Source organism: Mixophyes fleayi, chromosome 4 (genome assembly GCF_038048845.1).
Source record: "Mixophyes fleayi isolate aMixFle1 chromosome 4, aMixFle1.hap1, whole genome shotgun sequence".
Taxonomy (NCBI): domain Eukaryota; kingdom Metazoa; phylum Chordata; class Amphibia; order Anura; family Limnodynastidae; genus Mixophyes; species Mixophyes fleayi.
In genome coordinates this window covers 95462885-95584780 of record NC_134405.1, presented here as the reverse complement: position 1 = coordinate 95584780, position 121896 = coordinate 95462885, and the positions used below count along the sequence as shown (strand labels likewise).

At 40.9% G+C, this 121896-nt stretch overlaps 1 long non-coding RNA gene across 1 annotated transcript; it reads right to left on the bottom strand.

Moving 5' to 3' along the window:
• Positions 1-20439: 20439 nt before the first annotated feature.
• LOC142149913 (uncharacterized) lies at positions 20440-68550 on the bottom strand. The gene is made up of 4 exons (XR_012690921.1): positions 68390-68550; positions 49315-49411; positions 30934-31137; positions 20440-20636 (listed from the first exon to the last, which is right to left on the bottom strand). It is a non-coding gene; the product is annotated as an uncharacterized LOC142149913 (long non-coding RNA).
• Between the last annotated feature and the right edge of the window lie 53346 nt (positions 68551-121896).

Sequence of the window (121896 nt, the reverse complement as noted above, 5' to 3'; positions counted from 1 at the left end):
TTCAAGAGTCTCATAGACATCCCGGAAAACTGGCATGTATGCTCTATGAGCTCTATAATACATTATAGTAAATGTTCTAATAGATAAATAAGGATTATTTAATGCACAAAATAAGTAAAACAACAATGTGTAAAGAGTGCTACCAGTACACCTCTCTGGCCCAAGCTCTGGGCTTGGTGACATTCCCACTAATCTCAGTGTGTGATCCACAATTCCAGTATGTCAGCTGACATCACTAGTACAGTTCTGGGAATCTCAGCATGATACCATAGATGGGCAGTGGAGCTTTATATTTGTGTTACCATACGCCAAGGACATAGACCTATTTCCGTTTTATACTATTTCCAGTTGTTGCTAACATAATTCTGTTGCCCCCATTTTAAAGAGAAGTAAATAAATTACAGTTGATGTCCCATTAAAATAAACTTTTTACAATGAGAAACAGTTTGTTAGCATGTTTCTATGCAGTGCTATAGACGATAAACCCCTGGCATATGCAGGTATGAATGTACAGGTGGCGTGGTGAACTCATACTCAACAAGCATAGCAAGTCTGTTCCATACAGTTTATGCTTTTATCTTTTCATATCTCAATTTTCCCTTAGACATTTTGTGGTCTCAGGTTTGCCTCACAGATAACATGGATGGTGAACTGAGTGCCCTAACCCACACTATTTAGTACCCCTAACCCTGCACCCTACATTCTGCTTCTAAATTGAGACATTCACAAGCACCATAGCAAAGTTTGAAGAATAATGTGATATTCACAGCACAGGTTTCAGTAATAGTATTGCACTCATTTCATGTACAGAAAGCCCCACCAATTTGACAGTTTGACAGAGGCTGTCCAAGTGGCTAAATTTATTTGTAGCTGAAATTCTTTAATGCTGTTGATTACGAGATGGCCCACCTGCCGACTTGCTAGTAAGTTAAAATACCAATCGTGGGTGTACTGATGAGTAGTTACAGTCATCTTTAGCAACAGAAGTGCTAAAAGCTATTTGAAACATACGTAGCAGATTTTGCATTTATCAAAGATTTTCATCACAAATGTGTTTCATTATTAGGAAAAGATTCCTGGTTTTCCCAAGACAGTTCCCCTTTTTACCATCCAAAAAGTTTCAACTCATAGGGCCTGATTCATCAAGACACACATATGCCGATTATGAGCGTATCGTATGCAAAATCACTCTGCGCCTGCCCAGAACCGGACAATATGCCAGCAAACGCAGCCATGTCCGCTCCGTCTACACAAAGGACACTTACTACAGCCTATGGTTTTGGCCAGTGAATGCGGCAAGGAAGGGGCGCTTGGCGGTAGTCAATAAGTAATAGAGTAAGGGCGTGCCAAACTCAAGCGCACACAGTCACGTCAGAATCAAACTCTGGGCATCGCAAAGTTACTTGTTTTTCTGCGGGATCTCTTGCTCCAGCTACCGGGCTAGTTCTCAGTACTTGTGATGACAATCTCGTATGCATGCTATAACATGTGTTTGCAATCAGGAGCAACTGTAAAAATATATTTTATGCTTAACATTAAGAACGTCCTAATAAATGTATTTCATAGAAAAAGCCCTCCCCCCCCCCCCCCCAAAAAAAAAAAAAAACCCCACTTTTTATCATTAATGACTATATTTTTAATGGGTTACATTAATTCCATTTTTTTTCATGTGCATTCTTTTGCAAATTTATAATTTACATAGGTATTGGACATATTGTGCAGTGTCTTGTATAGTAGAACAGAACAAACCTACACCCATATTCAGCAGTGCACGTATCTTCAGATCCGTACCTTGTTGAATTCGGGAGTACGCAGAGTCATTCTGGGGCCAATTCAATTCGGCCGCGCTATTCTAGGAATAACGCGGCCTGCACAATATTACCACTAGTACAGTAAAAGTGCGCAGTATTACCGTTGGTACGGTAATTTTAACGCTGTTTTTTGCTTCCACCTCTCGGTGCCGCAAGTAAAAATCTGTGTTAAAATGACCATATTAAAGGTAATAGTACTAACACTGTGTTAACCCTAGACTAACGTTGCCAAATTGAATCTGCCCCTCTATGCCTAGTTATACTATTGCTCCATATAACTTTGAACTGACATTGGATTTTACCTGTAGAGTGATAACCATTTCTAATTCCAATATTCATAAAACAGTGCAAAATTACTCCATGACCATCACCATTCCCAATATAAAATGATTCCTTTATCTACCAATTAGCAGGTAAGAGAAAAAAAATACAGTAGACAGCTTGCAGCCTCTTAGTCAAGATGCGAGAGAAATAAGCCATGCTCTTTGGTTTAGGGTTTACTAAATGATAAAGGAATATTATAATAACTGGACAGGTATGCTTCCTTAAGTTTGTATCTGGAGCATTAATAATTATTATTCATGTAGTGTGGAAGTGTTACAAATGACCCTATTCATCTATTTAAAATAATGTGACCATCTGGTCAACTATAATTGATGTCTGCGAGTGCTGTGTGCAACTGATATTCACTTGGTATATATCAAGCTCAATAGTCAAACACAATCAATACAGTCACAGAATTCCTCGGTATAAGACTCACAAACTATTTCTGGGTTCAGATTGATCATGTTAGCAAGGAACCAACACATGAAAGAAATACATTGAGTGAGTAGGCTCACTCACAATTTAGCCTAAGAACACAGCCATGAATAAAGAATGATACCAAAACATCCTCCAAGAGCAACTTCTCCCAACCATCCAAGAAAAGTTTGGTGATGAACAATGCCTTTCCCAGCATGATGGAGCACCTTGCCAAATGGTAAAAGTGATAAATAAGTGGCTTGGGGATCAAAACATGGAATTTTTTTTGTCCATGGCCAGGAAACTCCCCAGACCTTAATCCCAATGAGAACTTGAGGTCAGTCCTCAAGAGGCGGGTGGACAAACAAAACCCCACAAATTCTGACAAACTCCAAGCATTGATTAGACAAGAGTCAGTATGTGGCCCAGAAGTTGATTCACTGCATGCCAGGGCGAATTGCAGAGGTCTTCAAAAAGAAGGGTCAACACTGCAAATATTGACTCTTTGCATAAACTTAATGTAATTGTCAATAAAAGCCTTTGACACTTAAATAAAATGCTTGTAATTTTACTTCAATATACCATATCAACATCTGGCAAAAAGGTCTAAAAACACTGAAGCCACAAACTTTGTGGAAACCAATACTTGTGTCATTCTCAAAACGTTTGGCTGTGACTGTCCAAAAATATCAAGAGACAATAACAAAACAAATAGCGAGAAAATTCCTGTAAGTAGTGCTTTTTGTTTATAGATTTATATAAACACACCCATCAGCCACAACATTAAAACCACAAGTGAAGTGAATAACATTAAGGATCTTGTTACAATGGCACATGTCAAGGAGTAGGATATATTAGGCAGCAAGTGAACAGTCAATTCTTGAAGTTGATGTGTTGGAAGCAGGGAAAATGGGCAAGTGTAAGAATCTGAGCGACAAATTGTCATGGCTAGATAACTGGGTCAGAACACCTCTAAAATGGCAGGTCATGTGGGGTGTTCCCAGTACACAGTGGTTAGTACCTGCCAAATGTGGCCCAACGAAGAATAATCAGTGAACTGGCGTCAGGGTCATGGGCGCCCCAAGGCTCATTGATGCGCTGGGGACGAAGGCTATCCTGCCTGGTACAATCCCACAGAAGAGCTGAAAAAGTTAATGTTGGCCATAACAGAAAGGTGACAGAACACACAGTGCATCGCAGCTTGCTGCGTATGGGGCTGCATAGCTGCAGTCCAGTCAGAGTGTCCATGCTGACCCTTGTCCACAGCCGAAAGCGCCTACAATGGGTACTTGAGCGCCAGAACTCGACTATGGAGCAGTGGAAGTAGGTTGCCTGGTCTGAGGAATCACATTTTCTTTTACATCATGTGGACAGCCAGGTGCATGTGCGTCGTTGACCTGGGGAAGAGATACCACCAGGACGCACTATGGAGAGAAGGAAAGCCGTTGGATGAAGTGTGATGCTCTGGGCAATGTTCTGCTTGGGTTACTTTGACATGTACCACTTACCCAAACATTGCTGCAAGCCAAGTACACCCCTCCATGGCAATGGTTTTCTTTGATGGCAGTGACCTCTTTCTTTAGGATAATGCGCCCCACCACACTGCAAAAATTGTTCAGAAATGGTTTGAGGAACATAACAAAAAGTTCAAGGTGTTGACTCGGCCTCCAAATTCACAAGATCTTAATCCGATCGAGCATCAGTGGGATGTATTGGAAAAACAAGTATGAGCCCTGGAGAGGTTCCATCTCGCAACTTACAGCACTTAAATGATCTGCTTCTAACATTTTGATGCCAGATACCACAGGGCACCCTCCGAGGTCTTGTGAAGTCCATGCCTTAACTAGACAGAGCTGTTTTGGCAGCACGAGGAGGACCTACACAATGTTAGGCAGGTGGCTTTAATGTTGTGGTTGATCGGTGTATAATCATATTATTATTATCCTTAATTTAAAAAAGTGCCAACGACACTGTACATTGAGAATATCATGATACAAATAAATAACAATGATATTAAGCAGAAAGTAAAGATTGCCCTACCCAAATGAGCTAATACCATTACTGTCCTGGAAACCATGACTATCCTTCAATATATTTACTGAATCTCCTTCATCTTCTGGTTCTGGAGAAGTCATCCACTTTTGTGCTGTATGTGCAATTCTGAGGATTTCTGCAAACTTGGAGTAGCTGTGTGCTTGGTATTTTTTTTGGCATCATGCTCGCAGGTGGACACAGAGCCAGGAGACAGAGACACTTGTGGCAGCAGATGTTGCCACCAAGGAGGCCAGGTAGATCCCCAAAGGAGGAACAGAGAAGGCAACAACAATGACAGCTGAACTCTCTGGGTCCAACAGTTGAACTAAGATGATATTCCAGTAGATCCTCAAAACCACCCTGTCCTTCGTGTGAATACACTCCTTGGCAGGGCCGGACTGAGGCTAAAAATCAGCCCTGGCATATAAAGTACACAGGCCCACCTCAATTCCAGCAGGAAAGAAACCAAAGAAAGCCGAAAAGGGAGTGACCACATTGTGTTGTGGGTGTGGCCAACATGGGGCATTGATACATACCTTATAATAAAACATTACATTTATCGCGCCCTCCCAGCCACATCACGCCATCCCCAGGCACATTATGACACCCCCAGCCCACTGTACTTATCTATGCTTCTGGTGCTGCTCACATCCATAAGGATGGGAACTTCCTGTATAGTGAGCAGGGAAGCTCTTTGTCTCACGAGATTACAAAATCTTGTGGAACTTAGAGCTCCTGGGCTTGCTCTGCAGTCTGTATCCTGTCTGGGAACTGGGAGCAGCTATCAGTTCCCTTCCCCTAACCAGAGCTGGATTAAGGCTCAGGGTATTTAAGACATCAGGGCCCCTATTATGTAACATGGTTATCATTTTAGACAAATACACAGGCACTACTGTTAGAAGCACACAGCTCTGCCTTCACAAGCAGTACGTTGTGAAGCGGGACATACCTCCCAACGGTCCTTGCAGTTGGACCAAATCCTGACTAAGTGAGACAGTCACCCAAATTCAGGTCTGCCCCACCAGATTCAGGACAGTTGGCAGATTGTCCTGCTCTCTCCTACCTGTCTTGGTCACTCTCACAACTTGTAGCAGCTGGTTTCTTTAGCTCAGTTCATTCTTGTCTTGATCCTGGAATATTGGATGCCCTATTTTGAAAAATAAAATGGGTACATGAGATTTAGAAAACTCCAACCAGCCCTGGTGTTAAAACAATAGCACTCACGTTTTATAATTAGGCCTCCCTCCAGTCCCCACAATAATAATATTCACATTTAATAAGTAGACCTATTTCCCTCCAACCAGCCCCAACATTAAATTAACAGTATACCTATTTACTCAAAACATATTTCCCTCCCTCCAAACAGTCCCAGTAATAAATTAAATAGCATTAAAGTTTAATAAATATAGCCATTTTCCAAAACCATCCCCGGCAATAAATAATTCATATTCACATTTAATAAATAGCCCTCCTCCCTAAAATCAGCCCCATATTCAATTGATAGCCCTAAACCACCCCAAAATTAAATTAAAGGTACCTTCAACTCACTTTAAATATTTAGCCCCCACCTACACTCCACCATTAAACAGCCTACCTCCCACACTATATTAAGATCCTCCCTTCCCTCACATACTATATTAAAATACTGCGAGCGCACACAAACGCACACTATATGAACATGACCAAACACACACACACACACACACACACACACAGACACTATAGCAACATGGGGCCACACACGCACACTATAAGCCACACAGACACACTATTAGCCACACAGACACGCTATTAGCCACACAGACACTATTAGCCACACTATTTTCCACACAGACACTCTATTAGCCACACAGACACACTATTATCTACAGACACACTATTAGACACACAGACACTTTCCTCCTTCCTGCGTGCTGGTCAGAGAATGGAGAGTCAGTGAATGCCGCTTATGCAAGTAATCACATGGGACGGCACCTGTCACGTGGTGCCGTCCCAGGTGATTACTTGCATAAGCGGCAGTCACTGACTCCCCGTCTGCCGAGCAGTGCGCAGGGTGCTGCTGCTTGGCGGGCATGCAAACCGGCCCATCTGACAATCGGCCCTTCCGGCATTTGCCAGAAGTGCCAGATGGCCAGTCCGGCCCTGCTCCTTGGTACCACCTTGTAATTTCCAACTGCATTCACACATTTTTAACTGTTTTATATTTGTGAGAGGATGATTATGTAGGAGGTAGGGCACAGAGCTGATCTGAAGGGCAAGCCACAACTGACTAGGGGTTCATAATATACTGAGTGCAGTGTAGTGTCATGGAAATATCCAAGTGAAAAAGCAATAACTGCATGTTACATGCCTTTACGACTTTAGTGCTTATAAGTGCAATCTTTAATTCTTACCAATAAAGTGTTATCCTATTTTGATTTTTGAATTTTTTTCTTTTTCGGTGCTCCCCTTTTGTATATACAAACGTCACCTACCTTGACATGTTTATGGTGTAGTTCGAGGTGCATGGAATTTACCCTCATAAAAAATGTAAAAAATAAAAACAAAAACTATATATATTGGCCTATAGTATTGTACAAAAGCCTTCAATTAAAATAATATATCTAGGGAATATACTATAATATACTAGTGAAAGATATTCATATATAGAAAATACTTTAAATAACAGCTATATGGTCAAATATCTAATCTACAACTGCAAAAAAATAAAAAATAAAATGGAGTGTTCTGACTGCTCATTCAGAATGCGTGTATACAATATATAGATATGTTATCACAAACTCAACTGCTCCACACTGCTGTGCTGCTAATTCCCTCTGCGGGCGTCAGCACTTCCGGGTTTTGGCGGTCATGTGATTGTGGCTGGGGGTTGGGATATTCAAATCTGCAGAGTATATAAAGCTTGCTCTGACACTGCAATAGTGTTTCCTGTTTGCTGAATTTTTGCTCATATCGCCTATCCCCTTGTGACTGTTCCTTGGATTGTACTCAGGGCCGTCTTTCGCATTGGGCACAATGGGCAGGTGCTCGGGGGCCCGGCAGCCCAGGGGGGCCCGTCGGAGGCAGCACAAAAAAAAAGAACCTGAAAAAGAAAAGAAGACAATACCTACCTTGTGGTCAGCTGGCGATCCGGATCCCTCCCTGATCTCCTCCTCCGTGCGGCGCTCGCAGTGCATGTCGGGCGTGACGTCATCCCACCCGCCCGACATCCATTGCTGAGCGCGACGGAGGAGGAGATCATGGAGGGAGCCGGATCGCCAGCTGACCGCAAGGTAAGTATTGTCTTTTTTTTTTTTTTGTGCTGCCTCCGACGGGCTTCCCTGGGCTGCAGGGCCCATATATATAATCATTTATTTATTTATATATATATATATATATATATATATATATATATATATATATATATATATGTATATATAGGGGCCCCGGTGCACTGCTCTGCCCGGGGGCCCAAAATGTTGTTAAGATGGCCCTGATTGTACTTCTGCCTGATTAACTCCTAGGGTACCAGTTCCTTGATAGTTGACTACTGTCATTTGAACCCTGATTTTGTACTTCTTTGCTCACCAGTGTACCAGTTATTGGCCTGTTTTGACCTTGCTTCTGGATTCTGATTTTGTACTTTGCTACCGCCAGTGTACCAGTCCTCGGCCAACTGACATGCTTTGGATCTCCCTATCTCTAGTCTCCACTGTGTTACTCCGAGTGGCTGTTCAGAGGGCTGCGACATGTGAGTTCCTGGCTTCGAAGCCCATCCCACCTTGTGGCGGATCTTGGTGAATACCGGGGAACCTGTTAGAATCCTCGCCTCTACTCAGCCAGTGCCAAATTAGGCTAACATGCAGAGGCGGAACTAGCGAGCTGTGGGCCCAGGTGCAGGGAACCGTGGAGGAGTGAACTGGGGGGCCACAACTCGCTGGTTCCCCATACAGTGGGCCCCATTATCTCAATGGACCCCGATGCACTCACCTGTTGCACTAATGGTAGATCTGCCACTGCTAGAACGTGTATCCATCAACTCAGTACACTGCCCCTAATCCGATCGTTACACGTGTATGTTATATTTATAATAAGCAGATATGGAAAGAAAATAAAAAATATATATTATTTGCCTCATTTGGCCAACTTTCTCGCTTGGAATATGAACTTTAGTATTTTCAGTCCTACCCTAATCACAGCACACAGCAGACCATTGTCATCCCAGCTCTATTCATAGACTGCAAAGTGTGAAAATGCAAATTTACAAATACAGAATGACACTGCAGGGAAAGGCGAAGCAATCCATTAAACAAAACTCAGCATACACAAAATTCTACATGAAATCCACACATCTAGAATGATAAGCTGTTGTTGTAAATCATGTTGCAAAACAGAATTAACAAGATACTTAAATGACATTACTGACATGAGCAGTTTTGCGAACAAATATACGCAGGTCGAGTTTGCTGTGGAACAGGCTGTTTTGACAGAGATGCAAAGTTCCAGCAGCATCATTTTCAAATTCCGCTTTTGTTTCTCTATTGCATCGTGTACTGTATTTACTAATTAACATTGTGCAAAATTTATGATCTATGGCTAGAGCTGAGGACAACGGCTGTTAATTGAACCTGTCGTGTAATTTGGTTTTCCGGTGGCATTGGATGCACTAAGGGTCAAATTCTACTGGAAAAACATGCACAATTTTGTAGCAAGATGAGGCGAATATTCCCTGGAACAGTTTTGAAACTTGCATATATCTCTATATGAGATGCTCCATGTATCTAATCCTGATTTGTTTTTAACCTATTATGCAAACCTACAGTACTGATACATTCTTTTCCTTAATATAAGTACATATGCATTCAGGGCATGGTGGATACATGCTAATGGTATAACCAGATAACCAGACAATAGATTAATACTGTGAGATTTAACAGGTGAGGTTGAGATGTGTGGTACATGACTATATACTGAATAATTGGCTATACAAACCTATATGTACACACTAGATATATCTATAGAAAAATTCTCCTTCTTACACGAATTACTATCAGATTTGTGATTGTCGTCTGTCGTAACCATCGGCTCAAACTGTCGTTCCTCTGTTCACACTGTGCAGATAAATGCCGTCCCAGCAGCAATATGCTAAATAAATTTAAATAAAGGGCTGAAACTCAGCGCACAAAACACCTACAAACATAGATCCAGAAACAGGAAATACCATCATCACCATTCATTCCATTGTTCAGTTTTGTGTATAGTGTACGTTTGACAACTCTATTCACAACTGTACTCTTGTTACGATTAATTGAAATATAATGATCACCCCTTCAAATAAACAAAAAGCTTTTGCTTTTTTGCTTCTCACCTCGGCAAGAACATTGCTAACACTGACCTGGAGGGAAAGATGAAGAAATAATCGTACTTGTTGGACCAAGGAGTGGTTCCAGAGGAGAGACTTCTTTTCCCATATACCACTGCTACAGGAAATATGGGACAACAATCCTAATGACTTCAGGAATTTCCTGCAGATGAATGGTCGCACATTCCAGGTACTGCTCTAGCTTGTCAATCCACTCATCCAGAAGGAGGACACCCTCTTAAGGAGAACCATATCTGCAGAGCAGAGACTGGTTGCTACCCTATGATGTTTGGCCACTGGACGGACACTGGCTGATCTCAAGTACAGCAAAGCTATTTCACCACAAGATCTGGGCTTTATCATACCTGAGGCCTGTGAGACTATCATACAAGTTCTCCAGGGACCATATATGAAGGTTAGTGAAAGAAATAGTCTGATTTTAATAAAAATGTTTTATTAAAATAGATACCGAACATATTAACATATTAAAAACAACACAAACAAAAATATATATTTAAAACTTTAAAAATGAAACGAACTCAAACACAAAAATCTATACATATACAGTATATAAAACATGGGTGTATATTTTTCAAGCACTAAGCAAGTTCACTCTATGCCAGCATACAGTGGAAGTGCTGCTTGGGGGCATTAATTGGTTGCCACTTTTTCGCAAAAGCATCAATAGTTCTCTGGCTTCCAGTAATGGCTGAGAAGATGACAAAGCTGAAAGAATATTTTAACTAATTGAGGGCAAACATATAACCTATAAAAAATACAAACTCAGACTTTAGTAATAAAAATATAAACATAAAAGTCACAATTGTTCATAGTGGTAGGGTTCCATGGTCTCCAATCAGGAAGGATATATACACTATAATACAGCATACTTGCACTGCAGAATGGTGTGGAAGTCCTATAGACAGGAGGGGTATTACTTTTACCTCCCATCGTGTGATGTTGCCTAGGGGGAGGGTGCTGCTGAAGTATATGGGATGGGCCAGGCTGGAAAAAAAATCTTCTCATCTCTGGGGGGGAGGCAGTTTATCAATGTAATTTTTCCCCTCAGCTCCCTATAAAGCACCTCGGTAACTAGTCGGTTTACTTCCAGTCTGCTCTCAACTGGCAGCCCCATTTCATTTTTATTTTACAGATGCTCCCAACAGTTCACAATTGTCAGCCTCCTTTCACATTAAATGGTTTGCTCATGTCCCCTTTTCTATCCCCTCCTGCCAGTTTGTTGCCATTGTTGCTGGGTGGCTCAATGTCCTGTGTGGGTTACTGTGTGGTTTGCTGTGGAGGTTACTGTGTGGTTTGCTGTGGAGGTTACTGTGTGGTTTGCTGTGGAGGTTGTTGTGTGGTTTGCTAGCTGTATTCTTTTTGCTGGGTGAGAGGCGTTGTCATCACAGATTCCTCTGCTGCATGGTTGTGTAATGAAAACACAAATGTAAATAGTATGATAATAGATGCATGTATTGATTTAACATTACAACAATCTTTGTTTTGCAGTTCCCATCAACAGTTGAGGAGTGGCAAATTATTGCTGAAGATTTTGACAAATTGTGGAATTTCCCAAACTGTGGCGGGGCCATAAATGGTAAACATGTAAGAATTATCCCTCTAAACGTGGATCCTATTTCTATAACTACAGAATTATCCTGATGGCCAGAGTGGATGCCAATTATGAATTTATCTTCGTGGACATTGGTAAAAAATGGTAAGAGTCAGATGGCGTGGCATTGGAGCAGACTCTCTACCATGATAAACTTAAAAACTAGAGATGTTCATTGACCCTCGTGTTTTGGTTTTGGATCTGGATTAAGTTCGTGTTTTTGGTTTTGGTTTTGGCAAAACTGCCCTCGTGTGTTTTGGTTTTGGATCTGTATTTTTTAGAAAAAAAAAATAAAATATGCTAAAAATCACATAATTTTGCTCTTTTTTTGTTTCTACATTATTATTATTAACCTCAATAACACTAATTTCCAGTCACTTCCAGTCAATTTTGACCACCTCACAGGTCACAATATTATTTTCATCCACTTTCGGACAAAGACTGAAGTGAGCTGGCTGGATGCTAAGCGACAGAGCAAACACACGGCATTTCATTGCACATCTAGGAAACATTGCCACACAGCAGTGGCCGAAAAAAAAGAAAAGTGGTGTAAGATAGAATTGTCCTTGTGACCGCCCACACACCCTTATATAAGATATTCAAAAGGACATGTACAGTTTGACAAAGCAAGCACTCCAGCGACAAGGAGTGCCACTATTGTGGCTGAAGTGCTTGGTTTGTTTGAGCCCCCACATAACAAGCTACCAATAGCTTAGATGCCTTATGCCCAACAGTGCTGTAAGTGAACTCTACATAATTAAAGCATGTCTGCTCGTGCTGCATCTTTAATCTCTTTCTTCTCTCTGAAAACCTCACTGTCATCCCTGAAGAACTGCCAAACTTATGTAGACACAGGAATGGATATTATAACTGGAGTGGCATTACATCTGCTTCAGACAGACTGTGACACAGAACATGTGGGCAGCATGGAATCCGTCATGTTGCAATACGCTGCATTGAACAGAGATTTAAACTAATATATAGATGCAGTTGAGGAGACCGTACTTTATTAAAATGTGACCCACCGGATGAGATCCCGCATTTAAGAGAGCTTGTGCACGAGAGATACACTGCGGTTCAGTAGAAAAATACAGAGGAGGCCCTGAGGCAGGATGATAAATATGTCCAGTATAATGAACAGCTAAGAGACCTGAGAAAACAAATGGATGTGTCACCGGCCCCTGCAGACGAAGATTTGGAAGATGAAGACGAGGAGATCGCCGTCACCCAGAGCACTCCTAAACACAGATGGAGATGGTGAACCCAGTGAAAAACAAAGTATGCGGTCACACGTATGAGAGGGAAGCAATTGAAAGGCTGATTGAAAACAAGCTTCAGAAGGGTAAATCCACCAGGTGTTCAAATATTGGCAGTGATTGCGCTGACATGAGTATATCAGATCATGGTTCAGACAATGCACTAAAAAGAGCCATTGACATTCACAGCAAAAAGCAACGTCATCACTAAGCTTCGAATGGGCCCCAATCCCCCCAAAAATAAAATATAGCTAGGTACCTTTAACGTAAAGTGCAGATTTCAAACACTTTGTGCAATACTGATGCAAAGTGGAAGGTTGAAGTAATCCAAATACACGTTTATTTAGACATCCATGCTTACATTACTTTAGCAAGCAACGTTGTTCTTTGTAAATAATACTGTTGTCTTTATACCGTTATATTTTTTTTTTTATAATAATCCTCTACCATTCTTTGGATGTTGATAGTTGATAGTAGGATCAGGTGGAGTTACAGCAGAGGTGTCACGGTTTTTGATCAATTCTTTTACAGTAGACCAGACCAGATGTCAAAATGTTGTGCTGAGTCATCTGCATCATCAATGGGTGTTTTTGAGTATTGAAAAGCACACAACAGTATATAGCAAATGTAGGTAACATTGACACACAACGGTAGCTGAAAGGAAACGTGGTGCAAGATGAAATTGTCCTTGGGACCTCCCACCCACCCTTATGTTGAATCTTGAAAAAGACATGCACAGTTTAACAAAGCAAGCACTTCAGCGACAAGGAGTGTCACTTTTGTGGCTGAAGTGTTTGGTTTGTTTGGGCCCCCACAAAACAAGCTAACAATGGGCTTAAGGCCCCTAAGCTAACAGTGCTGTTAATGACCTCTACTGTAGCAAGATGTTGCTGTCATCATCCTCACCCTCATCAGTGTGTACATCATCCTCACAAAATTTTAATTAATCGCCGCTGGAATCCACCATTACACCAATCTCTGTACTTTGATGTAATTGGCGGGAAAGGCCTTCCTCATGAAAATTGTAGTTCATTTTTATGAACATCATCTTTTCCACATTTTGAGGAAGTAGCCTCCTACACCAATCGCTCACAAGGTTCCCAGTTGTGCTGAAAACTCTTTCTGAGTACACAAAGGAGGGTGGGCAGCTTAGGTAGTGCAAAGCGAGTTGGTACATGGGTGTACAAATTCCCTTTTTTTCCTCCCAGTATGTAACGGGACAGTCTGACGTAGCTATTTCTATGCTGTTGTTAAAAAAATCCTCCACCATTCTTTGGATGTTGATAGTAGGATCAGGTGGAGATACAGCAGAGGTGTCACGGTTTTTGGTCAATTCTTTTAGACCAGACCAGATGTCAAAATGTTGTGCAGTGTCATCTGCATCAGCCCTGTGTCTCTTGGCAAAGCTAAGTTTTTTCCTACCTACAGTTGAGTGAGAAACTGAAGGAGGAGACACCGTCCTGTCACGTAACACTTGAGCTGTCATCTTGCTCACCAGGAGCTCTTTGCATCTCTTGAGATCTGGGTCAGTTGGAAAAAGAGAAGACATAGCTCTTAAACCTAGGATGAAGCACAGTCGGCAAAATGTACATATCCGATTTTAAGATTTTGATAACTCTTGGATCCTGGTGAAGCGAATAAAGTGCTTGATCTACAAGTCCTACATACTTAGGATAATTGCTTTGTTTCAGCTTCTTCTTCAGGTTTTCAAGCTGCTTTTCTAAAAGTGTAATTAAGGGAATCACTTGGCTCAGGCGCGGGCTGGGAGAGGGAAGCCCGGGGGGCACACAGGCGGCCGCATCACATGAAACGGGATGCGGCCACGTCATTGATGACGCGGCCGCATCGCCTGTCATGTGATGCGGCCGCCTGTGCACTGACGTGGCCGCATCTCATGTCATCAGATGTGGGCGCCGGTGAAAAGGTGGTATATTGCATCCGGGGGGCGGCTGGCCGGCCCACAACCCGGCCCTAATAGCGGTCTGACTAAGCGGCCCCGGGCCAGCCCGCCCCTGACTTGGCTCAAGATAGCAGTGTATGAACTCACTTCACAGGTGACTACTTCGAATGGTTCCAGCACCTTGCACAACACGGAAAGTATTCTCCACTGCGCTTGAGAATAATACATCCCCCTCCTTTCCCAAAGTCATGGCTTATGGAGTAAGCGTGGATGGCTTTTCGCTGTTCCTCCATCCTCAGAAGCATATACAGGGTGGAATTCCACCTTGTTACCACCTTTTGCTTCAGTTGGTGGCAGGGCAAATTAAATTGTTCTTGTAGCTGCTGCAATCTCTTAAATGCTGTTGCAGAATGCTGGAAATGTCCAGATATTTTATGGGCCACAGACAGCATCTCCTGCACGTCCCTGTCATTTTTCAAAAAGCTCTGCATCACCAAGTTTATTGTGTGAGCAAAACAGGGCATGTGATGGCATTTACACAGCTGTAATGTTCTCACAACATTGACATATTCTGAGGCGAGTCCAAGCGAGATAAGCCATTTTGCAACGACATCCATTAGTTTTTGTAACAGATTGTTAGCTGTATGCCTTTTAGTGAAGCTGGTGATACACAGAGTTGCCTGCCTCGGAAAAATGTGCCATAGTTGGGTACATGCTCCTGCTGTTCCTTCTGCTGAAGGCAAATCACCTACCAAATTCCGATGGTCCACATATCTGTACTTAAGTGTACAGTGGGTAGAATGGCATTTTGTAGCCCAATGATTAAATTTTTACGAACCTTCTTGTATAGGTGAGAAATAGCTTTTCTAGCAAAATGGTGTAGTGAAGGAATTTGGTAACAGGGACACAAAGCTCAGTTAACTGTCTAAAACCAGCTGCATTAATAGTGGATATTGGACGCAGATCTAATACTAGCATAGTCGCTATGGTGTCTGTGATCCGCTTTGCGACTGGGTGAATGCTTTCTTACTTTCTCTTCCAAAGGATTGTTTAACAGTCAATTGTTGTAAACTTCAAGTAGTCTTCTTCTTGGTCTGCTTCTGGGATGAAGATCCACCCCCCCCCCCAGCACCAGCAGCAGCAGCAGTGGGACTAACGCTCAAGAATTCTTCTGAGGAAACCTGGATAGTGGAGAAGTAATCTAGCCTTAACAACTTGGATGCAGGACCAACTCTGATTGCTATTGAGGATATTGATGAGGAAGGTGTAGTGGGTGTTGATTGCAGGTACCGGGATCTAGCTGAGAGAAGAGACCTAGCTGATGCTCGACTGCTTATTGGTTTTTTTTTAGCATAAGTTTCAGATTTTCCCAACAGCTTGTTATGAACTTGTTTCAAATGGCATAACATGGATGAGGTTCCTAGATGATTAAGGTCCCTACCCCTACTGACTGTGGCTTTACAAATGCTACAAACTGTTGTCAGGTTTGGGGTAAAAATAATTCCACACATAAGAGGTGGATTTTGTGGTCTTATGCCCAGGCATGACAATGGCCTTCTTCTTGTCACGTACAAGAACTGCTTCCACTAGTGCAGGACTTACACAAACAACATCATCCTCATCAAAATCCTCATTAGCGCCGTCATCAGCTACACAAATATCCCTCTCATCCTGCTGCAATTCCAAAGTAACATCCTCAATTTGTGTATTACCGGCTACACTTGGGCTGATCATCCACACATCTGCAGAAAGGCTGAAAGGAGGCTTCTTTATGGATACAGTATCAGATATGTCAGACTTACACATAGCACTTGTGCATAGACCCTCCTCAGTGATTTGTGTCATTTCTGAATCTGAACATACAGTTTCTTCTAATGCCTTACTGCTTTCTTCCAGCTTGGCTTCTACATGTAAAAGTATTTGGGCACCACGTTTTGAGTCAGAATGACAAGATCTTGCTTGGTCATGACTGACCTTACAAGAAGATGCCTCAGTAACAGTTGCAGAATTAGCACTCATACAGAAAGGCGAAGCCCTGATTCTTTCCTTGCCACTGCGTGTGTAGAATGGCATGTTGGCGATTTTATTTTTTTCTGCAGTTAACTTGGATTACAGGTAATTTTTTCTTTACCAAGTTAAAAGATGTATTTTTACATTTTTGTTTCCCTGACTTAAAAACACTATTCACTTTAACATAGGATTTAGCAGATGATGTAGCAGGATTACTATCATCATGACTGGTGCCAGCAGCTGCTTGGTGCTCCTGGTCTTCTCTGTACTGCTGTGAATCCATTTTGATGACACAGTAGAATGTCACTGCAGACTTTTAACAACACTGCCAGCCCTATAATTGGAATTTCTGTTTCACCACTAAACACTGCCACCTCTCCTCTTTCTGGGTGAGCTATGGCATAGTAGAATGTCACTGGAGCCTTTGAAGATCACTACCAGCTCTATAATTTGTCTTTCAGACTGAAAACTTCCACCTCTTCTGTTTGTGTGAACTATAACTCTGTAGAATGTCACTGGAGACTTTGAAGAACACTGCCAACCCTCTTCTTTCTGTTCTAGCTATGATGCGCCCCAACTGCACGACATAGTTAAAAAGAAAGAGGAGCCAACAACCCTGCTACCATTTCTGTGTCTCTCTGTGAAATGGTGCAGAATCTCCGTGGAGGTCGATATTTATAAAATTCAAAACTGGCGAGATCCGGCAACGCAACGATGATGTTTTGCCTCGCTTTCAGTTCAGGGGGTGCACGAAAGTACCGAGCCGACTCGGCTCGGTACTTGGATCGGCTATGTTCGGGTGGGATTGGTTTTCTGAAATCCGAGCCCGAGCATCTCTATTAAAAACAATGTACTTAATTTGCCACCACGCACCCAAACAAAATTAGGACTCTATTTTGCATTTGTAGCTGATGAAGCCTTAGCACTTCAAAGTAATATTTTAAAACCTTACACCCCAAAAAACTCTCATACCTGAAAGGAGGATCTTTATTAGCGATAAGCAAGAACAAGGCGAGTAGTTGAAATTGCTTTTGGTATATTGAATAACCAATTTAGGATTTTCATACCGCCAAAAATCTACGCCTTGACAAAATAAACAAGGTTGTGTCCTACACAACATTCTTAGGCGGAAAAGCCCCAGTGTGCGCAGCCCAGCTTCTACTATGGAGCATACTCTCTCTCTCCCTCCCTTCTCTCCAGGGTATCCGCATGCCTCTCTGCCATCTTCTCCTGGATGTCCTCTAGATTTCTTAAACTCAATCTTGCTAAAACTGAACTCATTGTCTTTCCTCCCTCTCGTACCTCCTTCCCCTCTGACCTCTCTATCAATGTTGACAACTCATCTATCTCCCCTGTTCTCCAACTCCGCTGCCTAGGTGTCATCCTCAACTCCTCTCTTTCCGTTTCCAGCTTCCCAACATTGTCCGCATTCGGCCCTTCCTCTCCCAGGATGCCACCAAATCTCTCGTCCACTCTCTGATCATCTCCCACTTGGACTACTGCAACCTTCTCCTTATCGGCCTCCCCCTCTTTAATCTCGCTCCCCTTAGATCTGTACTTAACGCCGCTGCTAGGCTTATTTTCCTCTCTCGCCGTTCCACCTCTGTCTCCCCACTCTACCAAGCCCTTCACTGGCTCCCCTTCCCATACAGAATCCTTTTCAAGCTCCTCACTCTGACTTACAAGGCCCTCGCCAACTCCACTGCTCCCTACATCTCTAACCTTATCTCTATTCACACTCCCTCCCGCCCACTGCGATCGTCCAATGATCATCGCCTCTCTTCCCCTCTGATTACCTCCTCTCACGCACGTATCCAAGACTTCTCCCGTGCCGCTCCCTTCCATTGGAACAAGCTCGCCCGCTCCATTAGAACTTCCCCTAATCTGTCCTCTTTCAAACGAACATTAAAAACCTACCTTTTCCTTAAAGCCTTCCAGTCTCATGCCTAAACTCCCACCGGTCGGCTAGCTCTCTTTCTCATCCCTTCTTCCCTTCTCCCCCTTCCTCGACTCCGTCTCCGTTTCTCCCGTCTCTCCGTCTCATCCATGTGTCTGTCTGTCTTCCCCTCCCTTTAGATTGTTCGCTCCTTTGAGCAGGGCTCTCCTACCTCCTGTTTCCATCACTTTTAACTGCGCTCTCCAGCTACTCTGCTCACCTCCTCCCGGTCCATCTGCCCTGTCTCCTCTCGCTTCTCTCTGCTCCCCTCAGTGACTCTCAACCTGTCATCTGTACCCACCCTCTTGGGCCATAGTTACCTGCCTATACTCACTTTTCCCCTCCCTCCCTCTCTTTCATGCTGTGCCTGAGCCCCCAGAGTTATAGTGCTTACTGTTACTTGTACTGTGCTGTTTCACCTTGTACTGTGCCATTGTTTGTCCCTGTATGGCGCTACGGATACTTTGTGGCGCCCTATAAATAAAAATGAATAATAATAATAATAATAATAATACTGTAGAAGTTGAGGAAGTGGTGGGGTCTTCCCAGATGAGAAATTCCAGCGAAACAACCAAAGTAAACAGGGAGAAGTACAGTATTTGGAATTTTGTAATGGTGAGGGCAGAATGAGATGTTAGAATCTATATACATCTGTGTTGGAAGTACTCATGTTTGCCAAAATGTAAATAAATATTTTATGCATTCATGATTTTGTGTGTTTACTTACTATGCCACTTGCCGGTATGTCTTCAGTTTGCAGAGGGACAGGTGAGGAACTACACTCCATCAGGGGCACGTTGCATGTTTACAGTCTGGCTGTTTTCTGTCAATCATGATACACTTGAGGTCAAAGTATCACAACCTAGATACATACACATCTTCAGACCCTGCCCCAGATGTTTTGGAGGACTCTCCAACTTATTGAGTTCCTTCTTGAACACAGTCCTCATTTTGTGGATCAAAATAAAGTCTCATGTAATAAAGTACTTACCTTGCTATAATAGTGATGAAATTTGGAATAGAAAGCGTTGAATCCGTTTGTAAAGTCCGAAAAACTTTAACAAAAAGTGTCAATACAGAGCTGCAAATACCACTGCTGATGAATTCTAGACAAGTGAACGTTCACCCACAATGCTCCACTCTGTAGCTAAGGCTGCCATGATTGGTCAATACCAACTTTTAATGTCCACGTATGCACTAGAAGCGTCTATATAAACTGAAAGGAGCAAGGCTGTCACCAGCGGTACATGACAACATGTCAGAGGAGCAAAGGAAAGGAGGGGTGGAGGGGGATGCCATAGGACTAGGTTAAAAGAGCCAAACCAATGAATCCAAGGGAGATAAAAAATACAGAAAAGTTTATAACAGAAAGAAAATAATAATGTAAAAGCTGATTAATATGCTACATGACAAACTTGGAGAAAACAGAAACAAGTTCCAGATACAGAAATGATGGTCAGATTTGAAGAATAAGAAGCAACAAAAGTTGAAGAGGGTTCGAATGCACATGAAAAAAAGTGAGTATGAAAAGTGGTTATTAAAACGTTGTAAAACTTGTTAGTAAACGGTTTAAGTAATTAACAATAACAATGATTAGTATGATTAGTAAAATAGTGATATCTATTATAGAAAGAAAAATATGTGATGAAGTGTGCACAGCAACACAGAAAAAGAAAAGAGAGGGAGCTGTAGCTGCTGTGGACATATAAGAGGAAAACACAGACATTGGAACTGACAGTTTCCGTCCTTCATTTAGATACCATCGTCATTTCAGATGAAAGTTCGGAAGTAGAGAAGGAGGCCCCAAGTATCAATAGTTCTCTGGGTTCCGATGATGCAAAAGGTGTAGATGAGAAGATGGCAAAGCTGAAAGAATATTTTAAAGAATTGAGGGTTAAAATAAATGATGACAGGAAGAAATTCCTCAGACTGGAGAAAAAGTATCTTCATTTGTTTCACATGTATGAAAAAATATTGCTTGAAGCCTCTAGTCAGCTGAAAAGTAAAAATATGTAGTTATATCATATTGGTTAATATAGTATCCTGTTCTGTAGTGTGAGGAATTCTTATGTCACACCCACTGGCTGCTATATATATATATATATATATATCTGCCTGATTAAATACACATACATAGAGGTATATGAAACAACATAAAATAAATGGTGCACATAACACACCAGTAAATAAATTAGACTTTGTAGATATTATCTACATATATGTACATGCACTTACATTTCAAGATAATTAATAACATCTTTGTTCATTCACATGTGCTGTGGTACAGACAAAGCAGGCAAAACTACATGTAGAGAAAGCTTGTAAAGCGAAACTTTTCACAATTGAAACAGATTGGCGGTTGCTTACTCTGGATCTAGGGGCCAGGGCCTAAGCCGTTCCTTGCCACTCCGTGTCGTAAATGGCATATTGCCAAGTTTACGTTTCTCCTCAGATGATTTTAATTCTTTTTTTGCTAATTTTAGTGAACTTTGGCTGTTTGCATTTTACATGCCCTCTACTAGGAGATTGGGCACCGGCCTTGGCAGACGAAGTTGATGGCATTTCATCGTCTATGTCATGACTAGTGCCAGCAGCTTCTGCATTAGGAGGAAGTGGTTCTTGATCTTTCCCTACTTTATCCTCCAAATTTTTGTACTCCATTATAGTTTAATCTCTGGTACTAATATTTCTGGACTGCAGGAACAGTGAACGTAGTTTAATCTCTGGTACTAATATTTCTGAAGTGCAGGAACAGTGAACGTAGTTTAATCTCTGGTACTAATATTTCTGGACTGCAGGAACAGTGAACGTAGTTTAATCTCTGGTCCTAATATTTCTGAACTGCAGGAACAGTGAACGTAGTAAAATATTGCAGTACTAATATTTCTGGACTGCAGGAACAGTGATCATATTTTTATATATTGCAGTAGTAATATTTCTTGACTGCAGGAACAGTGAACGTATTTATATATTGCAGTACTAATATTTCTTGACTGCAGGAACAGTGAACGTAGTAAAATATTGCAGTACTAATATTTCTTGACTGCAGGAACAGTGAACATATTTATATATTGCAGTACTAATATTTTTGACTGCAGAAACATTAAACATAGTGTAATATTGCAGTACTAATATTTCTGGACTGCAGGAACAGGGAACGTATTTATATATTGCAGTAGAAAATTTTTAATACTTTTTTTATAATTTTTTTAAAATTATTTTTGTATAATTTTTTTTAATTTTTATTTTATTTTGTAATAAATTTTTAATAACATTGGACTTAGCAGGACAGAGCACAGGACACAGCACCACTGGACTCAGCAGGTCAGAGCACAGGACACAGCACCACTGGACTCAGGAGGTCAGAGCACAGGACACAGCACCACTGGACTCAGCAGGACAGAGCACTGGACAAAGCACCACTGGACTCAGCAGGACAGAGCACTGGACAAAGCACCACTGGACTGATCAGCAGGACAGAGCACACCACAAAGTAACCACTGGATTAGCAGGACAGAGTGACAGGACACAGACAGGACACAGGAGCACCACTACTACAACCTTCCCTGATCTGAGCCCGAATGAAAATGGCGGCCGCAAGCGGGGAATTTATGACATCCGAGTCTCGCGAGATCCGACGTGAGACTTGAATGTCATAGCCTCAGTTTTGTTTTTTTGCCGCCGGAAATACCCGAACAGTGCTCGGATCCCGTCGGATCCGCACTGTTCGGGTGGGCTCGGATAAGTGCAATCCGAGCCCGCTCATCTCTAGGAGTAATAAATACAGAAATAATAAAATGGAGGTTTTTACATTCAAAATATGTAGATAGAAGCCAGAGCGATGCATTACTGCTTTGCTAGAGCAGCCCCCAGTGGTCGCAAAATATAGTGCAACACAACGGGCTTTTTAAAAGAATAGGTCACCTATTCTCTCACAGCCCCTTTCACCAGCAATAGCCCTTGCATAGGGAAGTCTATATAACAAGCATTACGGCGGTACATGTACCGCCACAATACTTGCTCTGTTATTGTCATCTCAGAAACAGGTGTAAATCATTAAAAATAAAAAAAATTATTTTTATAATGCATTTTTTCAGTGTTTATTTTTATTTCATTTTTTAGTATTTTGTATCTATTTTTAACTTTACTTTGCAAACATTTTTTTATTTTTTTAATTAGTGGAACTGAAAGCCCAAATCTGGCTCCACGAAGCAATCATACGACTGAGGGGACATATGGCTGTCTTTATTACATATGACACTTGCTTGATTGAAGCTTGGGCATACATTGGGCACCCAGAAATCCGCCAAAATGCCATTGAAATGTGCAAGCTATGCACCATTAAAGACAGATCTCAGTCCGCTCACCCTTTAGTGAAGTGGATATGGATGAACGCCACTGTGCACAGCAGTGAACCCCCTGAGGATGCTCCCTCTCCATCCCTTTATCTCATTTCAGTAATCTTGCTCCACAATATGAAATCTTACTTTTGTTCTGCTCTGCAAAACTATGTGCAATGGAGCGCCTAATCTGTACTTTGTAAGGAATGCCTTTACCCTCGCCCAGCTCCTCCCACTGGCTGCTGCAAACTTCTGCTTTTCCGCAAATGACACCATTTTGCTCCATAACTCTAGGAGAAAAATATGGTGTATATCACTACCAAAGAGTGCTGTACCCTGCATATCAGACACTTTGCACTTTGTAAATGACCTCCTGTGTATACTACGGCTGCATAATTATATTGTTCCCAGAGAAAACGCATGTAACTATCATCTCTAATGAGATAGTTCACTAGTCGATCTACACAACACTGTAGACAGGCCTATAAGGGTGACATGTATAATACGGTTTTGCTAATTTAAATGAGGTATTACAATTTCCAAAGTCTATTGTTACATCTTATAATATCACTGGACACCATAGAAGCTAGCTCGGTGGGTGCTTGAGCACGTACAATGTTTGTGTTACTTCTAAACATGTCTGTGCATGGCCTTCTCAGTCATATTGGGTGGTAATGAGAGCACACCAAACCACTTTTCAACTTTGGCTACGATGCCGGACTCACATTCACATTCAGTGCATTTGACCTAACAGATGCTGCAAACCACACTGCTCTGTACATTAACATGCTGCAAAGCACATTCATCCGTGCGCAAGTACATTACTAAAAAAAGCATAATTATTATTTTTTTTAGTATCTGGCAAATTAAAATAATCTAGTCTTTAAAAGATCAAATAGAACTATAATTCAATGCATACTATGCCCTCAAAACAACCTACAGATAACTCGGATCTATATTTAGATTGCTGTGGAAGGTGGAATGAGTTTTTCCCTCTACAATTTGATTAAGAATTAACGACTTACTAAAGCAAGTATTAGCAATATATATTGAAATAAATCCCTATAATACACTTCTTGATCTGTCTCTTCCAGGATTGTCAAACACTCAAACAATCTGATAAGTGCTACAGTATATGAATATCAACTATAAGAGCAGTGTAATAGAGGCAAAAGAGGAACTTTCAGTGAATATATAATGATAGTGGAACACACAGCAGCAATACATACCTTCCCACCTACAGTACAGACCAATTCAAATATATTTACATGCAAAACAGAAAGTGGCTATTTTAAATATATGTTTCAGGGAATCTTCCAACTAATGGTGATCCCCACACTGTAATTCTGCATATTAATAAAGGAAGTCCCCAGGACTCAGCAGAATTATAATAAAATCACAACTTTTTAGGCTAGAATCCCTTTACAAAGTAAACCTTCTAAAGACATTTTCCATTAAACCATTTTGCTTTTACTGTATTTCTGCTTATTAAAAACATTACTCCCCTCCCCTTTCAGAGAAGCAGTACAATAACCTTTATTAGTATGTAGATACCATCAGTGTGGCATATATTTCTGTGTGACCTAAAGCAACTTAACTCCCTGCATTGTGACATTTCTATGCAGTCTATTTTGTGAACCTTAGGTTATGATGTTCATGTTCAAAAACATATAAATCTTACGTGCCAGAGATCATGCTTTACCTATTTCCCAAGATTCATCTTTTGTGCAAGTAGTTCAAATAAGGTATATTTCTCAAAGCTCAAGTATTGCCTACAGTATGTTTTGATGCCTATGTTTTAAACCTCTTGTAGCCTTGTTCCACAGTTTCAGTACTGATTATATTTTAAATATAAAGTACTGCCTATGTACTAAAGCTCCAATCCTGCCTATGTACTAAAGCTCCAATCCTGCCTATGTACTAAAGCTCCAATCCTACCTATGTACTAAAGCTCCAATCCTGCCTATGTACTAAAGCTCCAATCCTACCTATGTACTAAATCTCCAATCCTGCCTATGTACTAAAGCTCCAATTCTGCCTATGTACTAAAGCTCCAATCCTGCCTATGTACTAAAGCTCCAATCCTGCCTATGTACTAAAGCTCCAATCCTGCCTATGTACTAAAGATCCAATCCTGCCTATGTACTAAAGCTCCAATCCTACCTATGTACTAAAGCTCCAATCCTGCCTATGTACTAAAGCTCCAATCCTACCTATGTACTAAATCTCCAATCCTGCCTATGTACTAAAGCTCCAATTCTGCCTATGTACTAAAGCTCCAATCCTGCCTATGTACTAAAGCTCCAATCCTGCCTATGTACTAAAGCTCCAATCCTACCTATGTACTAAATCTCCAATCCTGCCTATGTACTAAAGCTCCAATTCTGCCTATGTACTAAAGCTCCAATCCTGCCTATGTACTAAAGCTCCAATCCTGCCTATGTACTAAAGCTCCAATCCTGCCTAAGTAATAAAACTCCAATTCTGCCTATGTACTAAAGCTCCAATCCTGCCTATGTACTAAAGCTCCAATCCTGCCTATGTACTAAATCTCCAATCCTGCCTATGTACTAAAGCTCCAATCCTGCCTATGTACTAAATCTCCAATCCTGCCTATGTACTAAAGCTACAATCCTGCATATCTACTAAAGCTCCAATCCTGCCTATGTACTCAAGCTCCAACACTGTCTATGTCCAAAAGCTCCAATCCTGCCAGTGTACACTTTCTCTTGTGTGCATGCGCAGTACGCCCTACTCTGCATAAGCCCCACTATAAGAATTTGCTGTGCTCACAACAAATTAGTTTGTCCCCATGCACTGTCCATGGTACTGAATGTAGGCACCATTAACCGGTTTATAAAGCAGCAGAGGGTAATGAAATATAAAATGTTGGTGAGGCAATATATCTATGTCATTGCTTATTGTAAGCGAATTAGTCATTGCAAAGAATCTGTTGAAAGGTCATAACTTCTGCTCTTTTTGTGAGCACCCAATGGTGAGAGGTTTACTGAGGGATAACTGGGTTATACCAAGCTTATTACTCAGAACCAACACAGCTATATAAAGTTTTTTTATAAATACATAAGTACTTTGTTTCCATACAATTAAAATGTTGTGGTTTTTGTTGCTTAGTAATCATAACACTTGGGGGTAAATGTATCATACCCCAATATTTGCAACTTGCGGGAGATCGGCGTCTTCGCAGCTTAAATTTAAAGCGGCGCTGCCTTGTAAAGGTTTCCCGGGGTATGATACATTTACCCCTTAGTATTTTTTTAGCTGTTTTTGGGTTGCAAATGTACAGTATGTGAATACATAATTATGTATATAAATAATTAAGCTTATTATAAAACTAAATGGTTGCTTGAAATTAAGTGGATTTACTGAATGACAATTCTCCTGCAATGGCAGCACGGTGGCTAAGTGGTTAGCACTTCTGCCTCACAGTGCTGGGGTCATGAGTTCAATTCCCGACCATGACCATATCTGTGTGGAGTTTGTATGTTCTCCCTGTGTTTGCGTGGGTTTCCTCTGGGTGCTCCTCCCACACTCCAAAAAAACATACTGATTGACCCTAGTCTCTCTCTGTCTGTTTGTGTGTGTGTGTATGTTAGGGAATTTAGACTGTAAGCTCCAATGCGGCAGGGACAGATGTGATTGAGTTCTCTGTACAGTGCTGCGGAATCAGTGGCGCTATATAAATAAATGGTGATGATGATGATGAATGTTATAGTTGTTCTGGGCAGTGGTCAGGCTCCCACTATCATTGACAACCACATAGGGTCTGAGTCATTAAGGAGAGCAAAGCAAAAAAAAAAAAAAAGGAAGTAGCGTAGCACCTTGCCAAAACTATGTTGTATGGGAGGGGGAGATGAATTTAAAATGTGGAGACAGATTTATAATTGGGGTAAGGTATGTCCTAGATCAACTTTAAATTTCAGTGTAAAAATGATGACATCAAGTATTCGTCTGCTACATGAAGAAACAGCCAGTATTTCCTTACGTGCAAAATAATAAATTTATTTGCACCCCTTTGAATTTTAACATGGCTTGCTCTATGTTAAAAGCAAACTTACTCCTTTTTTTTGCTTTACCTTCATCAATGGCCCATAAACTCTACTGCATTACGTTATTTTTTTTTTTTAATATTCAGCCTGCGAGAACATAGTTATAACATATATGCGACCCCTGAAGTAAATACAAGACAGCATTGCTCCAGAATATTGTGTGAGGCTAATAACAAAATAGAAACACCTGGTGAGTAACATCAAGTATGCTGAAAGTGAGGACACAACACACAAGTACATCCTATGCAGTGTTTATAACACATTTGCCTGCATGCTCACAGAATTGTAAGTAAATGCTTATCATGCCTGCTTGTTGACACCTGTGATTGTTGAGAAGTGTTTCATGAGCAGCAGTGACTATTACAGTTCAACTTGCTGGTGCAATAGTGTCTAAGTAAGGGAAATGGAAACTGGAAATAAAATAGGAAATTGATGCTGGAGATACGTTATTTGTGAAGTTTAAAACCTGAAATCTAAGTGATTGTCTGCATTCCACACCACAATCTTCAAGCACCGGTTTATCTGAAGCCTTATATCACCACTGCTCTGGGATGTCATTAGTGTTTAGGTTATTTAGATTGGCTGCATGTTGCTCTATCACCTCCAAACTTGGCTACACATGGACAGTTGGGAATTGGCTGACCTCATATTCTCTTATTGTTAACATTATAATGCTCTGATTTGGTAGAGGTATAGTCCTGGTGACTTCAAAACGGGTTGCCAAATATGTGATGAACATGACTGCAATTAAAAAAAATTAGTTGTTTGAACTTAATTTGATATAGAGATGCATTTGTCAGCACAGTCTTTGTGTGCCAGTTTGCAAAGAGCATTACATCCCTACTCAGTACTGTCGGTGGACCCTGCTTCTATCACTATTAATAATGCGAGGTCACACATGCACCGCTCAGAAGAGGTCTCTGCTCTTTTGAGAGCCTTGTAGGGACCCAGCATTGCCTCCAGGACCCATAGCTGCTGCACCCCCTCCACCCTCTATTGTTACACCTCTGCCCAAATCATAACACTGCCCCATAAGTGTCCTCAGCATGAACAGATTATTGTACTTATGTGGGGGCATCATTTCTAAACAAAATCTTTTCTGATTGGAGCAGTTTTGATCGGGGATGGACAACCACCTATTTTTATAATGTATATGTGAGGTTATTGTTTGACATGGAAATGTAAGCAGGTGGGCATGTCCTGCACTGGGTTCCCCAATCTCTTTATTTGGTGCTGGTACTGAACAGGCAGATAACTTCTGGTAGTCACCCTGTATTACAAGAGCTAACCCTTCTTCTTAATACCTCCCCTGTTACTGTCACTAGCTACCATTCATGTACTGTCAGAATAGTGGAGCAGAGTTGTAGATATGTCACTGCAGAGCTGAGCTCATCCCATGGTTCTGTATTTTCTGTAAGACCATTCTACCTACCTTGTCTTTGCAGCAGTATACACTCATGATTACAGTAAAGCGTTCTTGGTATATATTAAGGCATTCAGCCTATTTAGGCTTCCTATATGAACATTACTGCGGTATTATCTGAAAAGCAAAGCTTTAAATGCTACATGAAAACAAATACCTTTCTGCAGTTTCTGTAGTTCAGCTCTGTGGCAACAAAACAGTTAATTTCATCCACACTGAAACAAGTTCCTACATCTGCGCAATAAGTATTATCCCATTGCACATATACACAATTGTATATTTCACACTATTACTAGTAGACAAAAAAAATGTATTATTCAATAAAACCATCCCTGTGGGCAGCTACATATTTTACCATTTATTTAGATGCTTCATAAAAAGCTATCCTTGGCAGATGTATTTGGATTTACAGGCACCATACAAATGACTAACCTAGAAAAGACATTGACACCAGACATAAAGAGCACGTATTTATATGTGCACAATTCTCTCCTTCTGCTCTTGCCTCCCCCTGTTTGAAGGAGGGTGTGGATATTTGTGCAGAGATCCATCTAATTTCTTTCACTCTCTTCTTTGTGCTTCATCTAATGCCACATTCTATGTTGTGAGGATTGTCTGCGCGTCAACACAGTTCTATTATTTGGTGTGTGTTTCCGCGGTCTGGGCATTTGCATATGTGCGGGATGAAGAGCTATTTTATATTTGCACTGAGGTAAACATGGTTGAAATAGACTCCCACAGTGGTCCCTTTGTCTGTCACAGCGCCTCAGTGCACAGATTTGCCTTTCACAAGCTCCAATCTGGAGTCTGCATAGGAATTTGAAAGCACCTCTTATAACTGGAAAGACGTTATGGGACCTTACACTATTGTTTTTTATCCATTTGTGTTTTGCAGGGCATAATAAAAAATAGGCAGTAGCAATTACTTCCTGGGAATAGTAGAGAAAAGCTTTCTCTTCGGCAGTGTAAAGGTTAACATGAGAAGAGAAAGGCAAAGAGCCACCTTAGCGCATGTCAAGTAAATGAACCATTACCAGCTGGTTTTCTCTGTGCGTTGCAGGCTGCATGCGATAGGCTGCACCTCTGGCAGCTACCACTGTCCCTAGAATTAATTTTAATGTCACGTGCTCTGAACAGCAAACACAGATATGGTTTCTGGGTAAGGTGCAGTGAGAGGGGGATATTGTGACGTTTTGCACGTACAGACTCCTCCTAGCTTGGCTGCAAGCTCAGCATCAATCTGGCAAAATGCTCCCTTGGATACTAAAGTCACAATAAACAGTCAGTGTAGCTGAGTTGCCGCTCAGTGGCTGCTTGAAGCATGTGCACAAACTAATTGTGTCAAAGGACAGTTTAATACGATATGTTCATGTATGAAGACAATATTCTTATGTCTTACACTGAATTTTCTGAAAAGATGAAGTGCTTCCGCTTATATGTCTGATAGAGGTGTGTTTAATACCCCGATCTTCCTACATCAGGTTGGCAGGACTCAGAGACTAACATCACTAATCTGTGCTGCCCTTTCTACTGTCTAACTGCAAATATGTGGCTTCCTGATTGTCTCCATTCTTGTCCCCGACAATATGACACTGCCCCTTTCCTCAGTAATGTAAGAGGACAAGTCTATCCCTCCCAAAGGATCAGCATGATCAACTGTGATACTGTGACAGTTCTGATGATCTGATTGGCTTCAGGTTGTCCCATCCCTGCCGACTTTAAAAATGGGGACAAACTAACATAGAGGTGCTGAAGAAATATACAAATGAGGTCTGGTTATAGACAGATATACCATTAAAAGCCTAAAAATAGGTGAAAGAACAGTTATTACTTTACATTTATAGTAAACTCTCCAGTCATAGTCCTTGGTACAAATCTACAAACCTGCACATCATTGTTGTTATGTTACATAGGAGGCTGCAGGCCTTTCACTCAGTCTCCTGCACTTCCCCACACCTTCAAGTGGGAATAGATTAAGTGAAATAGAAATAAAATCAATAAATAACAGCCATGGAGGAACAAGTAGGTTCCTGAAGACATTCTTAGAGCTAGACTTATTGTAAGGAGGGGAGGTTTGGACCTTACGAAAGTTATTCATAAGAACTATGGGGCTCATTTAGCGTTGGGTGCTTTTAAAACATACTTATGTAGGTATATTGAGTTGGACTTTTCTCAAGACACGTCTTGCTCAAAAACAGTAGTATTTGCGCCAGGCTAATAGCATAGAGATAGAGTAGAGATTTGAGTTTATAGTATTAGTAGTAAATGTAAGCTGCAATACTCTATTTGTTCACAATATAATAATGTAAGGAAGTGCCATATACATAAGAGAAAATATTGTCTTGACATTTATTAATAAATATTACTACATATCTAATACATATATAAAAATACATAATAGAATGCAAGCACAAATCTGAAATACAAATTAAGTGACATGAAATACAAAAATGTTGTTTTACCTTTTAAAAATCAAATGGGATCTTTCCTGCTGTGGTAATGCAAACGGAGATGTCAATTAAGTAATGTGAATAGATGGCTGGGAATATTTTAAGATTGAAGTACAATCAGCTGGAAAGGTCAGTATCAGCCAATCAGAAGTGACTAGCTAGTGTTGATGATAATCATCATTTTCAAGATGTATTGTTGCACCATCCCTCAGGTATCTGCAAGAGATAATTCTCTTAATACTGTAGGTATATCTCTGTCTACATCTAACTGTGTTGCAATTGCGGTCCTCACCTATCCTCCTTCCACCTCTCCAGGTGTAAAGGACTCATGTCAATAATGCACACAAATCTAGATATAGATGTACACAGACACATTTTTGGTGTGCATGCGTGGTATGGAATTGCATTTCGAACGCAAAAAAAATTGGTATAGGTTCAACTCTATGTGAGCCCTATATGAGCAGTTAGATGTTTCAACTTTGGACATCAGTTAGTCACAACATCACTGCTGCATTAATCTGGGAAATATATTTTGGCAGAACCAAATAAATTATTATAAATGAGACACTACAAATTTACATAACATCTTATGTTGTCATTCTGCATCATATGATTCAAAAACACAGCAATAAAATAACAATAGATTAAAACAAACCTGTTGCAGGCAAAGATTATTAGTAGAGCAATCAGCAATAAAAACAGCAGTGTATCAAATGATTCTTCCATATTAAAGGGAATATTTATTTAGGGAATAAATGTCCCAATGAAAACCAAAGTCCAAAGCATAAACCCATATTGCCTACACTGTAATCGTATGAATTGTACCGCCATGATAGTTGTCAGGAAATGGGGTGCTACTGGACTGAGAACTTTTTAGTCTTCACCCATTTCTCACAAGTTAATGTACTTTTTAATCCTTGGCTCAGTCTAAGTGTATACACCACATCATTGGTGTATTGTTATTTCATGTTGTTAGGTACATTTTGCCAATGCTATTACCTGCAATATTGTATGTATTAGAAATATAAAGAATATTGCCATATTGTGTGAAAGTAACAGGACAACAGAAGTCATTTTGCATGTTTTAGCTAAGTTAATTACCATATATCTCCAATGTCCATTGTTATGAGGTGTGGCTTAAATCTGGTTTCTAATCAAAACAATGGCGGAGTGACTTGATATAGCTAGCTAGCAGTCCACATTAATTAGCTAGGTCAACAGGTGATATGAGAGGTAATTAAGTTAGAACTTGTAGATGTTATGCAATGTGCCTCCACAGTAATATACTGGCTGAAATAGCATTGGGAAATGTATTAATATGTATCAATATAAATGTTATTGTAACAAAATGTATCACAGTCTCAGATTGTGTAACACTGCTGATACAATGTGTCAAAAGTCTTATTGTTTTATTTAAGCGTGAAGTGTCATTCCCTGATGTAATATAGTAACCCTTTGTTTAGTCTATTCAGCCAAATAGCTAATTGAGTCCAGCCATTCCATTCTATAATCAAGATAACAGAGACAGTATGTCTGACAGCTAATGTGTCCACTGATAGACTCCTGCTGTAAGGGGGAGGACTAAGACATTTGACCTTTCTCCCTCTGTATACAGCCAAGAATATAGGGAGAGCAGAATGCCAAGGGAGCTATTCTAGCTTGGAGGATCCTGGTGTACAAGACATCAGCGAAAAGGACTCTGGGCCAGGGCCATCTTAACAACATTATGGCCCCCCGGGCAAAGCAGTGCACTTGGGCCCCTACCTACACAACCACTCACAGGAATAAAAATGTAAATTATTAATAAAATTAAGTTTATATTTATTGATACCTGCAACAAAAACCAGTGTTTAAACATTTAAAAACATGCTGTACAGCTGTGCCATGGTACATGGGTGAATAGATTTTTTTCCTGTTGGGCCCTGGCTATAGGGCCCCTATGATCGTGGGGCCCCCGGGCAACTGCTTAGCGTGCCCAGGGGGAAAGACAGCCCTGTTCTGGGCCAGGCACCGTGGTGCCACTGGAGGAAACTTTACCAGAACAGGGTCTGTGTGAGCCAGTAACCCAGGCTGGGTGACACCAGAACTGTCTAACTAATCGGTAGTGGTACTATGGCAGTAGAGAAAGAGACTGAGATTATTAGTTTGGAGTGCTGACTGCAAGAGGCTGCTGGAGGATACATGCTACGTTTACATTGTGAACGTCTTGTGGTGTTGTGCTGTCGTAATAAAGCCTTATTTTAGATATACTCTGGTCTACTTGAGTGAGTTGAATCCCACAGAGGGTAACTGCCATCCCAGCTAAGGGTGGTATCCTCACAATGGTGGGAATCTTTAAATTGTATCTCTGTGGTCGGGTTGAGTGAGGGTTATTGGCTATTGTCTCAAATGTAGCTCTCTATAGCACTCTATATTTATGTCTGCATATAGTCCAGTGACAGAAGTTATCATCCTGTAATGAGTTAATTTCTAAGCAACGTTCACATATTCATGATTATTATTAAGAATATAAGCATCGTATATACAACACGGTACAGCTTTATGGCGACACAGTTGCTTTGGTATTCTATGTTTTCATTGACAATGCTACCATCTGCCACCCCAACACAATCTAGATGCCTGAAGATGCCTTATACATCTCCCTTCATAGTCATTTTATTTTGTTTGCATCCAAATTCCAGCTATGGCAGCATCTATGTAGAATTGTGTCTAATCACATATATCCTTATACACTGAAATATCTGCTAGTGGATGGATATGATAAGCATTACACACCCAACTAGTAACCAAGTCAAGCAATTCTCACCTACTGCATTCTTCACTGTGTACACGTATGAGTGTTCTGTGCCATTTACTCAGGTTACGCTACAATACTCTCCATCGTATGCACCACATTAACCCATTCACTACTGTATCAGGATACTGATCACAATGATAATGTGTGAACTACTGGACCAGATAGAAAACACAATAATACTTTAACTGTAAGAGGATATTTAAAAAAAAGGGTCATTCATTAGACCAGAAGGTGGCAATCTAGGGAAAATAAGTAGTAACTCTAAGCAATCTGTGGTTCATTTGTTTGCTCAAATTAGAGGTGGATAAAAATAGAGTACAAAGTGTACATGCTTTATATAGACAGACTGTGACTGACAACCAGAGTATAGTAAACCACACCATTAACCCTTCACAATAAGGCACCACCTATTAATGCATCTAGGAAGAACCTCAATCCATTTACAAAATTAAAATATTGATGAACTAGAAACTAAATTTGAGTTATTAGAAAATATATTTGTAGTCAGATTTTATTGTAATATAAACAATTGTACACATTTGCTTGTTATGGCTTTGCAATGTTTTTAATGTTCAAAATATAGAGAAATACCTCTGTATAGCCTGCAGATGCCACTTTTGTTACATACAAGCCCAAGTGAGTTGTTATTTTCAGGTGATTACTAGCTATCACACAGACAAAGCTGTGAACAATTTATATGATCTTTTAAGATTTAATCTCTGATATTGTGACTACCTCCATCGATGGCTTTTATGACTACATATCTCATGCAAAAAATGTTCTGCGCTCAGGTTCATTGTGTTCTATGGCATCATATATGCAGATTATGCCAAATCTATACAAATTACTGTGTCTGATAACAAGGTTGTCCGGCACTATGCATCTGTTACTAGAAACCTTCTGCTAACCAATAGATATATTGCAAACGGTAAAAATCTTGAAAACATCATCATAGGGAGAAAGAATGAAAGCTGGAATCCTGCATACTGCTGAGATTCATCGTGACAGTTTTTAAGCCATTTTTATATCACACCTTCTGTTATGTTTGATATTGTAAATTAAGCTTGTTTATTTCATTCACAAAACTGCCCCGAGAAAAAATATCAAGCACACAGCCATAAACCAATCCTTAATGTTTGTCTGTCAAGGTAAGAATAATAAACCATGGTCATTTCTCTAGATGCATAGGCCTGGCATAAAGGCATGGCTACTGCATAGCAATACATGTTATTGTGCTGGGTGTTTGGTGGCCTTACATTAATCTACCAAGCAACAGAAAATCAAGGACTCATTCTTGCTCATGATGGTTAGGAGCAGACATTCAAGACACAGTTTTCTCGCTGAAACTCCACATCAGAAATAACAGATTGTGATCAGATTATATTGTGTGCTGGAACTGTGCTACTAGGACTTGTTGTTATAAAGGGGCATTTTTAATATCTAACACATTTTTGCCACAATCACTTTCATTCCTTATCGCAATGATAAGGAATGAAAGATTGTGAGCATTTACTAAAAATGTTCTGCCAGGACAACAGTCACAATAAACGGCTGTACTTGGCGAACACACATTTTAACTATGTCCTAACTATTTCTATGGTCACTATCGCAAAGTGGGCACTTTGTGATAGTGACCAGAGGGGAGATCAGGTAAGGGGCCGTGCTGGATCTGAAGATCCCTCTACCGCAATGCTCTCACCATAGGCTTCAATGCCTAAAGGACAGCACGGTGGCTCAGTGGTTAGCACTCCTGCCTCACAGCACTGGGGAGTTTGTATGTTCTCCCCGTGTTTGCGTGGGTTTCCTCCGGGTGCCCCGGTTTCCTCCCACACTCCAAAAACATACTAGTAGGTTAATTGGTTGCTATAAAAAAATTGACCCTAGTCTGTCTCTGTCTGTGTGTGTGTGTGTGTGTGTGTTAGGGAATTTAGACTGTGAGCTCCAATGGGGCAGGGACTGATGTGAGTGAGTTCTCTGTACAGCGCTGCGGAATCAGTGGCGCTATATAAATAAATGATGATGATGATGATGATCTTCAGATGCCGTTAGCCATCGGGCACAAGTTCCAAAAATCTTTTTTCAGAACTTGTTAAGTCGTGCAATTGCATTCAAAGACACTGGGACCGCAGCAGACATCTCTAATATCTGTTGCGATGCCCTAATTACAAATTTAAACAATACTTAAAAAATGACACTTTTCTGGGGAGCTTAATGAAAAATAGGATTGATAAATAGGCCCACAGACAAAAACCACTTCTGAATATACCATCCATGGTTTGTCTTTACAGGATTTCTCCCAAGATGCAAATCTCACAAAAAACACAAAGTTACTGCAGTAATGTCAGCATTATATAGCAAATTGTTAACATTTTATATATGAAGCATAAAGTATCTTCTCTCTATCCTCCACTAACATACATGTTCACCATGTTGCAGGCAATGAGTTGTGCTGAATTCAGAGACAAGACTAGAAAAGTGTAAATAGTGTGGGCAGCACGGTGGCTCAGTGGTTAGCACTTCTGACTCACAGCACTGGGGTCATGAGTTCAATTCCTGACCATGGCCTTATTTGTGTGGAGTTTGTATGTTCTCCCCATGTTTGCGTGGGTTTCCTCCAGGTGCTCCAGTTTTCTCCCACACTCCAAAAACATACTAGTAGATTAATTGGCTGCTATCAAATTGACCCTAGTCTCTCTCTCTATGTGTGTGTGTGTTAGGAAATTTAGACTGTGAACTCCAATGGGGCAGGGACTGATGTGAATGAGTTCTCTGTACAGCGCTGCAGAATTAGTGGCGCTATATATGATGATGATGATGAAGAGATGGCCTTTAGAACTTGCATCACTGGTAATGTACCCATGCTTTCATCTACCACTCTGTATGACATGTTTCCACTGCCAGTGAGACTACAATGCAAATGCTTGGAAATATTAAGTTTTTGGACAAAAAATTGAAGGACAGATTTAGCTTAGTTCATATCGTACAGTTAATTTGTGTCCATATTAATATCCAGTAATGGAATGAGCATGTCCACATCTGTGCTTTTGACATATTTTTAATATTTGGTACTTTCATTTGTTCCTATTATATGACAGTGTTGGTTTTTAAAGCCTGATATTTACTGTAAAATGCTTAATGTAATAAAATGAAATGTAATTGAGGAAGCAAAGCATATGTCAACATGTCCACAGAACAGATTTAGCTTCCAGTTTTATGGTAGGCAAGAGCGTGGCAGTCTCTTTCTTAACCTTTTAGTCTATGAGGGTGTAAGGGTAGAAAACCAATGACATATCTATGACTAACGGCAGCGGGTGTGCTCTGAAATACTTTTCTTTTAAGGCCAGAAAACATGGCTATAATAATCTCATTCACATTTTTTTTTCACTGCAGCTAGTGCAGCATCGCAGATGAGGGGAACAGTGTTTGCTGGACATAGGCCACTTTCATTAGATGTGAGAACAACTCACGCTGAAACCTCACTGGCACATTGAGAGGGACCATTGGGAAAGAGAGGACACAGTGTTCCTGCTTTTGTATTGTAAACGCTCTGAGCCTCTTCAGTGCCAGGAAGCCCAAGAATGACTGCATTTATCCAGATACTGAAGCTTACAAAACCAAGTTGAAAAAGAAAAACAGTTAACATTTCCTTTGTACATGCCCTCCTGCAACTTTCCCTACACATTATCTATTGTTTTCCAAGCACATTAGAATTGAGATGTGTCGTATCCAATAGCAACAAGAATAAAGTATTGTGGCAAGAACTAAAGTCAGGTGATGGACACAGAAGGAAGTGGAGAAGAAACAGCAATGTGTTTAGTAAAAGATGTAGAATTACATAAAGAAGCCAATAAAGTAAAGCACATGAAGGCGAAAAAAATTGTTACCATGTTAAAAAAAGAATGTATACAATTATTTCCATCAGTATAAAATATGTTATTGACAAATAAAGGCAAAACATTTAGGGTGTGTAGAAAGCTAAAAATTGGATATCATATTTGATTTGGCATGGGCCAATTTTTGATTTTAACAAAATAAGAGAGCGATTAGGACGTCAGGCAATCAATGTTTCAAGAAGCAGGGAAGGAGACACACTTATTTGAATCAATGAAAATGACCCCTAAAGGCAGGGGTCAGCGGCCAATCTTTAGGTACCATGATTAGATGGAATTTGCCTAGGATATTTTGCAAACATAAATAAATAAGTGTGGGAAAAAAATCAGGGAAAACCAACAGAAAAATAAGGAAAATGAAAGAATGAATAAAAAAAATTGCAGTTCTCTTCCCCTGATGATAACAAATGTACCTGCACCAGAGATCGAGTCTGACGTGTAGGAGAGCATGGGGCAGGGATGACAAGGGGGAAAGAAATGTAGACATGATGAAGATGAATAAAGATTTGAGACTGATATCCTGCTGTATACTGTTGCAAAATATACAAAGAAAGATACCAGTATCAGTAACAGCATTGTCCATCAATTCTTTGTCCAGATGCCTCAATCTACAGAGGACATGTAATCCCCCTGTTCATATACAAGGTATTCAACAGACAATTCCATAGCCATGTTAAGTTGGTCTATTAGACGATATCCAAGTAAAATAATCAGTTACTGAGGGATCAATAAGAACAATATTTTAACACATAACTGGGCTATAGACTAGAGGTTTATCTGGAGTAATATGGCAACTTATTTTGTCGGAGGTCAGAAGTGAGTGGCACCAAGTAACTCAGAGAGTGCAGATAACCATGATGGCTCTAATGAAAAAAATAAGTACAAACCAAAAGTACTGTGCACCTCATTATAGTATTGCGGTATCAGTCAGGGGAAACATGACTTAACGGAGTGTCGGTAAACCCTGGGGATCTGCTGCACTCAATCAAAACTCAGATGCATGGCTACTGATATTGTTTCTATAGAGGAGAAATAATCTACAGCTATACAGTGATACATTACTGGTATGCAATCAGTAGATAATCTCCACAGAAATAGCTGATTTAATGGTGGCCATACACGGGCATATCTGCACATTTGACATGTTCAGGGTCCAATTCACACTTGTTTGCTGGGCTAATAACTAGATTTAAGAATAAGTGAACCCTTCATATTCTCTGGATTGGTTGATAACCAACAATGCTAAGGTGCTCATTGGTCAACTGGATTTTATGATCTAGCAGATGGCATGTGACTTATATTTCAGATTTTTAGTTGAGACAAAATATGATATTAATTTCAAAGTGCCCTCTGCTACTGAGCTGAAGATTTCATGTCTTTGTTTGGAGGGCATGAATGAGACACAAATCAGTAAAAATGCAAAATGAAAGACATTTACTGAAGTGATTTGGTCCATATAAGATTTATGAAGATTGAACATTTATCAATGAATACACTTATACAAGGGACATCTAAACCAGCATAGCAGATGGTCTTGGATAAAGTGCATTTGCCACCAAGAATTTATATTTTCTGAGTTAAAATGTATTATTAGTTATTTTAATTAAACTGGATTTTAACAATTGCTGTATCCAACACAGCTGGATTGTAAAGTAATGAATGGTCAGAATAATAAAATTGAGGCATTCTATAACCTTACAACACCAACATTAAGGTAGTAAAAACGATACTATTACCAAGAGAGTCACAACTAAACTGATTGTCATAGGTGCTTTGGTTTGTATTTCCGAGTGTCTCACTCACAATGTGGAAATTCATGACATTATTGTCATACGTAATATGACAGTTGGATTTTTACGCTCTTATTTCATGGAAATGTTCACATTTTTACTTGTTTGGCAAGTAAAGAAGCAAAACATGTAAATGTGTCCATCTGACTGAATTAATGCAACGAAAGGGGAAATTATGCAAATTTATATTCAGAAGGCTACCAAAAGTACCCTTTAATCTTCAAAGTGATCGTCTGCATGTTCCAACACAATGGCTACCACATCTGTACAAAATGCAGACGTTGTGAAGTCTTTCTTAGCTGGATCTCTCTATTCTGATTTTTTTTTACTGCTCTCTTGAAAACAAATGGGAGAGGCTCTTAATTAGGAGAGGAAATTGCAGCCAAATTGTGCTTTTCATGTCGTGCACATTCAAATATGAACCTACTAGAAGTCCTTGGATCTGACTTCAGTCATCTTCTAATTCCAATTTCAACAAGAGGCAACTATGACCATTTAGAATAGAAGGTGGTAAAACCTTTTATCTAAAGGAAGGAAAAGGGAATCTTAATTCTGCACCTGGGTATCAGCTGCTTTTACTGTGGCTCTCTCAAATATCATGTTATGATAAAACAAGATATATGATGCAGAACCACTACACAGTAAAAATAAAATGTTATTTTATATATATACATATATATATATATATATGTGTGTGTGTGTGTGTGTGTATATATATATATATATATATATATATATATATATATATATATATATATAAACAAGTTAACCCGTGCATGATACTCATGCATTCTAGTCAAATCAAGCTACTTAAGGTGTTAAAAAGGTTCTTGTCATGCATTTGGGCCATAGCCCAGGCCTCCTCAGGGGAAGAGCGTTACTTCCCGACGTAAGCGCCATTTTTTACCGTAGTTTTGTCCACATGTCACCACCTCATCATTCTTCTCCATCACCTCATCCTTCATTTTCATCGCCACATCTATCCAGATGTCTATCCAGACACAGGGATCTCTCTCAGCGGTCCTGAGTATTATTATTATTATTATTATTATTATTAATATTTATTTATAAGGCGCCACAAGGCATCCGCAGCGCCGTACAGAGACAAACAAAATTACAATACAATGGGAGACAGCACAGTACAGTAAACACAGCAACTCAGTAAGCTCAATGCACAGCTAGAGAGGGCGGGGAAGGGGGAGGGAGGATCCGCAAACGACGGGGCCCAAGAAGGAGGGCGCGGAAGACAGGGAGACCCCCAGGGGGGAGGAGGGAGCGAGAGTGGACGTGGGGTGGAGGACCCTCGAGGAGGAGGGCTAAGTAGCTGGAGAGCAGAGTTAGAAGTGGTGGAAACAGGAGGAGAGATGGCCCTGCTCAGAGGAGTGTACAATCTAAGGGGAGGGGTGGACAGACAGAGAGAAGCAGGGGAGAGAGGGAGAGTAGGGGGACAGAGGCAGAAGATCTGGTAGGAAGTTAAGTGGGAGACAGAAAGGCTTTAAGAAAAAGGTGGGTTTTTAGGGCCCGTTTGAAACTGGACAGATTAGGGGAAGTTCTGATGGAGGGAGGGAGCTTGTGCCAGTGGAGGGGGGCAGCGCGGGCGAAGTCTTGGATACGCGCGTGGGAGGAGGTTATAAGGGTGGAAGAGAGGCGACGGTCAGAGGCAGAACAAAGAGGGCGGGATGGAGCATGAATAGATAGGAGGGTGGAGATGTAGGGCGCAGTGGAGTTGGTGAGGGCCTTGTAGGTGAGTGTGAGGAGCTTAAAGAGGATTCTAAAGGGGAATGGGAGCCAGTGAAGGGCTAGGTAGAGGGGGGAGACAAAAGAGGAGCGGCGAGAGAGGAAAATAAGCCTAGCTGCAGCGTTAAGGACGGATCGAAGGGGATCGAGATGAGAGTGGGGGAGGCCAGTGAGGAGGAGGTTGCAGTAGTCCAGGCGGGAGATGATCAGAGAGTGGATAAGGCATTTGGTGGCATCTTGGGAGAGGAAGGGCCGGATGCGAGCGATGTTGCGGAGCTGGAAGCGGCAGGATTTAGCAAGAGAGAGGATGTGGGGGCCAAAGGAGAGAGAGGAGTCGAGGATGACACCAAGGCAGCGAAGTTGGGGGACAGGGGAGATAGAGGTGTTGTCGACAGTGATGGAGAGGTCAGAAGGGGATGGGGTATGAGAGGGAGGAAAAACTATGAGCTCAGTTTTGGCAAGGTTAAGTTTGAGGAATCGAGAGGACATCCAGGAGGAGATGGCAGAGAGGCAGGCGGACACCCTAGAGAGGAGGGAGGGAGAGAGATCAGGAGAGGAGAGGTATAGTTGAGTGTCGTAAGCGTAAAGGTGGTAGCTGAAGCCGAAGGAGCTGATGAGTTCACCCAGGGAGGAGGTGTATAGAGAGAAGAGTAAGGGTCCCAGAACAGAGCCCTGAGGGACCCCGACTGGAAGGGTGGATGGGGGGAGAGAGACCCAGAGGTGGTGACAGAGAAGGAACGGTGAGTAAGGTAAGAGGTGAACCAGGACAGTACTGGGCCGGAGAGGCCGAAAGACTGGAGGGTGTGAAGGAGGAGGGGGTGGTCAACGGTGTCAAAGGCTGCAGAGAGGTCAAGGAGGATGAGAAGGGAGAAGTGGCCCCTGGCTTTTGCAGAGAGGAGGTCATTGGTGACTTTAGCCAGGGCAGTTTCAGTGGAGTGGAGGGGGCGGAAACCAGACTGGAGAGGATCAAGGAGGGAGTATTCAGAAAGGTAGGAGGTGAGACGGCTGCAGACGAGCCTCTCGAGAATTTTGGAGGCAAAAGGGAGAAGAGATATGGGGCGATAGTTCGAGAGAGAAGTGGGGTCGAGATTAGGTTTCTTAAGAATGGGGGATACGAGAGCATGTTTGAAGGAGGAGGGGAAGATGCCAGTGGAGAGGGAGAGATTAAAGAGGTGAGCGAGGTGGGAGCAGGTGGTGGGGGAAAGGGAGCGAAGAAGGTGGGAGGGGATGGGATCCAGGGGACAGGTAGTGGGGGGGAGGATGAAATGAGAGAGTGGACTTCCTCGTCGGTGGTGGGACGGAAGGAGTGGAGGGGAAGGTGGTTGGGGGGAGGACAGAAGAGTGGGAGGGGTGGAAGAGAGAGTGGCGGAGGAGATTTCAAGTCGAATGGCCTCGATTTTAGAGGAGAAGAAGGAGGCGAAATCAGAGGCAGTCAGGGAGGAGGGAGGGGGGGGAGGGGAGGGGGCCAGGAGAGTGCTGAAGGTGGCAAAGAGGCGGCGGGGGTTAGAGGACTGGGAAGAGATGAGGGATTTAAAGAAAGATTGTTTAGCGAGTGAGAGGGCAGAGCTGTAGGATGAAAGGATGAATTTAAAGTGGAGGAAGTCAGCCAGGGAGCGGGATTTTCTCCAGTGACGATCGGCGGAACGGGAGCATTTTTGGAGGAAGCGGGTAAATTTGGAGTGCCAGGGTTGGGGTTTGGAGCAGCGGGGGTGGACGGAGTGGGCAGGGGCGACCGCGTCCAGAGCGGAGGTGAGGGTGTGATTGTAGATGGAGACCGCCTGGTTGGGGCAGGCCTGGGAGGAAAGGGGAGAAAGGAGGGTAGCGAGAGAGGAGGACAGAGAGGCAGGGTCAAGAGCGTCGAGGTTGCGTATGGACAGAGTAGGTTTGGGCAGGGGGAGGGGAGCAGGAGAAGAGGAGAGAGAGAAGGAGAGGAGATGGTGGTCAGATAGAGGAAAGGGAGAGATGGAGAAGTCGGAGAGATTACATAGGTAGGAGAAGACAAGATCAAGGGAGTGACCAAGGCAGTGGGTAGAGGAGGAGGTCCATTGGGTGAGACCAAGGGAGGAAGAGAGGCTGAGCAGTTTGCTGGAAGCAGGGTAGGTGGGGTTGTCGATGGGGATGTTAAAGTCACCGAGAATGATCGAGGGGAGATCGGAGGAGAGGTAGTGAGGAAGCCAGCTAGCAAAGTTGTCAAAGAAGAGGGAGGTGGGGCCAGGGGGTCGGTAGATGACAGTGATGCGGAGATGGATGGGGTAGAAGAGGCGGATGGAGTGAGCTTCAAAAGAGGAGAAGGAGAGGGAGGGTTCAGGTGGAATGACACGAAAAGTACAGATGGAGGAGAGGAGGAGGCCAACTCCACCGCCTGGGCGGGCACCAGGCCTGGCGGAGTGGGTGAAGGAGAGGCCACCATAGGAGAGGGCAGCGGGGGAAGTAGTATCAGAATCGGAGAGCCAGGTTTCAGTAACGGCAAGAAGGTTAAAGGAGTTGGATAGAAAGAGGTCGTGGATAGCAGTCAGCTTGTTGCGGACGGATCTGGCATTCCAGAGGGCACAGAAGAAAGGGGGAGAGGAGAGGGGGGAAATGGGGATGAGGTTAGCAAGATGAGCAGCGCGCGGAGGATGGCGGGGAGGAACGGGAGAGGTAGGGCGGGAGGAGAGTATGGGTATGGAGTGAGAGCGGGGAGGCATAGTAGGGAGAGAGAGTAACAGAACAGTGAGATAGTGGGGACAGTGAAAAACAGGTAAGAACAATGGTAGGAAGACAATGAAAAGGTAGAAGATAATAACGAATTAGGGCGTGGAGGGCATGGAACAACAGTACAGTGAGATAATAAGGACAATGAAGACAGGTAAGAATGATAGCAGAACAGTAAGATAATAAGGACAGCGGATAACAGGTAAGAATAAGCAGGGAGACAATAGCAAGATGGAGGACAATAACCAATTAGGGCGTGTAAGGCAAGGAATAATAGAAGGAGAGGTAATAAGGACAATGGAAATAGGCAAGAATAATAACAGGTAAAAGTAGTTGCTGGTAAATATAAAATCAGGAAAAACAAGATAAAGGCATATAAATAGTAGAATAATAACAGGTAAAAAGTAGTTACTTGTAAATGTACAATCAGGAAAAACAAAATAATGGCATATAAAATAATGTTTTATATGCAGTTGCTGCAGATAAGCCAGGGATTCGGCAGGAGAAGGGTTAATTGACAAGCCGGGTCGGTACACAGTAGATCAGTTGATGCAGATAAGCCAGGGATTCAGCAGGAGAAGGGTTAATTGACAAGCCGGGTCGGTACACAGTAGATCAGTTGATGCAGATAAGCCAGTGATTCAGCAGGAGAAGGGTTAACTGACAAGCCGGGTCGGTACACAGTAGATTAGTTGATGCAGATAAGCCAGGGATTCAGCAGGAGAAGGGCCAACGCTCCTCTCACTCTGTCACCCCCGGCAACCACCAACCACTCCCCACTGTCACCCCCGGCAACCACCAACCACTCCCAACTGTCACTTCTCCTTCAAGAAATATATATATATTTTTTTTAAATCTTTATAAACACTTTTAACAATTAACAAATTAAATTAACAAATTAAAAACATCTTAGAATACCAAATTTCAGCCCTTTCTGAATTTTTTTTTCCACACACACTAAGAATTTAGTAGGTCCGTGTATAACTCCGCCCAGCAGGTGGCGCTGCAGCTTGGTTTTATTTTTTCCACACACACACACACACAGACAGACTAACACACGCCACTAAGCACTTATATTATAGATATATATATATATACATATATATATATATATATATATATATATATAATATATATATTGTATGTATATATATTTCTATGTGTATATGTATGTGTATGTATATATATATATATATATATATATATATATATATATATATATATATATATATTAGGGATGTGCACCGGTGACTTTTGGTATCTCGTGTTTTGGATTCGGATTTTCTTGAGGTTTTGGATTCGGATTTGTTTTGCAAAACACCTGCCGTAAGGTTTTGGTTCGGATTTAAGGTGTTGGATTCGGATTTTTTTTTAAAAAAGCATAACAATTTCAAAAATCAAGTTTTTGGGCTTATTTTCACTCCTACGCTATTATTAACCTCAATAACATTCAATAACAATCATTTCCACTAATTTACAGTGTATTCTGAACACCTCACAATATTGTTATTAGTCCAAAATGTTGCAACGAGGTATCTTTCTGGACTGCGTAGTGAAGTGGTCCCCACAATATAATAAGAAAACCATCAACTGGTCTTAATTACACCAAAAAATGTACCTGGACTGCGTAGAGTAGTGGTCACCACAATATAATAAGAAAACCATCAACTGGTCTTAATTACACCAAAAATTGTACCTGGACTGCGTAGAGGAGTGGTCACCACAATATAATTTAAAAACCCTGAACTGGTCTGAATCGCACCAAAAAATGTACCTGGTCTGCGTAGAGGAGTGGTCACCACAATATAATTTAAAAACCATGAACTGGTCTGAATCGCACTAAAAAATGTACCTGGACTGCGTAGAGGAGTGGTCCCTACAATATAATTATAAAACCCTCCACGGATCTGAATTCCACCTAAAAAGTTTATGGACTGCATAGTGTAGTGTTCCCCACAATATTATTTAAAAATTTTGCAGCAACAGTCAACGTTGTTTAATATCTGATACACCTCTATCTGGACTGCGTAGAGGAGTAGGTCACCACAATATAATTTAAAAACCCTGAACTTGTATGATTCGCACCAATAAATGTATCTGGACTGCGTAGAGGAGTGGGTAACCACAATATAATAAGAAAACCATCAACTGGTCTTAATCGCACCAAAAAATGTACCTGGACTGCGTAGAGGAGTGGGTCACCACAATATAATTAATAAAAAACCCTCCACGGCTCTGAATTTCCCCCAAAAAAATTCTGGACTGTGTAGTGGGGTGGCCCCGGTACTAAATTTGTTACCGGGGCCACAATACCTCCTCCAAGTTCCAAGTGTAGTGTTTATAACATATTAACACTACACTAATTCTAGCATGTCAAACCCTCTTGTTTTAAATAATGACAGGACATTTAACTTTTGATTACATTTTTTGAACTTGTTGACATTTTCTTTTACTTTTTGAACATGGCAAACGACTGTTGAATGGTCACATAGTGCCCAAAAAATAGTTGCAAGATGGAATTGTCCTTGGGCCCTCCCACCCACCCTTATGTTGTTGAAATAGGACATGCGCACTTTAACAAACCAATCATTTCAGCGACAGGGCCTACCACACAACTGTGGCTGAAATGATTGGTTTGTTTGGGCCCCCACACCAATAAAACAATTCATCTCTCCCTGTACAAACTAAACAGGCTCTACTGAGGAAAGATATCGTCCTCATCCTCAACCTCTGATTCCTCTCCCCCTACAGTGTGTACTTCCTCCTCCTCACACATTATCAATTCGTCCCCGCTGGACTCCACAACCACAGGTCCCTCTGTACTATCTGGAGGGCAGTGCTGTACTTCATTGAGGAATTGATTATTCATTTTTATAAACATCATTTTTTCAACGTTGTGAGGAAGCAACCTCCTTCTTAGCTCACTGACCAGGTTCCACTCTGCACTAAAAACTCTTTCCGAGTACACACTGGAGGGGGGACAACTCAGGTAAAATAGAGCCAGTTTGTACAGGGGCTTCCAAACTGCCTTTGTTTTCCTGCCAGTAACAATATGGACTGTCTGACATGTCTATTTGGTGGTGTTTTGTATATTTTTTTTATTAACTTTTTTTTTATTTTTTAAACACTTGGGAATATTGGGGAAATAACTATGCCCTTAGAAGCACAGAGCACGGGACACAGGACCACTGGACTGAACAGGACACAGCACACAGGACCCAGCAGCACCACTGAACTCAAAATTGACAGAGCACAGCACACAGCACCACTGGACTGATACTGCAGAACAGAACACAGCACAGCACAGAACTAAACAGCACAGCACGAGATCTACCAGAACAGAGGACCACCTAACACACCCTCCATCTACCCTGATCAATGCCCGAGTGAAGATGGCGGCGACTAGCTAGGAATTTATAGGTTCCGAGTATCGCGAGATCCGACAACGGGATTATGACTCGGAGCCTCGCTTTCAAGTTTTCATTTGGCGCCAATACCCGGATCTGTCTCGGATCCGACTCGGATCGGCAACGTTCGGGTGGGCTCGGATTCAGGAAATCCGAGTTCGCTCATCTCTAATATATATATAGTATATATACTATTTATGTTGTATGTTCTTTTTAAAAAATGTACCTATTCTAAAGTTTATATCAAACATCTTCATTTACATTAGAGTTTATCATCTTGTTATCTTTTCCATAGGCTTGATTAATGGACAAATAAATACATTTATTTATGTAACATTTTGAACAGAAAAGATCTATGTATGCTCCTTGGCAGTACCTGCTATAAACAGCAGTTAAGCAGTCTATTTGAGGCACCACCATTGATTGCTCTTTTCAGACAGGACTTCTCATGTGTACACTACACTACACTACCTCCATCTGCCCTTCACTGCAGATAATATTACTTTATTTTAGTTGCAATTTGTTTAAAGGAATTCCCTACCATTTCTCATCTAACTTTCCCGCAACCTTCAAATCTTTAAACACTCTCTGAGAACTAGACCCTACTCTACACTCTTGCTTCTGTCCCACTCTCCACTCTGAGTCTCAGTTGTGCCCTTTCCCACGAGACCAGCAGTGCCCAAACTGAGTGTCTCGGCTCCCTTGGGTGCCGAGAAGGTCTCACAGGGGTGCTACGGCCAGGGCCACAGGTAAGTGGTGTGAGCTAGGCATGGGCAGGGGGGGGGGGCGGAGCACCAAGCCTGAGAGGTGCTCCCCTCTGCCTACCATACCCCGATTGTCCACCGGCCAGCCAGAAAAAAAAAAAATCCTTTTCAATAAGGAGCGGTGCAGAGAGGAGCCAGAACACTGAAAAGAAGAAGACAGAAGAGGAAGAAAGGAATGACAGAAGAATGAAGGCTAAGTAAACGGTAAGTAAAGGAACAGAGCGGCAGCACTGGGATGAAAGGGGCAGTGTGATAAAGGCACAGTGTAATAAAAGGGGAACTGATGAAGGTGCACAATTTGATGGTGAAGGGGCACAGTGTGATAATGGAGGGGCACAGTGTGATGATGGAGGGGAACAGTGTGATGATGGAGGGGCACAGTGGGATGATGGAGAGGTACAGTGTGGCAATGGAGAGGTACAGAGTTATTGTGAAGGGGCACAGTGTGATGATAGAGGGGCATAGTGTGATGGTGAAGGAGAACAGTGTGACAATGGAGGGTCACGGTGTGACGATGAAGGGGCACAGTATGATGGTGTAGGGGCAGTGTCGGACTAGGGCATGAAGGGCCCTCCGGGCGAATGCAATGGCAGGGCCCGTGAAATATTGTGCGACACAGAAGGGATGTGGTCAGCCACCAGAGGGGTGTGGCCAGTCAACAAATTATATCTTCTTTTGTTACTACTGTAGCTCCACAGCACTGCACCACTTCTTCCACTTAAACTGTGTTTTTCAAATCTTCCACTGTCGGCCTTAGGTCTTACATTTATCTTTATGTAGTTCCATGCTGATTCACTTGATTTTGACTGTTGTCTGTTACACCAACTTTGTTTGTATTTTTGCTCAATTGATTTGTTTTTATCTTTAATTGGGTTGCTCGTTTATAATGTACTTTGGATATGGTTTGAAAACAAAGCCTCCCGATATTTAGGGTTAGCAAAGTGGCTACAACTAATCTGTCAGGGTTTTACGTAGAAGGAGGCCTCCCTAATTCAGTCAGGGTCAATTATGCAGATTATGAGGTAGTCCTCTCCTTGTTGGTTTTACTAAACTCCAGCTATGGGTGATGGTTCTCAGGACATTAGTACACAGGGCAGTTTTGCTGATGAATAAAGCACTGGATCACTCACAGACCAAATCTTGGTAGTAGGGGGTTCTATCTCCTCCTGTATTGTTTGGGTACCTATGAGTGAACTGTCCCTAACGCTGAATGTTTCTGACTTACGAGTAAAACAGTTCCCTCTTTCAGTGCACTTATACCAAAGTGTACAATCCAGTGCAGGTAAGCATAATTTTACAGGTGCAGATACTCACTCAGTTGTTTACCCTCCTGGGTGTGGTGAGACGATAAAAACTGGTCTCTCATAATTTTTTGCATCAGGAGTAGAACCTTTCTCTGAAACCATTAGATCTAATTTAGAATAGAGGATATAAAGATAGCAGGTCCAAAATAAAATCAAGATGTTTGCAGAGGATATTATCTTATCAATCTATCTCCCTTTAATAAGGCTATGCAAATCTATTCGCTATTTAAGGAATAAGTTAACTTCTCCTGTAGAATAATTTCAACACACTCATTAAAGATACAAGGATGGGCCATCAACAAAACTCTATAACTAAGCTATTATGAGCTGGAAGTCAAGGTTTTGCCTACAAAAAAAATATATATCATATAATCATCATTACAATCACATACTAATTCTACTCTCAGTTTCAGATGACGATTAAAAAAAAATAATGAGGTACATAAATTGATAATGGCTATGGGTTTGCACCTGGGGGGCTGTAAGGTTGGATCAAATTAAAGTGTGATTGGGAGAAGATATCAGAAAAAAATAGGATTGTGTATGGATTCCAACATGCACTAATATGTGCACAAATGTTGTAGTGAATTAACTGAATTAGCTTCAATGCAGTATCTCATGCACATTAAGTGACACTACCTCTCTCATATACACACATATCTCATACACATTAACTTACAAACCTATACACACACATATCTCATACACCTTAACTTACAGTACCTCTCTCATATACACATATATATCTCATACACACTGTCTCACACTCTCTCATGCACACACTGACACACAAGCACACACACTTACCTCTTCCTGTTGTGCTTGTCTCCAGCTTCCTCCAAAGATTGTTCAGTGTAGGTAGGGGGAGTGTTTGTGCTCCCATAGGCTGAGTAACTGTGTGATGTCACTCAGCCAATGACAGCACAGCAGCGGTTTCTGAAGGAAGAGACCAGGAAACACCTGACCAGGAAACAACTCAGTGTTATAGCATGGTACTGCTCCAGTCTGTGGGGTGCCCCTGTACTACAGCATGCTGAGTAGACATATTAGGCCTATGGGACAGGGCATTCCGACAGTGGGGCCCACCGGGGATCATCATCATCATCATCACCATTTAATTATATAGCGCCACTAATTCCGCAGTGCTGTACAGAGAACTCATTCACATCAGTAGCTGCCCCATTGGAGCTCACAGTCTAAATTCCCTAATACACACACACACACAGACACAGAGAGAGAGAGACTAGGGTCAATTTGATAACAGCCAATTAAACTACTAGTATGTTTTTGGAGTGTGGGAGGAAACCGGAGCACCCGCAGGAAATCCACGTAAACACGGGGAGAACATATAAACTCCACACAGATAAGGCCCTGGTCGGGAATTGAACTCATGACCCCAGTGCTGTGAAGCAGAAGTGCTAAGCCACCGGTGGCCCAGTCTGACCCTGTGTAGGGGCACAGTGTGATGGTGAAGGTGAAGGGGCACCCTGTGATGATGAAGTGGCACACAACAAGTGTACACATCCCATTTATAAATAAGTTTGGTATTTTTATAACATTCTTTAATAACCAAGCACATTTTTGTACATATTATTTATTCATTTTGTTTGATCTTATTCCTGTTAATAAATGCTGTAAATTGGTCTTTGAAAGAATAAAATTGAAAAAAATATATAAAAATAATCTTTTTGCTTGGATTTATGTATTATTTTTGCAAACAACTTAATAAGTATTTCTGTCCTGTCCTAAATACTTATGTTATTTTGACCCAGCTACTTAAAAAGCAGGACTATTCTGTAATTATTTTGGCTTAGGGGAGACCCTTAGGCTGACGCAAACTGAGAAAGTTTGGAAGCCACCGCACTAGACTGTAAGCTCTTCCATGAGCACAGCCCTCCCTACCCTTTGTTTTCATGTCTGCATTTATTTTCTCTACCTTAGATGTCCATATTTTATTTATTCCCTGTTTTCCCCACTGTCTGGTGCTGACAATACCGGATAGTGGGGAATACAGGCAATAAAAACTGTATATAATAAGAAGAAGAAGAAGAATAGTAATGATATTTTCATTTGCACACAGTTGGATTTTTATATAAAAGCACATTTCTAGGTAACTTTCAACTAATGTAATAAAATGAGTATAAAAAATTTAGTTAAGTTTAAGCAAAGGGAACAAGTTCAAACGTGTTTAAGCCAGTTTGGACATGGTCAAGGCAGTTCGTTGATCCACAAATGGCTAAACCAGCTCAAACATGTTTAAGCTTAAAAGGCGACATTTTAACAGTTTTAGAATGCAAATCGCAACCTTGATCATAAACAGCGATGGCGAACTTTGAACTCGAAGAAATTACTGTTGGCTGTTTGACTGATAACAAGACTGAAAATTTCTATATAATATAGCCATTATAGCTTGAACAAGTAACAATTTACAGTTTTTGTACCAATTTTCACGCAAAAAGTGAACTGCAAAGAACTAACTTCAAAACCTTGAATGCCAACTGCACATTTCAAATCGCAATATAGCATCGTTATTTATTGTGTTTGACGCTGTGAACATATTTTATACCCTTGAGAAATTGAAACTTGATTGAATATTGAATCTGTTTGTAATTTTTGAACAATTCTAGTCTATATTGATTAAAATATATCACTTGCTGTGTTTCTCCTCCTCTTTTCAAGGATCCAGACTGACTTTCTCTTTCAAGCTCTGCACTGTCTGCCATGTCAACAGCATGATGACACTTTCCCAAATGCACATTAATGTGGGCCTATATCAGAGTCGTCAGTCCTGCTCTGATTCTGCACCATTATGCTCTGCTCATTCATCATGTAGGGAGCGTGATCTGCTCACACCGATATAGTATGCTCATCCAGTACCATCCTTCCCCTACATCAGAGCGCTTCCCTGCTACATTCATCATCCCATTTGTTCAAACTTACTCAGGGCCGGTGCTAGGCCGGCGCCATAGGCACACTGTCAAAATCGGCGCCCCCTGCAGGCACACTTTAAAAATCGGCGCCCCCCCCCCTTTCCGCCGCAGGCACACTTTAAAAATCGGCACCCTCCTTCCTCCTCCCTCCTCCCCACGTCTTTCCTTACCTTGCCTCCATAAAGCTTCTCCTCTCTGCTCCGTCTCCTCTCCTCCACTAACTGACACTGTCGGCTGTGATGATGATGTCACGCCCGACAGTCAGTGAGTGGAGGGGAGGAGACGGAGCAGAGAGGCGGCGGTGTTGATCCATAGCCCCTTCCCCCCTCCCCGTGGATTTATCTGAACGCTGTGGGGCGGCCGTGTAAGGTATGGTCAGCGGTCGCCGCACAGTTTTAAAGTAATTTTAATTCTGAGGCGCCCTCCAGAGCCCGGCGCCCTAGGAAACTGCCTAACCTTGCCTAATGGGAGCGCCGGGCCTGAACTTACTTCTTTCACAACTCTGTTTTAGATACAGCTTTGTGGTGATTGGTGTAGGGATTCCCTTCCGTGACATTCTCAGATACACATCTAAAAAATATAAAGTCAGAATTGGCATCTGGACTTTTATTTTTTTAACCACCTTTTCATGATCTCTGTCTGCCTGTGTGTGTTAGGGAATTTAGACTGTAAGCTCCAATGGAGCAGGGACTGATGTAAGTGAGTTCTCTGTACAGCGCTGCGAAATCAGTGGCTCTATATAAATAAATGGTGATGATGATTTACCAATATGAAATTATTAATTCTGTAATTTCAAAATAAGATTTTCGTCCTGTCCCAAATTGGGTCTCCTCTGCCAAAAACATAATTAGATCAAAAGTATCCTGTATTTAAGATGTTACCAAACCAAAATAGATACAATACATGCCAAGCCTGATCACCAAATGCAAAATATACATTTTGTTATTTTCCCCAGAAAAAGAAAAACGCTCACGTATCAGGAAAGGATATTTTGCCAATTCCATTTTAAGTAGACGTGGTAGATGCTCCAAGAGCTGCTGTAAGCCATGCAGCCCTCTCCCAATTACCAGGGGTAATTTTGCCTCCCTGTGGTTATCTGATTTACAGCTCCATATTGTTGTGCCCTATGGCAGGCCTGTCCTGTGGCAGTGAGAACCCAGCATGTCTGCAAACACTGGGCATGATAAGTGACCTCTGAGAAGGAAAGAGAGCACGGTTGTAGGATGCCATCTACCGGGGTAAAACAGGAAATCTTGGCATCTAGTGACCATTACCCTAGTATTCTGGAAATACTTTCAGGCCCAAGAACACACATGCTGCTGCTAATTACCCTCCCATCGCTATTCTCTTCAGAGCCTTTCAGGACCACAAGAGATTTTACTCTTTGCTGAAAATCTATTTCTTATTTACATCTTGTATTAGCAGTGTCAGTCCTCCATAAATAGCACTATTTCAGGGAACGTGCTGTCTGATATATCCTGTACATCAGTTAACAGAGGCTGGTAGTCATCATTTATACAGATAGAGGCAGAAGACATGTAGATAGAATTTAAATATGCATCAAGGGACAAATACACTACTCAATAGAACACAGCTCTTGTGCAGTGGATTCTAATGGTTTGTGGGCTGAGGGTAATATAAAAGGTACTAGATATTATACAAAGTTTTCCTGACAGCTGAATAACAAAATGTTATATGAGGTTATTTTATTAATTTGTCTCTCTTCTCTCTCTCTAACAGAACAGGTATCATAAAGGCATGGGGAAGCCTTCGCCAGCAAATTTAGAGAAAACATGGTAATCACATGGTAATCACAGGCAGTAAACCTTTAATGTATAGGGCAAAGTTGCCGTTTGATAAATATGCTTCTATAGGAGAACATCAAAACATAGATCATAATTGTAATATTGAAATCTTAGAGTTAGTTCTTATTGTCTTTTTCAACCTGCGCTTTGAATGCAGTTTGATCTGGTCTACTATTCTTATCTTCTATGTGAGACCCTCCGAGCTGCTCTTTAAAAGAGTTCTGAATTAAGATCTACGGGCCTCAGTCATTAGGAAAGTAAGACACAAAATGAGAAAAGATTCTCTGGGATAAACCATGTGACTATGCAAGGGGTGCAAATTAGTTTTATTATTTTGCTCATAAGTTAAATACTGGCTGTTTTGTCATGTAGCACACAAATACTTGATAGTTTTATTTTTACACTGCAATTTAAAGTTGATCTAGGACATGCCCCCACCCCAACTATAAATCTGTCCCCACAATTTAAATTTACCTCCCCTCCAATGCAACATGGTTTGGCCAATGTGCAAAATTAGTCATTTGTTTAGCTTTACTTTCCTTAATGAATCAGACCCATTATCATTATTAATATTGTCTTGACTGGACGCAGTGTGACAGAATCGTTTCTATGACAATAATAATATACATGGTGAATTTCTTACTTAGTAACTGGAATTATATCTTTATATAGGTAGATATTCCTTCTTCCCAGAGAGATACACAGGGCTAGTTTTATAAAGGAGTGAAGTACAACTAAATAATATATGAACAACCGCTCATTTTTACTTGCTTGCAGGCCGAATTATAGCAAGATTCAGGCCCTGATGTAAATTTTCTGCACCCCTCGACCCATTTTTTTTCTGTGAAATTAATAAATAGGCATATTTCTGCCCCTAAAATAAATGTTTCCAATATGTAAATAATACTTAATATTTATGTAGCAATTTTTTTTATTTGCAAACAAATGTTGGCCATTTTTTTTACCAGCCTATTGCACCAAAATAATAACAAATAATATTTGCATTTTTAAAAACATACATTTAAATGGAAGCATTTTCAGAGAGTGGTGGTGAGTAAATAAGGCTACAGAAATATTGAAACATTTATCAAAAATATATAACTATGTAACATGATTCTAAATATTTGTTATTAAAGATACGGTACCTCTGGGGGTTAAGTTATTATGCAGTGACAAACCAATGCATATGCATTACTGTTTCTATTTTACACCACAGTTTGTTTCAGCAGCTTGTACAATGTAGCAATGGAGGACTACAGCTGCCATCTCCTAGTTCATCAATGAATGTTCTAGAGCAGGGCTTCTAATCATTTGTTAATACTTAGGGAATGTTCGCCTAAAGTGCAGTTGTTTATACTGAGTACCCCTTAGTGTACATTTATTCAAAGTAACCCCTAATCTGAGTAAATTTGTACCCACCTTATTCATTTATTTTTGAAAATATTTTACTAATAAATACTGCAATTAATGTTATATTTAGCAGACTGAAATATGCCTTAAATGTATCTATCTGAGGTACCCTTGGGCCTAGGTTGTAGACCAGTAATAGACAACATTATATTTTGAATGGTTTCACTAGTGTTCCTTGGTGCTACAAGTGGGATGCACCTTCTCCAAGGACCATTACGTCACATTATGAAATCAGGGCACAAGCATAAATTGTTCAAAAAGCCAGAAAATTAAAATGGATTGGAGAAGTACTGATTTCATCCACCTGTGGTGTAAGTTTGTGCCACTCCTTCCACCTTAACAGTGTTCTAAAAAGGCTTAAAAATACATATGAGTGTTTGTCATATAAGACGTCAGGTACAGGTGTGGAATATCAGTACTGCCTTTGTTTTTTCGCTCCTGGGTGCAGGAAAAACACCATGGTATCTGGACATAGCCTAAAACATCTTGAGACATCCAGGGGAAATGCATTCGAATATGTACAGTCTTCAACACTTCCTGATCATTTAAATATCTTGTACTATAAAATAAAATATTGTATACATGCACCTAGCAGTGATCAACAACCCCTCCACATAGGTCTATGCATCATGACAAAGGTTTGTACTCCATTCAAATTCACACTCTCTTAAAAATAGGCACATTCAAATACAATGTTATAATTTCCCAAATGCACTTGTGCGCCTCTTACTCAGCACTACCCGTTTCCATAGGACTTCTATTGTGTTTAATATACTGTATCTGATAATACAATCTCAAATGCAGACATAATTAATAAGAATTATGCTTGATGTAGCAATAAGGCAGTTTAAGAAATTGCAATGACTAACTCTGGCAATTAACAGTGCCATATGTCTTTACTGTTTTATTCAGTCAAAGACAAAATGTTAGTCTTGAAAGCATCCAAAGCATAACCAGCTAACGTTTAATCAAAGATGACTCAAACTGTGCTAACACTTTACTAGGATTTTACTAGGCTGCATTTACCTGCTCTCTATAATTTAGATGCATCTGAATGTGTACTTTAAGCACTGACAGTTTTTACAGGATATGTCATCAGGTTGGCTCCCACAAAATAAAATAATATAGTTCAAACCACATGGAACCATTCCACTTGTCAGTCACTTTTAAAAGGTTCCCAGTGCACTTAACGCAGCCAAACTACAAGAGCAAGACATTTAACTAAAAACATGCATATAAAATCATTAGTTAAAATATTGTAATATTGCAATGATGATTTTATGTGTGTGCAAAACACAGAGGATTTTAGCAAAAATGGCCATTTCCATAGAATGTTAAAATGAATATGTTTCTAATAAACATTTTTGTAATTTATATAACATTTATGGAAACTGTTTTCCAAGTAAGACTGTGGTGTTACCCATTCAACCAATCAGATTCTCTCTCTCAATTTTCTACTACAGTTTATAAAATGAGAACAAGTGCCTGATAGGTAGCCAAGGGAACACCACCTTTTCTACACACCTCTAAGTGGCTTTCACAGGTTTCCCCCACCCGAGTGCATCAGAAATCTGCTCCCATATTTTAAAGAACAGAAAGAAATGGGGCCAGATAAGATATTTTACCAGTTTGCAGACATAATACAAAGGGTGGTATCACACTAGCACTAGAGTTTTTACAGGCAGAAAACTGCTATTGTTGCTAGTGCTTCAAATTGCCAGAGTGATACCACCCTCTCTAGTATATAATAGGGATATTATTCTACAGACTTGTTTAATTATTCCGTTATATAACTAGGGTTGATAAAATAACAGAACTCAGGAGCCAGTCAGTTAAATTTCGGAGCCAGCACAATCTGTTAAGGAGCTGGAGAACGTGTGTCAGTTGACTTCAAAATAAATGATATATACACAAAAGTAAGGCAAAATATGTAATATTTTAAGGCCGTGGCACATAGTATTTTTCCAGCTCTGTTCTATGCACTATATACCCTATGAAAAAAGCAGTACACAGGTTTTTTTCCCCCATAACACTGGATAATCATGGACGTGGAAGGACATGCCCTTTTTTAACTTCCTCAGCAGACCAGTATATTGGGAAGGCTCCCATGTGAACAAATTGTAACTTTTATGAAGGGTCTTTAATGCATCAGTGTCACCCCCAAAGTCCCTTTTTGGACTATCAGTGGAGAAACAGAACTCAGCACTGGCAGATTAAAATCATCTGTGTGCACTAAACCTTATATTATCCATTTGTTTCTGCTTAAAACAATAATACCCTAAACACAAAATGGACTGTGGATGGCTAGGTGCATGTGCGTCATTTACCTGATGAGGAGATAGCACCAGGATGCACTAGGGGAAGAAGGCAAGCTGGCAGGTTTAAAGTGATGCCCTGGGCAAGTTTCTGCTGGGAAACCTTGGGTCCTGGCATTCATGTGGATGTTACTTTGACACGTCCCACCTACCCAAACATTGTTGCACACCAAGTACATCCCTTCATGGCAACAGTATTCACTGATGACAGTGGCCTCTTTCAGCAGGATAATGCGCTCTGCCACACTGCAAAAATTGTTCAGGAATGGTTTGGGGAACATGACAATGGTTCAAACTGTTGTCTTAGCCTCCAAACTCCCTAGATATCAATCAGATTGGCCCTACTTTGAAACTCTCAGGGCTTAAAGGATCTGTTGCTAACCTTTTCTCCATGTTGCACCATTGCACCTCGATGATCTGCCCAAAACACATTAAGGTGTACACCTACTCTCTGCACTTGGTAGCAGCCTCCGCAATGTAAAGACTTTATTGTGCGGAAAGGTGCAAAAATCTTTAGGAGGAGCACTGTGCAAAATTGTAAATGTCATATCAAAGTCCAACCCCCTCCCACTTTAGGTTCTCCAATATCAATTTACCCATAAAATATTTCTTAGTTTAACCTTATATATTGTATGGCTTAACTTATGAGAGTGAGGGGATATCTGCACTGTTTTCATCATCTATATTACTTTGCATGTATATAACAGTTCCCAAGTATAACACACTGCTTAAAATTAAATTTAAAAAAAGACAATATGCCTCCCCGCCTCCCCACAAAAAACTCTTCAACCAGGCCCTGCACTAGTAAGCTTGGGTTAGTTGCCACTATAACAAGGAGACTAGGAAAAAATGTAGATGTTACCTATAGCAACCAATCAGATTCATTTTGCAGAATACACTAAATAAATGACAGCTAGAATCTGATTGGTTGCTATAGGCAACATCTCCACTTTTTCAAATCCGCAGTTTAGTAAATATACCCCTTGATCTCTGCTGGCTCTGAGCTGGAGCAGAATTCAAGTCTGTTTGCAGAGTTGGCAAGGGCATGGACATGCGCGGCAAGGAACATCCCCAAGAATAGCTCTACAATCCATTATGTCATTACAATAATATTGATCTGCAAAGTATAATGTCGGTTGTGCATTGCTCCGCAAAATGATTCGCAGTGCTGCTCATACTCTGTATACTGTCAGGAATATCTTCACTTTTTTCAACTCCTTCCCTCTGCACACCCCTGCTCCTTCACAAATGTCCCCATCTTACTCGCACCCATCTTAACTATGCCCATGGGTGGAAATCTAGGTGCATTCGCGCAAATCAAGGCACTAGTGGGTCTAAAGCTGTATTTGCATGGGATAATGCCATTATGAACTCCACAAATGACCTGCAGTCAGTGTAGTGGACATTTAAATTTTAACACAAATTTACACTTCAATATTTATTTTCTAATTTGTCCAAAAGAAAAGTATTACTTTTCTTTTTTCTGATTTTTTAAGGCTCTACCAGAGCATTCATATGCATCCTTAATAAACTAACAATAGCAAAAAGCGTAGTGATGACTGAGGGTAAGATACTCCATGTCCCTCCATCTGCAAATAAGTTAATCCACATGCCTACCTAAATTCTTCTATCTATTATTTCCACTGCCCTGCAGCTTCTTTGCCAGATAAATGCTGAATTAACCAGACAACTCAAACCCCCCCCAGCCCCCTTGCACTTGTATGTTTTTCAGCTTGCCTGCCCTCATTTTCAATGCTTGAGTAGGGATTTCTCTATTTGTTAGCGAAACAATGCAAGTTCCCAGGGCTGTCTTATGATGACATCACTGTTGCTCAAGGAAAAAGAAAGAGAAGGAGGCTGGCAGGAGGTGTTGGGGGTATTGCATAATGCAATTTCGATCATGGGAAATTGAAAGCAGCTGCTTGAAAAGTGTCTGTGCCAGCAGTTTGTAGATTTGATGCACTGACAGAAAGGCTTCAGTGATAAAATATAGAACACGTGTCATAGAGTGTTCAACACGGTAACTCGTAAAATGAAAGTCACCTATTAAATCATAAATTGTACATAAAACTGACTGGATGCCAGTATACTCTGCTGCCTTTTACCTCCTCATTATATGTGGGTTTTCTTTCTTAATAGATCTGTCATTGCCACGTTAACCCACTGGTATCGTAGTATTAGGATTTTAGAGATGGTATAGTTGACATCATCATCATCACCATTTATTTATATAGCGCCACTAATTCCGTAGCGCTGTACAGAGAACTCATTCACATCAGTCCCTGCCCCATTGGGGATTTTCAGTGGCAGGGATAGGGTTCCTTCTTAGACCAGGTATTGTGATAGCATTAAACGCCAGTAAAAAAATGTATGTTAAATGTAAACGCATTTGTCACTAATGTATAGGCCTCCACAATACACCTACATAAACCCATGTGCCTGGAAAAAGACGTGTACCGAAAGCCAGAAAACAACTGAAATGCTAGAGGATGCAGGTAATAATGGTATCTCGTCTCATAACCATTTGCATGCATGTTACCAGCTTCAAAAACAAATTAATACCAGTAGGTAACAGGTCATACACTGCTAGAATCCTTGCTAGACCTTCTCTCTTTTGCATAGACCTCGGTTAGAGAATAGCAGCAAGCAAAGTAGGGACATCGTAAGGGAAAAGGGGCACAGAGGAAAACATTAAACAAGTGTATACTTTTTATATATCAAATGCATAAAGGTTTCATCCATGTATAGGCATGATTGTTGTACCTGATGAGTGACCTCTCCCATAATCTGAGGCACCTGAAATATGTATAATTGTTATAAACAGCAGTCTGAATATTTATATATTTTTGTTCCTTGGAAAAGCTTTAGACAGACACATTTGTGCTATGTAACTTATGTTAGGTAACCACCTAGTAATCTGCTGGTCATGTGAAATAACAGAGAGAGTTAATGTAATCTGCCAAATGAGGCCCATGCTAACTGCATGCCTCAAAATAAGTTGTCTGTATCTCTTTGTCAGTAAGAAAGCTGCAAGAGGTCATCTGATCAGTAAATTTATGCTTCTCATATGCACTGCAATATAGCAGCCAATCGGTCAATTTGCCCAATATCGCCATACCGTGTTTTGCCAAACATTACCCAGATACCTGATAATGAGCCTATTGAAATCGCAATATTTGTCAATAATGCTTTTGGCCTGTCCATACAGTCATCTTTCAACCGCAGTGACACCAGAAATGGTCTATCCTCCTGATCCAGGAGCCAAATTGCCAGATCTCATCTATGCCTACCTATGTGTGTGGCCAAAATGGAGATTAATCGCATCTGTGGCTGTAATTACTATTCCGCTGTTCATCCCTGCAACCTGACCTAGAGCCTGCAAGTATCTGACTTATTCTCTGCAAAGAGGTCTGTAACTAAAACGTTTGAAATAATTACTTTTTCATTCATCAAAATTCACAATATAATCAGGGAAGCAGAGCAAATATTTTTCCTGCTGTATTCAACAACATGACCTGACCTGTGGACATGCTAAAATACCATTTTAAATTGTATTTCATATTGTCAATACATGTTAAGTTATGCTGCATGTAGAATAATTAAGAAAAAAAGAGCATAGAATCAGATGCAGCATAGAAAATGAATGGTCCTGCACAATTGGTTAAAGTTACCAGGGACAAATCTTTAGAGTCCAGGATTTCAAAATAGACATAATCAGCAATAATATAATTTTACCTATATATTTATTAACATTTGGATAAAAGAAGAAATGCCTGGCAACAATGGCTCCATCCGTGCATTGTGAATTTCCTAGTTTACGGTTCAAAGGCTTTCCTAGTATAAACATCACTGGAGTTCCATATGCACAAAAGAACTTCTATGCAAACCTCTTCACTTACCTCTGTTGCAGTAATAATACCATACAGGTGCGAGGTATGCACATAAAAGTGTGTTCCTTTACTGATTCAATTGAACTAGATAGAATGAGTTCCTTAGAGGAAAATGATGGAGGAGCATCAAACTGTCTGGAGAGAGCATCAGCCTTTTAATTTTTATTACCAGGTCGATAATTAACATGAATCGAGGCACCTTACAAATAAATAATGATGATGATTATGACAATGATGACAATGATGAATGTTAAAGCAGGCAAAGAAAAATGTTCATCTAGCTTGTCAAACGGTAAGATGTCTTGCTGTTTTAAAATACTCAATATTTTAGCTATTTGTGTAAATGGTTAACGAACTGTGTGGTTCCTCAAGCGAATGTTGGAAAAAGACCTTATGGCCAATAATCCTTTATCTCCGATACTACCATTGCATTCTGCTGGTAAGAAGCTCTGAAAGATAAAGGTACAGAGTTGGATGATCAACTAAACTCTTCTCCACTAAGAAAGAATGCCCCCTAAAGCAGTATCTGATGCATCTACCTCCATGATGAATGGTTGATGTGGATCTGGATGTATCAAGATGAATGGTGAAGTCAAGGCCTTTTTCAATTTAGTGAAGGCTTCCTGATGTCCATTGAAAGATGAAATTCTTATGCATTAAAGCAGTGTTTGGGAGCCACAGGTGGTGGAAAAGTTGCATAGGAACCATCTATAGTAGGTGAAATCCACAAACTGATGAACAACTCTAACATCAGAGGGCACTGCCCACTGGTCTATGGCCTGGATCTATGATGGATCCATTTGAATTCCTTGGTGGGACACTACATGTCCTAGAAAATCCATTATGTCCTCCTCAAAGCACATTTTTTTAGTTTGGCATTCAAATGATGTTGACAAAGGTGTGCCAAAACAACCCTGATGTGTTTCCTGTGCGTCTGTAAATCTTCGGATTATATCATGATGTTATCTAGATAGACAACCACAAATCAATACAAACAATTTTTAAATATGTCAAAGACAAAATCTTGAAAGGTGGATGGACTGTTACAAAGAGCAAAAGGCATTACTATTATTACTTGCTTATGTTTATCTGATTTAAAGCTCTATAGTCCATGCAGGGTCAAAGGTATCTGTCTTTCTTTCCGCCAAAAATATAAGGAAGGGGAGGTAGAATACCGAATAAAATGTCTTTTAAGATTTTTGACCAGATATTCTCTTAATACTTTCAACTCCGGTTCTGGTAGAGCATAAATTTGTCCCAATAATACAGTCAATATGACCAATGAGGGGGTAACTTGGCCGCATTAACTTTATGCGTTCCTGTGATAGGCTGGAGGAAGATCTGTCAAATCCAGTGGGACCACAACCACAGCTCTACCCCCCCCCCCCCCATGGTGTAAATAACCATATCTTGAGGGAATGCTGGAATACAATGTTGCATGCAGTATGTAAACAAAAAAACTCATGATTTTATCAGTCCAGTTAATACTAGGAGCATGCAGCACTTGTCACAGAATGCCTAAAACAATCAGAAAATGCAGACAGCTGACTAAATCCAAACTGAGCAATTCCCAGTGTTAACCATGAATTTGGACCTCCAGTGGCAGGGTCTCCATGGTGACAGGACCAGAAGCATTGGAATGTCTCTTGATGATCTCCAGGAGAAATGGAACCTCCTTTTTGATGAGAATGATAAGATGTTGTTACACGAAGACCTCATCCATGAAGTTTCCAACAGACTCCAAATTATTCTGGCACCTTAAAGGTTTTTAAGTACTGAAATCTATAGCGGTAAGGAGACACAGCATTTGTCTATGGCTGTAACGAAAATCACATTAGTTACTTTGGAAAGGGGGTGTATTATAGTAGCCCAGAGATACCCCCTTTATAATGTCTGGTTCTTACCCTGGGTCTTCTGCAGAGGGCACACTCCTGGAGGGAATTATTAGCACTACCACATTATAAACATAGGTTACTTTCATGTTGCAGTACCTCTCTTTATTGGAAATAGGACCCAAAATGATGATATTTTCATGGGTTCTTGTTCATTTACAATAAGCCGTTCTTGTTGAGCCAACCCTGGCACTTTAAGATGCATGCCTACTCTGGGCTTGTAGGAGACGCCTCTGCAAAAAAGAATTGCAGCTAGGTGTGCAGGGAGGTAATAGTCAGTATAAGAGTCCTTAAAGCAAAAACCTAGATACGAAAATGACCTACATATGGAGATTACCTTTATATTAATAGGAATAAGCTAAGACTTGGGGTTTGCTAAAAGAACATAAAAAGATAAAGGGATAATTAAACTGTGTATACATTTTTTCACTAATCTAGACTCAATATGCCCAAAAAGTGAATTCTGTCAATAAAAGACATGAACAACATTCACACTGGTTAGATACAGATTTGAGCAGGTTGTATCTAACAGTCACTGTATGTAAATAATCGTATATGCAATCCTCAATATATCCCCATCGCCTCATCATCAGTTTCATGTTAAAATCCGTGAAGAATGAGTGACAGAGGAGCTCTAACATCCTTTTATACAACTATAGACATGTGACATTCGTTAATGCTTGCTGATTGGCTTCGTTATGTTCCATGTGCGTCCTAATTCTCCAGTGGGCGTAATGTATTCAATACCGATATTAGAATCAGATGAATCAATTCACCCATCTCCTTTAATAACAGCCATTTCATGCTATGTTTGTTTTCTGGGGTCACCCCCCAGTACCACCGTTCTGTGAATAACATCATTTTTAATAAATAATAACTTGCCAGCAACTGATTATTCAGTTTTGTTCTTATGCACTCAAGCATCTTATGCTGTCCTGCTTTGTGCACAGTCAAATTAGGGGGAAGAAGTGTTCTTGTATGTAGTTTTTGAAGAGTTGCTGTTCTTGCTATAGAACAATGCTTAGCAAAGCCAGCAGAGCCAATTATTTGGGGTTGGTTGCAGAGCTAAACCTGCCTCCTGCACTTAGAAAGGGAGGTTAGGAGAATGTCGGGGAGGACTGACTGTCTAATTTGTAATACCAAATAAAATGCAAACAGGGCACCAACATGTGTGGGTGGGAGAACAATGTTCTTTAGCACATGTAATTCATTTAGTAATTCTACACTTGATAGGACCTTTATAATGGAAAAGAGAAATTACAAAATATTAAGGATGATGGAATGAAAGGGGAATCTAGTATATGGGCGTCACATGATGGGCATCTCAAATGACTCTGTCTATGAAATCCTTCAAAAAGTCAAACAGACTCCTAATTTCTATAAGGTTACACAATACATACTACATTTTGCACCATTGTCAAACACTATACAATCTCATTTACCCCACGAGATTGTAAGGAAGTTCATGCCGTTTAAAATATTTAGCATACAGAATTAGATGTAATTTAACTATAGACAGTCCTGCCTTGCAAATGCAATGAGCAGGACGCCTCTCAGAGTGAAACAGCATCCTCATACATCACTGATCCAATCTCTTTCTCTACTCTTGGCTGATGTCCCATCTTAAGTGCTAATTTTCGTCCACAATAACCTCCACTCCAGAACAGGAAATTACATACAATTTAGCACCTGGCCTCTTCTAACGCCTATAGAAAATTGATGAAAGTTGTGATGTTTTGTGGTATTCCCAGGATCCCAGCTTGTACACATTGCTACAGATATGCTAAAGTCAGATGGGTGGCTGGCGCTGAAGAAGAGGTTGCCCTATGTCAGTCAGAGGCTGTAAACTATCCCCTGTTCCCACCACAATGTCTCCTCATTATAGGGTTAATGCGGATGTGAACTTTGAAAAAACCTTCAATTTTTCCAGCCAGAAATGTGTTTATTAGTGGTTGCCTTGTTCATTAGCTGATTCCTTGCAGCTGCCTAATTATGGTCACCATTAAGTACACCAGCTTCCCCACCCCACAACACTCAGCCATTACACTATTAGTAATTACACGTTTTTCTTCTAAATCTGCCATTCTCACCTGGGGGAAGAAGTAAACAAGGTGCAGCTGCAATGATGACTTTAGAATATATTAAGAGTCCACATTGTTAAACCTTCCTTATCTTTAAAACAAAATAAAATAAAATATTTAAGTCCTGAAATATGCACCTTTTGATAACAATGGAAGTGACCAGAACACCAGATGTTCATTGTTGAAAGAATGAATACTGCCCTATCATTGAGCTAAGAGCTGGCAATTAGATCACCGCAATAGCATTGAAGAATATGTTTTAAAGGTTACTCTACCCGAACTAATGGGAGACCACTGTGGTAAGCACAGCTGCGTGAGACTACAAAAACACTAATATGAATGATTTTTATAAAAAAAAAAAAAGATAAGCGTGTGTTCTCCTAGAATAAAATATCTCTAGTTAATGTTACGTTAATGTTTAACAACTAAGGTGCTAATAAAAAACAATAACACAAAAAAACCCTGCCACATTTCATGTCTACAAACACTAAATGGCTCCAAGATATTGCATATATTGTCCTAACAATGATTTTGGGGATGGACTGTTTCTTAGCAACAGATGGCAATTCTAATGACTTAAGGCTGTTTACAGTGAATTTGACTTTACCAAAAAAATAGTGTAAAAATGAAATCTTACATTTTTTATAAAATAGCATTCTGTACGTGGAAACAGTGGAAATAAATTAAAATTAAATAAAAGTGAAACACAAAGGGCCTGACTCATTAAGGAATGCAAATGCCGACACATGCTGTGTTTTGCGTTAGATTTCACTGCACATGCCCAGAAACTAACTATACGGCAGTGAATGCATCCGATTCATCTTCAATCGCAAAGGACACTTCCGACAGCCTATGATTTCATGGGGTGGAACTTGGAGGGGAAGGAACATATGGACGTATTCCATGTCAGTAAGGGTGAGCCAAGCTCAAGCGCATGCAGCACTGCCTGATTCAAGCATCTCCCTCTAAGGTACAAGTTTTAGTAGTCATTAGTACCATCCTAATAAATGTATTTCATGTAAAATGAAAAATGAAAAAAAAAAAAATTTTAAAATGTATTTTTCAATAATGACTATTATTAACAGGTGAGAATAATTGATTTTTTTTTCTGTGCGGTCTGCTGGAACTTTATATTCCACATATGTATTGTACGTATTCTGCAGTGTATTGTGTCTGTCTCAACGCGGCAAGTGCCGTATATGTAGAGTGTACATGCACAATATATCAACATGCACAATATATCAAGTTTCATGGGATGTGATATTTCGGTTGGTTTCATGTTAAAAAAAACAAAAACAAAATATACTCCACCAGGCCAACTGAACATGCTTTGAATCTTCCATGCAAATCTTGTTTGTATAAAATTTGGCCCAGCGTTATACTGTATGGTTATTGAGAGCCTCAGATGGTAATTGCTTTAGTTATGGTATATACATTATATGCATGCATACATTACTTACTTAGTGCCACTAATGTATACAGTGCCTTACAAGATTACAACTCATAGGCAAGGTAAAATGTGCAAAACGTAAGCAGGGCCGGTTTGTGCACCCACGCCCCTGTTGACCACCCCTCTTTCCATAGGTTCTGCTGTCCCTCGTTTTTCACCTTGTGTGGAGCAGGGGCAGGTGTGGCAGCTTCTCATCAAGGGAAAGTGGCACTAGGACGTGATATCACAGCCCATGACTGCACACCAAGCCAGGGCTAGCACCACCATTAGGCAGATTTAGACAGCTGCCTAGGGGGCAGCTCTGGGGCGTCCGAACTGAGGCTGGATACAAACATTAATAATGTCTCTGAATGAGATTTTGCTAGTACACTTAATGCTGGCGGCAGCCCCCGGCCTCCACGCATCTTGTATATTACAATGCCACAGATAATCTCTGTCCTCAGAGGAGATAAGGACAGAGCAACAGCTACTGTGAATAGCAGCATCTCATCTGAGCCAGCAGCAGTAGCCACAGCTACTAGACATTAATATAGATAGCAACAGCACTGTGCACCCATACTGTATAAGTAAAGGTCATTTACTTGAGGAGTCTAATGTAATTCAACAGTCATCTAAATGACATCTGTACACCATTAAGCTGTTTATTTATTAAAAGCTTGTGGGCAAGAGGGCAAAAAACGTTGGTTGGCAAGCTGGTGGGTAGGGTGGTCATTTGAGATAAAAGTTAGTGGACAGGTGGACATGTGTGACAAAATCTGATGGCCAAGGGGGCATTTGTAACAAGAGCTGATGGGCAGTGGAATGTGAGAAAAGCTGGTGGAATAGAGGTTGCATGTGTGACGAAAGCTGATGGACATTGGGTGGCATGTGTGAGAATATAACTGGTGGGCAGATGGGCATGTGTGAGAATAGATGGTGGGATGAAGGCATTTGTGAGGATAGCTGGTGGGCAGCGGGGGACATATCAGAGTGTAACAGATGTGTGATACCAATGTAATGTGTGTTATGTCAGAGAGACATGTGTATAGTGATCAGTGTATATAATAACTTCACCACTCTGAAGAATATTATGTACAGCTTCTACAATTTATTGGAGTATAGATTTCACAATTTTATACATGATTAGGAAGCGCAAGTTATGAAAAATAGTAAAGTGTTTTAGTATACAGTGAGCTAGTAAATTGGCTGGGAATAAGGGAAGCTTGCTACATTAAAAGAAACAAAATTACATTACAGTGTTAGGACTATGGCGATTTAGATAAGCTTTTAGAAACGGAGTAATATAGGTCTTCACCTTTAGCAGCCACCTTACCTGTACAGCTGAAGGTTCTCGGATGCCCCCAGGACTTAACTGTAGGGTAGTAGAAGCTTATCAGTATAACCGTAGTGCAGGGGGGAGGAAACTGGATTACTGGAGGCAGGTACCGTGGGTAAAAGGCCAAAGGTCATAGGTCAGTAGCGAGCAGGAAAGCTGAGAAACAGGCTGCAAACACAGCATTTCCAAGAAATAGGTAGAGGTCCAAGGGCACAGGAATTCAAGCAAGGTCCAAGAAACAAGCCAAAGGTCACAACAGGTAATCAAGTCAACGATAGCAGGGTATCCACAGGAACAGGAAAGCTGGTCAGCAATTTGTGCAGCACTCAGAACGCTATAAGGCATGTGAAGCCCTCTCTGCCTTACATACATGTCTGGACCAATGAATTAAACAGTAACACACACGCGCACAGCTGTCAGTTTAGCCAGGCCGCGGAGGTGAAGCTGAGAGCATCCCAGCTGTTGCCCTGGTAACAGCGGGAATGAGGAAACCGGAAGTGACATCCTGGCTATCAGGGCAAGAGCCAGGATGCAACTACAACCATCAACAGACGAATCGCCGCAGCGGCGACTAGTGAATTGCGACACAGTGAAATTGTGAACAGACAGTAGTATTGGCTGGTTAAGGGATGGAATGCACATATATTATTGCTGTAAACTTGATTGTAGTATTAATAAAGTGTGAAGTAAGTTAGATAGTAAATAATGATTAACACTATATAATGGCTGGGGGAAGGGGGAATAACAGACTGAATAAATATGTTTTTAAAAGAAAAAAATGGATGTAAATGACACAAATAGAATAACAAAACAAATCAAAATAAATGAGCAGACAATGTTAATAATGTTTTTTGAAGTAGGAGGCTATGGGATATATATAAGAATGAACTTGGTGGCAAACATGGAAGTATATCACAGGTGCAGAAATAAAGGTCTTACATTAAAAGACTTTCCCTATCACATCTTTTTATCAGGCACCGCCCCCGCTTTCACTCTGCCGTTCAGGGACGGACACCGACTTCCTGGCCGGCATGTCTGTTGCCTAGCAAGACATGATTTCCAGCTTCCTTCTTGCCAGCCTGTGGGGTTCCCTGGTGAATATCGGAGGCATGTTAGACTCCACTCCTCTTTGCTCAGTAGTGCCAACTACTGGTAAGTAGCTGCCATCAACATCATTGTGATCCTGACAGTATACTCTGGCCATAGATGGTACTGGTGAACTCTCTGCCCGAGATTTGCTTCAACATCTAACACGTTGGGTAGATCAGCAAGAATCTATTCAAGCACAACTTTTGCAGTGTTTGTAAGGCCTAGCTAACTGCCTCGACTGACTTCAAGGAACCCTGGTGTTTCCTGCTGCTCTTACAGTGTCTGTTGCTCCTTTTGCTTCTGTCACTTCCCTGCTACAGCAGCCAACTTTTCAGGGAATTTGCGTATCCCTCCTCCTGACAAGTATGATGGGGATCCGAAGAAGTGTTCGGGATTCTTGAATCGGTGTGCTATCCAATTTGAACTGTCTCCTGGTAATCTCTCATCCAAAAGAGCTATAGTGGCATACATGATTTCTTCATTAACAGGACAGACAATTGCCTGGACATCTCCTCTCTGGGAGCATAACAACACCATTTTGCAAAACTCAGACTCCTTCATTGAGACTTCAGGAATAACTTTGATGAGCCCAGCCAAGTCTCCTCTGCAGCCTCCAGCATTTTAAAACTTTGCCAGGGGACTCTTGCCTCCAAGTGGAACAATGAGGCCTTGGTATTTCTGGCAGGCTCTTGTGGATCGTATCAAAGATGAACGGGCTTTTAGGGAACACCCTTCTGACTTGGACAGATATGCGTTTTAAGGGAGCTCAACCAAGAGAGAGAGAACACTCTCACTGTCTAACTCCACCCGGGTTTCAAAATCTGACCTTGGCTCCTGAGGAACCCGTGAAGATTAGTCGGTCTCACCTTACTCAGTAGGAGCGTGAGAGACACTTCAAGAACAACCTGTGCCTCTTTTGTGCCGAACCAGGTCATCTCTTGTCCAACTGTCCCAAGAGGCCGGGAAATGCAAGATCCTAGTTGATTCCAGGGAGGCTGGTTTAGGATTCAAAATACTTGCTCCCTATATGCGAGACTCTCCAGATTTTACACTCTTTTAAAGGTCCTGTACCTTTATTGGCTTTTTTGTACTCTTGGTCGAAGAGCTTGGTCAACCCTTGTCGTTGATGGCCGTGGATGGCATTTGGGTTATCATTGGTTCCACTTCCAAGATTACACATCCTGTTCAGATGCAAGTTGACGTGCTTCATTGTGAATGGATCAGCTTTCTGGTGCTCCTTCAAATGATTAATCCTTTCATTCTGGGATTACCTTGGTTGAAGACTCACTCACCAAAATTTGACTGGCATCTCTCGCAGGTTATATCACATGAAATGTGCATACCTGTCACTATTATAATTTGAACCGTATGTGTTCCCATTAAAAATGTGATGCAGTACTCTCCTATCGCCCCCTCTATGTGGGTATCTCTTCCTTTGGAGTGATGCGCTGCTAGACAGTTGCAAGATTGTGGTTCTCCACAATAATAGCATGCGCCTAAGTGTGAGTGCTTACGGGGCACTATACTGTGTGCTGTATGATGGAGCATACAGTCACTTTAGTTGTAAAGCTTATATACTTAGTGCATAAGTTTGGCACTCTGTAGCTTTAGCTCTTTCTTCTTTACTTATATTTTGTGATTAATTTTGGATTCTTTAACAGCATTCACAGTAATCCCTCTTCAATTAGGGACTCTTATTTTTAAAGCTTCTATGGGGGAATTCAATTGATTGCGTTATCCGTGAGAACAACGCGTCCCACGCACTATTACTGTCACTACGGTAATAGTGCGCGGGTCAATTGAATTCCCCTCTATGAGTCCATCCATCAATACAGCTACTTTTCGGTGATTTACATTAGTTCCAATATCTGCGACCCAGGTATATATAGCCATCTCAGATAAAGCCCTAGAAAAATACTTAATAGCCCCCCATTTTCTTTCTATTTAAATCTTAAAAATGTTATTTCAGTCCAGCACAACAGGAAAAGCAACAGCCAATTGTAATACAATATTAGCAATATTATTTTGATTGACTTCATCAGTCAGAGCAATGTCCCATTCAAGTTTTGCGTCCTTAATAAGCTCTGTAAAATCCCTACATTCAAGAAGACAGGCCCTAAGCAATATCTGCCAATCACGATTAGTAGGCTCAAAAGCATTTCCAAAGTTCTTTAATAAACTTCTGACTTTTAGCTGAATTCTTTATAGGATTGGTGTGATTGGAAATAATTGACTGTAATTCAACCCTGCTTCACGGACAATACATAGTAACATTTCTAACCCGTAGTTCCCCATCATCGTCATCCCTACTATCAGGGACAATAATGGTACGCACAGGATGTAACCCTGCAGTTCTAGAAAGCTCTACATGTCACTACTTGGTTCGCAACATTGCCAGTAGTGCTCACTTCTGAGTGGTCAGCCCCATCCTTTCGAACAGACAGAGTTGCCACCCCTCTCCCATATGCGGGCTGGCCATCTTATCAAAGTAACACGTGAGCAATGGTGGACACATTAGTTACAGCTAAGACATGATATAATTTTGATGCTTTGATGGTATCTTGCTTGACATAAAGATGGGGTGGTGCGCAGGGAACATGCGCTTTTACAGGTTTGCATTTTTCAGTACCTAATTTAGCTTGCCATTCCTCACCCTCACGTTGCCATAGTTAAAAACATTCAATTTGTCTAAGACACATTTTGTGTGAGCTAATTGCATACACTTTTAACACTTAAACTCTGCAAAATATCTTTATTGAAAATACAAACACTTGGAAGTGGTCTCACAAACTTCTTAATCATTTTCACCCATTGGTCAATGTACAGAATTGTGTTCGTACTGAATTTGATGCACATAATATATCTAGCGGACCAAATCGGCATCTTAACATTCGCCTTTATGGAAGGTCTACTGATCTCTCCAACATGTGTCCCGTAACCTGATAGTCTGGATCCCATGGCCACTGATCTGGCTCACTGGGGCTTATAGAGCAAACCCTTACCCAATATCCTTTAATTATCGGCCAATACGGATCTATCCCCTTCTGCATGCCTGCGGATCACCCATCTGCTGACCTCTCAGGCTCAGGCGGCTCATCCCTGAAACCTCAGGCCAGATGATATCTAACTGCTCCCAAGGATCTCAGGCACAACAGTAGAATGCCAGGCCCTGGACCTTGAGTACAACAGTACACCTTACCGCACCCGAAACTTCAGATTTTATCGTCTTATCATTTGTTCACGTATTTGCGTTTGCTCACGATATTCTCAATTAACCTAGTCTGTCATACTCTAGGTGACTTCCGCTCCCAAAACCTCAGGAGAGATTTTCAGGGGACGCAATATCCCCAGTACGCAATTCAATAACAAAATGACTACACACAGCAAAAATTACTTGTTAGTTCCCTTTTTCTTACTGAAACTTTCAACATATAGATAATAAGCAATCAATGTGTTATACTATCACTATAGTGGTTAGATCTATGGCAATTTGACAATTAAGTAACACAATATGCGAACACAAACAAAAGATTACAGTTCCAAACATATGTTTCTAAACAATGTTTCTAAACAATGCAATCTGAAGAAACCATGTTTTTACCTTTGTCCCAGATTACTTTTAGAATCTCAACAAGTCACAAAGCAGGATATTTAATTTACCAACAACAGATGGCAAGCAAAAAACATAAAACACCAAGGGGTAAATGTATTAATCTGAGAGTTTTCTGGCGGATTTGAAAAACCAATCAGATTCTAGCTATCATTTATTTAGTACATTCTACAAAATGACAGTTAGAATCTGATTGGTTGCCATAGGCAACATCCCCACTTTTCAAACCTGCCGGAAAACTCTCAGCTTGATACATTTACCCCCAAATGTTTTTACCTTAAAGACGCATCTTTTTTGGGTAAATCAAGTCATTACTCTCACGAACCCCCAGTTATTAAAGGTAAATATGTTGATGCTCGATCAGGTTGTGGTTCCAAAACACAAAGGGCCTGAGTCATTAAGAAAAGTAAAACAAAAAAAATTAGCAACTTTGCACCTTGACAAACAAATGTTGCATTGGAAGGGAGGAAATTTAAAATTTGATGACAGATTTATAGTTGGGGTAGGGTATGTCCTAGATCAACCTTAAATTTCAGTGTACAAATAAAGTTATCAAGTATTTGTGGGCTATATGAAAAAACAGCCAGTATTTAACTTATGTGCAAAATAATAAACTAATTTGCACGCCTTGCATTGTAACATGGTTTGTCCCGGAGACAACTTGTTCATTTTTTGCCTTACTTTCCTTAATGAATCAGGCCCAAAATGTTTATTTTGCAAATAAATGTAAGTTCAAAAGTGCCACCAATATATTGCACAAGCAAGGCTAGTACCAGCATGAAGCTTCTATCCGAATGCTCTACTGTCCAAAGAGCAGAGCAGAGTTATTAATGCACAAGAGGATACAGGGGGAGCTTCAGTCACAGTTACACTGCACACTTTCCTATAGGTCAAGGGCCAAGGACAGTCCAATAACACACTTCACTATAGGTCAGCTCTTCAGTTCATTATTTTTGAGGCTTGGTACTTTCTTCATGGTAACTGTGTATGTGACCAACTACTCCTTCCCCCAACCACCCACCAGATACTAATTAAACAAGTATTTCCCCTCAGGCTCCCACCATTAAAGAGTTACACCAATGTACTTAGTATAATGGTATATAAAGTCTGATTTTATACAGTGAAGCAATAATATTAATAAATCAGATGTGATTGCCACAGTGCACTATACCACAGCAACTAACCTCACGTGTGAATATAGTTGTGATTGCATTGTACAGGACATAATCATAAATATACATTGAGTCAGATTGATCTATCATACAATTTTAATAATTAGACGTTAACACAACAGGGCATCTGGACTGCAGCCTTGCCAGCCAGTCAGGAGGAGGTAAGAGTTACTATGTTTCTTTTACAAATGTCAAATGTGTGAGGGTCCTGGAAAGTGGGTATTGGGAGAGGAGGGCGGTATGCACCCAGCCCATTATCAACATGGAGGGTGAGCAGCCGGCCAATAGTGAAGAGACAGTGTGGTGAAAATAAAGATGAATCAGACCCATTGAGTGAAATTATGTAGGTGAAATTATGTAGGTTCACCCAGTGCTAGCTCGAGCCCTGAATATAAGGGAATTCTTCTGTCAGTAGCAGATTGGCAATCCCTGCCTCAGACATCTTACATTGTAAACGATATATAAAAAAGCATACCGACAAACAAGAACGAATTATAAGTGCACGTAGTGGATTATTCAGTGCAGCTGGTCCAGTTTGCAAAGTGTTCAATGTCACACAAATTGACAAGCTCAATTACATCTTAAAGTGTAAAGTGTACTGTGCAGGCAGTGTGATTTAATAGCATGCACAGCGTACGAAAAATAAAGCAGGTATCGCACTAGCACAGTGAAAGAATAGTGCATATACAGTGAGCTTGAGAAATGGTATCTGAACAACCCCAGTGTAGAGATAAGATTGATTTTGGTGACACTGATAACTCACTTATCACCTGAATGTATAAAAAAATATATCAATGTGGCAAATGAGCAGCTGCCCCGGGGAAATTGGCAAAATATAACCAATCTGTGCAGCTTCCCAGATCACACAGGAGCAGTGGTACTGAATTGCAGTTTTGTGCTTTCAGTTTTACTTAATAAAAGAAAAAAAATATTATGTTACACTACAAATGTAATTTTTTTTATAATAAATAAATATTATTGCATTTAAAGGGGGGTATTCAATTGACGGCGGGATCGCCGAAAATCCCGCGCTAGAAAGATATTACCGTTAATACGGTAATATCTCGCTGGATTTCAGCTCGCAGCTCAGGGAGCCGCGAGCTGAAATCCAGCGAGTAAATTACCGTATTAACGGTATTTACATGCAGGATTACCTTATTAACTGTAATATTTTTTGAGCGCAGGATTTTCGGGCGATCCCGCCGTCAATTGAATACCCCCCAAATACTGCTTTATTCTTGGAATAAGGCATATTCATTGATTTCATTCCCTGAGATTGAAATAAAAGAACAGGTATCACAAAGGCATGGGGAAGCCTTCGCCAGCAAACTTAAAGAAAGCATGGTAATCACAGACGGTAAACCTTTAATGTATAGGGCAATGTTGCCGTTTGATAAATATGCTTCTATAGCAGAACATCAAAACATAGATCATAATTGTAATATCAAAACCTTAGTGGCATATTCAATTGACGGCGGGATCGCCGAAAATCCCACGCTCGAAAAATATTACCGTTAAAACAGTAATATCTCGCTGGATTTCAGCTCGCAGCTCCCTGAGCTGAAATCCAGTGAGTAAATTACCGTATTAACGGTTTTCCCGCACAGGATTACCGTAATAACGGTAATATTTTTCGAGCGCAGGATTTTCGGCGATCCCGCCGTCAATTGAATACCCCCTTTAGAGTTAGTTCTTATTGTCTTTTTTCAACCTGCGCTTTGAATGCAGTTTAATTTGGTCTACTGTTCTTATCTTGTATGTGAGACCAGCAGAGCTGCTCTTTAAAAGAGTTCTGAATTAAGATCTACGGGCCTCAGTCATTAGGAAAGTAAGACACAAAATGAGTAAAGATTCTCTGGGATAAACCATGTTACTATGCAAGGGGTGCAAATTAGTTTATTATTTTGCTCATAAGTTAAATACTGTCTGTTTTGTCATGTAGCACACAAATACTTGATAGTTTTATTTTTACACTGAAATTTAAAGTTGATCTAGGACATGCCCTATCCCAACTATAAATCTGTCCCCACGTTTTAAATTTACCTCCCCCTCCAATGCAACATGGTTTACCCAGGTGCAAAATTACTCCTTTTTTATGCTTTGCTCTCCTTGATGCCACCGGACAGCATGCTCGGGTGATGACACAGCTTTTAATGTGTAGATCAAAAATACAGTGTGAAAGATCCTTTACAGCTGCATTCCCAGGTAGGTTGAGTAAAATCACATTATGTTCCCCAGTGGATGCTCCACGCATCCGTTTTTACCAGGGCTCAATGGTTAATTTCACTGGCTTATATTAAATCCCCCCACCCCCCCACAAAGTATAATAACGACAGGGGTTTAAATTCCCTGGGACCCCTGCTGTTCAGGATTATCTCCCCTCCAGTGCCTTTCTAGCAGCTAATTCTCCCACCACCAACGGCAGAACAATTTTAAAAATAAGCGCTTCTCAAGCATCCAGATCACTGTGTCATCTGTATTGTCCAAATATTATAAGCTTGTCATGTGTTTGGAACACTGACTGGTCAGTACGCGCGCTATTATGTGACATATTGTACACTACACACTGTATTCCAGCATTCTCCAGGATAATTATCCGTTAGAGGAGAATCGGAGAGCTGAGTATCTTCCCATTGATAGCGTTTCTAGGCTTATTACATTCGATTTAAAGTTGCTGAGGACCGGGATGCCCTATTTATTAAATTGAGCATGCAAAATTCACCTAATTGTACTAATGGGTTGAGAAGTACTCCTTAAACTCCAATTAATAGAGTTATACTCAGTGAATCACAGTGCGTATGAAGTGCTTCAATAGTGCATATGTGCGTCAAACAGGCAGAAAACTGATGAAGAAAGTGCTGGTGTCACTCCTTTGTGCAGTTCACAAGTGCACGAAAACAAGATGACCCATATCCATTGTTTTCAACCCTTATTTTCCAGTTGCAATATTTTGGATAATTAAATGAAGCATCAATTCAGTCAAGAATATTGTGAATGAAAAATACACCAAACACATACATAAGACCGATTTAAATTATATCTTAAATATTTTCTTAAAATAAATATTTAATTATGAGACCAAGGATTGATAATATGCTGCCTACAGAAGAAAATACATGGTACAGTGCAACTCGTCTTCATTATTTTAAACCAATGCCATCTGAAAGCCTTTAAAACCAGGACTGTTTGCGTCTATGAGACAGTGGTGTCTTTTGCCACTGGTGTGCCAACAGCAACCCAGACACATTATATTACCTGATAGAAGTGTGTGATACAAACTGAAACTATAAATAGTATTTGTATTGGCTGTAATCCTTTAACTCCTTTGGTATATAATACAATAGAGGAATGTTATTCAAAGTCACATGTGAAACATTCTCCCTCAATGCGTGTACTTTCTTAAATGTCCGTTCAGTGAAGGTTACAGTGGACTTACTCATGATACGTCAGGTCAGTAACAGACACTTTTAAGAAGGAAATATCCTGGAATTTGTGATTTTGACAGATAAATCCTGCATGTACCTGTTTGTATATATCAGAGGCATGCATCCAATTGCTCTACAGCTGTTATGGAACTATGCTGGACATGCTGTCAGGCCCTTTCAGAGGTTCATAGAGGCCTGGGAAACCCTAATTAAGAGGCCCCTATCCAGGCTTGGACTGGCCTGCCTGGGAGCCGGGGTATTCCCCGGTAGGCCCTGACGTCTGATGGCTCCACCTCTTTTGTTGGTGGGTGAAGTAGGTACTTTAAAAAAAAAATACCTCATCGTGGCACCGGCGCCCCTCCTTCCTCCTCCCTATTCCATTTTCATTGAATGTCGGGCGTGACATCATCACGCCAAGCCCGACATTCAGTGAGGAACGTTGGAGGGATGAGCTGTCACACAAGAAAGAAGAAAGAAGTCAGAAGACAGAAAACAAGAAGAGTAGAAAAGAGATAAAAGAAGCCAATAGGAAGGTAAGTAATGGAACGGAGGCAAGGGGGGGAGCAGAAAGGCACATAGTGATGAAGAGAGGATGAAAGCAGCATGTCACAGAGTGATGAAGAAGGGGGGGAGCAGAACGGCACAGAGTGATGAAAAAGGGGGGGCAGAAGGGCACAGAGTGATGAAGAAGGGGGGGAGCAGAAAAGCACAGAGTGATGAAGAAGGGGGGGAGCAGAAAGGCACAGAGTGATGAAGAGGGGGAGCGGAAAGGCACAGAGTGATTAAGGGGGGAGAGCATCATTGCACAGTGTGATGAAGGGGGGCCAGGTGAAGGGGGAAAAAGCAGCATAGAGGGCGCAGTGTGACCATAAGGGGGCACAGTGTGGTAATCATAAGGTGGCATAGCGTGGTGATGATGAAGGGGCACAGTAATGTGTGTGTGATGGCACAGGGGGCTTATGGCAATGTAATGTGTGTAATGGCACATGGGGCTTGTGGCAATGTAGTGTGTGATTGCACAGGGAGCTTGTGGCAATGTAGTGTGCGTGATGGTACAGGAGGCTTGTGGCAATGTAGTGTGTGTGATGGTACAGGAGGCTTGTGGAAATGTAGTGTGTGTGTGGTAGGTGGTGGCTAATTAATTGGTGCTCTTTTGTTTGTGGGGTGATGGTGGGGCAATTTAGTTTTATTGTAGGGACAATTTTAAGATGGGCTGGTTTGGGGGGCTATTAATTGAATGGGGGGTGAGTTTGGGGAAAATGAGGTCTATTTATTAAATGTGAATATGAATTATTTAATGGCAAGCAATGGTTGCGGGAAACAGGTATATTTATTAAATGTAAATACTATTAATTTATTGCTGGGGCTGTTTGGAGGGAGGGAAATGCTTTCATTTATTAAATGGGAATACTATTATTTTAATTTTGGGTTTAGTTGGAGAGATATAGATCTATTTATTAAATGGGAATACTATTATTTTAATGTTGGGGCAGGAGGAAGGCCTAATTATTAATCGTGGGTGCTATTGATTTAACAACGGGGTTGGTTGGCATTTTCTAAATGTGCCCATTTTTGTTTCCAAATAAGGCCCCCAACATTCCAGGATGCAGACAAACCGCAACTTAAGAAACCAGCAGCCACAGATGGTGAAAGTGACGAGAACAGATAGGAGAGAGCAGGACAGGTCAAATATTCTGATTCTAGTGGGGCAATCCCGATATTTGGTGACTGTTCTGCCCAATCTAAGGTTCAGGTCAAGACTGTGTACTCTTTATATACACACTGCATTCTTTATATACTACACTATGGTGCTAGCTGTCTTACGTGGGCTTGCCTCTAGTAGTTTGGTTACACCTCTCTAGTGACTGGCCACACCTCTTCTGCTGGACCCCTACCATTGTATCCCCCCGTGGGCCCTTCAAGTCCCAGTCTGACACTGCCCCTATCCTCTCTGTCTTAAAAAAACAAACAAAAAGCAACAACATTAAAAATGCAATTACAATGTATTTTAAATTGATTTAATGGGTGACATTTACAAATAAAATACTGCATAGATATATTGATGTACTGGATTATTGAAGATTTCAAATTAGAAGTGCTTTTCTAGCTTTTTTTCTGGAAATGCAGCAATCAATTTGGGAAAACTTTATTGTCACGTCATGGTAACTATTGAGCATGGCCAGCCCATTCAATCACGCTTGCCCCATAGTTGAGTGATAATAGTTTCCTGCGTTGTTCAGCACACTGATCGTTCGTTCACAGAAGCCAATCGGAGGCACAGGGAAATTTTCCCTTTGCTCCTCCCTCTGGCTGGGCCGACTTGTAGTCCTACAACAGATTATCTAAAACTGGGTTAAGCTTGTAGAGATTTATAAAGATGTCTTCACAAAATGATTTGCAGTTTCTTCAATCACCGATAATTGTAGTGTCTATTCCTTGATATCACAGGTGTACCCTTGTACATATACACAGTGGGCCTGATTCACGTTGAACTTTAAAGAAGAGCATAAAACTTGAGCGTAATTCAGACGTATTCAAACCCAAGCAGATCTCAAATACGTTTCTATTTAAATTCGGCTGTAGGTACGCTCTGCTTAAACAGTACTTGCCTTATGTAGACAGACAGAACAGAGTGCCGTATAATCACAAGCAGATGTGCAATATATCAGAAGGCATACAAAAAATATTATATAATAAAATAAATGAACAACTATTAATAGTATAATCATTAATATAAATATGGATTTTCAAAGAAACTTGTTTTTATTTTACATTCAATAGACAAATAAAGATGCTTTCAATGTGTTCTGTACATACAATGCTTTTTTATCTTCTGTCTTTCTTGCATAAACATGTCCTGTGCGAGATAGTGCACATGTGTAGACTATATCGTGCCAGTCATTACTATCAGTCAGACTGACACCTGCCCAGTAGCTGGTGCGAGTAGAGAATCCCAGGACTTGTTTCTGCATTGGAGAACCCTCTTCCCACCCTTACTGTAGATTGCCTATATTAGTCCGCCCTTCCCACCCACGTTGTGTTATTGGCTTTCAGATATGAATTGCATGCAATTGCATTTATTGGTGTAAGGTTGGGGAAAAAAAATCCTTTTTTTTTTTTTTTGCCCGAATCAACCCACCCGTCCCCTTCCGCCCCGCCCCCAAATTCCTACCTTATGCGGTCCACTCATGTGTATGGAGTCCACCTATGACTCCATACACAGGCTCAGCTCCAGTAAGCAAAAGACGGCAGATGACAGCTAATCAAAAGCTGTCAGCTGCCGTCAGTGCTGTGCGCGGTGCGCTGTTCAGTGTGGTCACGTGAGATGTTTACATCTCACGTGACCACCCTAAGCAGACAAACCGCGCCCCCGCACTGAAACAGCAGTCACCGCCGGAGAAGAACAGAAGATAAGATCACATTTCTCGGCAGGTAAGTAAAAGATTGAATGGCTGCCCAGGAAGTGATATTACACGGGGGGGAAAGTAATGCATTTGCAGGCACAGGCACAAATAACTACGGGTGGGGGGGGACTCGGGGGATGCAGCACAGGCACAAATAACTACTGGGGTGGGGGGGCAACACAGGCACAAATAACTACTGGGGTGGGGGGGGCAGCACAGGCACAAATAACTATGGGAGGGGGGGGACTCGGGGGATGCAGCACAGGCACAAATAACTACTGGGGTGGGGGGGCAACACAGGCACAAATAACTACTGGGGTGGGGGGGCAACACAGGCACAAATAACTACTGGGGTGGGGGGGGCAGCACAGGCACAAATAACTACTGGGATGGGGGGCAGCACAGGCACAAATAACTACGGATGGGGGGGACTCGGGGGATGCAGCACAGGCACAAATAACTACTGGGGTGGGGGGGGCAACACAGGCACAAATAACTACTGGGGTGGGGGGGGCAACACAGGTACAAATAACTACTGGGGTGGGGGGGGCAGCACAGGCACAAATAACTCTGGGGTGGGGGGGCAACACAGGCACAAATAACTACTGGGGGGGCAGCACAGGCACAAATAACTACTGGGGTGGGGGGGGCAGCACAGGCACAAATAACTACTGGGGGGGGCAGCACAGGCAGAAATAATTATTGGGGGGCAGCACAGGCACAAATAATTACTGGGGGGCAGCACAGGCACCAATAATAACTTGGGAGGGGGGCAGCACAGGCACAAATAATTGCTGGGGGGGGCATAGCACAGGCTCAAATAATTACGGGGGGGAAGCTGCAGGGGGATAAATATTTTTCTCTATATGGGGACCAGAGGTGAGATCATGACTTGGGGGAGGGGGGGGGGGTAAATAAGCTGCAGAGGGCATAAAAATTATAAATTGGCTAAGGGCTGGGGGTTTAATGAACTGACTGTCAGGGGTTCATAGATGTTAGTATATGATTGTAAATAATTTTCATATCTTTTATTATCTATATATGCCTGTACTAAAGGGTTGTTTTATTTTATCATAATGGAGTGTTGTGTTGTAATCATTCAGGGTTTGTTAACATTTTGCATTTTTGCACATTTTCAATACAGGACCCCAAGGTTTCAGAAGCCAACTGACAACAATACGTCAAGAACAAGCAAGAGAGGACATCAGGTAGTCTACGCTGCAAGATCAGGTAAGAGAGAACAGCAAAATCTGTCTAACATTGAATGTGGATTTTTACTTACCGGTAAGTGAAATTTTAATGTGTTTTCAAACTGTAGGCCTGATTCATTAATTTAAGGAATTAAAAAAATAAGTAAGTTTTCACTTAAAGAAAACCATGTTACAATACAAGGGGTACATATTAGTCTATTATTTTGCACATAAGTTAAATACTGGCTGTTTTTTAATGTTACACACAAATACTTGCTAGCTAAATGTTTACACTGCAATTTAAAGTTGACCTAGGACATGACCTACCCTAACTATAAACCTGGCCTCACATTTTAATTTACACCCCCCACCAATGCAACATGGTTTTGCCCATGTGCAAAGTTACAATTTTTGGGGGAATTCCTTTCCTCAATGAATCAGGGCCTGTGAACAGCAGTAGTGATGGATTTGCATTCATTGATGTCAATAATAATATATATATATATATATATACATACATACATACACACACACTGGTAAAATGGGCTGGTAGACTGTCTCCTGCCTTAATTGTAAAACTGTTCTAAGTTTCCACTCTGAACACTGTGTATAAATATAGAAATATAGGTATTGGCTGGGGCGGAAGGCACGACGCCGGGGGGGACGGCAACCGGTGTGTTAGCCTGGGGCGGCTGGAACCCTTAATCAGGCCCTGTCGATAGGGTATTAAGCGTGGAACGCAACTGGGGTTGCTTGCCACTCGTAATACCCTACCAAGCTGCGGCACACTCCCACTCCTACACTTCTTAGACGGACTTTGCGTCCGACTCTAAATGAGGTCCTAAATATTTAACTCAGTATTTTTTGAATAATCTAAACTCCCATTTAACCCAAGTGTGAAATAGGTTCATATTACTCTATTTGGGACCTTAAAGGAAGTATAAGCACAGTGAAGTCACATCTATGTGTCGGTTTTAAACGGTCAAAAGAGGCTGGCACATTTCATCATACCATATCTGGGAACATAATGAATGTAATCAGGATGGTTTAACTGAGAGTCCCTACATCTTCTGCTCGGTCACTTATTATCACCAGCAGCTGTTACACCCTCCAGGTTGCTGGTTCTCATGCTCATCAACCAAAAGGGAGAACCCTGTTTCAATCACATGTGCAACATTTTATATGTTTATTTAAATCTTATAATACATTCTGATTTAAAGTTTAAAATCAAACTAAATGACTTTCCTGCTGAATGCTTCATATTATAAAACATCTCAAGGTCATCTTGTTTAGACAAACCATATACCCATACAAACTCTCAGATAAATGACAGCCTGGAAAGCTAATGCTTCATTCAGATAGACAGTATTTGAGCATTTGTATGACATTTCAATATATAATTTCTGCAGAGGCTGTAGATGTATATAATCTGCTGATTCATTGAAAGGATAATAGACGTCAATGCCTATATGTGTGTGCTGTTCACATACCACCTATAAAAGTGGTAACAGAGCAGAACACTACACACTACAAAATCAGATACAATTCATTTATTAGATACCCTGTGACCTGCTTCTGTGGTTAGAAATTGGGGATCAGTTCCCTTTCACAAATCAACAGAGCTTTGTACATATCTTTATTATCTGCAGAACATGACACGTGTATGTGCTTGCTCTCTCTCTCTCTCTCTTTCTCTCTCTCTCTCTCTCTCTCTCTCTCTCTATATATATATATTATATATATATATATTTATTTTTATTTATTTTTTGAACAGCAACTGCAATGTAAATATGAATTTTTATATTAGTTCCTTCATCTTTATTCAAAACTAAAAATTTAGTGTTATGTGGCGTTACCATTTCACCTTTTAAGTGCTCAGGTCAAGTACTACTAATATGGACACTCAGGGCTAGATTTTTAAACTGCGGGTTTGAAAAAGTGGAGATGTTGCCTATAGCAACCAATCAGATTCTAGTTATCATTTATTTAGTACATTCTACAAAATGACAGCTAGAATCTGGTTGGTTGCTATAGGCAACATCTCCACTTTTTCAGACCCGCAGTTTAGTAAATATAACCCGGAGTGAAAATGTACTGTTGAATGGAAAATACAGCTAAGATATTTAATGATTTCTTTTAATTTAGCATTTACAAATGTTTATCATTTTTTTTTTTCCTTAGGTAAGTCTATAATTTATTTAATTTGTCTATTTTCATTAAAACAAAACCTTTTTTGCTTTTAACAGTCCTGGATTTGAGAACCACTTACTGACTGAACCCAGAGTAACATATGTCACCTCTGGCAAATGCTAGCAGAATTTGGGCACACCAGTTTTTTGAACATATATTAAATCTTCAGTTCTCAGTGCCGCAATAAACTTTTCACTCCAACCACAGCGAGGAGGTTACCCCCTATAGAATTAAGAATCCCTTAATCTGTTACAAAGTTTAACAGGCAATTAAATATAGACCGTAGGCCATTACCTCCTCCCCTCTCAAATCAGTCATACCTCCCAATTAAAAAGCAGAATTAATAGAGAGATGTCAGTTAAAATAATGTTTGGGCAGCTTGAGTGAGAATGAATGCAAAGGACATAGCAGGCTATTGAGGCTTAATGCTTTCCTCTTATCTGTCACACCAGTCATCATTACACTCTTTCTTTCCCATAAAACTTTGCTATTTTTTAGCTAGCAATTTCATTAAAACCTATTATAATTATCGTCATTATAACACCTCTTTATGTAACAGTGGAAGAAAGCCTAGTTTCTTAGCCTCCTGCTCTAGTGGCAACGAGGGTTGTACAGGGTGTTCAAAACGACTTTTCTTTTTTTTCCAATGAATTTTAATGATGGTGCGTGACACCTGTCCATAGGCTGGAGAAAGGTTGACCCTCCTTATCTCTTCCAGAAGATGCTTTGCATTTTTATGTTGCTTCCCACGGAACAGGACCTTGCAAACACCTGTTCCTGATTTTCTTAATGTATATTCATGAGCACAGTATGATATGCTGAATGGAGAAGCCTTGGGAAAGCTTTCAAGCATCCATATGTATTCTGCAATTAAAAAAAATGAATGGTTCGTTAAGAGCGTGTGAAAAGGAGAAAGGGACCAGCAGAGTGTGTGTTCTGTATCTGTACATATGACACTGTGCATCCGTAATTCCGCCATAAATCACACGCAGAAAAGAATTAGCATGGAATATATTCAAAATCATCCCTGTGCTTCTGGGGCAGGATTACTATACGGTACAACATTGCGGCTAAGAATACACAAACACTATATAGGGGAGCAGGTAGGTAAACACAAACATTAAGAAATGGCACATTTTAGAATATAAAAGCGAACAAAGGAGTAAATATAACAATATTTACAGCTTAATTAATTAAATTGTAACAAAACATAATTGTATATTTCAATTGTATATGTAACCAGTGAATCCTGTCTGCGGAAATAATAATTCTTAAAACATTGGGTGTATAGAATTGACAACCAAATATGATACATATTTACCAGTAAATCTAAAATAAAAGCTTTATTATAATGCTGTCCATGTATCCTACAAAATAATATGCCCCCTACTGCATATAATGACTAGATCACAAGTCACATAATAGCTGTAGGACCTATATAGGGATATATATGGCCATGGTGTTCCTTGTTGATTTGTAAGATGCATATAATGTACTGTAGGGGGTACATTAACCCATGTATTATGTATGTGATTTTATTATTGATGTAGAATTGGTAATTTATTTTTATTATTTAGAAGGCATCTTGAATATTTCCAGCGCTCATTAAGGCTGTGTAGAATGATATACTAATGTTGGAACTATGAAATAAAAATCAGCATTTTAATACAATAATGTATTTGATATATAAGTCCATGGGCACAGCTCTCCATATTTGCTCAGTGAGTCATTTTGATAACGACAGCACGTTTGATCCTGCCTGTTATGCTTTTCTCTGTTAACAGAACGGAGAGAGTCTATCCTTAATCCTAGGATTGGGACACGGAAACTGAAAATATCAACGTGTTCTGTCTTACAGCTAAATGCAAGAGCCACTGGGGGCTGGACTGAGCACACATACTGTAATGTAAATAAGGATGTACGTGAACATTTGCATCTGAGATGAAAGGAATTGTGGTCTGTGGAGAAAAGAGAGTATTACACTGCATTATGTATTCACTTTGCAGATAGTAGGTCAGGCACCTTGAATAAGAAAGCATGTAATCATGTATTGGGGGCTATTTACCAAGGCAGCTCTGGCTCCTTTTCCTGCATTAAAACCTATTGCCTCTCAGTGCACAAAAATGATCAAGTAAATGTTTCTGAGCCCCCTAAAAAGAAACGGAGGCATCTTTCACAAAAACACCATACGTGTTTATCCTTCTGCGGGGTTAGTGGAGACTTCTGGTCAGGCTGGCAAAGCATGACCAGTAAATGGGTCGTGCCTTGCCAGATTATGTGGGTAAATGTTGATTGTGCACTATGAGCTAAGGCAGTGGTGGGCAACAGTCAGTCCTAGACCACATGCTGCCCTACGGGTCTTCACGTGCGGCCCCCAGATCCTTCCTGCTCTATTGTGTGGGTAGCACGGTGGCTAAGTGGTTAGCACTTCTGCCTCACAGCACTGGGGTCATGAGTTCAATTCCCGACCATGGTCTTATCTGTGTGGAGTTTGTATGTTCTCCCCATGTTCGCGTGGGTTTCCTCCGGATGCTCCGGTTTCCTCCCACACTCCAAAAACATACTAGCATGATAATTGGCTGCTATTAAATTGCCCTTAGTTTTTCTTGGTCTGTGTATGTTAGGGAATTTAGACTGTAAGCTCCAATGGGGCAGGGACTGATGTGAGTGAGTTCTCTGTACAGCGCTGTGGAATTAGTGGCGCTATATAAATAAATAGATGATGATTGTCAGATGTGTTTGTCACAGCTGGTAACACTTGTTAATCTTACATTTAAGTTTCAGCTGATGTGTTATTACAGATATGTGTCTCCTTCTTTGATTAAATATATAGTTTTAACTTATCACTGAGATTAAGGGTAATTTATGGCCCTGTTGAATGATGTAGGGCCATCCATGCCATCCTGAAATATATCAGGTTGCCCATCACTGAGCTTAGGCCATCTTTTCATATGATTGCTCTTATGCTTTTTTTAGTTATCAATTTATCAGGATGTTATCACTGTCTACTGTACATAAAATGCATTGTTGCAGTTGCTCTTGTTTGCGCATATATGTTCTAGAAATGCATACATGACCGCCCTCACTATCACTTGGCACTTACACCTGACCTGTAGCTGATGCAAGGGATACGATAGAAAAACATGTACCTTTGAGATGACAAAAGCTTGACTCGGGCGTGCTGCGTGCACTTGAGCTTGGCACGCCCTTACTGTCCATGTGCATATGTCCAGTCACCTCCCCATTCTGCTCATGAAATCATAAGCTATCGTACGGGTCCTTTGGTCTCGAAGATGAATTGGATGTTCTTGTGTTCACTGGCATATAGCCCTTTTCAGGGCACATGTAGAGTGATTTTCTGCAAAATGTGGCACATATCATAACTTATGTACCTTAATGAATTAATGAATCAGGCCCACAATATTTATTATTATTACTTTTATTATTGTTTTTATATAGTGCCACCTAGTGTTTTACAAACAATATTACATAATTCGCCCTTTGGAACTTACAGTTTGCAAAATTTTAATGTAATGGGATAAATTGCACAGATAAAACTTAAAAAAGACAGTATGTTTCTTTAAATAAGAATATACAATTTTTCTAAGTCAATACATTGCTAAATTCAATAATTTTAATGGCACACAACATGTATTATAAAAATATAGTGAGTAAAAGAAGGTACGTTAGCTGGGAAAAGGAGCATTAGTAATGTTGATAGCAGTGCTGGTGTTGGCCTTGAGTCTGGACCATTAAAGGCAGGAGCGTTCATCCCACTAATATGTCACCAGCACTTGATGCAGGATGAATAATTGTACAGTTATATTACATTTACTGCCTTTCACTGTTAGCTATAGGCTCCTGCATCAAGGGCATTCAAGTATTATGGACAAGATGGGGAAAATTAAAATACAATATAGTGGGATTATGAAAGGGTAGGAAACAAAACAAATTGTTATTTCCTCGCTCTAACGCTATTCACTGTTAAATCTCACATCTTCTAGGGTAATTTACAATTTGCAGAGTATAATTAACTGGAATGCATTTAATAAGTTACTGTTTATGGAATATCTCTATAAGTTTGCCAGCAGAAATATATAAGAAATTTATAATGATGCAGGTCAGTGGCGCACGCAGGGGGGGTTTCTGAGTCTCCAGAAACCCCCCCGCACTAACTAAATGGGCACTATAGCGGCACTGTCCTATACAGCAGCCGCGGCGCTGTCAAAGAAGCGTCCGCGGCGGTGCTGTAGTGTACAGCACCGCCGCGGACGCTTCTTTGACAGCGCCGCAGCTGCTGTATAGGACAGCGCCGCCTAAACGGCGCTGCTGCGCATGCGCAGTAGCTCTCGCGCGGGTTGGGGGTTTTTTTTGTTTTTTTTGGGGGTCGACAATCCTCCAAGTGCCCCTGCAGGTGTAAGATCTTCTAGTAGTAAAGCCTAGGCTCACTTTGTATAGCATCCAGCAGAGGAAACATAATCCAGATGTCCTCTATTTAAATAAAGGTTTATCTGGACACTTCACAATTGTGATAATCCTTACAATAAATGACGAAACGGAACACTTCCCGCATTTGATGTATATGGCATTCAGCATGAAGATTTTGGACCTGAGTCATTAAGGAAAGTAAAGCAAAAAAAAATGAATAACTTTGCATCTGGGCAAAACCATGTTGCATAGAAGGAGGAGGTAAATTGAAAATGTGGGGATAGATTTATAGTTGGGGTAGGGAATGTCCTAGATCAACTTTAAATTTTGGTTTCAAAATAATGCTATCAAGTATTTGTTTGCTACATGAAAAAACAGCCAGTATTTAACTTATGTGCAAAATAAAAAACTAATTTGCACCCCTTGCATTGTAACATGGTATGTCTAGGAGCAAAGTTACTCCTTTCTTTTGCTTTACTATCCTTAATGCCTCAGGCACTTTGTAAATATCTGGTTGGCCAAGAACATCATAGTGTATCATAGTGCACTAACACCAACTCCATTTAACTCCATTATATTATTAAACATATTATTAAACAGCAGCCCTCAAGAGGTTAACATGCATTGCTTCCTCACCCAAAACAATTTTCCTTTTGGTACTTTCTGACCACAAAAAGCATTGAGATGACTATCCATAAAAGGTTTTTTTTTATTAGACCTTATTACACCTGTGCACATGCTTGTTAATACAAATCTCTAATCAGCCAATTAAGTGGCAGCAACTCAATGTATAAAACCATGCAGATATGGTCAAAAGCTTCTGTTGTTGTTCAGACCAAACACCAGATTGGAATGATTGTTGGTTCTAGAATGGGGTATCTCAAAACTGCTCTTCCTGGGATTTTCACACACAACAGTCTCTAGGATTTATAGAGTGAGCGGCAGGTCTGTGGGTGAAAAAAACTTGCTGAATGAAAGAAGAATGAGGTCAGAGGTGAATGGCCATATTGGTTCAAGCTGACAGGAAGGTGACAGTAATTCAAATAACAATGTATTATGATAGTGGTATGCAGAAGAGCATCTGTGAATGCACAGCACATTGAACCTTCAAGTGGGTAGGCTACAGCAGCAGTAAAACCCACACCAGTTTCACTCCTGTCAGCTAAGAACAGGAAACTGAGGCTACAATGGGCACATACTCACCAAATGGACAGTTGAAGAATGGAAAAATGGTGCCTGGCCTGGTAAATCTTCATTTATGTTGTGTCATGCAGATGGTAGGGTCAGAATTTGGGGTAAACAACATGAATCCATCCGGCCCTGTGACAATGATACAAGTTCGCAGTGGTTGTGTAATGGTGTGGGCAATGTTTTCTTGGCACACATTAGGTTACTTAATATCAATTTGTCATAGTTTACATTCCACAGCCTACTTGAGTTGTGTTACTGACCATGTGCGTTCCTTTACGGCCACAGTCTACCTATCGTCTAATGGGAATTTCCAGCAGGATAACACCCCATGTTACAAAGCACCCATCAGCTCAAGCTCTTTCCATAAACATGACAATGAGCTCAGTGTACTCCAATGCCCTGTACAGTCACCAGAACTAAATCCAATAGAGCACCTTTGGGATGTGGGCAGCACGGTGGCTAAGTGGTTAGCACTTCTGCCTCACAGCACTGGGGTCATGAGTTCGATTCCCGACCATGACCTTATCTGTGAGGAGTTTGCGTGGGTTTCCTCCGGGTGCTCCGGTTTCCTCCCACACTACAAAACATACTAGTAGGTTAATTGGCTGCTATATTTAATATATATTGTCTTAAAATGGAAGTTTTTATGGTACATGAATAAGATGTTTTATGATTGAAGTTTGATGCTTATGATGTTGTAAAGTGTTTTATATTGTTGTTTACGATATTAATAAAGTATTGGGTTTTATAACAGTATCCCTTTAGTAAGATTCAGTATTACGAATCATGAGTAAGGGACACGGTTATTTTTTCCCCCTTAATGAATTGGTCTACAATTGTGTTTTTATTATCAAATTGACCATAGTCTCACTCTCTCTTTGTATGTTACGGAATTTAGACTGTAAGCTCCAATGGGGCAGGACTGATGTGAGTGAGTTCTCTGTACATCGCTGTGGAATTGGTAACAGCTTCTGCTGCTAATAATGATGAAATATGAAAAAAAGCTTATTTGTAGAGGATGAGCAGTTTTATAATGGCATCTTTGTTACATATGCTTTTGCCTACTTGTGGAAACAGAGATGATATGCTGACCCACACAGTTTGAGAGCTATTAACAGATGCTGATACTGGTAGTGATTGCTTCTCCTACCACACAAGCCTGTTGGAGTTTGGATATAAACATGAAGAATTGAACTGATGTTAGTGCAGCTAACTAGTAAAGCCCAAACAGACATCAAATTAGCTATATTGAATCGTTCAATGCAGACAGCATATTTCCAGATGTCTCCAAGTAAATTACCAGCACTGGTGACGGTAAGCAACAAATAAATTACGGGGTCACATGCATCAGCATTTCGTGGTTGTGCTCATTGGAGGAGTGGGGTTTATTTACAAATTGTATTATTATCTTGGGTTTCTCCTTTAAATTTACCTATGCTTGCCAACATTTAATAAAATCGAGCAAGTACCTCCTCTTAAACACCAGTGGGAATATCAGGATCTGCTTGGATTCCCCAGAATGCAAATGCTATTGTACTGCTATGTAGTATCGTATTATACCTGCAGGTTAGGAACATTAAATCACCTTGACTAGATTTGTGAAGTGGATTTGAGGGAGGTGCACAGGGGCAGCTCTATAAAAAGAAGACAATTCTGTCAAAATGTGTGTTTAAAATATATTTATGCTCCCAAATAAAGATGGTGGAAGAGTTGCCCATGAACAAAGTTTGTGGGATCACTTTTTAATAGCTGGGTTAATGTTTAGGTTAATAAACTGATTAGAGTCTTGTGGATGGTAATGCCCAGGTATATGAAGGTCTGAGCAATTTGTATATGAGAAATTGGAGTAATCTGCATCTGATTTCGAGGGGCATAGGATTCATTGATTTGGATCAGTTAACTTGCAGACCCCAAGGATTCCACAAAGACTCCCAGCTATTCCAGCAACTATTCCAGAGATGTGTCTGTATCTACCATTTGAATTTGGAATAGCCATCCTACTGATGGAGAGAGGGGATGACTTATTGCATTAGCTCTATGTGAGTGGTCATACAGGCACTAAACATTATGCTAAAGGAAATAGCAAACAGGTATAGTCATGGATTATTCCTCTCTGGAGCAATATGAACAAAAAGACCGAAGTAAGGTCTAAGTATATAGACAGAAGGCGCCAGTCCACTTGTTAGTAATTAATAAAATTTCTTATACATAAATAACGTTGGTTTTCTCATTAATTTGGCAAAATGCACCTTTATTCCAGAGACCAAATGTTGTCTAAATAATAAAAACAGTAAAGTGTGTGTGTGAATAAAAAGAAAGGGGAATTAAAAACCAAATCAGACCCTTCAGGGTACAGATAAACAGGGATAAATTGTATGGAGAAATTAGATACCAGTATCACTAAGTATCCAAAGTGGTTTATAACGTAATAAGACTCACTAGTGCCCATCCAAATATGGACATCTCATCTGTATCTCACAGTCCCTGAACGCTAACTGCACCCGAATATGAAAAGCCAAATCCAGCCTATACAAGGAATATCTTATAATTCTCTGGAACAATCATAAACTTCAGTAACGGTATCCAGTATCTACAACTTAGATATGCTAACAGAATACAAGTAGGGTATGGTGATCTGGAGCTGAACTGGAGTGTAGCCTGGTTGAGGAGATATCTAGATGTGTGCCCCTTGTCCACATTCTACCAAGCCCTGTTATGCCAATTTTCTATCAGGATTCCTAGCATGAACATCAGATAGATTGTTAATGTAAAAGTAAAGTGTCTTTATTAGGCAGAGAATGGTGCAGTAAATGATAACAGCAACACAGTTCAAGGCAGCAGATGCAACAGCAGCACTGGCAATAGCTGAATAACTCAGAAAGTCACAATTGGTAAAACAGATCGTAGAGGCAGTACTGAGCAGAAGGATACAAGACCTAGCTCAGAAGCTGGAAAAGTGGAGAAGACTGAAGACACAGGATGTACCACGGTGTCAGGATACCTGGTAGACACAGGAGGCACAAGGCACTGGAAGAATAATAGATGGCAAGATACCTAGTTTACTCAGGAGGCACGAGGTACTGGATGAATCACGGTAGACAGCACTTGAGGTCTTGCCAGGAGGCACTAGATCGATCTGTGGGTGTCAGGATAGAGGAGGATCAAACAAGCCAAAGGGTCAAAAGCCAGTGGCCAAGAATGGATCCTAGGTCTGGGTCAGAAGATAAGCAGCAAAGCTGAGGAACAAGCAGGGGTCAATACCAGGAAGTCAGACTGGAACAAAACACAGGAAACTCTGGAGAATCAGCAACAGCAGTAAGACAGCAATGAACTGCCCCAGATTACTGGGAGAGGCAGTGTTATAAAGGCAGTGAACAGCTGTGGGTGCTGATTAAGGAATGAGGTAACTCTTGCTAGTGAGGTGGAAAGTACAATGGTCAGACAGCAGCACCTCTGGTGGTAGAGGTGTACTGCAGGCCAGGTTCACACAATGGCAAAGTCCGACATAGCTCTTACCAGACAGGAGCTGCAGGAGGCAAGCAGCATCCCTAAGGAAGATGCTGCAGATGCTTCCCACTCATTAAGACACTTGTTAAATGGAAAAAAGATATCCCCAACTTGGATGATGAGATATCTGACAACACATCCTCATGTTAGTTTCCTACTGTAGGCCACTTGCTACAAGTAAATGGCTTCATAGATTTTAGTACACACAAGCGAAGATTAACGCCATGGGAGCAATATCTGCAGATATATGGGAGGGATATATAATTCAGATAGGCTTGAGATTGCCACCCAATACAAAGTGTTCTCTTGAAATATTATGGTTTTTAATATTTAAATGGTAGATTCCGGGGTAGTTCTTCCAGAGCGCTACTTTTTAGTGGTAATGGAATATATAATCTTTCATAATATTAAATGTTTGTTGTTTTAAGTAAGAAACAACATTTTGTTAAACTGACATCTACCAGGGGGGGCACTCTATTGGGCTAAACACACATAGGGCCTGAGTCATCAAGGAACGTATGTCCCTTTTCAGCGCACAGCGAACGCAAAAGTTTAGTGCGCATGCTCGGTTGCCCGGCCTGTTTACTTTCGCGAATGCAAAAACGGTACGGGCGCGATCGCAAAACCCATTTGCGACGAGCTACGAGTTCTGGGCGTGAAGAGTGAGGTTCTGGGGCGTGGTGACGAAGTCAATTTCTCATAGGAGCGTTCCCGTCTAACTATGTCCAAATCATACTGGTGTGAACGCAGACGATCGCGTTTGTGGTGGCGTACGCTATGCGCCTGCCAAGGGTCTAGTTTATCTCTCATATCTGAACCACGAGCACACACAAATTATCCAAAGGAACGCCCATGTGATCAGGACGCATGCAGACCCTCACCTGCATACTCTTTGCTAATTAACCACTGCTATAAAGCTCGGCGTAGATGATGTGCCCTGTTTGCTGCTGATTCATTTACTGGTATGTTTGCATGATATATTTTAAGATATTACTATGGTTTCTTTGGTTAATTTGTTTTAACATTTTAGTGTTTTATTGTTTGATTTGTCTGGGACTTTTTGGTTATTTTGGGTGTTATACTTTGTTTCAGATAATAGTTACAGATAATAGTTTTCTTGTATTGGGCTGTGTAGTACTTTTTAGATTATTTTTATCTTTTGTTTACTTTGTTTACTTACATTAGGGGTCAATACGGAGAGCTTTCATGGGAACTTTTTACCCCAAGGACCATACACAGGACACGTGGTCATCCCCTGAGATTAGATGAGAGGAAATTTCACAACCAGCAAAGGAAGGGGTTCTTTACAGTAAGGGCAGTCAAGATATGGAATTCATTGCCAGGGAAGGTTGTGATGGCGGATTCAATAGATATGTTTAAGAAAGGGTTAGACAAATTTTTAGCGGAAAGGTGTATCCAGGGATACGACCGTTAATTTAAAATAAAGGATAGTAGTGGATATAGGGTAAAAATTGGATTGCAATATTGAGTCTGGGGGGATTTTCACAATTGAAACAGATTGGCGGTTGCTTACTCTGGATTAATTTCAAATATAAGTGCAGGATCGCAGGAGATCCAAAATAGGTTGAACTTGATGAACTGGTGTCTTTTTTCAACCTCATCAACTATGTTACTATGTTACTTTATTTTTTCTTTTTTAGTTTTCCATTGACAATTGTTTGCAAGTGAACAGGATAATCCTGCTCTATTTTGAGGTAAGTAACATGGGTCTAGGTCTGCAACCTGACATAGCATAGAAGCAGATGCCATAACTTCTTATTCACCCTCTGACAATATTTGTTTTGTTTTTTTTAGCCACATTATGAGTTTGGCCAACCCACTTGTTGGTGTAAGTATATTGTAAATGTTTCCTGTGCAAATAGGAGTGACATTTTCAAAGCTATGAGTTAATTGTATTTTTTTAACATCCATCTCTTTTCAAATATAGCGTTTCTTAGAAATGGCCGAGGCACATGTGGCAGCACAGGAGGACAACCAGCGTCACCGCCCCAAAAATCAGCAAGTAACCCATCGTCGCCGACCAAGGGAGCGTGTGTTCAGGCCACGTGTCAGCCTCTTTGGCATGTCTGATGCTGAGGCGGTGCGTCATTATCGTCTCCCGCCTCGTGTCATCCTGGACACCCTGCGCATAGTGCAGATTGACCTGGAGCCCAAGCGCAACAGCCCAACAGCAATACCGCCATTGACTAAACTGTTGGCGGTATTGCACTTTTGCGCGACAGGGTCATTTCAGACCACTGTGGGAGTCGCTTCAGGGATGTCCCAGAAGTCCTTCAGTCTTTTGCTAAAGGTTGTTCTGGGGGCGTTTGTGTCACGTCTAAGGCAATTCATACATCTGCCACTCGATGAGGAGTCCTTGGTGCAGTTAAAACGATAGTTTTCCCACATAGACGGTTTCCCGCACGTCATAAGGGCAGTCAATGGGACTCATGTAGCTTTGGTCCCTTCTGGTGGGAATGCTGCTAATTTTTTAAATCGCAAGCATTTCCATTCTATAAATGTCCAAGCTATATGTGACGCCTCTCTCCAGATTCGTAACCTGGTAGCTATGTGGCCAGGGTGTACACATGACTCCTTTGCCTTCCGGCAGTCAGGGATGTGGGAAAGATTGCAACTGAGGCAAGGTGGTGCAAGGCCGAATGGTGACGCGTGGCTATTAGGTATTTTTATTATTTAACAAACATGTCATGTATGTAGTAGTTTAAAGTGGAAATAGTAATGTCTTAATTTTGGTAGCTAAGTAGATATATTACAAAGGCACATTGCAATATAATTCCAAGGTACATTTAATTGTGATGTTTACCTTAAAATCCTACCTGGATAGCTGCCCATAGGATTTTTTTTTTTATAAAATTAAACCTTGGTTACAAATACATTGAATATGTTATGTAAGCTTCTCTGAAGTCATATCTGTGTCTAATTGCTTCTTTTGCCATTATTTGTCATCCATGTTGCCTCTCTTGTTGCCATAGATATAGTTATTTGTGTCTACAATTATGACACTCGCGCATATTTTTAAACTTTTTCCTTCTTGTCACCCCTTGTAGGAGATAACGCATACCCTTTTCGCCCTTGGCTTCTCACTCCTCTATTAAACCCACGTACGGAGCAGGAGATGGCATACAACTCCGCACATACAGCCACTAGATCGGTTGTGGAGCGGGCATTTGGTCTTTTAAAGGCCAGATTCCGGTGCCTAGATCGGTCTGGTGGTGCTCTAATGTATGCTCCATCCACTGTGTGTGATATCATAGCTCTGTGCGTGGTGTTCCATAACATCGCCATTAGGAATGGGGTTCCTTGGGTGGAGGAGGCCGAGGTTGCTGGCCAGGAGGTGTTAGATGCTGACCCCAGCCCTCCAGAATCAGTTGATGCTGTGTCTTTCAAGCAATATGTCCTGGACACCTACTTCTCTTGTAAGTGTTTTTGTAATGTTTTTAAAAAATACAACATACATAGCTAATAAGTTTATAATTATACTATTTATTTACACAACAAAAACACATCAAACAAACAATTTTTTTTTTTTACGGGGCCTCTTTGCTGGTATAATGGTTGCATCGCATCGAGGATGAGTCTGGCTTCTGGTAACCCGTGATATATAAGGCAGAGGAAGCAGAAGCCAGTGGAGCAGCAGTGAGTGACTGTGCAGCAGCCGGCGATTGTGTGGCACGGGGTGCACGGGGGGCATGGGGGGCACGGTTGGCAGAAGGGGCAGAGATGGCAGAAGGGGCAGAGATGGCAGATGGGGCAGCAATGGCAGAAGGGGCAGAGATGGCAGATGGGGCAGCGATGGCAGATAGGGCAGATGTGGCAGATGGGGCAGAGATGGCAGATGGGGCAGAGATGGCAGATGGGGCAGAAGGGGCAGATGGGGCAGAAGGGGCAGATGGGGCAGAGATGGCAGATGGGGCAGAAGGGGCAGAGATGACAGAAGGGGCAGATGGGGCAGAGATGGCAGATGGGGCAGAAGGGGCAGAGATTACAGATGGGGCAGAAGGGGCAGATGGGGCAGAGATGGCACATGGGGCAGAAGGGGCAGAAGGGCCAGGTGGAGGTAAATAATAGTTGTATTGCTGATTAGAATGCGAATATGGGTCAATGTCAACATATGGGTTGCTTTGGAAATGAGGGTGATGCATTTGGGGTCTTAGATTAGAACCAATAGAACCTTGAGAGTGGAGTTGTTCAATATGTGAAGACGGGTGCGCGCGATAAGGCCTACTTGTGGAACGATAATTGGGTGAAGTGTAGTATGATTGATGCATGGGACTAAGAGATGAAGAGAAAGAAGTAGGAGAAGATTCCTGTGATTTGCGTGATTGGGGATTGGTGATATACACTGCAATAAGGTCAGTGAGACGGGTAAGGGTAGTGTTGATAGATGAAAGGTTTAAGTCCATAGTGTTCTCTATATGGGTGAGGCTACTGTGTAAAGTGTGCTCCATATGGGTGAGGGTTGTGGCAATATCTGTGGTATTGGACTAAATAGTGGCATTTGTGTCTCTAATACTGTGATAGCATGCGTGCAGTGATTCCCGTTCACTGACTTCTGGCTCCTCACTCATCTGATGCTCTTCCACATCACGTGGCTCCTCCACCAGCTCATCCTCTGAAATGTCTTCCGCTGTATTGGGCCCTACAAGGGGAAAAAAATAAATAAATAATGGCGTTCTTAGGAAATTTGTGTGAATTTATATATTTATATATATATATGTGTGTGTGTGTATATACCTGTAGCTGTGATAGGCTCGCTGGTGGGTGGGCTACGTCCGGTGTCAATGCGGCCCACACCTTGAGCCATCTCCGCATCCAAACATGCCAATGCCCTGGTCTCCAATGCAGTCAATTCCAGCGTTGCTGGAGGTCCATCACCTGTCATTCTGGCATGTCTTCTATGTTCAGAAATTTTATCTTTTAGGCGGCGTTTAAAGTCTTGCCACCTGTGTGCAAAATAGACACATTAGCAGGATAATATTATCCCCAAAATCTGGACACATTTAACCAATTTTTGTATGCTTAAATATTTACCTTTTCTGGACCTCATTAACCTTGCGTCTGATTGGAGCCACGGCATTGACCTCATTTGTAATTTGTTCCCATATTCTTGCTTTTGATGGTGCAGAGAGTGGACACGGAGTGGAGTGGAGCCTATCAACAGCCAATTCGACCAAAATGTCGATTTCATTTTTTGGGAAATTGGGCTGGCGTGTTTTTTTTGCAGCAGCAGATGATGAGCCGGATGGCTCATTGGAGACATGTCTACAAATGGAAATAAAAGAAGTTTATTCCATCACTAGACCAAAAAGCAGCAGACCTAGGCCCATGTTACTTACCCCAAAATGTAGCAAGGTTCTCCTGTTTTTTACCCACAGAAGTGTTCGCAATCTAAAAAAGGAAAAAAGAAAGTGCAATAATTCCATTTCCTACGACGCTATCTATGTCAGGTAGTAGACCTAGGCCCATGTTACTTACCTCAATATCCACCAATATCAACTGTTTCCTGACAGCAACAACTTTAAAAAGCCATGCGGAAATTGTCAGGGCGAACTATCGCATGCTGTATGCGATTTTATAGTGGTGCGTTCGGTTGCGTACGCGCCAGAACGCTAGGAACGCTTGAGCAGTGATTGACAGGTCAGTCAGCCATCTTAGTACAGGTTCCGCGATGGACGTGCAGACGCACCGACCTGCACTGAGCACCAATCGGTAAGCAGGATATTAAACTGTCATTTCTGAGAGAAAATGAGGTCTGCAGTATTCTCACGTACCGAACTGCGGGTGCTGACAGCAACGATGGACCGTTGTTTTGAGCCCGCAGGGAGGTACGTGGGAAATGATGACAAACTGCAGGCATACAGAGCCGTGCGCAGGCGTCTGCATATGCAGGTTGGTACCCGCATTGTGCAGTTGCAACGCCGATGGAGTGATCTGCGGAGACGGCAGCCCGACCTTCTTGCAGATTTGAGGGCTGAAATTCTTGCTAGTAAGTCGCGCTCAAACACTATATAATATGGCAATGTAATTTTTTTCTTCTCACAGGAAATATGGACAGAAAAGGCCTATTTTCTGACCATTCTCATACTAAACGTATGAATAATGTTAGTCTTATTTGCTATTATTCTGATTATTTACTATTATATATATATGTTAAAAATTTTAGTGTACATTTTTGGACAAATTTAATGTTATTGACATGAGTACCATTTTAGCATTCAAAGCTACCATTCGCTGCATGTATGTATGTATTCGCTGTGTATGGTGAATACATTACTAAAATATACATAAGATAACACATCATGGTCTCCAACAGGACGCCAACGCAGCTCCGAACACCACCGCCAACATCAACAGGTGGTCACACCGGAGGCGCCAGGTGGTAGCCAACAGCCACAGGTGGAGTCAGCGGTGGTGGAGGATTCGCCGCAGTCTGCTGACCTGGCAGCATCACCTCTGCTATTCCAGAGCCAACCAGAATCCACCTCTCAGCAACCACAAGTGCTGGTTGAGGAAAGTAAGTACATTACATGGTAATTTTCGTATACTTTAGTTGTGTTTTTTTTTGTCAAGATATGATTTTTTGATTTTTGGGTAGAACATGACAAACAGTTTTCACTGCCCATTCACAGTACAAGGCATCCTAAGTTCCCACAATGGGAAAAATGTCCTCCCACCAATTCTTGTCTTGTGCGCAGGCCAACTCAGCTGGCAGGCTTTAAAAAGGCACCCTAGAGGGTGAGATACTCCTTGGCAAAATTTTGCAGAGAGTTAATATATACACCAAAACAATATAATACTATATACTTCGTATTACTTGTGTCTCCCCCTTCCCTTTAGGTTGTAAGCTCTCATGCGCATGGCCCTCTTTTGTTGTGTGCTCCTTCTATAGTTCCTTCATCCTCTTGGCCTTCTTCGATAGGCCTGTTTTCCCTGTTTTATTAAGCTTAGGCCTTCTTCTTGCTGATTTCTACCATCCCTTTCACTATCTGTCAGAGATAATCTGGTATGTGTGTGATTTCATGGAACAAATTTACGTATTAGCATTATACACTTAAGTAAAGCTGTTGTTTAAAAGCCAATGGAGAAGAGGCCAACCAATAGGGTCACACCTCGCATCCGGGATATAATGTGAAAAGGCCCCAAAGAAATAACAGTTATGTACGACATAACCTCTTTCGAAAACATATACTGAAAACAGAACCAAGACACAACCTGATACACAGGGAAAACAGGGCTAGCGGCATAACCTCATTGGTGTTATATAGGTTAATAAAGTCATAAAAAAATTCCTTCAGCAAAAGACACTTAACGAATAAAATTGGATCATTGTTTATTTACAAAATAATAAGCTTCCACTCTTTTTCTATGCTGAAAACTCTGATCTTAAACAGACCAGAGATGTACCTTGTGTTTCAACAAAAGAAGGTTGTACTATAATTTACACCTATCATATAACAATTGGCTGAGAAAGTATTTAGGCGTATCCTGATCCTTTTGAGTCTCCTGGATGCAATGGACAAGTCGAAGAAGTCTGTGCAAGTCTTTGTTGAAAATATCTGGATTGGAAACATAGGTTATTTGAATAACTACTTCATTCCTGTTCATATTCTTTTCCTTCAAGCTCACACCAAAAGCTTATATAATATTATATATGTATATATATAATATAATACATATGACATTATAAAACCACATCAAATATACATGATACACTGATATATGATATACGATTAAACAGTGAAAATATTTCAATAATAATAAATTTAATTCATCAAAAGTAAAACATCTTGACAGGGTAAACAAAGTAGCATAACAAGAGGAATATATATTTTACGGTTAATTACAACCAGCACCATGATTCAACAATTGAGAGATACATCAATGATGTTACTATGCACTAAACAGCGTAGCGTTCGCTTCTGCAAGTTATGCAAGTTTGTGCCGGCGTGTACGACGTGAACGGGTAGAATAGGAACACTTGCGCCGCAAGTCATGAAGCTGCATATGTGAGAATACGCAGCTTAATGACTTCGGCCGTTCGCAGCCACAAAGTAGGTGCATTAGTGCACGTACGTACGCTGCGCTCATTTTGCGTTCCTTAATGACTCAGGCCCATAATCTCTTGATAATCTATAAATACATTTCTATTAGATATCACATTATGCAATATGGCATGTAAGGGGATATTCTGCTTCCACTTCAATGTGTACATGTTAAAGCTACTTATGTGATTGCTTTAGAAGCAGGTATAGACAATGCAAGATGCCAAGTGGAGCTGTGTATGCTACATGAAACATATGTCTGTCAGATGCAAAATCACTGACATCATGCCTGTCTAAGCACTTCTACACTCAGGTATATTTTATCCACTTTCCCCAGTGTGCCTTATTGTCTGATTTACAGACAAGGAATTAAGATACATACGTAACAAGCACAGTCTCCTGTCTCTGTTTTCATGTTATCATGTGTCAAGAATGCTTGACAAGTGTAGCTTGACATTTCTCCTCTTTGTAACAATCTGTCTGTTGCAAGAGACTTTCCTGTAGACATCCGTTTTGGGAGCTGCCTGTGAAACAGCCCTGTTACTTTGAAATGATTATGTAGGATACGACTCTAATGCTAACGGCTAATCACAAAGGACTTTTAATCCCTAACGTCCAATAGATCAGTTGCTAATCCAGCAAGCCATGAACAGTGTTGATCTGTTTAACCACCCACTATTGTATTTGATGGTTAAATGGCCAAATAAATGACCCCTGGGTCGCATGGGATACATGTACCATTTAACCTTTGAGACCTTGCATCGATCTGAAGTCAAGTATCAGATGTACAAAATCCATCAGCTCTCTATGGGGCTGTGTCACACGTGGTTAGCTATTTGTGTTTTATCACTGTCAGTTAATGTACTTACAGTGGCTTAATATTTGTTAGAGTGTTCATATAGTTATTTTTTTAACTTAACAACCAGATTATGTTTTTGTACACAGCTCTATACATTGTTGCATGGCATTTTGTATTTTCTCCTGATTTATACAATCTATAATGCGCTTAACATACCGTGTTTTTTTTTTATTTTAATGTTCCACTCATTTATTGAAAAATTACATACTACATCTTGAAATGTTCGTTTTTTTCTAAATGATTATAATTTATGTAGTAATCTTTCCTTAGGTGAATGTTTCCCTGCTAAGGTATTTTTATATCTAAAATAGATTCAGGAATAATCATTAGAGATGTTAATGTGCTGAATGCTTTCAGAAAAAAAAACAACCATGATTAACATTATTTTGTTTGGCTTTTTTGTCATGTAACTTATTCACAATTATTTATTCAATACCATGCCATAGTATGACAAAATATATTTAATTTCATTAAAGTTAAAAATTAACTTTATTTAGTTTACTTTACAACAGTGGTAAAATTAACAAGCCATTAACATCCCTGGAATTGATGAAGCCCATTCTACACAGAGACGCTGGGCACTAATTTCATTTTGTATTGATACATCTAATGTAAGCAGGGGTGGATTGGAAATGTAAAGTAGCCCTGGGAAAAAAATTCTGGAAGCCATCTCATGTGGGCGGGACCAAATCAACTGTAGACAAGGCCAATACAAAAGGAGGCGGGATTAGTAGAAAGTTGTTTCTAACCACATCAGTGGTGGGTGATGCTAATGCAAAATACAATGGTAGATGGAGTCTTATGAACACAAGACAGAGCCACACAAAAAAGGCTATAAAGTTTTGTTCTCTACCCCAAATATTTAATGAATTAAAGAACTAGTGAATAACAAGCTCTTACTTAATACGGTTTGCTTCTAAAATTGAAGATCTGGGGTTTTAAAGTTTAATGAAGGTAAGGTGTATATATCTTTATGTTCGATTGCATCACCCTAAGCAGGCAACCCAACAGTTATATTCGGATAATACCACTTGAGAGATGGGCAGAGGTGGCGAGAAACATTTATGTGGGTAGATGGTATATATCTCTATTATTGTTAGTAGAGAACAACACTTCAATTGGTCAATGATATAAGCTTTTAGCCAATACTTCATGCTGGCAATGACTGTAAGAAGGTCCTGTGCAAGGTTTCCATCACACACGCACACTACATTGCCACAAGCCCCCTGTGCCATCACACACATTACATTGCCACAAGCCCCTTGTGCCATCACACACACACACACACACACACACACACACACACACACACACACACACACACTACATTGCCACAAGCCTCCTGTGCAATACCACATACTACGTTGCCACAAGCCCCTTATGCCATCACACACACACTACATTGCCACAAGCCCCCTGTGCCATCACACTCACACACACACTACATTTCCACAAGCCCCTTGTGCCATCACACACACACACACACACACACACACACACACTACATTTCCACAAGCCTCCTGTGCAATCCCACATACTACATTGCCACAAGCCCCTTATGCCATCACACACACACTACATTGCCACAAGCCTCCTGTGCCATCACACACACTATATTTCCACAAACCCCCTGTGTCATCACACACATTACACTGCCACAAGCCCACTTGTCAACACACAAACACACAACATTGACATCACCCCTCCCCCCCTGCTGCTCTCACACACAACACTGACATCAGCACCCCTCACTTACCTTTAGGTGCTCTTCTGCTGCATCGCTCGTCACTGCTCAGACAGGAAGTGAAGTGAGCACTTCCTGTCTGAGGCCAATCAGCAACAGGCAGCCTCACGATTGGCTTCCTGTTGCTGCCACTGACCACCAATGATTTGATCATCGCCCCCCCCCCCCTGCCCCTGCTGCTTTGTCAGTCTCAGCGTAGCTGCCAAGTCTGCAGCTGTCCATGAACTCTTCAGGTGCTGGCGATGTTTGTGCTGACAACTGGACCGTGGAGGGAGGGGTGACCCCCAAATCTGTTAATCCTAGACATCTGCCTTAAGTTGCCTATTGGTAGCGGCAGAACCAGGGCCTGATTATCCAATAGGCTATAATGGGTGCAGCCTAGGGCGCAATGCTTTTGGGGGACGCAAAAATTTTTTGGTGGGGCACAATTGTGGCAGAGAGAGGCATAAACTGATATTAATTTTAAAATATAAGAGAATAGTTGTTCAAATGTTTTAATCTTGACATATTCCCATGGTAAAGGCTGAAGCCAGTGACTCCTTGGGTGGGTGCTTGAGGATAAGCGAGACAAGGATGGTGACAGGCATAGGTGTGACAGCCCCCTCTCTCTCCACCTTCACATCTTCTCCCCTCAGTAGCGTTTGTTCACGCCTCCGTTCTGTTACACAGTTCTGAAATGAAAGTTGTGGGGGCACTGTAAGTGTATTAGCCAAGGGTGATCTGAACCCTTAATCAAGCCCTGGCAAGGACTGTCTGTTTCCAGGGGGTAAATGTATGACCATGCGGGTTCTTCAACACCCGCGTGTTCATCGTGTTCGGCGATTAAATTTCAAGCGGCGCTGCATTGTAAAGGGAAGTTTCCCTTTACAATGCAGCTCCGCTTGAAATTTAATCGCCGAACACGCAGGTGTTGAAGAACCCGCATGGTCATACATTTACCCCCAGATGTCTCTGGAAATTCTTGGTTTCTTCCCACTTCATATAAAATTCAAATTATACCACTGAGCATTGGATGGTCAGATGTGAAATAAGTACATGAGTCATATCATCTTAACAGTTGCAATTTACCATATAGCCATACTATAAGTCTCTAGCAAAGGGTATAATACTGTCAGAAAAGTTCAGGGTCAGTCAAGGACTGTAAAATATCATTAGCAAATAGACATATTTTATGGTTAGTATCTTACAGTCTGTCACCTGCTGGGATGCTCTAATTGGGGCTCCTTTACCAAAGCAAATTTTATGGAGGATAAGGTACAACTCTGCCTCACGCCATTGATGATGTGAAAACGCTTGAAACATAATTAGAGACCCAGACCGAAGGGTAGGGTACAGTGCCCGGATACCTGTCAGAAAAAAAACCTTTAAAGCCAAATTTCCAAATTGCATCTAAGGACATTAGCAGCAAATGCATTTGGGAAGATGATTTTGATAAGATTATATTGATTATTCTACAAATGTCAGGAGCCAGTCTACCAAACTTAACCAAAATGCATCCCACTTGATCAATATGCATTGTATTTAGTCTTATTCTTTGTAGTCTATTGACAATAGTTTATAAATACATTTTTGCATTAGTTTTTAGAAGAACAATTGAGCTTTGCACATATTGGGGGGAATTCAATTCTTACATTTTTCTCATGAACAATGCAGTCAATTGAATTCCCTTCATTGTGTCTGATTTAGAGTTTGACACATTTTGTACCTCAAATCTGATCACTTGACTGGTGTAGTTATCAGAGACACATTACATCCACTTATTCCTGAGAGGATGGGCCATGAGGGACAAAGCTGAAGATGATGAGTTGGAAAAGGTAGAATTATGAGAGACAAAGCTAAAGTCAACGAAAAGGCAAACAAAACTCTTTGAAGTACCTGCAGGAAAAAGTCAATCCAAACTTTGCTTGTGCAAATCTTGGTAGGAATGAGAGTTTTATAATGACTTTATAAAGGCTGTGTCAAGCACCAGGTTCTCAGGTCCTGTTCGCTGTCTTTCGCTGTCTTTGTAAGCTGTCCCTGTGGTCCGCAGGATGCTGCCCAGTCTATCTCCACTCCAGAGATCCCTCCAAAATCAGTACATGTTGGATTTAGTCACCTGCTCTCCCTCAGCCAATTAGAGTATTGCTTCAGCTCAGCTGACTGCAGCTTCCAATCAGGGGATAGCAGTCTCCATGCCAGGGTTTCTTCTAAACCAGTTCCTAGGCGCCACCATTTTGGATCCAGTCACCTGATCCCTTTCAGCCAGTCAGAGTGCTGCTTCAGCTCAGCTGACCGCAGTCAGTCTGAAGTCTTCTCATTTATTCCTGCTCAGACAGTGCAGTCTGCATTCCTGTTCCAGTCCAGTTCAGCAATCCAGTTTCATCCTGGTCTCCTTTGCTAAATCTGACCATCGTCTTGCTATTCTTCACTACTTGCCAGTCTCCAGTGTCATTCATATTCTCTAGTCTACTGAAGTCACAGCAACCACCCTCTGTACCAGTCTTTGTCTTCCATGCAAAGGAACCTAATCAAGCCACCCACCATTTTGCACATAGTCTCTGATGTCAGTGAGTTCTCTGTACAGCACTGCGGAATGGTGCTATATAAATAAATGATGATGATGATGATGATAGTCAGAGCCGGATTTAGACCTCATGGGGCCCTAGGCAAGATATTGGTTTGGAGCCTCCGTCCCTGAAACATTCCATAGCACTATATTTTAGCATAGCATATATTAACTTTTAACACCTACTTCGAAATTATCATGTAAACAATGTTATACCAAAAAATATTAACTTTTTAACGCCTTACCTAAAAGAGAGTGCAAATAATGTTGTACAAAATTATTTTTTAGCTTTAAATGCCTTATATCAGACAAAGTGCAAACAATGTTAAGTTTGCACTTTGTCTAATATAAGGAATTTAAAGCTAAGAAATTGTTAATCTAAATGTTTTTGTAACTTCACGCTTGATATAAAACACACTGCAAACACTCTTCGACAAAGTTAACTATATTAACTTTAAACACCTCATATCAGATTGAGTGTAAACAATATCATGCCAACAATTCTCTGATCACTATACAGTTATAAACAATTTATTTTCACAAACATAGCATCCCTTTACCTGTATATTTCTACAGTGTTATTCTGCGTGATTTTTTTTTTGTGCAAAATCATCCACATGACTCCATCATGCTTTTACCCCATCACCATCACACTGTGCCCAATGCCCCCTTCATCATTACGCTGTGCCCCTTCATAATCACCTTGCTTCCTTTTTATTACTGTGTTCTTTACTTACCTGTCTATGATCTTCTCCTCTGTTGTCTTCTTCTCCTATCTGCTGTCTTCTTTTCTTCCTCTGCTGTCTTCTTTTCTTCGGTGCTGCTCCCTGCGTGGCTCCTCACTGACAGTGTCTGGACGTAATGACACCGCAGTGAAACTAGTTCAGACCCATTTTACATAATTGCAGTTGTTTCAGGCATTACATTAAAACATACCTGCAACTGTGTCTTCTGATCTCACAAAGTGAAAAATACTTTTGTTCTTTTTTGGTATGGACGGAGTGCTCCTGATAATTGGTCATTTCTTTTGCGTAACATATTTATGTTTTATCATATTAACCATAGCACACATGCTAAGTATATTGCTACAATAAGATGATTTTATTCTTTACACAACCACACATGTCAGGTGTATATGTAGATGTACCATACTATGTTACATTGTTATACTGCATGTTCATGGTGCCACATATCATTTTTCCCTAATGGCACGTTCATTTACTATTTTCTTTCCAATGTAATACATTCCACAGCATTTATCCTACTCTGCATGCACAAATGTACTGTAAAATGAAGATAAAAAAATCACAGCGCTGAGAGTAGCACTCACCCTATTGTGAATAAATCCGTGAAATTCAAATAGATAAAAAATGCACATTTATTGACAAAAAATTTAAATTAAACAATATATGATAACTTAAATCTATTGATCAGTGCACTGATCTAATTAGTTTAATAAAACCACAATCACCAATGATCTCATTGAACAACTCTCTAATAAATAAAATGTAATTCAATCATAGTCCCTGTTCCTAAATGTGATCACCCCAGGTATAAATATGTATATATTGATCAACAAACATCCGTAGTCAACCTTGATCACAATAGTATATAAACTTGGCTCTGAAGTGTAGTAGGAAAATTGCCAAATAGGTGGATTGATTCGAACGTATCTCCTTATTCCTAGGACTGTAGATAACTATAGGTGGTAACTATATAGTGGTATAGATAAAAGTCAATTCAACTTCCTTCCATAGATACCATCTCTGTTCGTTGAGAGAGCAAATAGTTGATAAAAATAATACATGATCACAAAATATCCAATTATACGAATGGAGAAATAAGCAGATTACCGTATGTATAGATTCACGGGCACCGTTCTGGTCTAAAACACAGATCTCCACACTGGTAAACTCCCTTTGTATTGTTCCACTGACACACTGCTGCTACGAGCGGTGGTCGAATGTATCCACTCTTCGGCGTTTGATACTGTGTCTTGCGTGAAAATTTAGATACAAGGAGATCCCCAATACCTTCTTATATTGAATAATCCTCTGAAGAAATCACTTCTATGGTGATGAAACATTTCAGGATTGATGATTTATAGTATCTGATCACTAATCACTGGCTGGAGGTTTTTTCTTAGGATCCGCAGTCCATCGTGGTTCTGTAGATGCTTAAGAGAGATCAAACTATTGACATTTTTGTGTGGCTTCACCGAAAGCCCATTCAATACAACATGAACTATTTCAGCTTTTCAACAGGCCAATAGCTTTTCAGTAGCTTACACACAATAACATTTTACCTGTAGTCTTAAAACAAATATGCCATCGAAAACTAATTCAGTGTATCCCTTTCACTGTTAGATATTACCACTGGAGTGTAAAATGGCCTGCTTTTCTAGCTAGGGCATGCACACATTCTAACATGCCCACGCGACACCAGCCTAAGAATTTTCAGTAAGCAGCAAAACATTACATTTAGAAATGTAGGCATGATGCCATCTTAAAGTTGTTAAAGTGTCTGTGTTTTACCATCTTTTGTACTGCTTTACTTAAAATACAACAAAAAACGCTATCTAAAAATAATGTACAAAATAAAAAATCAACATAAAAATACATGAATGTAATAAAAATTAAATATTTACTAGTAGTTAAAGGGAAACCTTTAAAAAATCGGAAATGGGAGAAAAATGAAAAATATATATAAATCAGACTTTACTATAAAATATACTATAAACTCCTATACTTGGCACACTCATGTAAACTAGATTTACAATTCTGACTAAGCCGTTGCTGGTTTGAAGTCAGAGACCAATTACCTAGGCTGAATTCTAAAGATACGTATGCTGTGAGTATCAGTTTATTGCAGTCTTGTAAATGTATTATTGTGTATGGAAGGCTGCATAGTATATGATCCACATACTTCTATTTTTATCAATCTGGTCTTATTCAATAGAGTGTAATGTCTTCTTGTAAATGTCAGCAAACAATCCTCATAAGCACCAAAAGAAAAGCTTCCTCCCAGACATTTTATAAAAACTAGTAACTATACAGATAAGGAAGCAACACAATATAATTCCAACAAATGTTGTCTAATTAAATATATTGCCAAGCTCAATTATGTTTAATTTTACACAATTTAGTTTTGAAACACATGAATTTTGAAATACTCTGCTAACCTTGATGGTGGACACTCACTGTCAAAGGTCAATTCCTACCTGAATTATTCCTGGTTTTAGCTAGCAGGAACCTTCCATCTCAATTATTAAAGCTTAGATTTTTTTTTCCATGTCATTGTTAACACTATAGAGGTCAACAGTACAACAGCAAATAAATTACTATTACACAGATTCACCTTTCTATATTTTAAGGATGACAGATACATCTGCCAGTCAATGACAGTCATCCAACCTCACTTGAAGAACAGTCCACTGTGTATTTATCCTAGAAATGATAAAACCTGCATTTAATGTAGTCCTTCCATATTTCATGACGCGGTGACCCAATGACTCATAAAATTGGAATTATAGCACGGTGATAAACGTGGCTTTGCCAATCTGTATATGTTAAAAAGAGCAACGCAAGATTTAGGTAGGTGTCTTTATTCAGCTTTAATTGGCATTAAACAGATGAAGTCTGTAACGCTGTCTCACGCTCTATAAAGAAAAAAAACAATTCTTTATCCCCTTTGTGATTTTTTTTTCTCCATTATTCAAAAGACAAATCTGTGTGGAACTGTGGCGTCCTGACCTGTCATCTTTCAAGGCGGGATGTGACAATGGTCAACTGAAACAAGAGGTGTTACCACATTATGAACAGCATCTGCCTGCATGTAGGTTTTACCTCCTGCAGTGTTTTATGCTAATTTGTTGGGAAGCGGTCTTGCTGTGCATACAGATTAAAGCGCACTTCAGACAAAATTTAGAGTTCTTGTCTGGATCAGGCACAATGGACGATCTCTTCCCAACTTTATGAGAAAGGATCTGCCATTTTATTGTGTCTGACGGGCACACAATAAAAGAGAAGACAAGTTGAAGTAAGATCAGGCCTGCATTGCTTTCCAATTCCAATTGGCTTCAGCCAAGTGTGGATGTGAGGGATAATCGTGGAGAATTAGAACACGGTATCAGATGTCTGAGTTGCTTTTCATTTTCACCAAATTAAGCAACACATGTAAATTCATTGAATTTCAGAATCTCAGCTACTGGTGTTTTGAATCAATTATTTCCCTTTAAAATACTAATACATGTTTACATACAATCACTTATTACTACTACAAGGTCTCTCAGTTTCTCATAGTAGTCTGTTCATGAGTTGTGTCATCTTTCAGGTCTAAACTGTTTTTCATAATAATTTAGCTAACTACATTTCTAGGTCCCCTGCGCTAAGTCACTATACTTCTGCTTGGTCCTACAAGTTAACAATTAGGTTGCACAACAGTTGAGATAATGCAGTATTATTTTATGGCTTTGGCTGTTGTTCTAGAAAAAAATAGCATAAAGAGATCACACTTTAAGTAACCAGTTAGATTGTAAAATAATAAAACACCTATTTGTATAAAATCTCTCATCCACTATTATATTGTAAATTCCATCACTCATTTTGGGCCTTTGCATGTGTGGAAAGTAAAGTCACAAAAAAACTCAGAGCAAAAAATAAGTACTATTCAATTAGTGCCACCTATTAATAATATAGTCATTAATGACAAAACATTAACAAATGTAAAAAAGTGTTGTTTTTTTTTTAAAATTATCTTTTTCGAGGAAATATATTCTTTCGGCTGTAATTTTTATCTACTGTACATAAAAAGCATTTTTACAGTTCGCATTTTTTCAGTTCCTCCTGATTGCAAACACATGCACTAGCTTGCACACTCAGTCATCTCCACTATTAATCAGCACCTAGACAAGAACTGTAACTGTGCAAGTGATACGTCTGAAAATCATGTACCTTAGAGATGCCCAAAACTTGAATCGGACACTGCTGTGTCTGCACAATTTTATACATTGACTACATACTTACACCCATTCCCATCCCTGTTCCGCCCTGAAATCGTAGGCTGTAGAAAGGGTTGCTGCGTTCTGTGGCGTATGGTCCGTTTCTGGGCAATAATTGTGCGCATTATACAATGTATCGCTAGTTACGCTTCTTAATGAATCAGCCCTCAGAGCTCAGTGCCCTCTTATCTGATGGCACAAAGATTTTTTTTTTGGCCTAGGGACCTAGATTACGCCCATGAGTTGGCTGTTTAACTTATGGTTCTGTTATGGGTTTTTTAGTAACATATTTTGTTTTATTTGCTTTTAGATACACATTAAGTATTACTTTTATTTTTTATTCAAATTGAAGTGTTAGTAAATTAGATATTTATGAAGAATACTATTTAGAATATGTGATAGTTTATTAGAAGGCAATGTTCTGTATTTTTTAAAACATCATAAAATGCATATTATAATGACTTACCGTTATCATTAAATAATACATGCACTACTAGAGCATAGATCTTGGTCACTGGTTAATGACATCACATGTCATGCCACCAATCAATGGGCATGTAGTCCAAAGAGTTTGATACAATTTATTTAGTGACAATTGCAGGAGATCATATACAAAGTAATAAATTAAAACCCCTTTTACTCTATTGGAGGCATTAGAAGAGGTAAAGCAGAGTCATTTTACTGTGGGTATTGTGTTTTTCACATTTTCTTTACAGCTACCAAAATACAGTTTCTCTCCCATTTAATCATCACCGTTTGCACTGACTAGCAATGAAATACACTCTCATTTTTGCAAAACAATGGTAGTAGTCATGATTTCAAGCATTTCGTTTTGCACGCTACTTCAATATGCACCTGTTTTAAATGCATGTTCGCATGATTGCCTTTGTACTGGGACAAATATGCAATAATCTCTGTATAATATATAGAATTGCAACCATAATACTACATTTTACTCTCTCGATGTTGAATAACGCCTCTCCTATTGGGCGTGCTTATAATTATGTCTGCAAATCCTGTAGCTATGTTTATACATAGTTGTCATGTCTGAATGTATTGAAGCAAATTCAAATAAATGTAACAACCAACTGTTTGTATCTTGTTGCTGTTGTTTACTGAACTAGAAAGTGACATGACAAGTTAATAGAAGGACAGCAGTTACATGGTGGGATGTTCCCAGTCCTCTTTAAGTGTCACATAAGAGTGTGTGATCATTATTAGACATGAAGGGAAATTGAAGAGAACAAGCCATGGGTGGATACAGCACAATAGGAGCAGGGAACATAGATAGGAAGAGTGCTTTATTTAGTCAATTACCTCCTACAATAGTCTGCTATTATTAGAATCTAATCATCTTTAAATAACTGCACAGAATAGGCTCTCACCACCATTTCTCCCACAAACTAGCTTTAAGGTACCTTAGTACACAGAGATATACAACGGTTGGTGATTCTGCCACTCCGTGCAGTAGATTTTGCCTTAGGCATGAAACTGGTTTTATTTTTCAATCCTTTATTTTATTTGATTGGGTTTATTAAATAAAACACTAGAAATAAAAAAAGGGGCTGAAATACATGACAGCCAAGCAGTTATTAGCTTTGACTAGTCGCCTCTAAAATAAACATGCATGTTCTGATTGTTAACTCCTGACTTAGAACTATCCTTCGTTCCCCATATCGAGTTTATATTTAAATCTTGTTCCGTACATCTAAAAAACATTTCCAGAACACTCACATATCTCACACAGGACATTGCAGAAACTTTAATTTGTGCACTCATTATCTCCCGCATTGACTATTGCAATTCCCTCCTTGCTGGTCTTCCTCAAATCTGACTCTGATCCCTACAATCTATTTTGCAGGCAGCGGCTGAATTGATTTTCCTTTCAAATCTATCTTCCTCTACTGATCTACTCTGTCAGTCTCTACATTGGTTGCCTGTTTTTTACCGAATCCAATATAAAATACTTCTACTAACATACAAGGCCATTAGCAAAACAGCACCAACACACATTCACTTGTGTCAAAGAATCTCCCACCTCGACCCCTCCATTCAGTACGCAAACTGTGTCTGTCATCGACACTCATTACCTGCTCCTATTCCCGGATACAGGACTTTTTTCGGGCTGCACCCACTTTGTGGAATTCCCTCCAACGCAAAATAAGACTTTCCGCTAGTCTTCAAACCTTCAAGCGTTCTCTGAAAAGCCATCTCTTCAGGCAAGTTTATGAAATTCCTCAACCACCCTCTTAACCTCTCTAGTTTACCTTATTACACAGTTTGCACAAGACAACAACCCTTTGACTAACTTTGCTGGTTCTTATAGCCCACTAAGCACTTTCTACCTTTGCAACCTGGTTGGACCAATATGCAATATGTAGCACTCAACCTCATTTATTGAACTCGCATGGTCCAATAGACTGTACGCTTACGAGCCCGGCCCTCCTACCTCTCTGTGTAAATAAATGATGATGATGACAATGATAGTGATGATTGGTTGCTTTTGGGCTATTGCACTTTTATTATTATTATTATTATTATTATTCATTTTTATTTATAGGGCGCCACTAGGTATCCGTAGCGCCGTACAGGGACAAACAAAGTACAATACAAGGTGAGACAGCACGATACAGTAAACAAAATGCACAGTAACTCCGAGATCTCAAAGAACAGCTAGAGGGGCGGGGGAGGGGAGAGGGGAAGGTCCCGCATACGGCGGAGCCCAAGAGGGCACGGAGGGCAGGGAAACCCCCAGAGAGGAGAGGAGGGAGCAAGAGGGAACGGGGAGGAGGAGGGCAAGGTAGCTGGAGAGCAGAGTTAAAAGTGGTGAAGACAGGAGGAGAGATGACCCTGCTCGAAGGAGCGTACAATCTAAGGGGTGGGGTAGACAAACAGAGAGACACGAGGGAGGGAGAGAAGGAGGATAAGGGAAGGGGAGTGAAGGGGAAGAGGCAGAAGATCTGGTAGGGAGTTAAGTGGGAGACTGGAAGGCTTTAAGAAAAAGGTGGGTTTTTAGAGCCCGTTTGAAACTGGACAGATTAGGGCAGGTTCTGATAGAGTGAGGGCGCTTGTTCCAGTGGAGGGGGGCAGCGCGGGCGAAGTCTTGGATACGCGCATGGGAGGAGGTGATCAGGGGAGAAGAGAGGCGACGGTCATTGGCTGATCGGAGAGGGCGGGAAGGAGCATGAATAGAGAGAAGCGTGGAGATGTAGGGTGCAGTGGAGTTGGCGAGGGCCTTGTAAGTAAGAGTGAGAAGCTTGAAGAGGATTCTGAAGGGGAAGGGGAGCCAGTGAAGGGATAGGTAGAGGGGGGAGACAGACGCGGAGCGGCGAGAAAGGAAGATAAGCCTAGCAGGTGCGTTAAGGACAGATCGAAGGGGAGCGAGATGAGATTGGGGCAGGCCAGTAAGGAGGAGGTTGCAGTAGTCCAAGCGGGAGATGATCAGAGAGTGAATAAGACATTTGGTGGCATCTTGGGAGAGGAAGGGCCGGATGCGAGCGATGTTACACAGCTGGAAGCAGCAGGATTTCGCAAGAGAGAGAATGTGGGGGCCGAAGGAGAGAGAGGAGTCGAGGATGACACCGAGGCAGCGAAGTTGGGGGACAGGGGAGATAGAGGTGTTGTCGACAGTGATAGCGAGGTCAGCAGGGGGCGAGGTATGAGAGGGAGGAAAGACTATGAGTTCTGTTTTGGCGAGGTTGAGTTTGAGGAATCGAGAGGACATCCAGGAGGAGATGGCAGAGAGGCAGGCGGACACCCTAGAGAGGAGGGAGGGAGAGAGATCAGGTGAGGAGAGGTATAGTTGAGTGTCGTCAGCGTAGAGGTGGTAGATGAGGCCATAGGAGCTGATGAGTTCACCCAGGGAAGAGGTGTATAGAGAGAAGAGTAGGGGTCCCAGGACGGAGCCCAGAGGGACCCCGACTGGAAGGGAGGACGGGGGGGAGAGAGAACAAGATGTGGTGACGGAGAAGGATCGGTCAGCAAGGTACGAGGTGAACCAGGACAGGACAGGGCCGGAGAGGCCAAAGGACTGGAGGGTGTGGAGGAGGAGGGGGTGGTCGACGGTGTCGAAGGCTGCAGACAGGTCAAGGAGGATGAGAAGGGAGAAGTGGCCCCTGGCTTTAGCAGAGAGGAGATCGTTGGTGACTTTAACTAGGGCCGTTTCAGTGGAGTGAAGGGGGCGGAAACCAGACTGGAGGGGATCAAGCAGGGAGTGTTCGGAAAGGTAGGAGGAAAGACGGCTGCAGACGAGCCTCTCGAGGATTTTGGAGGCAAAGGGGAGAAGTGAAATGGGGCGATAGTTAGAGGGAGAAGTAGGGTCAAGATTAGGTTTCTTAAGGATGGGCATGTGAACGGCATTTAGATAAGCTTTGTGCCCTAACTCCCATATAATCATCTTCCCACAAGTATAAAATCAGTTAACTGTGCATGCACAGACCAGAAGTTCGGGTTCGCGCCTCTACTTTGTGAGAGAGATTATATGATATATAGAAAAGTGACCGGAGGGACTCTCTCTCTATGGGGGAGATTCAATTAGCCGCAATGTTCCTGAGAATATCACAGCTGCGCATTTTTACCATTAGTATGGTAATAATATCCACTCATTTTTGCTTACAGCTCTATGGGGCGTGAGCAAATATGGGCGGATTTTTCGCGGCCGTTCTGAAAACGCAGTGCACGTATTTTTCCTACTTGAATCTCCCTCCATAACAAAATCGCACAAGTGCAGAGAGCTCCAAATGTTTATAACCTGCATATATGTCTGTACTTCTGTCTGAATGCAGCACTGCAGTCATTGTCATCTGTGAGTACCTGCATTACAATTCGCAATTTGCTACAAGTTCTACAATATAACCAACAACTTGGTTAAGTTTAAAGATTGTGTGGTTTAACATCCATACACTGCTGACACCTTTCACAGACACCACAAAGATTCTGCCAATATCATCCTCAAAATCACTCTGCGCATGCCCAGCAGCTCGTAAGCCATAGAACGCAGCTACGTTCAATTCAACTTCAAGTGCAAATAACACTACAGCCTACCATGTCAGGGAGGGAATAGGGCGGAGAAGCTGTATTTGGCCATAATCAATGTACAGTAACGACATGCCAATTACGATTGCAGACAGCAGAGTCCGATTCAAGCTCTAGGCATCTGAAAGTACTTGTTTTCTGCTGTATCTCTTGCTCCAGCTACAGGGCTAGACTAAGTACTCCTTACTAATAATGACTGCTGTGTATACATGCTATAACAGGTGCATGCAATCTATGACAAAAGTCAAAAATTATTTTATGTACAGTAGACATTAACAGCAACCTAATAAATGTATTTCATAGGGGACAAAAAATATTTTTTTTAAAATTTTTAATGTTTTGTCATTAATTACCAGGTGACATTAATTCAATAAAGTTTTTTTTCTGTGCATTCTTTTTAGAATGTATATTCCACATAGATATTGGATATATCCTGCAGTGTCCTGCGTAGCAGAACAGAGCAGACCTACACCTGTATTCATCAGTGCATGTATCTTCAGATCCGTTCTTTGTTGAATTTGGACGTTCTGAAACAAACAGACGTTGCCCTCAGTGTGCGTGTCTTGAAAATTCAGGACCACTGAGTTCAACTGTCATTGCTGTTGTCATCGCTGTTCCTCGATTGGTGATCTCGGCAGTCCCCTTCATGGCAGCAGCTGTCGCCACAATTTCTGTGAACATGGGGAACAAATGTCCTATGTGTACAGGAGTGGGCACGATGCTAAACAAACATGCCAAACGCACAACTACTCTCAGATAAGTACAAGAGTGTCCATGCAGCACAAAAGTAAAAGCCTTCTCCAGGGCCAGAAAAGGAAACTGATATATCAATTGTTCCCTAAACCACTTTGATTGTAAGCTCACTTGGGCAGGGTAATCTGCAACTTATGTTTCATGTCAGGAGATTTACTTGTATGATGAGCCCCTCTATGTACAGTCATGGCCAAAGGTTTTGAGAATGACACAAGTATTGGTTTTCACTAGAGATGCTCAGGCTCGGTTTTCTGAAAACCGAGCCCAACCTCCCTAGGAGATCAAGTGCCATTGCTTACACAGGTAGCTATGTTCTTGTCACTCTCCAGTCTCCAGTGACATTGCTCAGTGCTGTTGCTCACACAGAAACAGGAGGAGTAGCAGTGTGCTTGTTACTCTCCAGTCTCCAGTGCCATTGCTCATACAGAAACAGGAGGGGTAGCAGTGTTCTTGTCACTTGACAAAAATTGACTGGAAATGATTGGAAATTAATGTTATTGAGGTTAAAAATAAAGTAGGGATAAAAAAAAAAGCCAAATTATGTGATTTTAGCAAAAAAAATAGGTATTTTAGGAAAAAATTGGGATCCAAAACCAAAACCAAAACACAAAATAATCCAGATCCAAAACCAAAACATGGGGTTCAGTGAACATCGCTAGTTTCCACAAAGTTTGCTGCTTTAGTGTTTTTAGATCTTTTTGTCAGATGTTGCTATGATATACTGAAATAAAATTGCAAGCATTTCATAAGTGTCAAAGGCTTTTATTAATAATTACATTAAGTTTATGCAAATAGTCAATATTTTCAGTGTAGACCCTTCTTTTTGAAGACCTCTGCATTTCACCCTGGCATGCTGTCAATCAACTTCTGGGCCACATACTGACTAATGGCCGCCCATTCTTGTCTAATCAATGCTTGGAGTTTGCCAGAATTTGTGTGGTGTTTTATTCACCCGCCTCTTGAGGATTGACAACAAATTCTCAATGGGATTAAGGTCTGGGGAGTTTCCTGGCCATGGACCCAAAAACCTTTGCCTTATGGCAAGGTGCTCCATCATGCTGGAAAAGGCATTGTTCGTCACCAAACTGTTCTTGGATGGTTGAGAGAAGTTGCTCTTGGAGGATGTTTTGATACCATTCTTTATTTATGGCTGCGTTCTTAAGCAAAATTGTGAGTGAACCCACTCCCTTGGCTGAAAACCCCACAAATGAATGATCTCAGGATGCTTTACTGTTGGCATGACACAGGACTGATGGTAGTGCACACCTTTCCTTCTCCGAACAAGCGTTTTTCCAGATGCCCCAAATAATCTGAAAGGGGATTCATCAGAGAAAATGACTTTACCCCACCAGTAAGCAGTCCTCAGCAGTCCAATCCCTTTACCTTTTGCAGAATATCAGTCTGTCCCTGATGTTTTTCCTGGAGAGAGATGTCTTCTTTGCTGGCCTTCTTGACAGCAGGCCATCCTCCGAAAGTCTTCGCCTCACTCTGTGTGCAGATACAATCACACCTGCCTGCTGCCCATCCTGAGCAAACTCTGCACTGGGTGTGCACCCATCCTGCAGCTGAATCAACTTTAGGAGACGGTGCTGGCGCTTGCTGGACGTTCTTGGGTGCCCTGAAGCCTCTTCATAACTATTGAACCTCTCTCCTTGAAGTTCTTGATGAGCCAATGAATGGTTGATTTATGTGCAATCTTACTAGCAGCAATATTCCTGCCTGTGAAGACCTTTTTGTGCAAAGCAATGTTGACTACAGGTGTTTCCTTGCAGTTAACCATGGTTAACAAAGGAAGAACAATGATTTCAAGCAACACCTTCCTTTTAAAGCTTCCAGTCTGTTATTCTAACTCAATCGGCATGACAGAGTGATTTCCAGCCTTGTCCTCGTCAACACTCTTACCTGTGTTAACGAGAGAATTACTAACCTGATATTAGCTGGTCCTTTTGGGAAATGTTGTTTTTAGGATAAAGTTCAAGTGTCATGGCAAAGAAGGACTTTGAAATTAATTGCAATTCATCTGATCACTCTTTCTGACATTCTGGAGTATATGCAAATTGGCATCATAAAAACACAGGCAGCAGACTTTGTGAAAAATAATATTTTTGTCATTCTCAAAACTTTTGGCCATGACTGTACTGCATTGCATGTGTCGGCACTTTTTAAAAGATAATAATAACTTTGCTAATGTTTTAAAGTAGTACTAATTAGTATCTGAAGGGTGCAATTTTTGTTTTAAAGCTAAATGTATTGAAATGATTTTGGATTATTCCAAATGGAAATCTAATTTTGATATGTAAACATCTTTATCATGTGTAGTTTTGTTGGTGATATGTTTTACTTTCTGTTTCTTTCTAACAGGCTTGAAAAGTGAACCTTCTTTCCTTGAACGATATATATATACTTGACCATCAAGTTAGTAAAATAACGCTGGTAGGTGACAATTATTAGACTGGAGATCAATGCACTTGTAATCAATCGAGTTTATCAGCACAGTCTGGATTATATTGTTTTATGTATTTGTATAGCAACCAATCAGATTCTAGCTATCATTTTGTAGAATGTACTAAATAATTGATAACTAGAATCTGATTGGTTGCTATAGGCAACATCTCCACTTTCAAACCCACCAGAAACTCCCAGCTTGATAGATGTACCCCTTAATGTGTTTGTCACCCTTCTACCAAAATACAATTGTTTGGGGCCACGTTTAGCTGAGCCCACAAAGAAGACAAATGTAAACCCCACAGTTGCCGTGCAGTGGTAGAGACAGTAAGGAATGAAGCTGTCCTCAGCCAGTCCCATCGAAACAATACAGAGATAGAGTAATACAGATATAGTATTTTATATATCGGGGTTAAAACATATTTCATAAAACTATACATTATAAAATTATCCTATAAACCACTGAGATTTTCAGAGATGAATGTTGTGAATGTACAATCCAATCTTGTGTTTGCTAAAAATTTACATTCTAGTGCTCCTTCTCCTTCAGGAATTAGACAGCTGACAATATATTTGCATAATCTTAAAAAAAAATTGACCTACTGCGAAGCAATAAAACAAAGTCACAGTTCCTTTAAGGAGGTTAATAAATCAAGCCAAATAATTGAAAATCTATAGAGGAGAGAATGATTATGCTTGGGCCTTCCTCTCTCTCACAGCGTGAGAATTTCAAAGAGGCACCTGTGCTCCGTGGCATAGCTTGCGTGCAGCTGATGGCCAGCAGAATGCAGCTCACTGAGTCACTCCAGACAAGGGGAAACTGAGAGATTCAAGCAAGAATTTAGGCTGTTATATGCCAATCAGACATGGAAAATAAATAAAAAAATCCTCCCAAAACAAGATGTCTGCTGTAAATCTACTGATCCCTTCAAAGCAAAACCAAAGCCCTGCATGCAATCAGAAGCTTTAATAACTTGCTTAGCAACATGACAATCCATGAAAAAGAGGCTTTATACTTGTCTGCTAATGATTCATCACCATACTTGCCAACTCTCCCGGAATGTCCGGGAGACTCCCGCATTTTGTGAGAGTCTCCCGGACTCCCGGGCGAGTGTGGCAATCTCCCGAATTCTGCCCACTTCACTAGGAAGTGCCCCACTTCCTAGTGAAGTGGGCAGAATTAGATCCCAAACGCCGCGATTCCCGGTGAATCGCGGCGTTTGGCCCCGCCCCCGCTGTCAAATGACGCAATTTGCGTCATGACGTCACAGGGGGCGGGGCCGAAATGACGCGATTTCGGCCACCCCGCCCCTTCACGCCCCCCTCCACTGGCTGGCTCCCGGAAGGGAGCTGAAGAAAGTAGGTAAGTATGTTCATCACTTGAGGCTGCAAATGGCCCCTCCTTTCTTTGTTACGCATGTCATCAGCAAGAATAAAGCAATATACTCTGCTGATAAGATCAAGCTTAATCTGGGATTCTTTGCTAACTTAACTAACTTGGCTGCGTTCTGTAGGAAGGACGGGAAGAGATTCACAGGAGAACCCTCAGTGATATTTGTGTGTGGGGCGCTCAGTAGCAGTATGCATTGTGCTCGTCGTCAGACCTTCTTTGTCCCTAGCTGATAACACATTTTTTCATTGCTTTGTTAAAAGGAAATAAAGCTGAAACAAACAGTATGTTTCTTTTTGAAGAGGGTATACTTACAAATTCTTTGGTTTGGCATCAACGTCAGAACGTCAGTTAGCACTGAATTTGTTGCGTCCCGAATAAATGAAATAAATTTCCCTGTGTAACAAAGATACTTAAAAGTCGGTGGAAATAAAAACAAACAGCAATAATAACAACCATGGCAAGA